Source organism: Aulonocara stuartgranti, assembly GCF_965226115.1.
Source record: "Aulonocara stuartgranti genome assembly, chromosome: 4".
NCBI lineage: Eukaryota > Metazoa > Chordata > Actinopteri > Cichliformes > Cichlidae > Aulonocara > Aulonocara stuartgranti.
Genome location: NC_138942.1, coordinates 680,001 through 815,000, shown reverse-complemented (window position 1 = coordinate 815,000; position 135,000 = coordinate 680,001). Strand labels below are relative to the sequence as shown.

At 44.9% G+C, this 135,000-nt stretch overlaps 6 protein-coding genes and 1 long non-coding RNA gene across 16 annotated transcripts; 6 read left to right on the top strand and 1 right to left on the bottom strand.

Moving 5' to 3' along the window:
• Positions 1 to 4,214: 4,214 nt before the first annotated feature.
• LOC309705257 (uncharacterized protein) lies at positions 4,215 to 8,120 on the top strand. Its single transcript, XM_082530951.1, has 5 exons — positions 4,215 to 4,589; positions 5,509 to 5,681; positions 6,081 to 6,191; positions 6,482 to 6,613; positions 6,794 to 8,120. The coding sequence occupies exons 1-5, from the start codon at positions 4,574 to 4,576 to the stop codon at positions 6,986 to 6,988; spliced, it is 627 nt and encodes a 208-aa protein (XP_082387077.1). The 5' UTR covers positions 4,215 to 4,573; the 3' UTR covers positions 6,989 to 8,120.
• A 13,369-nt stretch (positions 8,121 to 21,489) lies between these two features.
• Positions 21,490 to 40,150, bottom strand: samd14 (sterile alpha motif domain containing 14). Of its 2 annotated transcripts, XM_082530940.1 has the most exons (11): positions 39,743 to 40,150; positions 35,204 to 35,256; positions 32,045 to 32,208; positions 31,684 to 31,800; positions 31,424 to 31,610; positions 31,211 to 31,310; positions 30,851 to 30,919; positions 30,611 to 30,767; positions 22,783 to 22,905; positions 22,553 to 22,699; positions 21,490 to 22,390 (listed from the first exon to the last, which is right to left on the bottom strand). In XM_082530940.1, exons 2-11 carry the CDS (start codon positions 35,238 to 35,240, stop codon positions 22,235 to 22,237), a joined length of 1,257 nt encoding a protein of 418 aa, XP_082387066.1. In that variant the 5' UTR covers positions 35,241 to 35,256; positions 39,743 to 40,150; the 3' UTR covers positions 21,490 to 22,234. The 2 variants fall into 2 exon arrangements, with proteins under 2 accessions (XP_082387066.1, XP_082387067.1); XM_082530941.1 differs by lacking the exon at positions 22,783 to 22,905.
• A 13,338-nt stretch (positions 40,151 to 53,488) lies between these two features.
• Positions 53,489 to 58,728, top strand: LOC309705242 (cephalotoxin-like protein). Of its 2 annotated transcripts, XM_082530927.1 has the most exons (3): positions 53,489 to 53,628; positions 56,758 to 56,996; positions 57,099 to 58,728. In XM_082530927.1, the coding sequence occupies exons 2-3, from the start codon at positions 56,760 to 56,762 to the stop codon at positions 58,392 to 58,394; spliced, it is 1,533 nt and encodes a 510-aa protein (XP_082387053.1). In that variant the 5' UTR covers positions 53,489 to 53,628; positions 56,758 to 56,759; the 3' UTR covers positions 58,395 to 58,728. The 2 variants fall into 2 exon arrangements, with proteins under 2 accessions (XP_082387053.1, XP_082387052.1); XM_082530926.1 differs by having other exon boundaries at positions 56,758 to 58,728.
• An 8,898-nt stretch (positions 58,729 to 67,626) lies between these two features.
• On the top strand, positions 67,627 to 69,128 carry LOC309705266. The gene is made up of 2 exons (XR_014276526.1): positions 67,627 to 68,139; positions 68,407 to 69,128. It is a non-coding gene; the product is annotated as an uncharacterized lncRNA (long non-coding RNA).
• Positions 69,129 to 69,915: 787 nt separating this feature from the next.
• On the top strand, positions 69,916 to 110,603 carry arhgap27l (Rho GTPase activating protein 27, like). 4 transcript variants are annotated; one of them, XM_082530897.1, is made up of 22 exons: positions 69,919 to 70,029; positions 82,956 to 83,081; positions 83,450 to 84,411; positions 92,548 to 92,760; positions 96,405 to 96,554; positions 96,630 to 96,785; positions 97,045 to 97,110; positions 97,216 to 97,275; positions 97,351 to 97,446; positions 97,526 to 97,606; positions 97,723 to 97,788; positions 99,369 to 99,436; positions 99,530 to 99,611; positions 101,329 to 101,430; positions 101,505 to 101,627; positions 101,706 to 101,778; positions 102,037 to 102,153; positions 102,551 to 102,649; positions 106,533 to 106,610; positions 106,806 to 106,940; positions 108,599 to 108,704; positions 109,002 to 110,603. In XM_082530897.1, the coding sequence occupies exons 2-22, from the start codon at positions 83,051 to 83,053 to the stop codon at positions 109,177 to 109,179; spliced, it is 3,042 nt and encodes a 1,013-aa protein (XP_082387023.1). In that variant the 5' UTR covers positions 69,919 to 70,029; positions 82,956 to 83,050; the 3' UTR covers positions 109,180 to 110,603. The 4 variants fall into 4 exon arrangements, with proteins under 4 accessions (XP_082387024.1, XP_082387023.1, XP_082387025.1 ...); XM_082530899.1 differs by lacking the exon at positions 97,723 to 97,788; XM_082530896.1 differs by having other exon boundaries at positions 97,045 to 97,275.
• A 2,263-nt stretch (positions 110,604 to 112,866) lies between these two features.
• On the top strand, positions 112,867 to 113,926 carry dnaaf19 (dynein axonemal assembly factor 19). 2 transcript variants are annotated; one of them, XM_082530964.1, is made up of 3 exons: positions 112,867 to 112,958; positions 113,255 to 113,466; positions 113,641 to 113,924. In XM_082530964.1, exons 2-3 carry the CDS (start codon positions 113,321 to 113,323, stop codon positions 113,741 to 113,743), a joined length of 249 nt encoding a protein of 82 aa, XP_082387090.1. In that variant the 5' UTR covers positions 112,867 to 112,958; positions 113,255 to 113,320; the 3' UTR covers positions 113,744 to 113,924. The 2 variants fall into 2 exon arrangements, with proteins under 2 accessions (XP_082387090.1, XP_082387091.1); XM_082530965.1 differs by having other exon boundaries at positions 112,882 to 112,958; positions 113,266 to 113,466; positions 113,641 to 113,926.
• Positions 113,927 to 116,172: 2,246 nt separating this feature from the next.
• On the top strand, positions 116,173 to 129,827 carry abi3a (ABI family, member 3a). 4 transcript variants are annotated; one of them, XM_082530932.1, is made up of 13 exons: positions 116,173 to 116,241; positions 116,600 to 117,374; positions 118,024 to 118,185; positions 118,288 to 118,458; positions 122,107 to 122,283; positions 124,648 to 124,706; positions 124,807 to 124,860; positions 125,108 to 125,391; positions 127,857 to 128,000; positions 128,440 to 128,574; positions 129,059 to 129,160; positions 129,259 to 129,384; positions 129,459 to 129,827. In XM_082530932.1, the coding sequence occupies exons 3-13, from the start codon at positions 118,054 to 118,056 to the stop codon at positions 129,620 to 129,622; spliced, it is 1,548 nt and encodes a 515-aa protein (XP_082387058.1). In that variant the 5' UTR covers positions 116,173 to 116,241; positions 116,600 to 117,374; positions 118,024 to 118,053; the 3' UTR covers positions 129,623 to 129,827. The 4 variants fall into 4 exon arrangements, with proteins under 4 accessions (XP_082387058.1, XP_082387057.1, XP_082387059.1 ...); XM_082530931.1 differs by lacking the exon at positions 116,173 to 116,241 and having other exon boundaries at positions 116,514 to 117,374; XM_082530934.1 differs by lacking the exons at positions 116,173 to 116,241; positions 116,600 to 117,374; positions 118,024 to 118,185 and adding an exon at positions 121,884 to 121,940 and having other exon boundaries at positions 118,348 to 118,458.
• Positions 129,828 to 135,000: the final 5,173 nt, after the last annotated feature.

Sequence of the window (135,000 nt, the reverse complement as noted above, 5' to 3'; positions counted from 1 at the left end):
AAGAGGATGATGTGGACAAAATACTCATTTGCCTAATAATTCTGCACTCCCTGTATATTAAATATTTTAATATATAGATATACAATGAATAAGATTAACAAAATAAAAAGATTAAAAGTGACCAACAGCTGACTACCAGCTGACTCTGCTACGTCTTTGAAAAAAGTGTGTTTTGAAAAGTGATTTAAAGATTTCAGGTGTTGGGGCCGGACTAACACGGGGAGGCAGTTTATTCCATAATTCGAGCGAACGCTCGGTCTCGGTGTTTCAGTCTCGACATGGGGACAGCAAGGAGCAACTGGTCAGTTGATCTGAGAGACCTTTGTGGAGTGTATCGGTGTCGAAGGTCTGACAGGTAAGAATGAGCCAGGTCATTTAAAACTTCAAAAGCAAACAATAAAATTTTGAAAAGAAAATGGACAAACAGCCAGTGTAAGGAGGCAGGAGCAGGGCTAAAGTGCTCACGTCAGCAGGCGAGCAGCAGCATTCTGGACGCGCGATAGTGAAGCCTGATCAGTACCAACATGAAGTGCATTACAATAATCCAGGCGAGTGGTCACAGATGCATGTAAAAGGTTTGACTTCAGAGAGCTGCCTCAGCTGAAAAAAGCTTTTTCTCACCACTGTATTTACCCGTTTGTCCATTTCAAGAGCTGTGTCCATTTTTACTCCGAGGTTGGTGACAATTGGTTTGACACAGGATGTAAGAGGACCCAAGTCAGATGGAGGGACACCAGGTCCACTCGGCCCAAATATAATGACCTCGGTCTTCTTTTCATTAAAATTTAAAACATTGAGAGCCAGCCATGCTCTGATATCCTTGAGACAGTCTAAAATAGGCCTGAGGGGGTCGTTGTGTTTCAGGGGGAGATAAATCACAAAAATGAAAAGAGACTTTATGCTTTTTAATAATATGGCCAAGGAGAAGTAAATAAATGCTCAAAAGAAGGGGCCCAAGGATGGATCCTTGAGGTACACCACATGGGAGGGGGGCGGAAGATGGGGGGTCGAGTGATTGTCGGGTTTTTCTCTGTACGTATTATTGTCGGGTCTACCTTACAATATAAAGCACCTTGAGGCGACTTTTGTTGTGATTTTGTGCTGCATAAATAAAAATGAATTGTTAAACTCCAGCATCTGTGTGAACTTTAAGCTGGTTCATGAGGGTCAAAGGTCGAACGCATTCTGAAAAGTTGGAAAGAGCTGAAATCTGACTGAAGGTTTCTGTATGTGTGTGTCTGTGTGTGTCTGTGTGTGCGTTGCTGTAACAGATTAACCGTCACTTCCTCTCGTGCCGTCGTGCTTCTGCTTTTTAAGAAATCCTGGACAGAGGAGATTCGTCACCGTCTGCAGGGCAGAAGTTTGTGGACGCCTCAGAGCTTCAGCTCACAGAGAGGAGAAAGACTGGAAACAACGTGGGCTGCTGGGAGAGGTGAAAACGCACAAACAGGATTTTTATTTCCAAATAAACAAATAGGAAATATCTAAAAGGGTGCAGCTGAAATGAGTCCTGTCCTGTTTGTCAGTGTCTGCTGTGTACACAGGGCTGAGCAGCCCACCCCAAACCACTGGACACCAGTGCCAGTGTACACCAGTGCCACTGGACACCAGTGACACTGGTGTCCAGTGGCACTGGTCTGGCATCGAGGGCGTGGAAGACAGCAGTGATGAGACGGGGGGCTGTTTCCTGGTTCCAGGTTGGCAGAGTCTTTGTAAACACGCTGTTCAGATATGTTGACATGAACATTTGCACAGACACAGAGAGGAATGGTCACATGATCACACGATCTACTGCTCGCACGCTGCAGGATTGTAGGAATGAGAGGAAGAAGAGGCGAGGACAGAGCCGGCGTGGCTATGGAGCTGTAACCAGCACAGAGCTGGTCCTGAGGATCAGCATCGATCTCCGAGCCTTCGTTCTGTTCGCACGGCTGCCCAGGAACAGCACGTCCTTCTGCTTCCTGCGCTCTGAGACAAACAGCAGCACGGATATTTCTGAACACCGAGCGTCACGTCCAGCTTCCTCTCATGGCGGGGCTGCTGCGACGTCATTGGTCAGAGATTCTCCCGGGATCGTTTTGTTAAACATAACAAACCGTAAATCAGAGCCGGCCTTTCCTCCCTGTGGGTCTGAAGGAAAAGCAGACCCACAGGGAGCGAGTTACTCTGAGGCCCAACAGTGCGGCTTAGCCAGGTTAACCGGCTGCAGGTGAGCCTCAGGTCACCTGTTACACCTGAGAGCTGCTCACCAATCGTCGTCAGCTCCTCTGTGTGAACAGAAACATTAAATGGTAAATGGCCTGTATTTGTATAGCGCTTTACTAGACCCTAAGGACCCCAAAACGCTTTACATGTCCAGTCATTCACACACTGGTGATGGCAGCTACAGTGTAGCCAGAGGCGAGGCTGCCGGACACTGGCGCCACCGGGCCCTCTGACCACCACCAGTAGGCAACGGGTGAAGCGTCTTGCCTAAGGACACAACGACCGAGGCTGTCCGAGCCAGGGCTCGAACCAGCAACCTTCCAATTACAAGGCGAACTCCCAACTCTTGAGCCACGATCGCCTGTGCAGCATTAAATTAAAATTAAAGCAACAAACACACACCTGCTCACTGCCAGTACTGAGCACGCAACAACATGAGCCATGCTTACCTGTACACATGTACACCTGCATGCAGGTATTACCATGGAAACAGAGCTGTTTGACAGCAGTGTCTTACAGTCTCAGTAAGTCATCAGGCAGAGATGGCCAAAGCACAGACTTTGTGTACTGAAGCAGACATACAGATACCTGGCTTATAATACTCCAGTAAAACTTTAAGTACTGAAGTAACTTTTTACTCAAGTAAAAGTGAAAAAGTACCAGTTCTGAAATGTACTCGCAGTAAGGAAGTAAAAGCAGCTCCCTGAAGAACAATTCTACTTAGCATGTTTGTACAAAGGAACCTGGTGCTGCAGTAATATAATCATCAAAGCATCTGAGTATATGAGAATAGTAATGTTATTCAAATGTACTCAGCTTGAACCTGTTCTGCAGCACACCTGCAGGGACGCAGAAATAAATGTGCTGTCAGCACACGGCAGAGGGGGACTTTACCTCCACACCTGAACAGGAGCATGAGTCTGGGGTCAGCAGGTGGAGGAACACTGAGATGTGTGGAGTGTCTCAGTGTGGGGAAGACATGACAGCTCACGTGAACTTCTAATGTGATCAGCTGACCTGCTGCTCTTTGTGGATTACACACCTGGATTCATCCAGATGTCAGCAGATGTTTCACAGCTGATCCTCCACACTGATACTACTCTGTTTATGTTAGACAGCCACTGTGCAGCAGTCACACTGTTCATCCTGCACTAACCTGCAGCCTTTAAATAACAGTCAGTCTGCAGGTTTCATCACTCTGACCAAACCTGACTGAACCAGCAGCAGAAGATCAAACTACGCTTCATGTTTGATAAACTCTTTTTCTCTCCTGCACTCCTTATTGTGTCGTACATGTCATTGTCTTTCTTTATGCCACCTGTTCTGACCGGTCTCCCCGATGTGGCGTCTGTGTGATGTACGGGCGGAAGAGGTCCTATTTCTCTGGCTGTTACGTCCTGCACAGCTCTCTCTCTCTCAGTGCACTCAGAGACCAGTTTACCATCAAATCTGTTTTCTGCATTATTCTCTGCTGCTGTGTTCAGTGCTGTCGGCCTCTGACAGCAAAGCCTCATCTCTGCTGTTCACACTGAACACACTGAATTTTAAGCTTATCTGCTATAAAAAGCCTTCATGTGTTTCTGTTTTAGCCTCAGTGACTTTGACACAAAGGCCTCTGCTGTGATGCTCACACCTCTGATCAAGTCTCACAGTGTCAGCTTGGTTTTATACACAGACACAAAATATGGAGATGAACTGATAACTGATCAGAATTAGAATATTTCTGACTGACTGAGTGAAAACTGAATCTATTATAGACACCAGTGACGATACCCAGGCCTACCACACACACACACGCACACACACACACACACACACACACACACACACACACACACACACACACACTGGTTTTAGTTCAGTGTTAGTTCACACACATTGGTTAGATTTGGTGACCTGTAATAACCGTGGACAAGAAGTCAACAGCTCGGTGAGGGGAGGAGTCAAAAACACACGTGGACCCTCAGTACCTAAAACCTTTTTGAAACATGAGTGAGTGACAGGTGGGAGCGGACGACAGGAAACACCCACGCGATGATTCAGGTAAACATCGTCACGTGGGCAGAAGGTGGGTTCAGGAAGTGTTACCTGTGAATAATCCTGAAACTCATCCCGGATTAGCGGGAACTTCTGTGCTCACATCCAAACTTCCCGCATTGACTCACGCTCTGTGAGGTCAGAGCGCGAGCCCCGCTGTGTCTGTGACGCAGCAGCACCGAATAAGTTCCGTCAGATGTGACGGAATGACCGGAAAACCCCGCGCGGAAGCATAAAACCGAGAAAGCGGCTGGAATGAAAGTTCAGAGAGAGTCCGAGGAGCTGCACGGCAGACACGCACCGAAACAGGGACACCCACGGACCCGCAGACATGAACGCGTTCACAGGTAAGAGCATGCGCCGTGACGCAGGAGGGGCCGCTAAACTCTGCAGAAATACGCACGGAGCTTGGTAGAAGAGTCGGGTCACTTTAAAAAAGTGAGCTGCAGAGCCTCACTTGAGCCTCACCTGAGCCCCAGTCCGGCTCAGGTGAGGCTCAGGTGACGGGGGCGGACGGGGGTCTGTATGGAGGGTCATTAGTGCCAAACAAGTTAGAAGGAGCTGGAGGAAGTGCAGTCCTGAGAATCACACCTGCAGACACTGTATGTGTGTGCGCACAGGTGTGATCTTGGTGTGACGGTGGATCACAGGACCGCTTTAAATATTCGGATAGCTCGCAAAGTTTTCACGTGTCATGCAGCTGAGACACGGAACCAGCAGAGGGCGTGAAGGCCCTGCGCCTGTTTATGTGAGTGACAGTATAAGTAGGCCTACCTGCATCAGTACCTTCAGCCGCTCCGCTGACTCTGTCCTCCTCCGGGTTGTTCTGGTCCAGCTCAGAGGTCCGGGCTGCTGAAGGTTCAGGAATAGTTGAAGCAGAACCACCGTCAGGCTTGCAGATTAAATAAAACATAAAGTGTGTTCAGAGTCCCTGAAGCTGTTTTCATACGAATCCAGGAAACTGTGAAAAAGTTTGTTTATAAGCTTTAATCAATAACTCCCCAAAAGTTCATTGATGATTGATCATCAGAGTGTGAGGGTGCAGAGGCAGAAACAAATGAGTAAACATCATAGTTCTGACTGTCAGCCGCTTTTTAAGATTTTAATGATTAATTAGCTCTTAATGAATAATTAATGATTAATTAATGCTTTATTAACATCGTCACATCTGATTGGACCACAGTTTTTTCTTTCTGTGCTTGGTATCAGAGATTATCTTGTGGTGCTGTTGGCTCTTCTCAGGGGTCACTCTCTTTGTTTTTCCAGTTGTTGCCCTGCTGCACTGCTGCCTGTTAGCAGCGCTGGTTCAATCGGCTCCCGTCAGCTCGCCGTCCAACCCGTCGCAGACGTTCAAAGAGGCGGTCGAGCGAGTGATGAGGCTGGTGGAGAAAATCCGGAAAGACGTCCGCTCCGTGCACGGCAGCATCATCAACATTGACGTACGCACATGCCCATCTATATCACGGCGCAGCCGGACCACCGTGTGCTGTCACGCTTTGCAAAAGCTGCAGTAAACTGCAGTGCCAGCAGGGGGCGATATGTTATTACTAGCCAACATTGTTAACACATTTACTTGGAAGGCGTGTTAGCCATCAATCCTGGAATAGAAGAAATCTGGAACATACGTCATAGCTTCCTTGGTCACTAGCGGCTCCCCCACCCCCTGGTGGAACTGCAGCTTACTGCAGCTTCTCCATGCTTGTCCACTTCAGGTTTGTGAAGCATGACCGCACACAATGGGCAGGTGTGTCTTTTAAACGGTTTGCCGTGGTACTGGGTTCAACTTGCTGCTCCTTCTTCTTCTTCTTGAGCTAATAGATGTTTACTGTCCTCCTCAGGGTTTTACCCTCGACCCCTCCAGTCAGACCGGAGAGCTGGAGATGAAGAGGATAAACCTGGGAATCCCTGACCCCCCCGTCCTCAAAGAGCTGTCCGAACAGTTCACAGCGGTCAGTCTCCAGCTCGGGTGGTGCCGTGGGTGGTATTGGGGAGTTCTTTGGTTCCTTTGGGCTCATTAATGGTTTCAGTTGGTCCTTGAATGCAATTGGGAGGGTTTAGTGATGTCATAGAGGGCTCTGGGAGTGCATGTGCTTTGGTCATGGGGGAGGTTCGGGAGGCTATTGACAGTTTTTTGGTTCCTTTACTGCCCATTAAAGAATTACTGAATCGCTCCAGGTGTTTGTGTAGTGGTCGAGTCTGTTCTGGTGATGTAATGTGATGGGTTTGTGTTTCCCTGCAGGACATGTGTGTGAGCCGTATGCTGGCGGGCGGGCGGCTGTACCAGGGGCTGCTGGTAGATTTGTCTCGCAGACTGGGGGGACTGGAGGCCCTGAGTGCTGAACTGAGAGACCTGGTGACCCACATCAACCAGGTAACACACACACCGGCTGAGAGCGTGCACTTCCTGTTGTCTGCAGTTGAAACCCTTCACAGTGGAACGTGTCCACTTTCTTGCCACCCTATGACATCACTTCCTCAGAACTTGTGCTTGTTTTGAAACAGGAAGTTCTCTGCTTTATTCAAGTTGTTGGGTCTTTGCTGTGTGTTTCAGATGAAGGACGCGGCTCAGCTGAGCAGTGACTCTTTGGATCAGAGCAGCCTGGACTTGACTTTGAATCTCCATGGCAACTACGATGTCCAGGTGGCAGCCCACCTGACGCTGTGCCAGCTGCTCGAGTTCTGTCACGACCTGATCCGCAGCCTCAGAAACATGGCCGAAACACAGATGGCTCGTGGGACGCGCTAAGCCCCGCCCACTGCAGGATCAGAGCTGCTAGCACGATTCAGGGGAGAAACTTTATCGATCGTGGAGTTGTTGACACTGTTTGTCTCATCATCATCACCTCCTGACGAGCGCCCGCCTCCGTGATGCAGCGGGACTAAAGACTGATAGATGACACACAGGAAGTTTATCCCTCGTCTTCAGCAGCTTCAGGATCAGCCAACACGTTTTATTGTGAAGGCGGCCTGTTGGAGCTCCGTTTCCTGCTTTGTGTGTTGCAGCACGTCGAAGCGCTCTATCGTCCCGGGATCAGCTGGGAACACACAGCAGGAATGTGATGAATGTGTGCCCGATCATACTGGTGCAGAAGAAGAAGAAGGAGCTGGCTGCAGGTCCAGACCTGCTTCACGCCCGAGGTTATTCTCACCTGCAGACGCTGGAGAAGGAAAAAACAGCGTCATCATCTGAACCCGAACTCCACAGCCGATCGACTTCTGTCCCGTTTCAGTTCTAATCAGCTTCAGTGAAACATCTGGAGCGTTCACCACAAACTCTCAGGGCCATTTTTTACTGTTCACTGTACAGAAAACAATCAAATCAAGTTTGAAACGTGTCTTAATGAGGTCACTTCCTGCTGTTATTACTTTAGAGTAAAAGCTCCTTCAGTTGAACCTGATGGTACAGCTTTTATTTTGAAGCCGCAGCAGGAAATGACCTGGCAAGAGAAAGTCATAATGTTGTCACGTTTTTATTCATAAATATTTATTATTTTTTATTTAATTGTTTTTAAAAAGCAATATCTTGTTCTTTGTGTTTATTTATAATATTTTTATTTATTGATTATATTTATTGACTATTTATTGCTTTTTTTTAACTTCCTGTTTGTGTTGTCAGTGTTAAATCTGCAAAATGTTTTCAAGGACATTTTTTATCCTGCTGATTTTTGTGATTCGCTTCATTTCTTGACGCTTTCGTTTTTACTCATTGACGTTTGTTTGTTTTTATTGTTTATGTTTGAGAACTAAAAATAATATTCCTACCTGCTGATCTCTGTCGCCACGTTAGAGATCAGCAGGTATGATGTCAGTTCTGCAGAAAATAGCATCAACATTCCTCAGAGCTCCGTGGGGAGAGGAGGAGGGTCTGAAGTCCCGGATGAGCATCAATAATAAATAATAAATATTGTTACACAAAACTTTATTCTTTAGTTTTCTTTTGAATGTTGAATTCAGTTTTTTATATTAATAAGTGATTGTTTTGATCTTTGGTCTTTGACCCTGCAGCGAGTCTGCAGCTGAGAGAATAAAGACTCCGAGTTTCCTCTCATTCGTTCATGTGCAGCTTGTTCCTGAAAGCAGGAAATGAAGCTCCAGCTGCTCAGACTGAACATCCATGTGATCATGTGATCATGCATGCACGCTTTCAGTTCAATGCAATTTTATTCATACAGCATCAAATCACAACAACAGTTGCCCCAAGGTGCTTTATATTGTAAGGCAGATCCTACAATAACGCATACAAAGAAAACACAACAAAACAAATGAGCAAGAACTTTGGTGACAGTGGGAAGGAAAAACTCCCTTTGAACAGAAAAAACCTCCACAATCAGAGATTAATTATAACTAATGATTCAGTGCAGAGAGGTCAATTAACACTCATTGCATCATGGGAATCCTCAAGCAGCCTACGTCTATTGCAGCATAACTAAGGGAGGATTCAGGGTCACCTGGTCCAGCCCTAACTATATGCTTTAGCAAAAAGGAAAGTTTGAAGCCTAATCTTGAAAGTAGAGATATTGTCTGTCTCCTGAATCCAAACTGGAAGCTGGTTCCACAGAAGAGGGGCCTGAAAACTGAAGGCTCTTTATGTGCATTCACTCTTATCTGACTTCCAGGGATAGGAAGCCTTTATGTTTCCGTTTAAAGTGTCACAGCTCTGACATGTTTAGCCGCATGTTCTCCTTAAATTGCTGGCTGTCTGAGTGGTGTCCCAGGAACAATGTGGGCTTCATAGATAATTGGCAAACCTTCTGGAGGAAACCTGGTCTTGTTAGGAGAGACGGCATCCATCCCACTTTGGATGGAGCAGCTCTCATTTCTAGAAATATGGACAAATTTATTTAACCCCCCAAAATATGACTATCCAGAGTTGGGACCAGGAAGCAGAGTTGCAGTCTTACACGCCTCTCTGCAGCTTCTCTCCATAGAGACTGTGTCAGCTCCCAAACAGACAAAAAACAAACTAAAAACCAGCAACAAACAACTTAAACATAAACCATCACAAAGAAAGAACAATACAGTATCCACATCTGAACCAAAGAGTAAAACAGTGAAATGTGGATTATTAAATATTAGGTCTCTCTCCTCCAAGTCTCTGTTAGTACATGACTTAATAATTGATCAACAATCTGTCTTACAGAAACCTGGTTGCAGCAGGATGATTATGTTAGTTTAAATGAATCAACACCCCCGAGTCATTCTAACTACCAGAAACCTCGAAGCACAGGCCGAGGGGGAGGTGTGGCAGCAATTTTTCACACCAGCCTATTAATTAATGAAAGACCAAGACAGACTTTTAATTCATTTGAAAGCCTGATGCTTAGCCTCGTCCACCCCAGCTGTAAACTCAGAAACCAGTCTTACTTGTTATCATCTATCGTCCACCTGGGCCTTACACAGAGTTTCTGTCTGATTTCTCAGACTTTATATCTAATTTAGTTCTGAGCTCAGATAAAATAATTATTGTGGGTGATTTTAACATCCATGTAGATGCTAAAAATGACAGCCTCAACATGGCATTTAATCTGTTATTAGACTCAATTGGCTTCTCTCAAAATGTAAAAGAACCCACCCACCACTTTAATCACACTCTAGATCTTGTTTTAACATATGGCATAGAAACTGAACATTTAACAGTGTTTCCTAAAAACCCTCTGCTGTCTGATCATTTCCTGATAACATTTACATTTACAATAATTGATTACACAGCGGTGGAGAGTAGACTTTATCACAGTAGATGTCTTTCTGAAAGCACTGTAACTAAGTTTAAGAATATAATCCACCCACTGTTATCATCTTCAATGCCCTGTACCAACACAGAGCAGAGCAGCTATCTGAACGCTACCCCAACAGAGGTCGATTATCTTGTTAATAATTTCACCTCCTCACTACGTACGACTCTGGATACTGTAGCTCCAGTGAAAACTAAGGTCTCTAATCAGAAGTACCTGACTCCGTGGTATAATTCTCAAACACGTAGCCTAAAGCAGATGACTCGTAATCTGGAGAGGAAATGGCGTGTCACAAATTTAGAGGATCATCATTTAGCCTGGAGAAATAGTTTGCTGCTTTATAAGAAAGCCCTCCGCAAAGCCAGAACATCTTACTATTCATCACTGATTGAAGAAAATAAGAACAACCCCAGGTTTCTCTTCAGCTCTGTAGCCAGGCTGACAAACAGTCAGAGCTCTGTTGAGCCAACCATCCCTTTAACGTTAACTAGTAATGACTTCATGAACTTCTTCACGAATAAAATTTTAATCATTAGAGAAAAAATGACCAATAATCATCCCACAGATGTAATATTATCTACAGCTACTCTTAGTACCATTGATGTTAAGTTAGACTCTTTTTCTCCAATTGATCTTTCAAATTCAAATTCAAATTCAAATTTTATTTGTCACGTACACAGTCATACACAGTACGATATGTAGTGAAATGCTTGGACAACTGCTCGTGACCTAAAGAAAACAAAAAGGAAAAGGCTATGAATAAGATAGGAAATAAATATGAAAAATTAAAAAGGGTAAATTTAACTAGGAAGGAATAAAATATAAATTAAGGTTAAAAATGAAATAACTGTACAACACAAATTAGAATGAAGGGTAAATTTAACTGGGAAGGAATAAGATAAAATATATAAATTAAAGTTGAAAATAAAATAACTGTACAACAAAATACACAATATAGAACTATATAAGAATGTATGAAAAAATCTAAATATAAATAAATATATACACAATAACAGCAGCTGTACAAGTATTAACCGGAAATGAAGAATATAGTGACCAGTGTTGTGCAAAACCAAAGTCCAGAAAGTCCAGTGTGTGTGTAAGAACCATATGTGTGGGTCAGTACTGTGTGGTGGTGTGATTGAGAGACCGTATCGCCTGCGGGAAGAAGCTCCTCCTCAGTCTCTCTGTGTTGGTCTTCAGGGAGCGGAATCGCTTTCCTGACCTCAACAGAGAGAACAGTCTGTTGTTGGGATGGCTGAGGTCCTTCACGATCTTCCTGGCCTTGGTCCAGCACCGCCTGCTGTAGACTGAGTGCAGGTCAGGGAGCTCGGAGCGGATGGTGCGCTCAGCTGACCGCACAACCCTCTGTAGAGCTCGTCTGTCCTGCATGGTGCTGTTCCCGAACCAGGTTGAGATGTTTCCCGCCAGGATGCTCTCTATGGTGCACGAGTAAAAGTTCCTGAGCACCTTGGAGGGCAGTTGGAAGTCTCTCAAGCGTCTGAGGTGGTAGAGACGCTGACGGGCCTTTTTCACCACGGTGTTGATGTGACAGGACCATGACAGGTCCTGCGTGATGTGAACTTCGAGGTATTTGAAGCTGTCCACTCTCTCCACTGGGCACTCGTTGATGACGGGGGTCTGGTAGTTCCTCTCCTGCTTAGTGCTGAAGTCCACTATCAGCTCCTTTGTCTTACTGACGTTTAGAAGGAGGTTGTTCCTCTGGCACCAGTTCTCCAGATTCCTAATCTCCTTCAGGTAGGCCGTCTCGTTGTTATCAGAGATCAGGCCCACCACGACGGTGTCGTCAGCAAACTTGATGATGGTGGTGGAGCTGGTAGTGGCCACACAGTCATATGTGTACAAAGAGTACAGCAGGGGGCTCAGAACACACCCCTGGGGGGCTCCAGTGCTGAGAGTGGTGGAGGCTGAGACATGTCCGCCCATCCTTACTGCCTGTGGTCTGCCAGTTAGGAAGTTGGAGATCCACTGACACATAGATGAGCTGAGTCCCAGATGCTCCAGCTTGGTGGTGAGTGTGGAGGGAATTATGGTGTTAAATGCAGAGCTGTAGTCTATGAAGAGCATTTTAACATAATTCCCCCTTCTAGTGTCCAAGTGAGTGAGTGATGTGTGGAGGAGATGAGAGATGGCATCGTCTGTGGAACGATTTGGACGGTAAGCGAACTGTAGTGGGTCCAGTGTGTCTGGTAGTGAAGAAATGATGAAGTCTCTGACCAGGCGTTCAAAGCACTTCATCACTACTGAGGTGAGGGCTACAGGGCGATAGTCATTGAGAGAAGCAGGGTGGGGTTTCTTCGGGACAGGAACAATGATGGACTCTTTGAAGCATGTGGGGATGACCGACTGAGATAAAGAGATGTTGAATATCTCAGTGAACACAGGAGCTAGCTGGTATGCGCAGTCTCTTAGGATACGACCTGGGATGCCGTGTGGTCCTGCTGCTTTCCTGGTGTTCACTCTCTTGAAGGCTCTCCTTACTTCATGCTCGGAGATGACGAGCACGTTTCCGGTGCTGGCAGTATCTTCCTGTCTGCAGCCGTTAGCGCCGCCAACACTAGCATTGTTGGAGACCTTAGCTGCAGCCTCGAAGCGAGCATAGAAAGTGTTCAGCTCGTCTGCCAGAGTCACGGCCGCGTTCGTCATACCGGTTGTTGGTGCTTTATAGTCCGTTATTGTCCTTAGTCCCCGCCACAGGCTCCTAGAGTCACTCTGTTGGAGTTGTGACTCTAGTTTCCTCCCGTAGCGCTGCTTCGCCTCTTTCACCGCCCTCCGCACGTTATATGACGCGGCTTTGTACGGGTCCATGTCCCCCGTCGTGAGTCCCGTGTTGTAGGCAGCGGTGCGAGTTAACTTTCTGAGTTAACTTCAATAATTACTTCCTCCAAACCATCAACGTGTCTTTTAGACCCCATTCCAAAACTGCTCAAAGAAGTCCTGCCATTAATTAATTCTTCGATCTTAAATATGATCAACCTATCTCTAATGATCGGCTATGTACCACAGGCCTTCAAGCTGGCTGTAGTTAAACCTTTACTCAAAAAGCATCTCTAGACCCAGCAGTCTTAGCTAATTATAGGCCAATCTCCAACCTTCCTTTATATCAAACATCCTTGAAAGAGTAGTTGTCAAACAGCTAACAGATCATCTGCAGAGGTTTATTTGAAGAGTTTCAGTCAGGTTTCAGAGCTCATCACAGCACAGAAACAGCTTTAGTGAAGGTTACAAATGATCTTCTTATGGCCTCTGACAGTGGACTCGTCTCTGTGCTTGTCCTGCTAGACCTCAGTGCAGCGTTCGATACTGTCGACCATAATATCCTATTAGAGCAATTAGAACATGCTGTAGGTATTACAGGTACTGCACTGCAGTGGTTTGTATCATATCTATCTAATAGACTCCAGTTTGTGCATGTAAATGGAGAGTCCTCTTCACACACTGAGGTTAATTATGGAGTTCCACAGGGTTCAGTGCTAGGACCAATTCTGTTTACATTATACATGCTTCCCTTAGGCAGCATCATTAGAAGACATAGCATACATTTACACTGCTATGCAGATGACACCCAGCTCTATCTGTCCATGAAGCCAGATAACACACACCAATGAGTTAAACTGCAGGAATGTCTTAAAGACATAAAGACCTGGATGGCCGCTAACTTTCTGCTTCTTAATTCAGATCAAACTGAGGTTATTGTACTCGGCCCTGAAAAGCTTAGAAATATGGTATCTAAGCAGATTCTTACTCTGGATGGCATTACCTTGGCCTCCAGTAACACTGTGAGGAACCTTGGAGTCATTTTTGACCAGGACATGTCCTTCAATGCACATATTAAACAAATATGTAAGACTGCTTTCTTCCATTTGTGCAACATCTCTAAAATTAGAAATATCCTGTCTCAGAGTGACGCTGAAAAACTAGTTCATGCATTTATTACTTCCAGGCTGGACGACTGTAATTCATTATTATCAGGAAGTCCTAAAAACTCCCTTAAAGCCTTCAGCTAATCCAAAATGCTGCAGCAAGAGTCCTGACAGGGACTAGAAAGAGAGAGCAGATTTCTCCTGTTTTGGCTTCCTGTTAAATCCAGAATTCAAAATCCTGCTCCTCACATACAAGGTCTTAAATAATCAGGCCCCATCTTATCTTAATGACCTTGTAGTACCATATCACCCTATTAGAGCGCTTCGCTCTCGCTCTGCAGGCCTACTTGTTGTTCCTAGAGTATTTAAAAGTAGAATGGGAGGCAGAGCCTTCAGTTTTCAGGCCCCTCTTCTGTGGAACCAGCTTCCAGTTTGGATTCAGGAGACAGACACTATCTCTACTTTCAAGATTAGGCTTCAAACTTTCCTTTTTGCTAAAGCATATAGTTAGGGCTGGACCAGGTGACCCTGAATCCTCCCTTAGTTATGCTGCAATAGACGTAGGCTGCCGGGCATTCCCATGATGCATTGAGTGTTTCCTTTCCAGTCACCTTTCTCACTCACTATGTATTAACAGACCTCTCTGCATTGAATCATATCTGTTATTAACTCATTCAATGCCAGCCATTGGCAGTGAATGAGTTAAACCCATTGACTCATTCACTGCCATTGACGGCTATAGACGTCAATGGCAGTGAATGAGTTAACCTCTGTCTCTCTTCCACAGCATGTCTTTATCCTGTCTTCCTTCTCTCACACCAACCAATCACACCAGATGGCCCCGCCCCTCCCTGAGCCTGGTTCTGCCGGAGGTTTCTTCCTGTTAAAAGGGAGTTTTTCCTTCCCACTGTTGCCAAAGTGCTTTCTTATAGGGGGTCATATGATTGTTGGGCTTTTCTCTGTATCTATGAAGCGCCTTGAGGCGACTTTTGTTGTGATTTGGCGCTATATAAATAAAATTGAATTGAATTGAATAAACTCGGCCGTCTGCTCCTTGCTATCTAAAATATATCAGGACACTGGAGTAAACTCTCGACCGTCTCACACTTCTGCTTAATCAGTTTTTTGTTTGACGTTTATTCAGCTGTGTGAAAACCACCCGGGAGATAAATAAAGTTTTATTTTATCTAATATAATCTAATCTAATAACTTTAATCTCAGCCAAACCAATTTACTCACAAACAAATAAAACACTGAAAAAAGCCAAACAACATCATTTTAATGTTGTCTAAGTGACTTATATATTACGTTTAACCTGGGTAGCGCTGTGAAAGTCCGCGCTGTGCCAATGATGATGTGCCGGGAGTTGTGCCGTTCTCTGCGGCTTCAGTGACCCTCGATTTGCCGGCTAGCTATCGAGCTGGTGGGTAACAGACGTCTCCGAAAACGTCGGAGCACTTTTGCAAATGTGCGACATCTTGATAAACCGAGCAGATATTTGATGTTTACACAGCTACTTTCTGCCTGAAAATATGTTAAAAGTTTATTTTGTGACCCAGAAAGATTAATAAGAGTAATTTTAAAACTTAGTAGCGGCCGCCATTGCCGGAAACTGGAGTTTTGCTGGGCCGCGCTATGAATTCTGGGATATGGTGGGCCACGAAGGACACACCCGACGCATCCTTCAAATTCGGGGAAAAGGAGGACGCATTTGTTGGCTGCATTCACAGGAGTCTACGAATTTGGACAGCCTTTGGCGCGTCGCTATGACGTAATTGTCTACAAATGCGGCCTCACGAGGATGCAGCCCATGAATTTGGACACGACCACTCACCCACTCACTGCGTCCCTCCTGGCTCACAGCTTCTTCTTCTTCTTGGTTGGCAACCAATGTTAAGGTGCATTACCAACCCCTGGCTTACAGCTCAGTGGACATTTAGATGAGAAAATATATATTTGACACATTTAAGGAAAATACTAATAAAATTAAATAAAAATAAATAAATAAATGTACCCCTTAGAATTTTTTTGCTCTTTTTTTCTCTATAAAATTGTTGTTTTCTTTTAGAATCACTCATCTTAGGAGTAGGATTTACATTAACATTGAAACAAATTAAGTTTGAGTTAAAATGTACATTTTTTGCAATCTCTGGTCAACTGACTCAGTGACTGAAATGACTCAAGAAACCGATTCACTTTGGTGAGTGACATTAAAACTCGATTCAGTAAAAAGAATTGAATTTACCATCACTATTCTGGGCGTTCCTGGAAGCCACTGACTGCCGTGTGGTCCGACTGTGCTGCCCAGTGGCGGAGCTGGGCGGGCTTACTGGGCTTAAGCCCGGGGTCTTTTGGAGTGTAATTTTTTCATAGTTAGATGCCTGGCTGACAACTGTATAAAACAAAAACTACACACAATATTTGAAGCACATAGTGCACACTGTGGGAATTTACGACTGCGTGTAAATCCCCCCCTTATATTGGTATGATCCAGCACTAAGCGACTGAGCGAGGGGGCGGGTCAGCTGCTGCCTGCGAGCGCGCTGTTGGAGAAACGGAGCGAGGCAGACAGAGGAGAGCTTAAGTTTGACCAGTTACCAAAGCAAATCATTCGTGCTGTACAAATAATGTAAATATGACGGTGTATCATGAAAGATTGATGTCAAACTGATCACTTGACCCATATTACGTTACTCGTTCGTCAAGTGAATCAACAAATGGCGAAATGAAAAGCCGAACAACAACAATGCTGTTTCTTTAGAGAGTCTTAGCTTACATGTGTGTTTATTTCATATTTTCAGTTGTTTCCCTCCACGGCTAAATAAATCAGTAATGTACTGATATACAAGAATGGACATAAGGGGCGTCTTTCAAAGAAACAACTCAGGTAGATGTTATTTTATATATTACATATATATATATATATATATATATATATATATATATATATATATATATATATATATATATATATATATATATAACAACCAGCACGCCCCTGCGGGCGGTTTATCCTTCAAGCTCGGGTCCTCTACCAGAGGCCTGGGAGCTTGAGGGTCCTGCGCAGTATCTTAGCTGTTCCCAGGACTGCGCTCTTCTGGACAGAGATCTCCGATGTTGTTCCCGGGATCTGCTGGAGCCACTCGCCTAGCTTGGGAGTCACCACACCTAGTGCTCCGATTACCACGGGGACCACCGTCACCTTCACCCTCCACATCCTCTCCAGCTCTTCTCTGAGCCCTTGGTATTTCTCCAGCTTCTCGTGTTCCTTCTTCCTGATATTGCTGTCATTCGGAACCGCTACATCGATCACTACGGCCGTCTTCTTCTGTTTGTCTACCACCACTATGTCCGGTTGGTTAGCCACCACCATTTTGTCCGTCTGTATCTGGAAGTCCCACAGGATCTTAGCTCGGTCATTCTCCACCACCCTTGGGGGCATCTCCCATTTTGACCTCGGGACTTCCAGGTTATACTCGGCACAGATGTTCCTGTACACTATGCCGGCCACTTGGTTATGGCGTTCCATGTATGCCCTGCCTGCTAGCATCTTGCACCCTGCTGTTATGTGCTGGATTGTCTCTGGGGCATCTTTACACAGCCTGGGGTCTTGCCTGGTGTGATAGACCCCAGCCTCTATGGATCTTGTGCTCAGAGCTTGTTCTTGTGCTGCCATGATTAGTGCCTCTGTGCTGTCTTTCAGTCCAGCTTTGTCCAGCCACTGGTAGGATTTCTGGATATCAGCCACCTCCTCTATCTGCCGGTGGTACATACCGTGCAGGGGCCTGTCCTTCCATGATGGTTCCTCGTCTCCCTCCTCTTTCTTGGGTTTCTGCTGCCTGAGGTATTCACTGAGCACTCGGTCAGTTGGGGCCATCTTCCCAATGTATTCTTGGATGTTCGTTGTCTCATCCTGGACTGTGGTGCTGACACTCACCAGCCCCCGGCCCCCTTCCTTCCGCTTAGCGTACAGCCTCAGGGTGCTGGACTTGGGGTGAAACCCTCCATGCATGGTAAGGAGCTTTCTTGTCTTTATGTCAGTGGCTTCTATCTCCTCCTTTGGCCAGCCTATTACCCCAGCAGGGTACCTGATCACGGGCAGGGCGTACGTGTTGATGGCCCGGATCTTGTTCTTACCATTCAGCTGACTCCTCAGGACTTGCCTGACCCTCTGCAGGTACTTGGTGGTTGCAGCTTTTCTAGCGGCCTCTTCATGGTTCCCATTCGCCTGCGGGATCCCCAGGTACTTGTAACTGTCCTCTATGTCTGCAATGTTGCCTTCTGGTAGTTCAATCCCCTCAGTTCTGACTACCTTCCCTCTCTTTGTTACCATCCGACTACACTTCTCCAGTCCGAACGACATTCCAATGTCATTGCTGTATAGCCTGGTAGTGTGGATCAGTGAATCGATGTCTCGTTCACTCTTGGCATACAGCTTGATGTCATCCATGTACAGGAGGTGGCTGACAACTGCTCCGTTCCGTAGTCGGTATCCGTAGCCAGTCTTGTTAATGATCTCACTGAGGGGGTTCAGGCCTATGCAGAACAGCAGTGGGGACAGAGCATCTCCTTGGTAGATCCCGCACTTGATGGTGACTTGTGCTATGGGCTTGGAGTTGGCCTCTAGTGTTGTACGCCACATCCCCATTGAGTTCCTGATGAAGGCTCTTAGGGTCCCATTGATCTTGTACAATTCTAGGCATTCCAGTATCCAGCTGTGGGGCATTGAGTCATAGGCCTTCTTGTAATCAATCCAGGCAGTGCACAGGTTGGTCAGTCTGGTCTTGCAGTCTCGGCTGACTGTTCTGTCTACCAGTAGCTGGTGTTTTGCGCCTCTGGTATTCTTGCCAATTCCTTTCTGTGTCCCGCTCATGTATTGACCCATGTGCCTGTGCATCTTAGCCGATATGATGCCTGACAGGAGCTTCCATGTAGTACTGAGGCAGGTTATTGGTCGGTAGTTGGAGGGGACCGGTCCCTTCTTGGGGTCCTTGGGGATCAGGACCGTCCGACCTTCGGTTAGCCATTCCGGGTGTCTCTCGTTAACTAGCAGCTGGTTCATTTGTGCTGCCAGACGCTCGTGGAGTGCAGTCAGCTTCTTCAGCCAGTAGGCGTGAACCATGTCGGGCCCTGGTGCTGTCCAACTCTTCATACTGGAGAACCTTTCTTGGATATCTGCCACTGTGATGGTTACTGGACCCTGTTTAGGGAGGTCGCTGTGGTCTGCCCTCAGATCCTCTAGCCACTGAGCATTGCCGTTATGGGTTGCATCCTTCTCCCATATGCTCTTCCAGTATTGCTCCGTCTCCAGCCTTGGTGGTGCTGTTCTCTTATTGTTCCCTTGCCACTGAGAGTACACCTTTGCTGGTTCTGTGGAGAACAGCTGGTTTATTCTCCTGCCTTCTATCTCTCTGGTGTACCTCCTCAAGCGGCTGGCCAAGGCTGTGAGTCTTTGCTTGGCAGTTTCCAAGGCCTCAGGTATGGACAGCTTGCTGTATTTCTTAGGCACCTTATTTGTCGCACCTTTCTGCAGCTCCGTTAGTTGGCTAACCTCCCTCCGTGCTACTTTGATCTTGCCCTCTAGCCTCCTTCTCCATGGAGGGTACTGCCCCTTGTCGCTGTTCAACTTGTAGCCAAGCATCTCACTGATCACTGCTGCCGTATTGTAGATCAGCTTGTTAGTGTCGGTAATCGTGGTTGTATATATGTATATATATGTATGTATATATATATATATATATATATATATATATATATATATATATATATATATATATATATATCATCTAGCAGACCTTCTGAGGGCACTTCACGTAATATGGGTCAATACATGAGCGGGACACAGAAAGGAATTGGCAAGAATACCAGAGGCGCAAAACACCAGCTACTGGTAGACAGAACAGTCAGCCGAGACTGCAAGACCAGACTGACCAACCTGTGCCCTGCCTGGATTGATTACAAGAAGATCGGAGATCTCTGTCCAGAAGAGCGCAGTCCTGGGAACAGCTAAGATACTGCACAGGACCCTCAAGCTCCCAGGCCTCTGGTAGAGGACCCGAGCTTGAAGGATAAACCGCCCGCAGGGGCGTGCTGGGTGTTTTTTATATGCTTTGTATGTTCAGTATATTTCTATGCAAAACAAGAGGAACTTCAACACACAGCAGTATATTTACACTTTATGGAAAACACAAAAACATTTTTTTTTACTGTTAAACATCAATTTAGAGTAAACTTGTTTTGTTTTGGATAAATAAATATTGAAATATCTTTTGAATTAGTTAAATGTCAGAATAAAGAGAGACAGAGCTTCTGTTTTTATCACTTTCATCAAATTTAGGAGCACATGTACACTAAGTTTATTGTTAATTAATAAGAAACTCCAGACGATTCCATTCTGAGCTGAAGAAGCTTCTGATTGGTTAGTAGAGTCCATGTGAGTAAATTGGTGGCACAGCTGTGGATGCATATAAGGCAAAACACAGAGGCTGTTTCTGTGACATGGGAACATCAAGAGATGTCAACCAAAACACCAGGAACAGAACTGTGGAGCTCCATAAGTGTGGCTCAGTTTGAATACAATTTGGTGCCATTTACAATTAAGAGATACAGACAGTTTCTCTCTTTACTCTTAAAGTTAACAAATATGTTTTTATATTAATCTAAAAAAAAAAAATTGGTCTGATTTGATGTTACGATTAAAAAAGTGTTTTTATCTGAAGAGTTTGTAAATATCTGTATAACTGTATATTTGATGATTGTCAGCACAAAGAGGGAGAGAGAGGAACAAGAGCAGGTGAGACACACATGTTAGTCAAATGGTTGTTTACCAGAAGTATCAGCGTATCACAGGTCCTCATGTATCTCGTACCCAGTGTTTATTTTTAGGTTTGTTATTTTTCAAATTCTGTATTTATTAAGTTCTGCAGCTTGTTTGCACAACGAGGATAAATAATTATATAAACTTTTCTCAATCTAAATATTGGACTTTGGTAGAATTAAAAAATAAGTGTAGTGCAGGTCTATGATGATTTTTAGTGCTGCTATCATCTAGTTCTGATTCTGGTTCTGTCTTGGTTAAGTCCTCAGTAGTCCTGATTTTGAACTGTTGTAGTCCTGTTTTATTTCCGGATCAGTTCTGGGTCTGGTTGAATTGGGGTTTAGTCCTCGTGTCTTGATACAGCCAGACTTTGTTCTGCCTTGCTGCTTAATTAAAAAACTAGTTTAAGGTGTCCTGCACATGTGATATATATTTTTCCCTATATGAAGTCATTCTTTTTTGAACAAAACTCAAAACAGAGCCAATTAATCCTTCAGTCATTTCAACCCCCCCCCCAAATCCCACATGCATACTACCCTTTAGGGCTAAGCCCCGGGTGTATCAAATGTCTGCCTCCACCTCTGGTGCTGCCCCCTGCTGGACGCTGTGATACTTTGTATTCTGGGTTTGTGGTTGTTTTTCACCGACTGAAGGAAAATAAATTTTCTTGCATGCATTTTTCTTATATTCTTATTTGTTTTGATGCTTTAACCCTGCATCGTGGCTCCAGCTGTGAATCTCGTCAGAAAGAAAACAAAGCAACGCTGTAAAAGTTTCACAGATTTATTTATTGAAACAAACATTTTAACAGAGACTGTGAGAGGTCAGAAATATCTCCAGAGGTTAAGAATCTGACTCGACCAGCGTCGGGACGTTTGACCCTCTCTGACACAAACGCTTCCACCTGTGTAAAGCGAAGATTCGACGATGTTTTTTTCTGTCAGAGATTCCAGGTGGAAAACAAGCTGTGAGAGGATTGTGGGAAATATCCAAACACCTGTCAGACCTCACACACCTGAACACAGAACCTTTGAGCTAAAGTCATTACAACAAACAGAGAAACCACAAAAACTGTTCACAGAGCAGCACCGACACGCCGCCTCGGGCTGAGACTCCACGGCCCAGAAACAAAACAGAAAACCTGCTGTGACACTCATTTCAGAGAAAAAGCACACCTTGTATAATGTTTGGCTTGCAGAAGAAGAATCACCAGAGGGAATCAGAGCAGCTGCGTGTAGGAACCTGCTGAGTTAATGATCTGTCAGCGTTCCTGCCAGCCGATCACAGATGATGAGTTTAAACATCAAATGGAGGAAAATAGATGAAAACCACTTTGTGGCAAATGAAACACTGTGCCATCATCGCCTGACATATTTCACGGTCTCATAACAGTAAACTTCAGTTTAACTTTTCCAGGCCTGGAGATGTCTTATGATCATGGAATTGCAGCTTTTCCAGGAATTGTTTGTCATGTCAAACCTTCCCTGCGGCAGAAATCCTGTTCTCTTCATCGCACAGCTCTCCTCTCACTGTCCTCTGCCTCCCTCTGGTGGCGGGGCTCAGTTCCTGCGCTGCTCCTGGTCCTTCCGGCGCTGCTTTTCCTTCTGTTTCTCCAGCTTGTCCAGAGCTTTTTTCTCCTTCTCTGCTGCACTTTGAACATCTTTGATGCGGCGCTTCAGCGCGCTGCGATCAGACGAACTGAGCACGCCCAGACCCTGCAGAGGACGGGAGGACAGCTCCAGTTATGGTCTCCAAACAGTTCAGTATTGTAATTGACTTTACGTGTAACCTTTGCAAGCTGTGTCAGTCAGCCTTATCTAAGACTACGGCTATGACAGAGTCTCTCAGGAAGTCCTGTTCTTCCTCCTCATCCTCACCTTCAGTTTGCTGCCGTCCATCTGCAGCAGCTGCTGCCCGTCGATGTCTCTAGCACTGAATTCCGGAACGTACTGCTCCATGTTGAGTCCTCGGAGCCACTGACACACCTGCTGAGTCGTCCAGGACGAGTGGGGTTCATCGCAGGGCTGAGGAAGAGGAGGAGGGAGCACAGTGAGCCACAGGTGAGTAGATGACAACGTTTTGGTGTTTGAGGTGGCGAGTGTGTTACCTCATCGGAGGACTGGGACAGGGTGTGGTAGGGATGGGAGGACCTGGAGGAAGAGGAGTCAATGGGAGGAGAGGTGGAGGAGGAGGTGTGAGGAGGAGAGAACTCCTCACTGAGAGCCGACTCCTGTGGGGAGAACACAGAGACGTTACTTCAGCATTATTTCACTAAAACTACAACCGCAGCTACGAGCACCAGCAGACAGCTGGTCACGTGGTTGGTTGCCTTGGTAACAGTCCCCCTCAGTTATTTGGTGTTCTTCATCGAGTGGTTGTTGCCTCCATCGCTCCCCTCAGTATGACCCACCCTCTTCGCATTGCGAGCGATTATCTCACCTTCTGTCCTGTTTCTCAGCTCTCAGAAACACAGCGCTGTGTCCATCTGCAGTCAGCTATATTTGACCACAGACCTCAGCATGTGTGAAAATGTAAAGGAAGAGCACGCACAGACACCACTCTGACTATCTCAGACATAGCATGGAAGGTGGGTTACAAAGCGGCTTGCAGATTACAGCAGCATGATCAGGCTTAAGAGCAGGAAGTTCAACTCGACGACGACTAAGCTGGCCAAAGGAGCTGATGCAAGAACAGGAAGCTCCTGAGCATGCATGGAGGGTTTCACCCCAAGTCCAGCGCCCTGAGGCTGTATGCCAGGGGAAGGAAGGAGGCGCTGGACTGGTGAGTGTCAGCACCACAGTCCGGGATGAGACAACAAACATCCGCGAATACATCAGGAAGATGGCCCCAACCGACCATAGAAGGACAGGCCCTTGCATGGTATGTACCACCGGCAGATAGAGGAGGTGGCTGACATCCAGAAATCCTACCAGTGGCTGGACTAAGCTGGACTGAAGGACAGCACAGAGGCACTAATCATGGCAGCACAAGAACAAGCTCTGAGCACAAGGGCACAGCTGTTAAACAATGACATATAAACCCTGCATCCAGGTCCTACATGGCACCAATGTGACTGAATGCTTTGGTCTGTTTAATTTGAACAATGTCACGTTGTTGGCCTCTCTGATTTTGTCAGCTCTCTTCATCTGCAGCAGTTTAAAGCTCAGTTTTTAAAACCTTACTATGTGACTGCAGCTCAGATCGGGATGGAAAAGAATCACTCGAATCTAAGAAACATTTGAACGGGTGCATGAAGATAGATATCAGGAATTGTGTACTGTGGATGCATTATTTCAGGTGTTTCCCCAACTGAAATTTACAGCATCCTTTTCCTGCTGTGTAAGTGCACCAGGAACCCTCATGTTAACTTTTATTGTGGGGAAAAAAGTTCATCCTCCAGCTTCACTGTGTGAATCTGTTTATGCTATGCTAACATAGCTGTGTCGCTAGCGATTACGTAGCACATCATTATATAGCAGCTAGCCCAACGTCAGTAACCCTACAAACATCACTGCTGTTTACTTTTCTGTCTCCATTTGTGTTGGAAGTGATAGCAGAGCTGTACGCTTGAATTTGTTTCAGAAATGTCTCACTCAGACAAGGGTGTATCATTTTTAGATGGAAACTAGCGAGCTAACTTCCTGCTAACCTAATGCCGTTAAACTTCATTAATCCTGGTTTTCATGGATGCCTGGAAGTTAACTCTCAGTTTTTAACTCCCAGTGATGACGCTGTGTTTGTTTGAGTTTAGGAAATGAAGACGAGTTTGGACCAGAAACGACTAAGTGGTCGGCATAGTGTACAGCAGTGGTTCCCTTTTTTTGCTAGGCCCCCCTTTGTTTTACCCCCCCGGCACAAACACATCCTCCAACCACACACGCCCATATTTTGCCCCATTGTGGTTTATTTCACACCTCAAACATTTAGTAAACAATTAAACAAATACAAGTAAACTGCAATAAATTACAGGCAGTAAGGAAATAAACTACTAACTCTTTTACGCTACGTCCGCACCTACACGCAGCTGTTTCGTCCACGTAAACGGCATTTCGAATCACTGAAAACGGAGATTTTTAAAACTCCTTTATTGCGTTTACGTGTGGTCAAGGAATACAGAGTTTGTCACGCAACGTCAAAGGTATGCGCCTTTTTCCACGTCACGCTGTGGCCACGTTATTGTTTACATGAGATGAATTGCAGAATGGAAGATAGAGACAAAATACTGTTAATCTGACTGTCTGCAGGTTTTACACGCTTACATACACACAGTTACTGTCCCTCCATTTACAAAGGCAGAGGCGTCACGGTGTCATTATTTTACATGTGGTTGTTTTTCCTGTGTAATAATATTCAACATTGCTGTCAATACATTTTTCAAAAAATGCCTCTCTGTGAAAAATGGGTTTAAAAACATAAACAGCTGTGAGAGACTGTTTGTCTGTGATTTAAACAGCCCAGCGCTGCTCCCGATGAAGGGGAAACCTGCAGGGAGACCTACCTCGGCACCTGTGCAGGTGAAACCAAAGGACAGATTTGCGTCGCCATATTTTCTTTGGCTTAAAATGAAGTTGGTTTGGAAACATGTTCAGCGATGCTTCATCTCCTGCTTTGCGTTTGTGTGGGAGCCCCATTAAAAACCTGTCCATTATGCTAGCAGTGTCCAAGCATTTATTTATTTATTTTTTCCTTTTCATACCGCGCACCCCCTGCAATGGCTCTGCATCCCCCTAGGGGGCGGGCCCCACACTTTGGGAAGCTCTGGGGTACAGAAGCATCTGTGCTGAGTATGGCCTGGAAGTCCGGAGGTCAAAATGGGAGACGAATGGGAGGGTGGTGGAGAATGAGCTAAGATCCTGTGGGACTTCCAGATACAGACGGACAAAGCAGTGATCAAGAATGACTAAGGGATTTTTTTATTATTTTTTTTACACAGTGCTGTGGTGCATGTTCTCCCAGTGTTTGCATGGGTTGTCTGCGGGTACTCCGGCCTCCACCCACACTCCAAAGACATGCAGATAGGATGCTTAATCATCCAGGTAAGGAAATCCTCAAAAGTTGATTCTGTTCTTCTGGACGGAGAAACATTTCATCATGTGACTTCTTCAGTCTCAGCTGACTGCAGGTTTCCAACCTTATAAACATCTGCACAATGACTTAAACTAGCACCACTGGTGATTGATCATTGATCAACAGTCTTTGATCATTGGTGATATCAAGTTACACACACACACACACACACACACACACACACACACACACACACACACACACACACACACACACACACACACACAGCCTATCAGAGCCATTAGCAGCTCCTTCCTCTGAGCTGTGATGGTGAGCAGAGAGAGCCTTAACGAGAAAACAGGGATGAAGAACAACTTCCTCCAGGCTGCAGAACATTTATCATCAACCACAGCTGTGTGATCATATGACTGTCTGTCAGCCAACACGAGTAAAATCAATACTAACACACACACTCACTCTGTAACCTGACACTGTGTGCACAGCTAACACAGCTACAGTCAGATGGAATATGTCACGCGTGTGCTGCTGTGACGTTTTGTGGGAACGTTGTTCATATCCTCACTCAGAGACTGCTCACATGTTTCACTCTGAAAGTGTTTTTAATGAATAACCCACTAAAACAGCTGACTGATTCCTGTCCTGCTGCCAGCAGAGAACTGAGCCCCTCGTTGTGTTTCAGGGCGACGCCCAGAGACAATGCTGCTGAGGTCGCTTTATTTTATCTTCAGTCTCATCAAATCAAACAGCAACTGAGTGAAGACGCAGCTGCTCTAACAGACGCTGATAGATTTCTTTGATTGTTGATAGCTTGTCCTCGGCTCAGATAATCCTAACCTGACTGCATGAACAACTTTACAACCCAACAGCACTGCAGACTGACTGCAGCAGGCTGAGCCACGATGCTGTTTTCCACCCGTCAGGTGTGATCGAGGTGTGCAGCTGAGGCAGCTCTCACTCTGGACAAACTAAACAGGACCTCGGTCAGCTTCAGGAGGTTCTTGCTCCTCACTCTTTTTCTGAAACAGTCCTGATTGTGTGGCGTCTCTTTAGGAGAGCCTAAGTTCATGTTTAGAGATGTGCACCGTGTGCACCGCTGCCCTCTGTAGAGCGTGGGAGAAACATGCTCACACATGGACCTTACGGGTTGTATGAACACTGCTTGCTTCATGTATGATGAGACAGCAGCTGTAAGGTTGGTGAAAGTGTGTTTATTAAAGGACAAGCGCTGTTGAATTCCCAGTGAGATTGTGACTGTCCTGCAGACAGTTGCTGCTCCTCTCACAGTTCACAGGCTGGAAAATCCTCCTGTGTCCTTCTGACATCAGGCCCAAAGCTGCTGAGGAAACCACTGGTTTATCTGCAGGTTTGAAATCCTTTGCCTCCTCCTCATCATCTTCATCTGCAGAGTTTATAATCAAAACCCTCTAACATCAAAGAAAAGCTCTAACATAAACCTGTAAGCAGCTTAATTGGACATAAAGTATCTGAATTTCCGGAGCGGGACCAAACAGGCTACAAGCTGTTCGTTCTCATTTTCTTGTCCCACCCTTTTTTACTTCGTCACTTCTCATTACTATACAGGGATCAGCCAGGCCCGGGAGCCGCCCCCAGTCCCCTCTGAGGACTTCCCAAACTGCAGCTCACTTCATGTCTAAGCCATTCACCTTTAAAAACGCTGGCAAACCTAAGATGAGGACGTGGACCCAGCGAGTGAAAAAAGCAGAATTTCAGCCGGCTTCTGTGCATGCATGCTTGCATTGTTCATTGATGATGAGTGAAAACAAATCTGAAAAAGAGAAAGGTCACTTACAGCGGTGGCTCTGAGGAGCCTTTTCATGGATAACAAAGAAATCCTTCGTTTTATGGAAAGGGTTGGAACAACATCTCCTGGTTTTGAGTAAACTGAATCCCAGTCCCTGAAACAGGAAGTCTATAAAGACTTTGATGGTTGCAGCATGAAGAGTTTTCTGTCATGGATGACTGGACCCAATTCTTTCCAACTTCAAGGGTTCAAAATCTTTATTTAATGTGACAATATGTTTGAGAGGCTGCTGAAGAACATCATCTCCTCCTCCATCCCAGACACCACAGATCCGCTGCAGTTCGCCTACAGATCCAACAGATCCACAGAGGATGCCATCGCCCACGTCCTACACACCACTCTCAGCCACGTGGACAAGAAACAGGGTAACTATGTGCGAATGCTGTTTGTTGATTACAGTTCAGCGTTTAACACAATAGTGCCCTGCAGACTGTTCACAAAGCTGAGGGATCTGGGACTTAACAGCCATCTGTGTGCATGGGTGTTGGACTTCCTCACTGGCAGAACTCAGGTGGTGAGGGTGGGCAGGTGCTTCTCCAACAGCATCACCATCAACACAGGAGCACCTCAGGGATGTGTCCTCTCGCCACTGCTCTACTCCCTCTACACTTCAGACTGTGTGGCCACCCATGGCTCCAACACCATTGTGAAGTTTGCTAACGACACAGTGGTGTTGGGTGCCATCTCCAACAACGATGAGGCGGCCTACATGGATGAAGTGAAGAATCTGGCATCGTGGTGCCAGGACAACCACCTCCAGCTGAACGTCAGCAAGACCAAGGAGCTGGTGGTGGACTTCAGAAGGGGTCAGCACAGAGACTACAAGCCCATTATCATCAATGGAGCTCCAGTGGAGAGGGTGCAGTCCTTCAAGTATCTTGGTGTCCACATCTCCTCAGACCTGACATGGGCTGCCCACATTCAGGTCCAGACCAAAAAGGCTAGGCAGCGCCTGTATCACCTACGACAACTGAGGAAGTTCAGGGTCTCTCCAAAGATCCTCAGGATTTTCTATACAGGCGCTGTGGAGAGCATCCTCACACAGAACATGACATCGTGGTTCGGGAACAGCTGTGTGAAGGACCAAAAAGCTCTCCAGAGAGTGATCCGTACAGCAGAACGCTGCTGCAGGATTGCTCTCCCCCCGCTTCAGGACACCTACACCAGGAGATGCCGGACTAGAGCAGCGCAGATACTGAAGGACCCGTCCCATCCTGGCAACAAACTGTTCCAACTTCTGCAATCTGGTAGAAGGTTCCGCATCTTCCGGGCAAGGACAGAGAGACTCAAGAGGAGCTTCTATCCCCAAGCCATCCGTGCCCTAAACACACACACCCGCCCTCTCACATCATCTATAATTGACTGAGACAGGACTCTTCCAGACACTAAACCAAGGCACAATGTACATTTCAATTCCTTTAATTTTAAATATGCTTATATTGTCTATCCTGTAAAATAGTCAGATGTCTATTCATATTAATGTACAGAATTCACCTGCTTGCTGCTACTACTGCACATTCACCCAATGTATATACTATATGTATATATATAATGTTCTTCCTCTACCCCCCTCCCCCCCAAATTTTGCACATGTCGAGGAGCGTGTCAGGCTACATTTCACTGTGTGTTATACTTGTATAACTATGCATGTGACAAATAAAGAACCTTGAACTTGAACTTGAATGTAGAGTTCATACCCAGAAATATGATCAGTAGCGGTTTTAGATACGGGCGACACGGGCGGTTGCCCGGGGCGGCATCGTGGTGGGGGGCAGCATCATGGGCATCGGCAAAAAAAAACTGCTCGTACTCATGCTGCCCCGGTGTCATGCCAGCGCATACTGGGAATGGTACAGGCACCGATCGGTTTTCTATCGCCCATTTGCTGGGAGTAAGGGCGCCCTCCGTTTGCGAGGTGCGCCTGCTGCTTGCGGCGCAGAGAGGAGAGGGCGGGGCGGCGGGGGATTCTCTGGCTGGCTGCAGCAGCATCTAATAACCAACTCGCAAAATAAAACAAAATAAAAACAACAAACAAACCAACAACACGAAAACACCAGACATCTTGATACAGATTTATAATAAAGGGATCAATAACAATTTAAAATCTATATTTTATATTTTGTTGATTTAAAGTCTCACACACAACCTGTTTTTAAAGTTTAAAAACAGAGAAAAGAGGAGGAGTGTAGCGACTTCCACAGTCGCTGGAGGCCGGGGATGGAGCCCGCCTATTTGCCTGACGTGCTGTCAACTTTACGCAATAATGCCAGAGGTGGAATTGCTTGCTTGTTTATTAAAATGCTTGAAAAGTTTACAGAGCATGTGATCGGCTCGCGATTCAAACTCTACATCACAGTCTCTAACGCAACAAGGGGAAACTCATTGTGCTGCGGTCAACAAAAACTACGGCTACCCGCCCTCCTCTCTGTCAAAATCAAACCAGTGAGAGACAGACTGACAACGCCCTCTTAGTGTCACCGCTAGCAACCACGTGACTCCTGTTACACATCACCATAGCAACCAAACAAATGAAAACCCAGTGATCATTAAAATTCAATACATTTAATTATGGCTCCTACAAGGAGAAACGAGAAAAAGATGCAGGTAAGCAGATGTGTGATTGGATAATGGCAGGTCATCCTGAAACATTAAGAATCAGAATACTTTCTTAATCAATAAGGAAATTATGTGGGTTACAGTTGCTCCAAGAAGAAATGGTAAAAATAGTAACAGACTAAACTCCAAACAATATATACAATAATATAATATTAATTAGTCAGGGTCAATTGTTGATTTGTCCTGTTCTCATTGTATGACGAATTATGATGTCTGTTTAGTAGCCGTTTGCACACTATGCATTTCTCTCTCTCTTCATATGTGTGTGTGTGTGTGGGGGGGGGGGGGGGGGGGGGGGGCACCAGAGGGAGTGTTCGCCCAGGGCGCCAAACAGGCTAGGACCGCCACTGCATATGAATTTCCTTTGTTAACACTATTCCCTGATGTTACCAGCCCCTTCTCTGTTTCTGTTTGTTGGTTTGTTTTGCACTTTCGAGCCACCGTACATAACGCTGTGTTTGTCTCATACCTGGGAGTGAGACTTGCGCGGTCTCGGGGAGCTCAGCGGTGGAATTTTGGGGGAGCAGGGCGGAGTACCGGAGGAGGAGATCGACCCCCGTCCTTCGGTGAACCAGGAGAAGGAGATGAAGGATCCGGAGGAACGGGATGGACTCTCAGACGGCTCTCTGAGGACAGAGGACAGCGTCAGGACAGGAAACGCATAAAAACACATGTTCGTCCTCTTAAATGATGTGTGTGGTGGAGCCACCTGCTGCCCACAGAGAGCCTGTTGGATTTATCTTTCCTCACTCTGATGTATGAACGCCTCAGAGTCACCCTGTGAAAGACACGGGGACAACAGTCAAAGGTGCAGAAACATTTGTGCTGACTGCGGGGACCTTGGATGAAGGATTCAACATAAATGACCTCATCAGTCACGAATATTAAATATAGTTTAAAACACCTGGAAAAGTGAAGTCAGAGCTGATCAGGACTGGGAAAGGCCGCTGTGACTGGATGGTTCAGTAAATGGATCATCTTCTTGTTTTTGATGTTTTTACCTTCAGGTTACTGTAAACTGATTGGGTCCTCACAAATACACTAAGACCAACATGTGTGTGCATCTCACCCCAGGTCCAGGAAGCGTCTTTTGGTTTTCTTGTCGAAGATGACGGTCGGACTGCCGGGATCAGCTGGACTCGTGTCTCGACTTGTATCAGAGACCAACACTGACACACACACACACTCGTTAGCATCTGTGCAACATTATATGTCAATCAGATCTCACAGGAAGCGAGTGTTTGTTATATGTGTGTGTTTTCAGGTGTTTGCAGGTGTGCACCTTCACTGTCGGGCCTTCTGTTCCTCCTCATGTAGACAGGTGAGCAGTCGGAGGAGGGACAGGATTTAGATGGTGAGCTGCTGGGAGTAACCAGGGCCTCTTGAGAAGTTGCGTTGGTCAGCTGATGGTACCGCCCCCGAGGTGGACCAGCCAATGACAAGCCTCCGTCCTCTGGCGAGCGACGGACCTGAAAAACGAAAGGACAATGAAACTTGTTTTCTTTTACTTTTTAAAACCTGATGTGAGCTCGGTGAACTCACCAGCGACGTGTCGAAGGAGAATCCAGGGCTTCTAGCTGACAGCAGCGAATCAGGGGAGGGGGAGGACCCTCGCATCGCCAGGTGGAGAGGCGAGCGGGCAGAGTGCAACGGACTGTCCTGGAATGATAGACACACTAGATTTCATCACACACCAGAAACGGAATAATCTAACAATGAAATGATCTCAGGAATTTAACAAAATACTTTAAAATTAAAAACTAAATTAATAATTTTAAGTTCCTCTTAGTGCTGATGACATCACTGGCTGTGATGTGCATCTAATGTTATTGTGCATAAAATGTTATTGTTTCAACATCTTTGTCATTTAATTCTCTAAAATATTTAGATGCATCTCACTGACCTCCACCTTTCTGTCGAGGCAGTCGTCGCCCTCCGTTGAGCTAATGCTGTCTCGGTAACGGGACCTGGACGGGCGTTGTCTCCGTGTTTTGACAGACAGCTGGGCGCGGCCTTTCTGGATGCTGTTATCCAGCAGCTCTGTCTCTGGGATCGCCTCGTTCAGGTCTGAAACACCCACACACACACACGAGTGTAAATGTGAGGCAGGCACTGAATGAACTTTGACCTTGTTATTGATCCAGAATGGTTCCACACACTGGTGATGGCAGCTACATTGTAGCCACAGCTGCCCTGGGGCGCACTGACAGAGGCGAGGCTGCCGGACACTGGCGCCAACGGGCCCTCTGACCACCACCAGTAGGCAACGGGTGAAGTGTCTTGCCCAAGGACACAACGACCGAGACTGTCCAAGCCGGGGCTCGAACCATCAACCTTCCGATTACAAGACAAACTCCCAACTCTTGAGCCACGATCGCCCCAATGATCCGTGCAGGATAAATAGTCAGGTTTCCTTCTTAAAAAAAGGTGTTATGGCTAAAAGACGACCTGTAGAGAGAGGTCGCCCAGTGATTGACTGTTCCAATGACATCATCAGGACCCAGATCAGAGCAACTGAACTTGCTGTGAGGAGCTCCTGTCTGAAGTTTCCCACTCATGTTCAGACAAACCTCTGTGGATCAGAGTGAACCTGAAGGAGCCCTACAAACAGACAGACTCTAAGGCAGATTCTGACTGTGTTTACACTGGTTTCAAAGTGGATTTCTAGAGCTTTACTCACAGCAGTGGAAGGTGTTCACCATGAAAATGCAGTAATGAATGGTGGATGATGAATAGATGATGGGTGGATGGATGATGGATGGATGTACATGGGTGGGTGATGGACTGATGGTGAGTGAAGATTTCAAGCTGCAGTTTTTGTGATGATGCTGAAGCTTGTTCAACATAATCAGCTCCTCTTCCTCCTCCCACTCACCCCATCAGGAGTCCATCAAATATTCAACACACTGACCATCATGCTGGAGCCTATCCCAGCTGTCGTAGGGGGAGAGGCGGGGCACAGCCTGGACAGGTTGCCAGACTCTCGGAGGGCTAACACAGAGAGACAGCCAATCATTCACACTTATGGGCAATTTAGAATCACCAGTTAACCTAACCTCACTGTATCCCACTGAACTGTGTTAAATACATTTTGTTAACTTTGTTTTTTAAATGGAAAAATATCACCATGTCAATTAAGCCTATAACACATTCAAACAACAGATGCAAAGTCCCAGGCACATTTACATCCCAGGTCTCCAAACAAACGGTATCAATACATAAGAAAACTTTGTTAACTAATTAGTGTGGATGGTTAAAACACAACACTGTTGTGCTGGGGTTCATAAATCATGACACTCCCCTACATAAGCTCCCTGAATTGGCAAAAAGTATCGGTATCAGTATTGCTATCGCCAATACTGCTCTTAAATTACTTGGCATCAGATCAATACCAAAATTTGCAGTATTGCACAGCACCAGCACCGAGGCAGTTACTGTTGTTTTCCCCGAAACAGTCGCTGTGGCTGAAGGAAAAAAGAGGACATAAAAAGTTTGATATCAAAGACTAACAGAAGAAAAAAGAAGGACAGAGGTCATGTGACCTGACACAACGTAAAAGTCTGAGTGGCGATCTGTGATCTTTGTGTTTGCAGTGTTCGATCTGCTGTTTGTGAAATCTGGTAGATTTTAAAAAAAGGTACGTTTACCTTACATTTGGATTAAAAAGGTTAAAGCCAGCACAATTTCAGTTTTATAATCAGCATGGTTTCTCTGCTTTCTGTCAGTGATGCTGGTGACAGTTATCGCACGTCTTCAGTCCGTCTTAACATGATCATACAGGCTTCCTGCCTCTCCTCCCCCACACTGAACTGACGGCAGTTTATTTCCCAGGGGGGAGAGAGAAGGAGTTAAAGTGATGATGAGGGGAGGGGGAGGAGAGGAAATGGAGGATTTGGTGCAGAAACATTCAATCCAGGTGACAGAGAGGGAGAAAATAAAGATTTAATGGAGCAGAGGATGGAGGAATGGAGGTGGGGGAGGGATCAGGGGAGAGAGTAAATGATATTAGAGGAAGGTGAGGGGGTGAGGAGAGAGTCAGATGATATTAGAAAAAGGGGGAACAAAGAATAAGAAACCTTCAGCCGCTTTCATGTTTGATTCTTTAACTCGGATTTTGATCAAACAGGAAACAGAATTCAGAACCAGGGTCCATCAAACCAGGGTCCATCCAAACAGGGTCCATCCAACCAGGATCCATCCAAACAGGGTCCATCCAATCAGGGTCCATCCAATCAGGGTCCATCAAACCAGGGTCCATCCAAACAGGGTCCATCCAATCAGGGTCCATCAAACCAGGGTCCATCCAAACAGGGTCCATCAAACCAGGGTCCATCCAAACAGGGTCCATCCAATCAGGGTCCATCCAACCAGGGTCCATCCAACCAGGATCCATCCAAACAGGGTCCATCCAATCAGGGTCCATCCAATCAGGGTCCATCCAACCAGGGTCCATCCAACCAGGATCCATCCAAACAGGGTCCATCCAACCAGGGTCCATCCAACCAGGGTCCATCCAATCGGGGTCCATCCAACCAGGGTCCATCCAACCAGGGTCCATCCAACCAGGATCCATCCAAACAGGGTCCATCCAATCAGGGTCCATCCAACCAGGGTCCATCCAATCAGGGTCCATCAAACCAGGGTCCATCCAACCAGGGTCCATCCAAACAGGGTCCATCCAACCAGGGTCCATCCAACCAGGGTCCATCAGCATGTTTGCTGACAGTCCAACAGATTCATTTCCTGTGACTTTTATTTGTCTGCCTTATGAAACATCTGTGGAGGAGTTTAACCTCCAGGAGGAGGAAAAACTTGCAATGGGAAAAAAGGTCTGTTTAAGGACCACTCCACTCCTGTATCTGTGTGTGTGTGTGTGTGTGTGTGTGTGTGTGTGTGTGTGCGCACGTGTGTGTGTGTGCACACGTGTATGTGTGTGTACACATGTGTGTGTGTGTGTGTACGCATGTGTGTGTGTGCACATGCGTGCACACGTGTGTGTGTGTGCGCACGTGTGCACACACACGTGTGTGTGTGTGCACAGGTATGTGTGAGAGAGACTCACCGAACACGCTGTCGGTATCGTCGAGTTCAGCAGACATGGCTCCTCAGCAGTATCTGTGCACAAGAAGAGACCAAATCATTTTGGAGATTATGTATCTGAATTTCAGGAGCAGGGCCACGCCTCCAAACACGCTCCTTCCGGTTGCCCTATAGCAGGGGTGTCAAACTCCAGGCCTCAAGGGTCCTGTAGGTTTTAGATATCACCCTGGGTCAACACACCTGAATCAAGTGATCAGTTCATTACCAGGCCTCTGGAGAACTTCAAGACATGTTGAGGAGGTAATTTAGCCATTTAAATCATCTAAAACCTGCAGGACACCGGCCCTGGAGGCCTGGAGTTCGACACCTGTGTCCTATAGGTTCCCTCAGTTCTGCAACTGTTCATTCTTGTTTACGTGCCCCTCCCTCCCTCCTTGTTCTCAATTCTTTAATTTCTTCTTTTCTACAACAACAACAAACTTTATTTATAGAGCACATTTAAAAGCCTTGGGCATACCAAAGTGCTTTACATAAAACAATAAAAAATAAAACAGTTCACACATTAACATCAAATTCATAAAAGTAACGGATTATGTTCACAGATAAAAGCCACCAATAAGAGTAAACTGCAGCACATAGGTTATAGCAAGGTAAGACTGTACCACCATGATAAAAGACACCAATAATGGAAAGATAGCAGAGAATTTAATACAATAGGTCACTGCAAACAAGCCAGCATTTAACTGGTAGAAAAGGCAAGTTTAAAAAGATATGTTTTTAGCCGTGATTTAAAAGAATGAATAGAATCAGACGCCCGGATGCCAATCGGGAGATTGTTCCACAGCTCCAGTGCAACTAGAGCAAACGATCGATCACCTCTAGATTTCAGTCGAGATCTGGGCTGAACCAACAGTAACTGTGAGGATGACCTTAACGCCCTAGCAGGAGCATATGGGTTTAAAAGTTCCTTAAGATAGCTTGGTGCAGTGTTATTGGTAATTTTAACAGTAAACAACAAAATTTTAAATTGAATACGATATTTGACAGGCAACCAGTGCAGATCAGCAAGGACAGGAGTAATGTGGGCAAACTTCTTGGTTTTAGTTAGAATGCGTGCAGCAGCATTCTGAACTGTCTGTAATCTATGTAAAAGGCAAGAGTGGAGACCACAATAAAGTGAATTACAGTAATCTAGCCTTGACGTTACAAAGGCGTGGATGAGCTTTTCTAGGTCTTTATACGGGATATAGCGCCTGGCCTTAGAAATAAGGCGAAGCTGGTAAAAACTGGATCTGACAACAGCAGACACTTGTTTATCAAGTTTAAATGAGCTGTCAAATAAGACACCCAGATTCCTAACAGTGTCAGAGAAAGAACTAGTGAGAAAACCAAAGGCATCCCGAAGTTTGGCACGAAGGGCATTACTACCAAAAATCATAATTTCAGTTTTCTTATCATTAAGGATAAGAGTATTTGCCAAAATATTTAGTACATGGGGATCTGCCAGCTCGGGAGCCGTCGCCAGTCCCCTTCGAGGCCTTCCCCAAACTGCAGCTCAGTTCATGTCCAAGCGTTCACCTTTACCTACTAAAACGCTGTCAATCCTAAAATGAGGACGTGGGCCCAGCTAGTGAAAAGTTAAATAAGTTAAAGGAGCAGTCTGTCTGCTGAAGAACACCTGTGATGGGTGCAGGAGGTCAGCTTTATGGTCTGACCGACACATTTATGGGCTTCAACGTGAAAACTAATGTGCTCTACATAAATACAGTTATGAGCTGAGTGTGTCAGTGTGTGCTAAACTAGTGCTGTGCATTAAAAGAAGTGAGACAGGTGAGGTCAGACCAACCCAGGGGGAGACACAGAAACATTGCTGTTATATTAAATATCTTTCTTTACTCTGAATGTTTCAAAGTTTGATGAAGTTCTGGACACGAAGCAAGTGCTCCAACTACCACTGGGACCACTGTCATCTTCACCCTCCACATCTCCTCCAGCTCTTCTCTGAGCCCTTGGTATTTCTCCTGCTTCTCGTGTTCCTTCTTCCTGTTGCTGTCATTGGGAACCGCTACATCGATCACTACGGCCGTCTGCTTCTGTTTGTCTACCACCACTACGTCCGGTTGGTTAGCCACCACCATTTTGTCCGTCTGTATCTGGAAGTCCCACAGGATCTTAGCTCGGTCATTCTCCATCACCCTGGGGGCATCTCCCATGTCAGCCACCTCCTCTATCTGCCGGTGGTACATACCATGCAGGGGCCTGTCGTCCCATGATGGTTTCTCCTCTTTCTTGGGTTTCTGCTGCCTGAGGTATTCACTGAGCACGCAGTTGGTTGGGGTCATCTTTCTGATCTTCCTTCCGCTTAGCGTACAGCCTCAGGGTGCTGGACTTGGGGTGAAACCCTCCATGCATGGTCAGGAGCTTCCTCGGATTGATGTCAGTGGCTTCTATCTCCTCCTTTGGCCAGCTTATTATCCCAGCAGGGTACCTGATCACAGGCAGGGCGTACGTGTTGATACCCCGGATCTTGTTCTTACCATTCAGCTGACTCCTCAGGACCTGCCTGACCCTCTGCAGGTACTTAGTGGTTGCAACTTTCCTAGCAGGGTCTTCATGGTTTCCATTTGCCTGTGGGATCCCCAGGTACTTGTAGCTGTGCTCTGTGTCTGCAATGTTGCCTTCTGGTAGTTCGATCCCATCAGTTCTGACTACCTTCCCTCTGTTTGTTACCATCCGACTACACTTCTCCAGTTGACTTTCCGATGTCAGTGGTGTGGATCAGTTCATCCATGTCCTGTTCACATACAGCTTGATGGCATCCATGTACAGGAGGTGACTGACAGCTGCTCCACTCTGTAGTCGGTATCCGTAGCCAGTCTTGTCAGTGATCTCACTGAGGGGGTTCAGGCCTATGCAGAACAGCAGTGGGGACAGAGCATCTCCTTGGTAGATCCCACACCTGATGGTAAATTGTGCTGTAGGGTTCCTGATGAAGGCTCTCTTGTATAGTTCTAGGCATTTCAGGATCCAGGTGTGGGGCATTTGGTACTGAGGCCGGTTATCAGCTTGTTCTGCCAGTAGGTGTGAACCATGAACCATGTCACCTGAACACACACCCCACCTGCTTCTCACCTTTTGCTGTAAACTGCCTCACTGAGAGCTGGAGGACATCACTCGATGATGCCAGAAGAACCACATCATCTGCAGGAAGCAGAGATCCTAAGACCACTGAAACCAAAGTGGGGCCCTACTGACCAACGTCCACACACACACACACACACACACACACACACACACACACACACACACAAGAACACACACAAGAACAGGCACACACACACACACACACAAGAACAGACACACACACACACACACACACACACACACACAAGAACAGGCACACACACACACACACACACACACACACACACACACACACACAAGAACAGGCACACACACACACACACACACACACACACACACAAGAACAGGCACACACACACACACACACACACACACACACACGAACAGACACTCACACACACACACACACACACGAACAGACACTCACACACACACACACACACACACACACACACACAAGAACAGGCACACACACACACACACACACACACACACACGAACAGACACTCACACACACACACACACACACACACAAGAACAGGCACACACACACACACACACACACACAAGAACAGGCACACACACACACACACACACACACACACACACAAGAACAGGCACACACACACACACACGAACAGACACACACACACACACACACACACAAGAACAGGCACACACACACACACACACACACACACACACACACACAAGAACAGGCACACACACACACACACGAACAGACACTCACACACACACACACACACACACACACACACACACACAAGAACAGGCACACACACACACACACACACAAGAACAGACACACACACACACACACACACAACACACACACAAGAACAGGCACACACACACACAGACACACACACACACACAAGAACAGGCACACACACACACACACACACACACACACACACACACACACACACGAACAGACACTCACACACACACACACACACACACACACACAAGAACAGACACACACACACACACACACACACACACACACACACGAACAGACACTCACACACACACACACACACGAACAGACACTCACACACACACACACACACACACACGAACAGACACTCACACACACACACACACACACACAAGAACAGGCACACACACACACACACACACACACACACACACACAAGAACAGACACACACACACACACACACACACACACTGATGTCAAAGCTCTGTTTGGTGTCTGCAGGCTGGAGCTCCGGCAGGAAAATGCACCGTCAGCCCGAGTCAGGAGGAGGTGGAGGGTGGAGGTGTGACAGGAGAGAAGACATGCAGAGATGGAGGCTGAGAAACGGACAGCAGTGATGAAGACAGGAGGAGAGGAAGAGGAGAGGTAAACAAGAGGAACAAACATGAACTCACCTCTGCGTCTCTCTCCCTCTGACTGTTGTCATGGCACGTCACCCTATCTCTCTATCTCTCTCTCTGGACTGCGACTCCCAGGATTCCACGGGGCTTCGCTCCTGCCCAACAACAGTCTGGGCTCAGGCAGAGGATTGTGGGTGCTGTAGTGTCCTGTTTCAGGAAACGTAGGTCTGCTGACGGCTGCAGGCAGAGATGCTGGCTCACCGCTACTCAGCACAACACTGCAGCCTCCATCTGAGAGAGGAGCAAGGACAGCTGAGACACACCGAGGAGGAGGAGGAGAAAAGAGAGAGAGGGATGCGCAAAAGCAGGCAGAGCGGAGAGGCAGAAGAACATGACGTCATGTCTTCAGCTAAAAATCAAAACAGAAATCAGATTCATGAAATCATCAAGGAAGAAAGAAACTCAGGAAAATGACAAATAAAACCTTAAAATCAAGACCATGATGAAAAATCTTTTATTAATCTACAGAAAACCGATCAGAGACTAACAGCATCATTGTTGGGGCAGATATGAAAAATACATTTTCTGATTAAAATGATAAAAATACAAAAACACACCTTAGAGCAGATATGAGCTCAGGTGATAAAGTCCTAACTGTATGACACTACAAAAGAGTTCAGGCTCCAATCAGAAGCATCCGCACAATGAAAAGTGCAGTATTTCAGAGATGGCTTGGTGCAGGAATACGTGTGGTTGGTGATTGGTTTAATGGGAATCTTTGTATGTCTTTTGAGCAGGTCCAAAAGAAATAAGGAATACAACAAATGGATTTTTATGCATTTTTACAGACCCGTCACTTAATTACTTCAAGTTTTGATACTTTGCACAGTACAAAGCAACTAGGACCCATGGCAAATTTCTTTTTACACTTAAACGCAGATAAAAGTACCATAAGACAGTTTTACAATACACTACAAGGCCATAACAAACATGATATTAGGAAACTTGTTGGGAGGGAGGCCTCCAGTGTCACTGTGATGATCATGCCTGCAGTGAGCGCATACAATCTCAGCATTCTTTATTTCTTAATAAAAGATTTAAAGAAACACAATATAAAATTTTACACAGACAGTTTAGACCTTTTCTGAATAAAACTGATCCGAGTAGGTCAGCACAATGTACTAAATGTAAATCTGCGGGGACCTCCTTGCATTCTGGCTCTGTGTAACAGAAGAATTAAAGGATATATTTAAAAGCAGAATACAAAAAGATCCAGCTCAGTATTTATTGGGGCTGCCAACTCTGAACAAATTTCCAGATAAAAACAAATATAAACTACTATGTAAATTATTTTTCTTGGCAAGAAAATGTATTTTTTTCAATTGGATCAATAAAAAACCACCAACAATAACTCAGTGGTACAAAGAAATCTTTACCAATGGAAAGACTGAGTGCAAACCTGAATGGTAATGACAACATCTTTCTGGATATATAGCGCCCTCTAGTGGATTACTTACCTGATGATCTGAGGGAAACTATAGCGAGAGCAGCAGCCCCACTCCAATGGCAGGTTGGGTTTCTCAGGTCAAATGGGTGAATGGGTGATAGACCAGTTATTTACCATACTGTGTTAGTTTTCCTTTTACATGTCTCAGACTGCTTATTGTGTTGTTTTGTATCAAAAAACCCAAGTAAAGAGATTTTTTTTAAAAAGTGCTGAATTTCTCAAGAATTTGAACATTGTCAGTATGCCATCATGTCATCGTAGTCACATAATAATAAGATTATAATAGTATCATCTGTCACAATAGAAATAGTTTTCATTCAAAGGCTTTATGGCTTTTCCTATAATACCTGGTGGGCGGGTCTCTAGTCAGAATGCGCGGGCCGGTTTTTCATCCCACTCCAGCCTGTGTGGTGATGATGCTGCGTGGCTACATTTCACCTCACAGGTGAAGCAGAAGAACTCCTGCACTGGTTTGTCCTTCAGTCTCAGACTCTCACACATCATCACTGTATTTTCATAAATGTATGTATCGGAACTTTTCTTTTTTCACCCCGGTCACCCCAGCGAGGTGACCGGTCCTTCCTCGTCCCTCACTCATCATCATCAGTTTACCTTATAGAGATCAGAGACTTCATCTCAGACTCATCAACCAACAGCTCGTCATCAGATCCATCAGCAGGACAACCTGATAGCCCACCTGCCTCCCAACAGACACGGGCACACCTCAGCTTCAGGTGTGTCTTTGAACCTATTAGACTTTTTACTGCTTCACATTTCACAGAAAATCAACAACTAACCCCGTTTCATTACTCTTCATTATTTTGTTGTATTTATTTTAATTATTTTTGTCATGGTTCTGGGTCCTCCAGCACTTTGTGTTTCCTTCTGATATTTCTGTATTTTGGGTTAAGTCTTTAGTTATATTCCCTGTTTAGGTCCTTGATTATTTAGTATTTTTGCCCGCCCTCTGCGTCTCTGCCTTTGTGTCTCCGCCCTCTGTCTCTGCCTCTGTGTCTCCACCCTCTGTGTCTCCACCCTCTGTGTCTCTGCCTCTGTGTCTCCACCCTCTGTGTCTCCACCCTCTGTGTCTCTGCCTTCGTGTCTCCCTGTGTGTCTCAGTTTTATATTGTGGTGTGACTTCTTGTGTCGTGGTTTCCTTCATGTTTTATTGTGATATGTTTCTTCAGCGTGTCATGTCTGTGCTCTCCCTAGTGTGCCTCTCCTCCACACCCACATCATGTTTCCTGTTTTATTCTGAAGGGCCATGTCTTATGTCAGTGCATGTAGTTGGTGTCTCGTCATACTCATTTGGTTCAGCTGTGTGTGTTGTTCCCTCGTTTCCTGCTGTGTATTTATAGAGTGTGCTTTCTCGTTGCTGGTCCGTCTGTGTGTTCTCCGTACGGTTCTCCCTACTTGTCATGTTTCCTCAGTTCTCTGTTCCCTCATGTTTCTAGTTTTAAGGTCGGCTCTTTTTCCCAGTTTAAGTTTGCTTAGTTTTGTTCGTGCCATCACCGTCTATTGTTTGTTCGTCAGCCTCCGTCAGTAAAGCTCACTGACATCACAGAAGTGTCCTTATTGAAATTCCACACGTCTGTCGCTGCAGCCGTGACACTTTTGATGTACAAAAACACTAACACTGGCTCATGTGGAGTGTTTAATGCCCCTCAGTGTCTGTATATATACGAAGTGCTGCTACCACCATTACTAACATAACAGGAAGAAGCTCTGCATTGTCTGTGTCGCATATTTGCTTTGCAAACTCAGCACAACTTTAAATCTGATGACTGATGCGTATAGAAACTGAACCGGCTTGTAAATGTACCACACTCACATGTCACAGTACGAGTGCAACCACAGTGTTTCAGTCCACAGCCATCAGAGAGCTCTCTGGGTCCTTGTTCCTTTCCTTGGTCACTGTCATGCTTCTGCACTGACTGCTATATCAGACACTTGTGTAGTCGGTGTGTAGCATGCTCGTTTATTTGCTCTGTGTGTTAAAACAATGAGTGCAGCCGTGAATGTCATGGTTGCTGCTAAAGAGGCAGACGATCCCCCTGCTGCTGTCAGGCCTTTGGGGCATGAGTCCTCCAGCCAGCTATGCATTAATGCTCTTAACTGTATTATTTTATTGTTTTTCTGTAAAGCACTTTGGTATGCCTAGGCTTTTAATGTGCTCTATAAATAAAGGTTGTTGTTGTTGTTGTAAAGCAGCTGTAAGATCTTATACCACCTGCTGGACACTTGCGTATATATGACTGCATCATCCGCATACATTTGAGCAAATATATTTGGACAGACTTCAGGTAAGTTATTGATAAAAAGAGAGAACAATAAGGGCCCATGAACAGATCCTTGAGGAACCCCTGTATCACAGTCTAAATATGGAGATTTAACCCCACCCAACACCACATACTGTTTCCTGTGTGAGAGATATGAGGCAAACCACTGAAGAGCCTGACTGGAGATATTAAACCGAGTCCATCTGGACAACAATATCTGATGGTTTACAGAGTCGAAAGCCTTCTTCAGATCTAAAAATACAGCTCCAATACAGGGACTCTTGTCCAGCAGGCTCTTCAAGTTCTCCACTAACATACACAGGGCAGTATCTGTGGAGTGATGTGCCCGAAAGCCAAACTGCAATGGATGTAATGAGGGTTGGGTGTTTTCTAGGTGAGCAGTGAGGAGTTTAACCACCCACTTCTCAGCTATTTTAGATACGACCGGGAGTATGCTTATGGGGCGATAATTAGCCATGTCAGTCTTCACACCTGCTTTGAAAATTGGTGTAACTGCAGCAATTTTACAATCTGTTGGAACAATGGAGTGTTTGAAAGACATATTCAAAACATGAGCTGTTGGACGTACAAGCAAATCCATATGTTCCTTTAGGAAGTTTTTGTTAATACCATATACATCGAGTGCTTTTGATTGTTTTAAACCTGTAATTAGTTTAGCAACTTGACTGCTGTGATTAAAGCATCTTTCTTTCAGCTTAACGAGTGAACCGTCAGCTCGTTCAAACACACGTTAAAGTGCGTTTGGCTCGACACCACCGAACAGAGGCAGCAATATAACACAGCTCACATTAACAGTGCAGTGGATCCTGCTTGTGCCGTGATGTTCAGGACTGCAAACCGAGCAGCATCACTGACTTTCAGCTCGTTGTGTTTGTGGATATATGACTGACTTTAATTATCCACAAAATCATCAGATTCTCTGTAAGATTAAGGTCGACTATTGTATTATTATATTTTAAAGGCTTTAAAACCAAGTAAACGCTGAAAGTACAAACATCGCTAATGGCAAATAACTTTGCCGACATGTGGCCAACAGTAATGTTTTAATGTTCTTCGTTATTAAACATTTGCACAGAAATAAGTGACATAATATTCAGTACTTACTTTTAGCCTTAGTCGCATCGCTGTGATGTAATCAGCCTTAAAATGCAGCCTTTATGGCTGCAGACCCTGAATTGGGATACGGCCTCTGTCACCTGATAAATGACAGTGAGACATCCCACATACATGCAGTCACACATGTGCTTCAAATAAAGTAATTTGAATTCAATTCAATTCAATTCAATTTTATTTATATAGCGCCAAATCACAACAAAAGTCGCCTCAAGGCGCTTCATAGATACAGAGAAAACCCAACAATCATATGACCCCCTATGAGCAGCATTTTGGCGACAGTGGGAAGGAAAAACTCCCTTTGAACAGGAAGAAACCTCCAGCAGAACCAGGCTCAGGGAGGGGCGGGGCCATCTGCTGTGATTGGTTGGGGTGAGAGAAGTAAGACAGGATAAAGACATGCTGTGGAAGAGAGACAGAGGTTAATAACAGATATGATTCAATGCAGAGAGGTCTGTTAACACATAGTGAGTGAAGAAGAAACACCCAGTGCATCATGGGAATCCCCGGCAGCCTACGTCTATTGCAGCATCACTAAGGGAGGATTCAGGGTCACCTGGTCCAGCCCTAACTATATGCTTTAGCAAAAAGGAAAGTTTGAAGCCTAATCTTGAAAGAAGCTGTATTTGAAGCAAATACAGCTTCAAATACAAGTCATCATCCAATTTCACCTGTGATCTTGTGTCACCATTACTCTCTGAGCTCTGTGTTGGTTCTTCTGTCACCTGACAAATAGGACATACATGACAATAAGAATAAAATGTGGAGCTGCTTCAGTGTTTCTGTCACTTTGTGCAGATCTTGACTCGTCAGTAATGTTTATAGGGTGAGTGCATTTTTAAAACAATTTGTGCAGACTGCACTACAAGGTGGAATATTTGCAAAATCAGGACTGCCTCATGATATTTTGTCTCAAAAATTAACCCTATGATGGATCCGATATTACATGTCAGTATCGGTCCGATACTGACGTAAATTACTGGATCAGATATCGGAGAGAAATAAAAAATGTAATCGATCCATTAAATATCAAAAAAGCACCTCACAAAACTTGCGACACGGCGTAACTCGGCTCATAACCGTAGCATGTGGCAGCAGTATGGTCACGTGATAGAGCGGCTGTGTGTATTTGTAGCTTCGCTACCAATCCGGCATTTCATCTCTGAGGAAGTGATCCCAGAGAGAAGTGAAGCAAGTGTGTAAGTTCATCTCTGAATGTTTGTAAAGCATTCCAGCGTTAAGCTTAACAACCGATATATGGAGCAACTGCCTCTTTCTCTCTCCTGCTGCTACTTCAATCATGAAACTGATCAATGATCAGCTGATCGGCTTTTCTGTCGCGAGTCCGTCTCTCTTGTTTGTTTTTGGCCCACTTTGCACCAGAAAGAGGAAACCAGCGGGTGAACAACAGCAGCACGTTTAAGCTTGATCAGCTGTTGTTAGAATTTATTTATTATTACTTTCTACTCCAGGATCTTTTTCTATGTAGCTGACGGCTGTAACTGTGCAGGGGCGGGTCTAGCAAAGTTTAGCCAGGGGGGCCGATAGGGCATGAACAGGGAAAAGGGGGCACAAAGACATACTTTTCTTTCTTGTTCTCATTTAAAATGTCGAGCTTTTAATAAATAATTATCTGAATCTTACAACCAAAGTTTTAATCTGATGTAAAATGTATAGAAGTCCATTACTGTATATAGTAACTGTTAACTCTAATATACCCTAGTAAGCTATAGTACTTTTTCCTTTGGGAAGGTACCATCTGTGTAGTCTGCAGTTCTGCTGAAGAAAGATGTTGAATCTATTTAATTATTCTTGTAAAATAATTTATTTCTGTGCATTTGTTTTACACTTGCATTGAATTAAAGTAGATTATGTTGATTGAGCATCATGAGGTGGGGGGTGGTTCCCTTTTTTTTTTTTTTTTTTTTTTTTTGCTTGGAGTTTTAGAGGCCTATTAGTTAGGTTGCTTAATATTTCTACTAAGTACTCTTTAAAATACCAGAATAGGGAGGGTGGAGCAGGTTTAAGTTTATTAGATTGATCAGTTTTGCTGAACTATAAAATATCCGGGATGCGTACAAAGCCCTCCCCCGCGCCCCATTCGGCCAATCAGATCACCGCTCCATCCTGCTCCTGCCCACCTACAGGCAGAAGCTGAAACAGGAAGCTCCAACCCGGAGGGCGGTGCACTGTTGGACGGACCAATCGGAGTCTGCGCTGCGGGACTGTTTTGATCACGCGGACTGGGAAATGTTTCACGTGGCTGCTAGAGACATTGATGAGTACACAGACTCAGTCTGTGGATTTATCAGGAAATGCGTGGAAGATGTCGTCCCATCCAGAACAGTTAAATCCTTCCCAAATCAAAAACCCTGGATTAACGGAGATGTTCGCGCGGCACTGGCGGCACGGAGCACCGCTTTTGCCTCCGCGAACACATCGGACTACAAACACGCACATTACCAACTCCGGAAGACGATCAAAGCAGCCAAACGTGAGTACAGGGACAGGGTGGAGCAACAGTTTGACAACCCTCGGAGTATGTGGCAGGGACTAAACACGATCACAGACTTTAGAGGGAAAACCAGCACACCGCAGACCACGGCCTCTCTGTGTGAGGATCTAAACGTATTCTACGCTAGATTCGACGCAGCGAACACCATGAGACCGGACAGTGTGCGCACCGCGGATGATGTCAGTGCGCACACTGTGTCTGAGGAGGATGTGCGGAAGTGCTTCAGGAAGGTGAACGCACGCAAAGCTACTGGTCCGGACGGGATTCCCGGCCGCGTCCTCAAGTCATGCGCGGCTCAGCTGGCTGGAGTGTTCACGCACATCTTCAACCTTTCCCTCTCTCTGTCTGTAGTCCCAGCCTGCTTCAAAATGGCCACCATCGTCCCTGTACCCAAATCCTCCACCATCTCCTCATTGAACGACTGGCGACCTGTAGCCCTGACCCCCATCGTAAGCAAATGCTTCGAGAAGCTGGTCAGGGACTTCATCTGCTCTGCACTACCCGACTCACTGGACCCTCTACAGTTTGCATACCGCCACAACAGGTCCACTGATGATGCCATAGCCCTGACACTACACACTGCCCTGTCACACCTGGAGAAGAGAGACACGTATGTGAGGATGCTGTTTGTAGATTACAGCTCAGCATTCAATACCATCGTTCCCTCGAAGCTGGACAGGAAACTGCAGGATCTAGGACTGAGCAGCTCCCTCTGCAGCTGGATCCTTAGCTTCCTGTCTGACAGACGCCAGGTGGTCAGACTGGGCAGCATCACCTCATCCCCCATCACACTGAACACTGGTGCTCCACAGGGGTGTGTACTGAGCCCTCTCCTGTACTCACTCTACACCTACGACTGCACAGCCACTAACAACTCCAACATCATTGTGAAGTTTGCGGACGACACTACAGTGGTGGGTCTTATCACCAACGGTGATGAGACGGCTTACAGGGAGGAGGTCAGCGCCCTGACCCACTGGTGTCAAGACAACCATCTCACCCTCAACGTCGCAAAGACAAAGGAGTTGATAGTGGACTTCTGGAGGTGCAGAGAAGTACACACCCCCATCACCATCAACGGCGCTGCTGTGGAGAGAGTGAGCAGCTTCCGGTTCCTTGGTGTACATCTGGCTGAGGATCTTACGTGGTCAGTACACACAAACAAAACAGTGAAGAAGGCGCAGCAGCGCCTCTTCTTTCTCAGGAGACTGAAAAGATTCGGCATGAGCCCCCGCATCCTCAGGACCTTCTATCACTGTGCCATTGAGAGCATCCTCACTGGATGCATCACCACCTGGTATGGCAACAGCACCGCCTACAACTGCAAAGCTCTCCAGCGAGTAGTGCGGTGCTCTGAACGGATAATTGGAGGTGAGCTTCCCTCCCTCCAAGACATCTACAGGAAGCGCTGCCTGAGGAAAGCGGGGAGGATCATCAAGGACTCCAGTCACCCCAGCCATAAACTGTTCAGACTGCTTCCATCAGGAAGGAGGTTCTGCAGCATCCGGTCCCGTACCAGCAGACTGAGAGACAGCTTCTTCCATCAGGCCATCAGACTGCTGAACACGTCATAGACACCTCAGCTTCACTACTGGAACTTCAACATTATGCACTCCATACTGTACAGTAATGCCACTGTTTTGCACATGTCTCACTCTGTATATTTTATTTTATTTATTTTATATATTCTATTCATTGTTTACTCTATTTAATTTGTAAAATATGTGTACACACACACACACACACACACACACACACACACACACACACACACACACACACACACACACACACGTACACTGAACAAAAATATAAACGCAACACTTTTGTTTTTGCTCCCATTCCCCATGGGATGGACGTAGAGACCTAAAATTCATTCCAGATACACAATATAACCATCCCTCCCAAACAGTGGTCACAAATCAGTCCAAATGTGTGGTAGTGGGCACATCTGCTATATTGAGATAATCCATCCCACCTCACAGGTGTGCCACATCAGGATGCTGATCTGACATCATGAGTAGTGCACAGGTGTACCTCAGACTGCCCACAACAAAAGGCCTCCCTGGAATGTGCAGTTTTTTGCGCTATTGGGGGTCTGGGGACCCAGAACCGGTCAGTATCTGGTGTGACCACCATTTGCCTCATGCAGTGCAACACATCGTCGCATGGAGTCTATCAGATTGTCAATTGTGGCCTGTGGAATGTTGGTCCACTCCACTTCAATGGCTGTGCGAGGTTGTTGGATATTCGTGGGAACTGGTACACGCTGTCGTATACGCCGGTCAAGCACATCCCGAACATGCTCAATGGGTGACATGTCCGGTGAGTATGCTGGCCATGCAAGAACTGGGACATTCTCAGCTGCCATCTGCCCTGAACAATGTGAACCATGATTCATCCGTGAAGCGCACACCTCTCCAACGTGCCAGACGCCATCGAATGTGAGCATTTGCCCACACAAGTCTGTTACGGCGACGAGCTGGAGTCAGGTCAAGACCCCGATGAGGACGACGGGCATGCAGTTGAGCGTCCCTGAGACAGTTTCTGACAGTTTGTGCAGAAATTGTTTGGTTGTGCAAACCAATTGTTCCAGCAGCTGTCTGGGTGGCTGGTCTCAGACGATCTTGGAGGTGAACCTGCTGGATGTGGAGGTCCTGGGCTGGTGTGGTTACACGAGGTCTGCGGTTGTGAGGCCGGTTGGATGTGCTGCCATATTCTCTGAAACGCCTGTGGAGACGGCTTATGGTTGAGAAATGAACATTCAATGCACGGGCGACAGATCTGGTTGACATTCCTGCTGTCAGCATGCCAATTGCACGCTCCCTCATTGCTTGTGGCATCTGTGGCATTTTGCTGTGAGACAAAACTGCACATTCCAGGGTGGCCTTTTGTTGTGGGCAGTCTGAGGTACACCTGTGCACTACTCATGATGTCAGATCAGCATCCTGATGTGGCACACCTGTGAGGTGGGATGGATTATCTCAATATAGCAGATGTGCCCACTACCACACATTTGGACTGATTTGTGACCACTGTTTGGGAGGGATGGTTATATTGTGTATCTGGAATGAATTTTAGGTCTCTACGTCCATCCCATGGGGAATGGGAGCAAAAACAAAAGTGTTGCGTTTATATTTTTGTTGAGTGTAGAAAAATATTTAGTATACACATCCAGAAATGCATATACTATTATATATTGTACATATATTTATTAGTTTCAGATGTAGCCATTCTTGTATTTTGCTTGTTTACATTATTGTATTTTGCACAACTCTGTTGCTTGTGAAGCTCGCACACAAGAATTTCACTCACATGTGCTGTACCAATGTACCTGCACATGTGATGTGACAATAAAAGTGATTTGATTTGATTTGATTTTGATTTGATTATTTTGGGTGCAGTGTATTTTTTGCATACATGCAGGTATAACAGAATAGCTTTAGTGTTTGTTTGTTTGTTTGTTTGTTTTAAACCTGAGTATGAACTTATATAATAAGTAGCAAGATATTAAAAAAGCAGTTTTATTCATTAAAAAATACACTATATCGGATTCATATCGGTATCGGCCGACATCCAAATTTATAATATCGGTATCGGACATAAAGAAGTGGCATCGTCCCATCTCTACTATGAATATGTCAGTGCCATTAGGATGAAATTCTTGTGTCACCAACATTTAACGTTAGACATATAATTCTAACAGCCTCTGTAAACTAATATCCTGGCTGCTCGAGGCTGCCGTTTTCTCTGACAGTTTCAATCAAAATTAGAAATGCTGCTCTGAGACTGAGAGAACTAATAGTGCTGCCTGTTATGCAGTTAGTTTCCAAAACACGTTATTCATGGTTACATACAGTTTCAGACTGATGTGGGCCAAAGCCTAGCATAGCCTGTAACGTTATTATGACGGACACATTTTATGAGTGAACTTGACTTTAAGCGACTTACAGGTGTCTTTGAAAAATACTTTCTTATATCCAGGTTCTTCCTTTTTGCTGCCATCCTCCTCTCCTTCTTGCAGGTCCTCACAGCCCAGGCTTGCTGCTGCTAAAACTAAACAGAGCTCCCTGAGAGGCTCAGCCAATCACATTGGCCATTTTTGTCACATGACGTAGGACCAGGGCCGTGCAGAGAGGTTTAAAGGGGCGGGTGCTCAAAGTTAAAAAGGGGCACATTGAACCAGGCTGAATAACAACAACACACATTCATCAAGAATCTAATATGGGAAGGGCAGGGCTGTGCTGATCTGAGACTGTAGACATTAAAAAGTCCACAGGAGAGATGGTAGCTGATTAAACAAGTGTCATGAGATAATAACAAAATGCAAAGATTGGTGACAGCGCTTGGAACCATAAGGACACAAAAAACTGTGAGAAATAATTTAGGCTCTGCCTGTGAATCACTCTTTGCTTCTCTTCTTCCTTCCATCCCATCATTTCATATATCACTCTCCACTTGCTGTCTATCTGAGAACAAGGCACAACTTGCTATGGCAATAAACTATAATCTAATTATCCACACCTAACAACTCCAGCACTTAATCTATAATAAAATGATGACAGAAAAATGTTATAGCCCTGCCTTTAGTAGCCTCACACAGCTCCTGCTGTTTCCTCCTCATGTCCTTACCAGCCATGTCTGGACAATGTTATATCATGAGTAATAATTTAAAATAATCCATATACATAAAACACACACATGCACACACAGTGACACTTTAGACCTTCTTCTGAATACTGTATATACTATGGGCATCATGGTGCTGATCCAGAATCCTTACATATTTATTACTAGAGCTACAATAATAAAGCAATGAGGAGGGGGAAGTAATAAATATGAAATAATGTCATTATGATGATTGCATTTGTTTCACTATCCACTCTGTGCAGGGCAAAGCTTATTACATGTTTAAACTAGAGATACAATCATTTTACTGCTGTAAAATCCACATTTTGTCTTATTTAAAATATAAATCTAATATAATCTGCTTCTTAATGTATGTTCTTTAAAATACAGCGTGTGTTTTTTAATATATTATAATTATAATAATTATTATGTGGACATGCATATTAGATCGTTTTTTAGTGAAATATAATCCCTCCAGAAAGGCAGGAAAAGCCCGGAAACTTACTTTAAAGATAAATATGTTCTAAATACTTTAAAACTAAATATGTTTCTAAATACTTTAAAACTAAACATGTTCCCTAAAACGGTGACAGAGCTACAGACCCATGACAGCCTTACACAGGTAGCCAGCAGCTGTGACCAGCACTACCTGTGCAGTTAATAAAAGGACAGGTAATGTTTGTCACGCTGTTGCACACACAGCACGCTCGTTTGTTTCAGTTCGTCAGTCCAACGTGTACGTAATAAGCTAATACTCCTGTGTGCTACACACTACAGTGTACGCTGTACACCTACTTACTGGTTGTGTCGCATCAGTCTGTGTCTCTGAGTTAACTTGTGTTTCTCCTACAGCTCCGGACCGCTAAAAATGCGCGTGCTCTTTGTGAGCTCGTTCCCGTCTCGTAACCAGCGCGTTCTGCCGTCAAGGGCGATCATTGGTTAAATGTGATCATGTGACTGATGCAAGCCAGATCCTTTTATTTAGCAAAACTGTGATTAATAGTTAAATATTATTGTTGAGGGGCACAGACAGGACTCCGCACGCACGCACACATAAAAAATAATAATAATTTTTTTTAAAAAGTTGCCTCAGCAAAAGGGCACTTTGGGCACCCATCAGGAAAGGGGCGGGTGCTCAAGCCCCTCTAGCCCCCCCCCCCCTCTGCACGTGCCTGCGTAGGACTCCAGTAGAGGACGTAATTTAACTCTTTCTGCACCGCTGGGTGAATGAGACGTTGACTGATCGTTTTTTTCTTTCTATAGGGTTTGATTTTCTTTACTCGGAGAGATCAAATTATTGGTGGGAACAATTCAATAATCGCTGGACATTGGTGGGGACACATCCCTTCTGTCCATGCCAAATCTACGCCCTTGGGGGAGAGTTCCAGGTTCAGGTCTGAAGGGTCACTTCAGTGTGATCGCCTGCAGTTTCACACAGACCTTCCTTCTTTAGGCCTCAATCTTTTATTTAACATCCAGTTCGTGTATTTGGACAGTCTCTCCTAAACCCTAAACATCATTGTAAAAATAACTGTGGTTGACACGCAGTGGCTCTCATACAAAGTACTCAAATTATAAGCATTCCAAAGTAACTGGACTCCGCTGCTGTGGTTGGTGTTTAGAACCAGTGAACATGAAGCAGTCAAGACTTTAAGTTCGATTTCCTGCATCACTATGATTTATCCATAACAGTCTCCAGCTGCCCCACACAAAAAGTCATGTGACTGAAAGGAAGGTGTGGCCTGTTAGCAGCCCATAAAAACAGCTGATTCTGCACAGTCAAGCTCAGAACTTTCTTTCTCCAAGACTGCAGCAACCTCACGACTGAACCACTAAGACCTGCGGAGCGAACAGGATCAGCCGGACCTCTCTGCAGGTCTGCTTTCTCACTCTATTGCACGTACGCTAACCTATGACAACACATCATTTAAAGGGTTTTTACATCTGGATTTAAAGCGTTAAAGACAAGAACTGATGAAGCTTAACGAGGCTAACAACTGTGTGTGTGTGCACTTGTGTGTGTGTGTGTGTGTGTGTGCGTGCGTGCGTGTGTGTGTGTGTGTGTGTGTGTGTGTGTGTGCGTTCGTGTGTGTGTGCGTGCGTGTGTGTGTGTGTGTGTGTGTGTGTGTGTGTGTGTGTGTGTGTGTGTGTGTGTGTGTGTGTGTAACTTGTCATCACCAATGATCAAAGACTGTTGATCAATGATCAATCACCAGTGGTGCTAGTTTAAGTCATTGTGCAGATGTTTATAAGGTTGGAAACCTGCAGTCAGCTGAGACTGAAGAAGTCACATGATGAAATGTTTCTCCGTCCAGAAGAACAGAATCAACTTTTGAGGATTTCCTTACCTGGATGATTAAGTGTGTGTGTGTGCGTTCGTGTGTGTGTGTGTGTGTGCGTGTATGTGTGTGTGCACTTGTGTGTGTGTGTGCGTGCGTGTGTGTGTGTGTGTGCGTTCGTGTGTGTGTGCACTTGTGTGTGTGCGTGCGTGTATGTGTGTGCGTGCGTGTGTGTGTGTGCGTTCGTGTATGTCAGGGCTCTAGACTAACTTTTTGCCATGGGCGTACCAGTACGCCTAACTTTAAAAAGTTAGGCGTACCGGCACAAAAGTTAGGCGCACACAAATTTTATAATAATTTATATAATGTGTTTTTCTGGATACACTGTGCTTTTTCAGCATTCAAAGATTGATGACACCGTGTCAGAGCACTGGCTATGAATTTCAGAAGGATCAGGCCTTAACTTAACAGAAAAGTTAGCAATAGTTCTTTTCCTATTACAGCTACATCCACTTCTGTCGTGCCTAGGCTGCTCACTAGGGCTGGGTATCATCACTGATTTCTATAATCCATTCGATTCCGGTTTTCAAAGTCCCGATTCGATTCAACTTGGCCTCAGCCAGTCAGAAATATTATAATTCTGATCATTTATCAGCACTGACTTCATCAGAATTGTGAACATCACAGCAGATGCCTTTGTGTGAAAGTAACTGAGAATAAAACACAGAAAAACATGAAGGAGATTTTCCTGGTCTGGCTTTTTATAGCAGATAACCTTAAAAATATTCTACAATGTTCTGCATATAAAGTTTAAATTTCTTCAGTACTGAACAACAGAAAAAAATAGGCTTTCTTGTCCGAGGTCATTTAAGTGAAAAAGAAAAAGACAGCAGCCACAGCGCTGTAAACAACGGTAGACTGGTGGGTAATAAGCCAATGAATAATACAGAAAACAGAGATTGGAGACGGAAACTGTTCTTGAAGTACAGAGAGAGAGAGAGATAGAGAGAGCTAGCTGTGCATGGAGTGTGATTTTAATAGTCGTGGAAGCAAAACAGCAAAATTCAGCTCGGTGAATTTTGGTTGGAGAGACAAAACCTGCAGCTCAGAATCAGCGCAAAAAGACGTAATCACAGCGCGGACCGGACACATCGGATTCGCTGAGCTCCGACAGCGTGTCCGTCTACGGACCGTCGGGTGAGAAAGCCGAGAAAGACAAAGCTGATTCTGATGCGTCGGGTCTGTGTTTACGTCTTTGTGTGGAGTCCGTGTACCTGCTCTCATCTGCTGTTTGGTTGTTGTTGAAATGGTTTTGTGAGCTTTAATCTGAGAATCTGGCGTTTCTGGCAAAACACAGTTATATTTAAAAGTCGATTCAGGATTTAATGAATTGATATCGCTTTATTCAAGCTACTCACCTCCCACTTCCACCTGCACTTTCAACTGGACCACGGCCAATCAGAGAGGTCCCGCCCCTGACTATCTCTGATAGGTTTAGTCCACGATAGGGGCAAAATGTGTGTCTGTTGTTGACCACAGGGAAGGTTGCAGATTTTGTTTGTTTTTTTTGCTACCCGAACAGTTGGTCGCACAGGTGCAACCAAATTTTTTTTTTAGGCGCACCACTGAAAAATTTGGTCGCATTTGCGACCAAATTGGTCGCACTCTAGAGCCCTGTATGTGTGTGTGCACTTGTGTGTGTGTGTGTGTGCACGTGTGTGTGTGTGTTTGGCAGTCTGATGCGGTTTCAAATAATCAAACAATCAAAGCTTTATTCGCCACATGCAGGTTGCCCTGCAGTGAAATGGGACCCCCCCCCCCCCCCGACCTTACACACACATCACAGACATCACATGGGGATACAGTCGGAGATCGGTAGCGTTACAGAAAAACACTGAAATGTACACTACAATGGGAAAGTACAAGAGGAAAAAAAGAGACCTCTACTCATGCTGTGCTTCCATGGTAGGACAGCATGAGAACAGGAAACAAAAACACTCCTCTGCACAAAAAGCACATAAATGTCCACAGCACAACTTTGTGAAAGACATGACAAGCCACAGGATTGGGTGGGGGGTGAGGAGTAATCCGAAGCGAACACAGCAGCCGCCCTGCACAGCGCTACCATTCCAGCGCGGCACACAGACCCACCGTGTTCCCCCGCAGGAAACAAGCATCGAAGGCGTTTGGAAAGTGAGGGGGGATGAGTGTGTGCTCATCAGTGTAAGTGTATGTGTGTGTGTGTGCGTGTCCAGAGTTCAGCTGAGACAGTGCCCTTCGCCCTATCAGGCTAAGTAAACAGTCTGCTAGCCAACCCAGGTGGCCATGTATGGGATGGGAAGGAACAGACTAAACACAGTCATCATGAACAAATGGACAACAACGCTGACCGGGATTCACAAACGACTGAATGACTTCATACCTGGATCAACAGAATCGAACACGTGCATTAATCACAGGAACAAATAGGAAACTAAATGGATCAAAGTAAATGAATTTGGGAGTTAATAGAAAGGCAAATAAATACAAAATCAAAGCATAAAAGCAGTTAAACTTCCTGATGAAGCTACGAGACTTTTTTCAGAGCGAACAAAGACACGCAGCTCTCGTCTCGTTTGTCCTGTAAGTGTTTGGTGCTGCAGGATTTACACACAGTTATTCTTTATGGATGTGAACCTGAGAGCTGCACGTTCATTTAGAAATGACTTTCATGTTGTGTGTTACAGCCATGGCATCCCGTTGGTGGCCCTCCTCGATGCTCTTGGCTTCACTGCTGTTTCTCTACTGGACGACCTCCTCTGCTCGGCCCCGTGACCCCGTCACAGCTGACCTCTCACCACCTTACAGGGCTCGCAGAGACCTGCCTGAAGACAGCAGAGACCAAGCTGATCAAGTTCTGAATGCTGTCAAAGATTCTCTGTCTCTGTTTAAAGACGTGATGGAAAATATTAACCCAGATAAAGTGGTAGGTGTAATCAAAAGCCTTTCAAACTTTGCTAGCCTGGCACCTGGCATCGGAGGTGTGGTCTCCTCTGTCATCAGCATGGTCCTAGTCTTCATCCCACAGGACGACCCAGTGCTGAAGGCAGTGAAGGAAGGCTTCGCTGAAGTAAACAGGAAGATGGATTCACTCTCCATCCAGATCTCTGACCTGGCAACAGACGTAGAGTGGTTCAGCTACATCAGCGTCTACTCTCAAGATGAACTCCGCATCCTCAACGCCTGGAGGAAGTTCAACGAGTTTCGAGAGAGTGGCGAGCTGATGCGAGGTGAGGACAAATGGCGACTGGCACAAATATTCACCAACTACTATGAGAACACGGGAGCTGAGACCGGTATGACCAACCTTTACCATTACCTGACAGTCACCAGCACGTCTCTGAGCGGAAACATCAACGAACTCCTGAAGAGAAAGTTTAAATGTGACACGAGTCAGATCGGAAAATACAACTTGTATTTAAGCAGCCTGCTGTGGAAGGGGATGCTAGTCAACCAGTTCTACTGGAAACTCCTGGGTTTAAACACAGCAGCCAAAGAAGCTGAACACACGCAGATGTTCAAGAAAGTCTCTGAAGCTCAGATTTCAGCTGTACAGTTCTGTCTGACCAACTATGAGCAGTTCATGAAGAACGATGTGATAGAGACCGCCAAAGCTCACACTGCTAATAACAAGCAAGCCATCGCTGTTCAGGTGAAGACGGTTCTGGACCAGAAGTACAACTGGTACAGCTGGGTGGTGGTGGTATATGACACTGATACAGACACGACATATGCATTTCACAATATGACAAAGATCCCTGTGGACAGTGTGACTGTGGCTGTGGGCTACACTCTGAAAGAAGAGCAGGACACTAAAGCAGCAGCAGTGGTAAAGGAGCTGGACTCGTGTAACCTGGAGCCATATTACTTTTACCATAACCTTTTGCCAGAAACACACTGCGATCAAATGGCACAGAATATTTTAAACTGCAACCGCAAGGTCGATGGAGTTTCTGTAGGTCAGTTTTTAAAGGTGATGCACAGCATCAAGTTTAAGTGGGACGACTTAGTGGAAGTCCCAGCAGCCATGAAGTCCTTCAGATGTTGGAGGTATGATTGGCTTCCACCTCAATACAGTGTTCGCTATGACTTACCTCACTACAGCCAAATCTGCATCCATTACTCCCGGTCACTTGCCGTCTGCAATCCTGATACGTGTCTGAACGGGGGACGGTGCAAGAGGCTGCTGGACTCCAACCAACACCTGTGCGACTGCCCCGACAGTTACCTGGGAGACAGGTGTGAACACAAGATGAACACCACTGTGCCGCCCATAGATGTAGGGTTTACTGTGCGGAGAGCTCCGCCGTCACCGCTGAACTAAATCTGGAGGATCGGTGCGCACTCATTAAAAACCACATTACTGTGAAGTTCACAGGAAACTCTGTAGCTCATGAAAAAAGCATCAGTAGAATAAAGCAAAACTGATTTTGTTCAAGAATGAAATGCGCTGACACAGCAGTCCACTGCAAACATGACAACAAACAGTCAGGACCAGCTGAGGTCCTTTCTGTGTAAGGCAGTCATGCTTTAACGATGTATTCGTTGTGTTTTCTTTGTGCTTGCCATGAAAATAATTAACTATGTGACCACAAATAAAGACACCTGGACTGTGTCTGATTCTTAAAATATCTGAAACCATGGCTGTGGTTGGGGATGGGATCCACTGTGAACTGGTGCGTTTCTCCTTCATGTTTGCGTCCGCTGAAGCTTCACGGGTCAGAGTAACGTTGTGAAGTCATTCTGGAAGCTGCAAAAAACGGCGAAAATCTTTCACTTTGACTTTCTCATCTTCGGTTTGACAGCATTTTAGTAGATAAAGTCAGATGGTTTGAACATGAATTGAGCTGGAGTTTAAGAAGGCCTCTGGGGGGTCGGGCTGACCTCCGTGTCCTAATGACAAGTGAAATAACTGAAAAAGGGGGAGGGAGGGTGAGGCAGGAAAACGAACAGCTTGTAGGGCTGGCGATGTCATCTATAGACAGAGGACACGTTAGGAGGTGCAGTCCTGCTCCTCAAATTCAAATAATTTATCTCAAACTAATGCTGTCAAATAAAAGACATCATGTCCTCTTCATGCAGCTGATAACAGTCAGTGTGAAACAGAAGCTGTGCAGGTCTACGATCAGCTGTAAGGAGGATGCCGAGGAGGAAACATGCAACGACACACGTACAGGTAACACGGTGGCTCAGCCTTTGGACTTTTTCCTCTGTGGGTTTAGATTTGGCTACAGATATACTTAAAGTGTGATCGGCATTAAGTGCAGACATGCATGACTGTTTCATGTCGGGGGTGCTGAGCTGTGAATCTGAGGGCAGCTGGGGACAACACCGGGACAAATGAGTCGTTAGAGCTGCAAACGTGAGAGGACAGCGCAGTCCTGCAGTCCTGCAGTTCTGCTTCAGTCACTCGCAGGAAAACTGTAAAAAAAAAAGTTAAGTGTTCATTGCATTTCAGTTAATTTCTCTCACTGGGTGTGAGCGGCACAGAGTGTGTCTGTGTGACAGATGTTACTCATTAACACTGATTGAGACTGGACTCAATCAGTGTTAATGCTTTGTAACTGCGTACACTATGTTACTGTCCACAGACTGCTTTGTAACCTCCACATTAACCCTTTCACACACAGTGGTCACTACAGCTATTCAAAGGCTGTTTGCTGGTATTTGTGTGCACTTGTATTGGTGTTGATGGTATACTTGCACATAAACCAGTACATTGGACACTGATGTGTCGCTCCATACCCTGCCACCTGGTGGTTGTTAAATGTTACTGCAGATTTTTGATGTGTTTCATTGTAATCATTGTCATTTAACCCTGTCATGCATGAATTATGACAACCTCAATCAGGATTTTTTTCTTAGGTATTTTTATTTATCTTTTCAGGCCTGATCCTGATTGAGGTTGTCATAATTCATGCATGACAGGGTTAAAAACAAACTCTGCTCCAAAGCTGAATATTTTTTTAAAAGATTTTGTTAAGATCAGCAGCAGTCACCACATAAACCCGATAATATCTCACTGCAGTGAGAGCTGCAGCGCCAGCGTCTGTACTGACATGAACATGGCTGTTCATTCTTTAACTAATGCAGGTGTACTTTAACATTACTTTACTGAGTCTGTCCACTCAGGTCAGGGAAACTTTGCACTTTTGCACAAAGACAAGATTCAGTTTGCTTTCAAATAAAAGTATAAAATTAATCTATGAAAAAACTCAATAAGCATACTTTCCTGTGAGAATAATCGGTGCAGTTTGCATCTTAATTGCCAGCTGGGTCAGTCGTGTCCGAACAGCTGAAACCTCTGCAGAGCTGATCAAGATCAGCACACACAGAACAGGGCAGACTTTGTGCAGCTCTCAGTAAACGAGATCAAACTTCCACTTTACATTTAACAACCATACGACCACGAGTGGCATCGGCATCCAGGGTGGAGGAACCTATATTTTGAGCAGTGTGTCATGGAGGAATCCAACAAACATCCGGACAACCCGTCCAAGCGGACCGACAAAAAGAGGAAGACCTACTCACAACTGACCTGGGGTAAGTGTTTTAGAGCAGCGGTCCCCAACCCCCGGGCCTCGGACTCGTACCGGTCCGTGAGTCGTTTGGTACCGGGCCACGAGAGTTGAGGCTCAGGTGTGAAATGTATAGTTTTCAGGGTTTTTATCGGTTTTCAGCGTTATTTTGTTATTGTTTTTGTCGTTTACTCGGTTTTCCTGGGTCTTTTCACTTGTGTTATGAATAAATCTTCTTTTTTTCGGTACCGGTACTAGTTTTATTTTGTTGTATTTATCCGCGACACCTTAAAGGCCGGTCCGTGAAAATATTGTCGGGCATAAACCGGTCCGTGGCGCAAAAAAGGTTGGAGACTGCTGATTTAGAGTCCATAAACACAAAGCTGGATATCCTAGGGATGCTCCATCAGGAGATCAGAGAGTTTATCTCCAGAACGGCAACACAGAACTCAGACGTTCTGTCACAACAATAAAAGTGAATAAGTCCCCAGAAAAACTGTCCTTGACATATAAACGAGAAGCATGAGAGACAACATGGTTTTGAGCCTTAAATGTTTGTGATCATGTTTCATAGGTCTCAATGTTAATTTGTTGATGGATTTTGTGTTTGAGCATTTGATCTTGGATAGTTGTTCCTGCCTCATGTTTTGTTATGTTTTGCAAGTAGTGATGTGGAGATGACACCTCACGGAGGGTGTGGCACATTGTGCTTATTGTGTTGATGTGTGTCATTGGTTCAGATATATGGATGACACCTGGGTGAAAATCAAATCTCAGGACGTTTCACATTTCACGGATCACATTAACTCAGTGGACCGACACATCAAATTCACCAGGGAGGATATGAAAAGTGGCAGGTTAGCCTTCCCAGCTGGACTTTTGTCAAAGCTGGGAAGGCACCAAAAGAAAGCTCCAGCTGATCCAGGACAGAAGGACAACCTCTGACTAAGGGAAAACCTGTAGTGATCCCGTACATGTCAGGAGTAGTTGAGACTAGTTTTCTCTGAACACTGCGTCTCTGTGGCTTTTAAACCCCAAAACCCGCTGTGCCAAAAATAGGTCCACCCCAAGGATCGGGTCCCCCGACACAAACAGAGTAACATAGTGTACGCTGTTAAGTGCAGGAGGATTGGCAGGATTTATACATCGGGGAAACCAAACAACCTCTGGCTAAGAGGACGGCACAACACAGAAGAGCTACCTGGTCAGGCCAGGAGTCCTGTAGTTCATGGACGTTGATGTTGATGTCATTGATCTGTAGGCCGAGCAGTGTGTTGGTTCTGATTCAATCATTTATTTGTCTATCAGTGGTCACGCTGTACTTCAGTCTGTTTTATCTCCTTGTCTGTCACTTTTGGGAAGTTGGATTTTACCCCTTACCGGAATTATTTGCTTCTCTGGCTGATGTCCAGTTGGATTGAATATTTGCATTTTGAACTTTAACCTTGGTCTTCTGTGTCCTATGACTTGGCAGTCTTCCCTCTGTCTCTCATTACAAGGAGCCGGGGATCGAACCACCAAACTTCAAATAAGATCCATGAGACCGAGATCATGCGAAGCGAGGACCCAAATGCAGATGATTATAGGCAGGAAGGAGTTAACTGAAGCTGAGCTATTGATTTATTAATGCTGATTGGCAGAAAACACAGAACTAAAAACCAAAACAGAACAGAGAACTAAAACAGAAAACCTAAGCTGACAAACGCAAGGAACGGAGAACACGGAACACGGAGAACCACAAGGGTAGATTAACAGTCTGACGAAGAGCAGAGGAAACACTGACGGGTGCGTTATGATCCAATTGGCCCCACTCACGCACCACCCAAGAAAGAACACAAACAGTAGTGCCTTTTAAAGTGCTAAGCAGCCATTTATTTGCTTCAGCAGTGAGCAGTGCCAAAAATAACAAACAAAACTCCCTAATGGTCCTTATGCTTTCCTACACAAATGAAAACAAACAAAAAGACAATTCACTTACCTAACTTAGGAAACACAGGAGAAAACTTATTCAACAAAAATGACTTCTCACGCTTAATAGGATGCTGCAGTGAACAATATATACAAGGTGAACAAAATACACAATTCCTACTTTACAAATCTATGTACAGCTATTTACAAGATTAAGGTACTAACACCAGACACACACACACACAAGGTCATACTTGCAAAACAATGGGCAAAGACACTCTACGAAACAACGAATCAAAACCACAGGCTCTTTGTTGGATGGTGGAGGCTAGGAGAGAGGGGGGCCAGGTGGCTGTCATCTGGTGGTTAAATACTGGAGGTGATAAACCAATTATCCAATCCGAGGACAGGAAGAGACTCCAGCCAACTACTCAACAGGCACGCCCAAGTGTCCATCTGCTAAGAAAGAAAAGGGGAAAACACCCACAGCCATTGTCTGGTGGGAGGAGTCACACACAAAACAAACACTGATAACATTGGATCATAACATTTCCTCCCACCCAAAAATCAAACATTTAACCCCAAATGAAATGTTTGATTCATGACCTAGAGAGGGCATCAGCCATGACATTCTCTAAGCCCTTTTTGTACCGGATTTCAATGTTGAAGTCCTGGAGGAGTAAGGACCAGCGCATAAGGCGCTGGTTGCTGTTCTGCATCCGAGTTAGGAACTGGAGAGGGTTGTGGTCAGAAAACACAACGATTGGAAGGGGACTGGACCCAAGGTACACTTCAAAGTGTTGCAAGGCTAGCAATAAGGCTAAGGCTTCCTTTTCAATCGTGCTGTAATGTAATTGGTGTTTTAGGAATTTTTTGGAAAAGAAACAGACTGGATGGTCAATGCCATGTTCATCCTCCTGCAAAAGCACTGCACCAGCCCCCAAAGCACTGACATCCACCTCAAGCTTGAACGGACGTGTGAAATCAGGGGCGGCCAGCACAGGAGGACTGCAAAGCAGAGCTTTGGCAGCTTCGAAAGCAAACTGACATGTCTCTGACCACACAAATGGTGATTTTGGACTGGCAAGACTGGTTAATGGGGCTACTACCTCGGAGAAGTTTTTGCAGAACACACGATAATAACCTGCCATGCCTAGAAAACGACGCAGCTCCCGACGTGTCTGCGGAGCTGGGAAGTTTAATATTGCCTGCACTTTCACGGCAACAGGGAGGACTTGACCCTGTCCTACTTGTTTCCCTAGGTAGCTTACAACAGCCTTTCCGAACTCACATTTAGCCAAGTTTAGTGTCAGTGAAGCATCATGCAAGCCGTCAAATATTTCACTGAGGGTTTTGAGGTGTTCAGTCCAGGTGGATGAATAGGCCACTATATCATCCAGATACACTTCGCAGTTTATGACTCCATGTAACACAGTGTTCATCAGTCGTTGGAATGTGGCGGGAGCATTTCTTAACCCGAACGGCATGATGTGTATTGCAAAAAGTGGTCGGGTGTCACAAAGGCACTGATTGGTTAATGGGACTTGCCAGTATCCTTTTAGGAGGTCAAGTTTGGTCACAAAGTTTGCCAAGCCCACACGGCCGAACAAGTCATCCATGCGTGGGAGTGGGAAAGAGTCTGGTTTTGTAGCAGCGTTTACCTTTCGGTAGTCGTTACAGAAACGGGAGGTTTGATCGGGTTTTGGAACGAGCAGTGATGGTGAGTTCCAAGAACTATTACTGGAACGGGCAAAACCATGGTCAAGAACATACTGGACTTCTTGCTGCATTATGGCACGCTTAGTGGGATTTACTCTGTAGGCATATTGCTTTATTGGTTTGTGATCACCCACATCAATATCGTGACTTAGCACGTGCGTTTGAGTGGGTATATCACCGAAAAGATTTGGGTAATTGTTAATGAGCTCACAGGCATCAGATTTCGCAGGATCAGACTGATGTGCTAAATAGACATCCAAGTCACCCAAGATTTCAGAGTTCCTGAGTAATTCCCTCGTTTTAAACGATAAGAAGACTGAGACTGTGGTGTTCAACAGTAAAATCCCTCGTGCCCAACTCTGTGCTGCCCTGGGTTCCTTTGCTAGTTTTTCTTGTGACTATGTCAGTAACTTGGGCGCACTGCTGGATAGCTCGCTCAAACTCGATAAGCAAGTGTCTGCTGTAGTGAGATCTAGCTTCCACCAACTGCGCCTTATCTCTAAGGCTAGGCATTATGTTCCGCATGAGGACCTGGAGAAGCTTATTCACGCTTTTGTGACCTCCAGGTTGGATTATTGTAACTCCTTGTACTATGGTCTTCCCTCTTCTCTTCTTCTTACACTGCAAACAGTCCAAAATGCAGCAGCCCGCCTTTTGACTGGTACCAGGAAATTTTGCCCTATTACTCCTGTTCTAGCTAGCCTGCATTGGCTGCCCATAAAGTACCGTATTCACTTTAAAATATTACTCCTTACATTCAAAACTATTAATAAATTAGTGCCAAGTTATCTTAGTGAACTTCTCAAATCACATACTCCTGCTAGAACACTGAGATCTGCCACTCAACTACTTCTGACCCAACCCAGATCTCGGCTGAAGTCCCGGGGTGACCGTGCGTTTGCTCCGGCTGCCCCGGTACTGTGGAACACCCTTCCTCTCGACCTCCTCGCATCTGATTCCATTGCACTGTTCAAATCACGACTAAAAACCCACTTATTCAATCTTGCCTTTCCCTCTAGTTAATATTTCTTTTATGATTTTATATCATGTGAAAAGCTTCATTAAAATCCACCGTAAAGAACATCGCCTTCGACAGAGTGCATCGCTTGGGGGCCGTGAGGTTGCCACTCACACTAACTTGCATTAACTTAACATTAACATCTGTTTTAACTTACCAGTATCAAATCGCATCTTAAGTGTGATATGATAGCAGAATTAACACCGTCACTCTCCGTCAGTGATTTAATTGGAATGTTTCCGGGGGTTTTTTTCTTCTCTCTTTTCCCCCCTCTTGTTTTTATGCTGCTCACCCTTGTCCTTGGTTTCTTTATTTATTTATTTCACTGCTTCGATCACCTGCTTCCACACTCATCCACAAACAGCATCCTTTATTTCTACACATAGGCACAGCACGATCATGCACAGTCATGCGTTCAACGGCAGCACATTTGCATCAGTCAGACAGCGCACACAGTCGTATATGATACACACACTTAAGCCAAGCCTACTCATATTAGTAAATATGCACACACATAGTCAAACTATGTTTGACTATGTTACATTTTGATTTGTTACATGGAATATAAATGGAGCTGGCTCCAGAGAAAAGAGGTTAAAAATATTTAACCAACTCAAAAAACTACAGGCGGATGTTGTCCTATTACAAGAGACCCACAGACCTCTTAGAGGTTCGAATGAACTTAAAACACCTCAGTTTCCTAATGTGTTCTCAGCTTGTTATAATTCTAGACAAAGGGGAGTAGCAATTTTAATACATAAAAATATTAATTTCACAGTACTCGATACAGTTATAGATCCAGAGGGCAGATTCTAAATCATTAAACTATCTATACTTGATAAAAAGCTATGTATTGTAAGTGTCATGGTCCTGGGTCGGTGACCCAGCGCTTTAAGTTTATTATTATCATTTTCCAATTTATTATCATGATTATTATTATTGTTTGAGTTCTACGTGTTATATTCGGTCTGCCTCTGAGTCTGCGTCTGTATCTGTCTGTCTATGGCGTCACCCCGTCTGTTTGTGAATCTGTCTGTTTAGTTCAATGTCTTGTCTGGTTCCATGTGTCTGAGTTTCCTGTTTTATTGTGAAGGTCTGTGTTGTATGTGAGTGTGCTCAGTTTACGTTTCCCCTGTCTCGTCAGCTGTGATTTCTCCCAGGTGTGTTCCCCTCCTGACTCTCTTCCCTTGATTACTGCCGTCTGTGTATTTAAGCCCTGTGTTTCTCTGTGTCAGTGTCGCGTCGTACCCTCAGAATTATGCCTGTGTGTTCAGTTCTCGGTGTCATTGGGCTGTTCACGGTTTCGTTTGTCACCAGCAATAAAGCTAAGGTTCTCAGTTTCAATTCAGTCTCAATTCAATTCCAGAGTCTCAGAGTCTCGCATTTGGATCCTCCTCTCCATCCGCCTGCACACAGAGCCCTGACAGTAAGTGTATATGGTCCAAATGTTGATGATCCCTCATTCTTTCACGGGTTTTTCAGTGCACTCTCTGAACACTTAGATGGCACACTTGTTCTTGGAGACGACCTCAACCTGGGACTAAATGAAGACATGGATAGGCTCAATACAGCGGGAACTCAGCGTAACTGGCAGTCCACAAATATAATCAAACAGTATATGAGCGACTTTGGTCTTTGTGATGCATGGCGCTCCCTTCACCCCACCAGTAAGGAATATACTTTTTTCTCACATGTCCATCACTCCTACTCTCGTCTGGATTATTTTCTGGTCAGCAGCTCACTGCTGAGCGAGATTTCAGACACTGAGATTCACCCTATAGCTGTCAGCGATCATGCTCCTGTATCTTTAACACTAATGCACAAGAATAATACTACGCCAAGAAAAAACTGGAGATTCAATACACGCCTAGACTAAGAACGTAAGAGGTGAATAAACATGGAAACAACACAGAAAGGAAACTCAACAACCTCAAATAACCACCAAACAACATAAGCACAAGAAAACAAAACCAGGAAATGAGATGGAAAAGTCCATAAACACAAACCCTGGGTCAAAGATCCAGAACCGTGACACAGACTGAGAGTACACCTGTGTTCAGGTAAACCTCTGCAGTTGTTGTGTTCTGGTTTCATTTTATTAACCCCGATTCTTTTGTCCCCATGATAGAACAGAGAAAACCGACTCATAGTGTTAAAACATTTATATTTCTTTTTATTCAATCATCTTCCAGAAGACAGAGACCTCTGCACAGCTCAAATGCCAGTTGCAGGATCTCTAACATTAGAATTATAAACTGTCTCATATAGGTTTTATTTTGGTACTTTACACGTCACAGTTTCAATACAAACATTGCTTATATGGCAAAGTTCCTCCTTTCTGTCTGGCTTCCCGTATTTATTAATATACTGTACAGCTCTACGGCTCTAGGCATAGGAAAATTGGGTGGGGGAGGGTGTTCGTGGTTATGTTGTTGTGTGCGTGCAACTCAGTTTACATTCATGCTTTCTGAAATCACCCTTATCTCTATAAGACGACCATCCACCTTTGTAGAGCGCTGCAGGCCATTCCTGTTTCACTTCTTGCCGGGCGTTCCTGATCGCTGCTCTGTGATTGTCTGTCTTAGAGGAAAGCAGAATTATTTTAATGCTTTTCCAGTTTTCTTCTGCAGGAATCTAAAGTTGTGTGATTTTTAACAGGGCACAGGTCAAGATACTGCTCCTGGAAGAGCTGAATAGACTGACTGAGGAGCAGTTTAAGAGTTTCAAGTGGCAACTGGGACTCAGGATGCAGGATATGCCTGCATACCAGCGGGAGAGGGCAGACCGACATGAAACTGTGGATCTGATGATGCAGCATCGCCCCCATCAGGCCGTGGTCATTACCATCGCCAGGAACGATCTCGCTGAGCATCTGACTGAGCGTCTGGCCGATATCAACATGGGAGGTGATGAACCTGCTCTTTCCAAATGAAGCTGTAGAAATGTCCTCACTTTATTCGCACTGAGACAGCAGCAGAGCACGAGCTGAAGCAAGAAGAATGATTTCGTTATTTTTTTAAGAGAACATTTAAAAAATTACCTTTATTTGGTAAAACTTTTACTTTTTCATGACGATGGTGAGGAGTGGTGTGAGAACTTGTGAAACACGCCAGAACCAGCATGACAGAGTGATCATGTGACTCTGTGATTATTCGACTGTTTCTCTGTTTCAGATCTGAGATGACGGGTCTTCGCCTGAAGCTCCAGAAGCATCACGTTCATCAGCACGAAATACAAATCCATGTTTGTTTATTGATAAATAATCAATAAACTTGTTTTACATGATCTCTGCCTCTGAGACCCAAACTCTGTATTACAGCTCCACCATAAGCTCCACCTTTATGCAACTGGGTCATTAATTACATATGGTTATAATTACACAAAATATGTTCTAAAACCCACATTTGTCCCTGGTATACCCGACCTTTAGGACCTCCAAGTTTGTAGTCATCTTTATTATCAGTTAGAGCGCCTCTGCATCCTTTTCTTCTTCTTTGGTGCAACCCTGTAAATTTGGGCTACCCCTTTGGCCTCTCTCCTTTCCTATAATTTCCTGTGGGGGAATTATTCCAAATTATATCTTTATCCACCTTGATGTTTGTCATTGTGTGTTTTAGTTCGTTATTGTCGTCATTACGACTGTCTTTACTAAATGCTGTGTGTAATACGTGTGTGTCTCGTGTGTAGAGGCATTGTTAATGCTAGCATGAAAGTGTAGTGAGTCTGGTTCACGCTCGTCCACACTGTTTATATGTTACTTGGAGGTCTTTCTTTCATTGTCAGGTATGTCAGGTGTTTTTTTTCCATGTAAGTTTGTACTTCATGTTTAATGTAAAAATAAATGCAGCCCCTTTTCTACAGTTCCCCTGTGGGAGAGGAGCTGGAAAGTTGTTTACTTGGAGGTGTTTCCTTCTACCCTTCTGTCGGAGACAATGCAGGAACACACCGGTTACACTTACAGGTCCAGCACAGCCTCCATCTGAAGCATGAGTTGTACACAGTGATTTACCAGCAGGCGTAGGTGTGCCCATCAAACCAAATCATTCCCAAATGAATCGTTTACTAATTAATCTCAGAACCTCCACCAGGTCACCAGCTACCTGGCTAACATCAGGGGCAGGGCACACAACAGTCTGTTTGGCACGCCACTAAAAACAAAACCCTGACGGTTCACCCATGTCCTGCTTCTGGGTGTTAACGTGATCTCCTGATCAAGCTTCAGAGAAGCCTGCAGACGGTCGTCACCTACCTGAGCTCACAGTCCGGCGTTTAAGCTCAGTGAGCTCAGTAACACCTGGAGGCTGCAGCAGCCTCTGTAAGCAGGCAGAAATATTTCTTTACTCCAGGTTAATTTGGTAACACTGGAAATTAAACATGACGTCAAAAAGACTAAAAGGAAAAAACGTTCCATGTTTTAAATGGAGTAAAAGCACTGAAAGTCCATGTTATTTTACATTTTGAACTTTCGATTAAGTTTAAGAGCGTGCAGTTTGTTTGTGCCCATTTTTTTTAAATCACATAATTACATATGTACCCACTGCACGGGTAATAATGAACCACCGGCGAGGGCCACCAGAGGGCGCTGTTGGTCTGCCCAGAGAGGACTGAGGGTCTGACTGTGGCTTCTTTGGCAGACAGGATGTAATCTCAGGAAAGGAGGGGAAAGAAGACAAGCCAGGACTGGCAGGTCAGAGAGGGCGGAGCTAAAGAGAGAGAGAGAGAAACCTGTTTGAGCCCCTCCAAGATCAGAAGAGAAAAAAGTGAAGTAGGATGGTTGGATCTGACTTTTACTGCAGGTAAAACACAACAAACTCTCAATTTATCTGTGTGTGTGTGTGTGTGTGTGTGTGAGTGTGTGTGTGTGAGTGTGTGTGTGAGTGTGTGTGTGAGTGTGTGTGTACCCAGTTGTAGTTGAAGACATTTGCTTTGTTACATTTTTGTGTATTGTTGTGTCTGTCTAGATAAAAGCGTTTCCAGTGGACTTGTAAACCCTATGTCACGGGGTCCTGGTCCCACACCTGCATTATGGGGAATATGAGTCTGTTTTTAGATTCAGTGCGTGTGTGTGTGTGTGTGTGTGTGTGTGTGTGTGTGTGTGTGTGTGTGTGTGTGTCAGTTGCTGGTATGTGTGACCGGGTGTGACACAGTGTCCTGATTTCAGACTGAGGTTTTTTTTTCGCTCTTCATTAAAAATCTGTAGAAATGACAGAACTGTAGTGAGAGTGTGTCTGAAAACCCGCCGGGCATAAGAACAGGTTTTACTGTAACTGCAAACTCTGTTGTTGGTGGTGGTTACACTTAGAAATGGGACGGTCCAAAAGTTGTCGTTCGACGCACACCTCAAACCTGGAGGTAAACATTCACAGGCCTCGGAAATATTCCCTTTTGACTGTTTTATCGCCACAAATCACAAGTGAAGAGCTAAAGACAGAAAGATTCAAAGGAAGAGCTCGGTACAGGAAAGAAGGGCCTTCATCACTGAAATGGAGCCAGGCCTTTTATTCTGAAAACAACCTGCTAAACACATTTTACAAAGTTGTGGTCAAAGTCCTCGACAGGCTGTAAACATGCAGAAGGTTCACCCGGGTTTGGATACGTGCTCTTGCATTCCTCACACACAGACAGAAACACAGCACATGTTTTATATCTGAATCTTATTAGACACGTTTTGTGTTATTACACAGGGACACATCTTACACGAAACATACAGAACCACATGTAACAGTGTTCTGTATGTTTAATAATGCTAAAATATTTAAATCACACATGTTCATCGTGTGTTTTGTGCGACGTCGAGAAGAACTTGAATAAGAGAAAAAAGAATTTGCTTCCACTGAAGTTTTTAGAGGCGGGTCACATGACTCCACGCCGCAGGCTGGAGTTCCTCATCAGGTAAAAACTCTGCACGTTATAATTCTGTATGCTAACAAGGTGCGAACGCATTTCGCTTTTATACAGTTTATTACATTAAGATGTTTCAGAAAACAACAGAAGCTGAACATCTGCATGAACAGATAAGAGCTCAATAATAAGATAAACCTACCACTGTAGTATGTGTTTATAATAATGTTATAATAAGTGATAAATGTGTTTAGTTTGTGTTTGGACACAGGGCTGTGTGCTGTATTCTCCACAAACTGCATAAACCGGGCTCAACCTGAACCCTCACTCACAGTGTTTTAGTGTGTGGGGACTATTTGTTTTCACCGGGCTCACTGAGCATCAGGTTACAGAGGAAGTTTGAAAGGTTTGAAACAGCGTGCGAGGAGAGCGCGGCAGGTGCCAGCCAGTCAGAGCCGTGTGTTTGTGCTGAGAGTGTGCGATGCTTATGTGTGTGACTCTGTGCATTCCTGTCAGCGTCGGTTTGGTTCCAGCCTCGTGTGGGCGGAGCCAGCAGACAGATTTATGACCTGGACTCGTTTATTTCTGTGTGCTGTGACCACACCCGCTCTCACATGGGGTAAAGGTTGAACGGTCTTTAGATTAAGCGACCTGGGATTGGCTGCTGGGTGCATGATGTCACTTGACGGATGGCTGACGAGGCCCTCACAGATTCTCCTTTAAATGTTTTATCTTTTCTGATTGGTGGACAGGGTGTGTCCCGCCACAAACCCTCCAGTTTATTTTTTCACATGCTTCGCTCCTGTGGTCACACAGAGCAGTGTTTGTGTGTGTGTGTGTGTGTGTGTGTGTGTGTGTGTGTGTGTGTGTGTGTGTGTGTGTGTGTGTGTGTGTGTGTGTCACATACCAGCCTGCTGGTGCCGCAGAGACACAATCACAGTGTGCGAGGAGGGGGAGGGGCAGCAGCATTCCAACATACCAGCGTCTCTGAAACTCACCTGTCCCAGGTGTTTAAATAGAAAACAATGGATTTCTAAAATAAAACTTTATTTGTCTTTGCAATGGCAACAAACAAACAGCAGGAGAAAAAACAACAATAATAATTATTAAAAATGACTGAAGTCATAAATAAATGAACAAAATTACAGTAAGATTCTTAAGGTCCTGTTTATGAATGAGTGAATTCCTTCATGGTTTTTGTACATCAAAAAACCTCAGATCACTGAAAACCAGAAGGACGGACTAACGATTCACGAGGAATAATAATCAGTAATCATGATTTTCTTCTAGAAATCAACACGGTCCACTGAAAACAGCACGACATCAGTCACATACTCCACTGCTGTGCAAAGAGTGGGGTAGCAGCAGGCTAAAGAGTGGGGTAGCAGGAGGGTAAAGAGTGGGGTAGCAGCAGGGTAAAGAGTGGGGTAGCAGGAGGGTAAAGAGTGGGGTAGCAGGAGGGTAAAAAGTGGGGTAGCAGCAGCCTAAAGAGTGGGGTAGCAGCAGGCTAAAGAGTGGGGTAGCAGGAGGGTAAAGAGTGTGGTAGCAGCAGGCTAAAGAGTGGGGTAGCAGCAGGCTAAAGAGTGGGGTAGCAGCAGGCTAAAGAGTGGGGTAGCAGGAGGGTAAAGAGTGGGGTAGCAGCAAGGTAAAGAGTGGGGTAGCAGGAGGGAAAAAAGTGGGGTAGCAGCAGCCTAAAGAGTGGGGTAGCAGCAGGGTAAAGAGTGGGGTAGCAGCAGGGTAAAGAGTGGGGTAGCAGGAGGGAAAAAAGTGGGGTAGCAGCAGGGTAAAGAGTGGGGTAGCAGCAGGGTAAAGAGTGGGGTAGCAGCAGGGTAAAGAGTGGGGTAGCAGGAGGGAAAAAAGTGGGGTAGCAGGAGGGTAAAGAGTGGGGTAGCAGCAGGGTAAAGAGTGGGGTAGCAGCAGGGTAAAGAGTGGGGTAGCAGGAGGGAAAAAAGTGGGGTAGCAGCAGCCTAAAGAGTGGGGTAGCAGCAGGGTAAAGAGTGGGGTAGCAGCAGGGTAAAGAGTGGGGTAGCAGCAGGCTAAAGAGTGGGGTAGCAGCAGGCTAAAGAGTGGGGTAGCAGGAGGGTAAAGAGTGGGGTAGCAGCAGGCTAAAGAGTGGGGTAGCAGCAGGCTAAAGAGTGGGGTAGCAGGAGGGTAAAGAGTGTGGTAGCAGCAGGCTAAAGAGTGGGGTAGCAGGAGGGTAAAGAGTGGGGTAGCAGCAGGCTAAAGAGTGGGGTAGCAGCAGGCTAAAGAGTGGGGTAGTAGGAGGGTAAAGAGTGGGGTAGCAGGAGGCTAAAGAGTGGGGTAGCAGCAGGCTAAAGAGTGGGGTAGCAGCAGGCTAAAGAGTGGGGTAGCAGGAGGGTCAAGAGTGGGGTAGCAGCAGGCTAAAGAGTGGGGTAGCAGGAGGCTAAAGAGTGGGGTAGCAGCAGGCTAAAGAGTGGGGTAGCAGGAGGGTAAAGAGTGGGGTAGCAGGAGGGTAAAGAGTGGGGTAGCAGCAGGCTAAAGAGTGGGGTAGCAGCAGGCTAAAGAGTGGGGTAGCAGGAGGCTAAAGAGTGGGGTAGCAGCAGGCTAAAGAGTGGGGTAGCAGCAGGCTAAAGAGTGGGGTAGCAGGAGGGTCAAGAGTGGGGTAGCAGCAGGCTAAAGAGTGGGGTAGCAGGAGGCTAAAGAGTGGGGTAGCAGCAGGCTAAAGAGTGGGGTAGCAGGAGGCTAAAGAGTGGGGTAGCAGGAGGGTAAAGAGTGGGGTAGCAGGAGGGTAAAGAGTGGGGTAGCAGCAGGGTAACGAGTGGGGTAGCAGGAGGGTAAAGAGTGGGGTAGCAGGAGGGTAAAGAGTGGGGTAGCAGGAGGGTAAAGAGTGGGGTAGCAGCAGGGTAACGAGTGGGGTAGCAGGAGGGTAACAGGAGCCCAGAGTTCACAGGTTTGAGGCCAGTCGCTTCCAGGTCCATTGATGAAAGAGCAGCTGATTGGATGTTTGCTGAAAGCTCTGGGCCAGAGAAAATGTTTGGCTGTCCCGCTGCTCTGTGAGCACACACACACTGTTGTTCCTTCACAAAGACAGGAAACACACCGCTATGTGATGTCATTGAGGGGTGAGGTCAATGCCGCTGTGTGGGCGGGGCTTGCAGCAGACAGGAAGTGCAGGCGCTTCCCTGTGTAAACAGAGCTGCCCTGAGATCAGCCTCCTGCTATTGTTCTAAGCGAATGCCTGGCTCAGAGGCTGCTGGGAGGGAAATAGCCCCGTACTGCAGACAGGGTGGCTGTAGCTCAGGAGATCCCTCGCACTCCCTCTGAGTGGCTGAACGAGGCATGTTACATCTCGGACAGGCGTCCAAGTCAACATAACCTCTGCTGCATTGCAGTTCACCTGCTTCTCTCTGTCCAATTAAATCAAAACACAGACTCAGGTGCTGCTCGAGTGCAGAGACCCTTCAAGGAACAGGCAGGGAGCACGTGAACTGCCAAACTTCAAACCAGGGTAGTGATGCAGCGCGTGCTCCTCAGCTCAGACTCAGATTTCAGGACGGACAAAACTACGTCCTGTATGTCCAAATATTTACAGCTCTGTCTGCGTGTGGCGATGTTTGATGCTGAGGATGCAGGTCCAGGTTCATCATTTCAGTCACAATCACCTCAAATGCCTTTGCATGTGCTTCACACCTGAGTTTTGTTCCTCCTATTGGTGCAGTACATTCTAGTCGCACCTACCACCCCCCACCCCAAGGTTGAAAAATGAGCACTGACCAAACCCTGCAGTCCCTCTACTGTCCACCAGAGGCTTCAGCAGAGGGTTCAGCCCGCATAGACTCGAGTTTTCAAGCAGTGTTAATTCTGACAGCAGGTTTCTTGTCGACTAAACATCAGGAGACTGCAGCACACTTAGGCTACATCCGCACTAATACGTTCTCGTTTGAAAACGCATAATTTTCTCTCTGTTTTGCCCTCCCGTCCACACTGAGACGGCCTTTTCATTCAAGAAAAACACACTCGAAAACACATACATTTGAAAACTGTTTGTTCTTTTGTGTCGCAGTGCGGACAGCGCAACCGCAGACTTTTTGAAAACAATGACACATCAGATCACTTTTATTTTCACATCATATGTGCAGGTACACGGGTACAGAACACGCGAGTGAAATTCTTGTGTGCGAGCTTCACAAGCAACGGAGGTGTGGAAAAATACAAAAACATAAGAACAAGCAAATATAAGAATGGCTAAATCTGAGTCTCACATTTTAGTCATGTGATGCAGTCATGTGACCAATTAAACTAAGATAGCGGAGGACATTATACAGCAGTTGTTTTGTTTGACTGCCCTGTTAAAGATTAATATCAGCCTGTACATGCTTCAGAGAGCTTTTCTTCAAATTCTTTAATTCTCACTCGCTTTTGCAACTTTGTACTTTTGTGTTACTCGCAGCAACAACTCCACCTCATTGTGAGTCCATTTAAAAACCTTATTGCCGACGTTTCAAAGAGCCGGAAAAGTAAATAAACCTAATTAGTTAATGTTAGTTAACCTAATTAGTTCTGATTGGATCTCATCTGTCCAGAATGTTTTCGTCTCGTTTTAACTGAAGTGTCGATACATTTCATCACTGTTTTTGTCCTCGTGTGTTAGTTTTATGTAGTTTACACGGATATGAGGAAAAATAAACCTTGAATGTTCAGTGAGGGTTTCACACAAAGGACTGAAAAACTGAAAGCAGACGGGCTTCAGCCTGCAGTCTGCTTCCTCGGACTCTCTGTGTGAAACAGAGCTAACCTATTTTAGCCATTGATTTGTTCCAACTGTTTGTCTTTGGTTAATGAAACACAGCAGCGTTAACTCCTTCACTGCGCTGGGAGATAAATGTGATGTTTGTTAAGTGGACTGAAGTGTTTTTGCTTCGGGGCTGTGGGAGGAGTTCAGACCTCACTTTGACCTGTTCTGACATGAAAGCAGAGGAGCTGATAACTGTCATTCCTCTGCTTTCAGTCCATGAAGACAGTCTGTCCTTTCCTCAGTGTTAGAGACTTTCATTCATTCAGAGACGTTCGTTCTACAGCTGTTAGAAACGTGAGTCAGGGAAACTAGAATCTTACAGACATGGAGGAAAGACAGATAGCCTTGGGCAAGGTACGAACCCAAGTTGCTCTCTGATGCATTTTTCAGTGTGAATGTTGGATGAAAAGCGTGAAATGTGTAAGTGAGCCTCGGGTGCTTAAGAAGACAAAGACTGTGAGCAGCGGCCATGTTCTCGCTGTGCCTGCAGTGAAAAGGCAGGTCTGCTGGGTTAGCTTACGGTTCTATGTTGATATAATGCGGTGGCGCCCAAAACTGTGGTTTGTAGATGTGCTACAGTTGGCTCAGCTCTCACAGCTCATCAGACAGAAACGCCCACAGACGGGTTATACAGGTGTTTCCACGAGCTCGCCAGCATCTACCTGATGGTGTCATCAGACAGAGGCGAAGGCTTTGAGTAGGAACACCAACTGAATCAGCACGCCTCCTGGTTTCTGCACCGCTCTCATCCACTAACACAGTGGTTCCCAAACTTTTTTTGCTTTGTTTTACAAGAAAAATGGTCCGTCCCCCCCACGCACGCACAAAACATCCTCCAACCACACACGCCCATATTTTGCTCCATTGCAGTTTATTTCACACCTCAAACATTTAGTAAACAATTAAGCAAATACAAGTAAACTGCAATAAATTACAGGCAGTAATAAAATAAACTAGTAACTCTTTTATGCTACGTCCGCACCTACACATGTATTTTTGAAAACGCAGCTGTTTCTATGCGTTTGGACCTTTCTTCCACGTAAACGGTGTTTCCAATCACCGAAATTTTTTTAAACTCCTTTTTTGCGTTTACGTGTGGACGAGTAATACAGAGTTCATCACGCAACGTCAAAGGTATGCGCCTTTTTTCACGTCACGCTGTGGCCACGTTATTGTTTACATGAGATGAATTGCAGAATGACAGAGAGACAAAATGCTGTTAATCTGACTGTCTGCAGGCTTTACACGCAGTTACTGTCCCTCCATTTACAAAGGCAGAGGCGTCACGGTGGGATTATTTTACGTGTGGTTGGTTTTTTCCTGTGTAATAATGTTCAACATTGCTGTCAATACATTTTTCAAAAAATGCCTCTCTGTGCAAAATGGGTTTAAAAACATAAACAGCTGTGGGATCCTGTTTGTCTGTGATTTGAACAAATCGTGGCAGGATCAGCCTGATGTTATTTGTATCCCGCTGTCTGTGATATAAGGCAAAGCAAGGCAAGGCAAGTTTATTTGTATAGCACAATTCAACAACAAGGTGATTCAAAGTGCTTTACAGAGACATTAGAAACAAAAACAAATAAAAAGCATGATTTAAAATTGATTAAAACAAGCAAACAAACTAACTAACTAATTAACAAACAAACAAACAAAACAGTATATAAAATCAAAACAGATAAAATCAGAACAGTAGATAAAATCAGTAGTTAAATGTAAGTTTTGAAATTTAAGCTTAAAGTGTGGATTTGGTGCTTTATTCAAATGCAGCTGAGAACAGGTGAGTCTTCAACCTGGATTTAAATAAACTGAGTGTTTCAGCTGATCTGAGGCTTTCTGGGAGTTTGTTCCAGATATAAGGAGCATAAAAGCTGAATGCAGCTTCTCCGTGTCTGGTTCTGACTCTGGGAACTGATAAAAGACCGGATCCAGATGACCTGAGGGATCTGGATGGTTCATACTGGGTCAGGAGGTCATTGATGTATTTTGGTCCTAAACCATTCAGAGCTTTATAGGCCAGCATCAGAACGTTAAAGTCTATCCTCTGACGGACAGGCAGCCAGTGTAAAGACCTCAGAGCTGGACTGATGTGGTCCACTGTTTTGGTCTTAGTGAGGACTCGAGCAGCAGAGTTCTGAATGAGCTGTAGTTGTCTGACTGATTTTTTAGGTAGACCTGTAAAGATGCTGTTACAGTAATCAAGCCTACTAAAGATGAATGCATGGACTAGTTTTTCCAGGTCCTGTTGAGACATCAGATCTTTTATCCTTGATATATTCTTGAGGTGATAGTAAGCTGACTTTGTTATTGTCTTAATGTGTTTTTCTAAGTTTAGGTCTGCATCCATCACTACACCCAAATTTCTCGCCTGGTTTGTGGTTTTTAGATGTATAGATTGAAGTTCTCTGGTGACCTGTAATCGTTTTTCTTTGGCGCCAAAGACTATTACCTCAGTTTTGTTTTTGTTTAGCTGGAGAAAATTGTGGCACAACCAGTCATTGATTTCCTCAATGCATTTACCAAGAGCCTGTACAGGGCCTCGGTCTCCTGGTGACATTGTGATATATATTTGTGTGTCATCTGCATAGCTGTGATAGTTTATTTTGTTGTTGTTTATAATCTGTGCCAGTGGGAGCATGTAGATGTTAAACAGAAGGGGTCCCAAGATGGAACCTTGGGGAACTCCACATGTGATACTTGTCTGCTCAGATGTGAAGTTACCTATTGATACAAAGTATTTCCTGTTTTCTAAGTATGTTTTGAACCAGTTTAGTACAGTTCCTGAGAGACCTGTCCAGTTCTCCAGTCGTTTGAGTAATATGTTGTGGTCAACTGTATCAAATGCTGCACTGAGATCCAGTAAAACTAAGACTGACATTTTTCCACTGTCTGTATTCAGACATGTGTCATTGAACACTTTGGTCAGAGCGGTTTCAGTGCTGTGGTTCTGTCTAAAACCTGACTGGAAGGCATCGTAGCAATTATTCTGTTTTAAGAAGTAACTGAGCTGTTGAGAAACTGCTTTTTCAATGATCTTACTTAAAAATGGGAGATTTGAGATCGGCCTGTAGTTGTTCATTTGTGTCTTGTCAAGATTGTCCTTTTTCAGTATAGGTTTGATTACAGCAGTTTTTAGTGATTCTGGAAACACACCTGATAATAAAGAAAAGTTGACGATCTGTAACAGGTCTGACTCTAAAGTCTTTGAGACCTTTTTGAAAAAAAACTGACCACTTACCAGTTTTTACTTTGTGTGACTGTGATTTAAAAAAAATAGATACCAAGATCATGATAGAAAAGCGAACAATAAATGAAGAAGCAATTCATGCCTTCAATTTCGATTTAGCACAACAAGATTGGAGTTCGGTGTATGAAGAGTCAGATGTGGACAAGGCTTATGATAATTTTCTAGATATTTTTACTATGTGGTACAATAAACATTGTCCTGTAAACGAACACATGACAAAGAAAAAAAAGATAAAAAGTCCTTGGCTCACAAAAGGAATTATTAATGCTTGCAAAAAGAAAAACAATCTGTATAAACAGTTTATCAAAGTAAAAACAAAAGAAGTGGAACAAAGATATAAAGCATATAGAAATAAATTGACTGATATTATAAGAACGAGCAAACAACTTTATTATAGAAGAAGATTATATGAAAATAAAAACAATATAAAAGGAACTTGGGATGTGTTAAACAACTTAATTAAACAAGGATCTTCTGGAACATCATATCCTGAATATTTTACTGATGCAAATGGTGAAAATCACAACATGAGTAATATTGTCGATGGGTTCAATAAATTCTTCATAAATGTTGGCCCTGAACTAGCAGCGGACATCCCGTGTCATAAAAATGAAAGTATCAGTAATATAAAATCAAATCCCTTTTCACTGTTCCTCTCAGCTACAAATGAGCAAGAAGTAATAAATATCACATTAAAATGTAAAAGTAAGTCTTCAATGGATTATCATGACATAAATATGTCTGTAGTTAAACAGGTTATTCTGAATATTGCTAGTCCCTTAACATATATCTGTAATTTATCATTTCAGTCCGGTTGTTTTCCAAAAAAAATGAAAATTGCGAAAGTAATACCACTATATAAAAGTAATGACAAACACAGTTTTACCAATTATAGGCCTATTTCTCTACTGCCTCAATTCTCAAAAATTCTAGAAAAACTTTTTAATTCAAGATTAGAAAAATTCCTTGAAAAACATCAAATAATAAATGTTGGTCAGTATGGTTTCAGAACGCAAAGAACCACTTCAATGGCGATAATTGAGGCAGTAGAAGAAATTACTGATACACTGGATAAAAATAAATATGCAGTTGGTATTTTTGTTGATCTCAAAAAGGCCTTCGACACAATCAATCACTCAATTTTACTGGATAAATTGGAAAGATATGGTATTCGAGGGAAAGCTGGTAACTGGTTAAAAAGTTACCTAACAGGTCGGGAACAATATGTTAGCATAGGGCATTACCATTCAGAGAAACTTGGTATTACATGTGGTGTTCCCCAAGGGTCAGTGTTGGGACCAAAACCTTTCAATGTATACATAAATGATATTTTTGATGTTTCTCAAGTACTTAAACTCATACTGTTCGCAGATGACACCAACATATTTTTCAGTAGCGATGATTATACTGATCTTGTAATGACCGTAAACAGGGAGCTAAAATTAATTAAAAAATGGATGGACGTAAATAAATTATCATTAAATATAAATAAAACTAAAGCAATGTTTTTTGGTAATTTAAAATATAATATAGAATTACCAATTATCATTGAAGGTGTACCAATTGATAATGTGAGTGAAAACAAATTTTTGGGAGTCGTAATTGATAATAAAATTTCATGGAAACCCCACGTCAGACACATAAAAACCAAAATTTCCAGAAGCCTCGCAGTTTTGAACAAAGTGAAACAATTCCTTGATAAAGATGCACTTCGTACTCTGTACTGTACCCTGGTTCTTCCATATCTTACATATTGTGTGGAAGTGTGGGGAAACACATATAAAAATACAACTAATCCATTAGTCACAGTACAGAAACGAGCACTGCGTATTATTCACAAGGCTGGTTATCTAGATCATACTCACAAATTCTTTCTTCAGGCAAAGTTACTTAAATTCCAGGATCTGGTTAATTACAATACATCCATAATTTTGTATAAAGCTTTTACTAAACTTTTACTGGCAAATTTACAAACTAGATTTGAAATTCGAGAAAAGGTTTATAATGTGAGAGGATTTGGAGAATTCAAATTACCCAGAACTCGAACAACCCGTAAAGGCTTTTGTGTGTCTGTATGTGGTGTGAAAATCTGGAACAGTCTGAGTTTACAATTGAAACAATGCAAAAATATTCATAGATTTAAATTTCTCTACAAACAGTTGGTCTGGTCACAGTATACTCAATGATGGGTTTTAGTGTGCTCTGTAATGTCTGTCCTCTTACCATTGCTGGTATGGATTCCAAAATAAAAAAAATAAAAAAGTGTGCGTATGTATGTACATATATGTACATGTGTGTGTAGATATATATGTATGTATATGTATGTGTGTTTGTTACTTGTAGTTATTACTGCCTGTTACCTGTGGTAATGCAATTTATAATTTATATATTCTGTATTCAGTTATGAAGGCTCTAATTGTTGGTTGCGAGCTGCCGCTTAGATGCTTGTATGTGCCCGGGGCTGTTGATGGGTCTGTATGCAATGATGGGCGTAGCTGCGGGAAGTTTATTGTTTTTTTTTGTTGATGAGTGAGTATAGGGGTGGGATTTAATAAGTTTTCTTCGTCCCACTCCTTTTTCAGGCAAGTTTTGTTTTTTGTTTTGTGTATTTTATGTTCAATATAGGTATTTGTTGTGCCTGAAAATGAACAAATAAATGAAATGAAATGAATGAAACTTTACTGTATAAAGAGCAAACATCTCCAAAATGTCAGGAGTAGATAGTCATTACAACAAGTGTTTGTGAACTAAAAATCAAGAATGTGGGATCCTGTTTGTCCGTGATTTGAACAGCCCAGCGCTGCTCCCAACGCAGGGAAAACCAATCCTGCAGGGAGACCTACCTCGGCACTTGTGCAGGTGAAACCAAAGGGCAGATTTGCTTCACCATATTTTCTAGTCTTCTCTAGGCTTAAAATGAAGTTGGTTTGGAAACATATTCAGCGATGCTTCAGCTCCTGCTTTGCGTTTGTGTGGGAGCCCCGTGCTAGCAGTGTCCAAGCGTTTACTTATTTATTTTTTCCTTTTCATACCCCCCCCCCGCAATGGCTCTGCGTCCCCCTAGGCGGCGGGCCCCACACTTTGGGAAGCTCTGGTGATCATAATTAATTCCTGTTAAACGTGTTAATGCAGAGCTTCCCAAAGTGTGGGGCCCGCCCCCTAGGCGCAGAGCCTTTGCAGGGGGGGCGCTGCAGTATGAAAAGGAAAAAAAGGAATAGGGTTAGGGGGAAGGGCACTTACGCACTGCTAGCACGGGCTCCCACACAAACGCAAAGCAGGAGCTGAAGCATCGCTGACTAGAGACTAGAAAATATGGTGAAGCAAATCTTCCCTTTGGTTTCACCTGCACAGGTGCTGAGGTATGTCTCCCTGCAGAATCAGAGACAAACAGGATCCCACAGCTGTTTATGTTTTTAAACCCATTTTGCACAGAGAGGCATTTTTTGAAAAATGTATGACAGCAATGTTGAATATTATTACACAGGAAAAAAACAACTGCAGGTAAAATAATGACACCGTGACGCCTCTGCCTTTGTAAATGGAGGGACAGTAACTGCGTGTAAAGCCTGCAGACAGTCAGATTAACAGTATTTTGTCTCTCTCTGTCATTCTGCAATTCATCTCATGTAAACGTGGCCACAGCGTGACGTGAAAAAAGGCGCATACCTTTGACGTTGCGTGACGAACTCTGTATTCCTCGTCCACATGTAAACGCAAAAAAGGAGTTTTAAAAAAACTCTGTTTTCGGTGATTCGAAACGCCGTTTACGTAGACGAAACAGCTGCGTGTTCAAAAATACTCGTGTAGGTGTGTTTGTATTTTTGTCTGTTTGCTAGGCATTGTTTTTATTTTGTGTGTTTGTTTATTTTTTCCTTTAGGACGGGGGTGTAGGATCAGGAGTGATCTTTGACCAGTTACCTTCAGATTAGATCTTCCCGAGGGGGCGGGGCCTGAAAAGCCCAGGGTTGTCAAAATGGCAGCAACATCCTCCTTGCAGAGCAAAGGTGAGTCACCCTACTGTTGCAGGTGAACTCCAGCTTATTTAGACTCTGATTGGATGAAATCACCACATTAAGACCTGATGAAGCTGTAGAGGAGCGTTCGATGGCGCTGCTCTGGCGCGTCTGCATGTTTACAGTCACAGCTCATGAGCACATGTGCTTCACATTACTGCCATCTCCCTGCTCGTGACCAGCTCGTCTGCCTTCTTTAAAACTACATATAGCTTCAGGAAGTGAACCGGACCTCATTTTGACCTCAAAAACTGAACACAGCAGCTTTGAGAAGGTTGGGTTAAAATCTGTGGCCCGTTGTGTCATCACATTCAGCTTCTTGAAACTTTTCTGTTCCTCTGTCTGATCCTTTCTTTCAGGTCTGGGTCTGGTTCTGGTGGAATTTGGGTACGAGTACGAGGGTCGGGATGGGGCGCTGGTCACAATCAAACCCAATGAGCGCTACATCCTCCTGGCGAAGACCAACAACCACTGGTGGCAGGTCCAGGAGGATCGCAGCTCCAAGCCCTTTTACATTCCGGCCAAGTACGTCAAAGAGCTGCCGTTGGAGTTACCGTCTCCTCTGGACTTTGCTGATCCTCCCAGTCCCGAACTGGTGCTGCCTGTCGTGGCTCCAATCCCTGTGGCGGTGCCTGTCCTCATCCCAAAGCCTCTAGAAGAGTCCAGAACCAAACCAAGTGATGACATGACCATCAGACTCACACCCGATGCGGTCAAAAGGCACCACAAAAATGAAAATCGGATGTCTACATTTGGCGTCCCGCTGGACTTCCAAGATGTGGCACCTCGGCTACCTGGGGCCCCTGCTGGCCCTGCAGAGCCCGGGTCAACAGCAAACAACAGAACTGCAAACTCTGCCGATGGCAAGAAGCCGCCTCACCTGTCAGGCTACGTGGAGGACGCCAGGGATGCCGGGAAACCTCGCGTTCCCAGCTTCAGTCCGGCAGACCCCCTCTCAGTGCCCCGGCCCCAAGCCCAGCCCATCCGGGTGGAGACACCAGTGATCCCGCCCCACAGCAGCCTCCACAACATGTCCTCATCCCCAGCAGGACGTCCGGATGGCCACGAGTCTCCAATAGAGCCAGATGAGGAGGAGCTGGCAGAGGAAGAAGCAAGCGTGGAGGAGAGCGTGGAGGAGAGCATGGAGGAGAGCGGTGAGGAGGGGCGGGACTCAGTGAAGGGCGAGGATTCACACCACATCTACGAGTCCATCCAGGACCTGAACCTGGACCTGGAGGCTCTCGTCGGAGCGAGAGCGAGCCCTGCAGCACAGGTCGAGCCTGCAACACCTGAGGCTGCACCAGCCCCACCTCCCACACAGGTAAGTCCCCAGACTATGAAAATGACCCTTTGATAAAGTCTCTGATTGTTGACTTTAATGTAATCAAATATCTTTTTACAACACCTGGACTTTACTTTTATTGAAATGATTGGTAAAATGGCACAAAGGCAAAAATAAGTGTTCAGGAATGGTTAAAGAACAATATGTTACAGAGTCCTCCAAAATAAAAGTCCTGTGCAGCGTGTCATTTCCTGCAGTTTCCACACAGGAAACAAGTTTTGGAGGAAAAGAAAAGGCCAGTTCCTCTTTTAATTCTCAGCATACCAGAAACAAACTGCTGACCTTTGACCTCCAGACCCACTGAAGCTTAAGAAAACTTAGTTTAAAGATTTAGTTTAAAACTATTTTTTGTTTACTGCTTTTGTTAGTTGTGATCTTAATGTTTCTTTCTTTTGGTTTTAAATTTAATAATTTACTGTTTTTTAAATATTTGTGTAGTTTAACTTTGTATTATTTGTATAAAATAATTTCATTGAACTCAAGTTGCTTAAAACCTACAGAGAGCAGACATTTGTGCGGGCAGGGTTACTGAGGGGAGCTTTTCCACGGTTCAGGGTCTGTAGTGATGTCACAGCTGGCAGGATGTGTTCAGGGTCGGACAGGAAACTGCGAGAGGATGACGCTGCAGCGACACCTGCAGGTGAAAACAGTCTTCAGTCAAGGTTAAATCACGCTGCATTACAGCAGACAGAGCACCTCCTACCCAGCATGCCGTTCAGCTGCTTTAATCATCCGTCCATGCGTTTTCTTTTGGTTATCCAGTTCAGTGATAGGGGGGTGGAGCCTCTCCCAGCTGTCACAGGGTGAGAGGTACACCTGGACAGGTCTCCAGTCTAACACATAGACACTGACTGCACGTGTTTGGAGGAAACCGCCCAGATACTGGAGTTGAACCCCGGACTTTGGTGCTGTGAGGCGACAGCGCTGAACGCTGCAGCATCGCTCAGCTGCTTTACTTAGTAAAAGTCTGCTTGCTCTGTAATGACAGTGCATATGAATGATAACACAGTGACAGTAAAATAACATTCCTTATCGTGACACTCGCTCCGGCTGTGAGCTCCTCGCTGACGTGTAATTACAACAGTGAGTGTGTGGTGAAGTGGGTGTGTCTGCTCTTCAGTCATGGAGCAGGTAGACCAGCTGCTGTGATCTGAGCACACGAGCTGTGGACACTCAGGGTTTAAATTAGAAAAATTAGATAAATAAATTAGATGCAGAGACGGGTTTAAGGTGGAAATACTGGAATAAAAGAAGTGATTCTGAGGTTTTAACCAGGGCTGAGTATCGTCACTGATTTCTAGAATCGATTCAATTTGAATCGGGGAAATTTTGCCTCAGTCAGAAATATTATAATTCAGATCATGCATCAGTGCATTTCCATTTTTTATATCTATTAAAAGAAAGCTGACACTTGTGAGACTTTATCAACGGTGTGAGCATCACAGCAGAGGCCTTTGTGTCAAAGTACGTGAGGTTAAAACAGAAAAAGATTTTCCTGGCCTGAGATTTTATAAGAATATTCTGCAGTAGATCGTCGGTGAGAAAGTCACATGATCCTGATGCGTCGGCGGGTCGAGCTTTGTGTTCACGTCTCTGTGCAGAAGCCTGTTCCTGCTCTCAGTTACTGTTTTAAATGTTTGCTGGTTGTTGAAATTTTGTGAGGTTTAACCTGAGATTCTGGCGTTTCGGGCAAAATAAAATTATATTTAAAAATCGATTCAGGATTTTAATGAATCGTATCACGTAATCCAAGCTAGAATCGATTTTAATCGATAAATCGATAATCAATACCCACTCCTAGTCATTACCCTCAGGGGAGTTCAAATCATGTTCAACGTCACGTTAGCGCCGTCAGTTTCTGTGTTTGATGAGCAGCAGCTGCTTCTTACCTCTGTGACCATCCGACTCCTCGCATTGCTTTCTGATGTCAGCAGGTAACGATGAAGTGTGGGCGTCGCCTTTAAAGCAAACGTTTTGAGTTTTCAGAGTTTGAACTTTTTTCTGCTGCTTGGGTTTAAAGATGAGCTGGCGGCTCAACTATTACAGTTTTTGCCCTTTGCTTGAACACATTTTGCAAAACTTCGCTCATTGTGCCAAAACTCTAAACACAAGTAAACATGACACAACACTGGGAAATATACCATTCACATCTCTGCCAAATGGAAACTCTGCTCTCAAAACCTAACATTCCTCTGTCAAAATGTAACTCTGTTGACAGAATGACACATACCTGCATCACATGCAAACACTTACAGATCAGGGGACACACTAGTCTACTTTATATAAAACACTGCAGTCTTTGATTTTCATTGTTTATTCAGAAGGCATATTTTCAGGAGACACAAACAACCAAAAAAGCAAATAGGCCTACTCAATATTGTCCACTGCAGTACCATGAATTCAGATCATGCAAAAAAACCAAAAAACTATACTGTAAACACAAAACATCATGACAATTGTGCATACGTGGGCTCATGGATCCCGCCGTCTGTTGGGGTCTGGCCACAGGACCTCATCAACATCGCAAGCAATGTCCTCTCCCGCTGGGCACCGGGGAAAATATCCTCCTGCATGTCGAAACCATCCATGGATTGCTGTCACCTGAATGTCGCCGCAGGCCTGTTCCATTGCCTGCAGAAGAGGCATGCGGGCATGTGGTTGGCGGTCATATACACGCCATCTCCAAGCCTAAAAAAATCCTCTATAGGGTTTAAAAATGGTGAGTAAGGGGGCAAGCATACCACTTCAAATTGACTGTGGTTGGAGAACCAGGCCTGGACCAGAGCAGCCGATGGAAACTGACATGATCCCAGATCACCACAAACCTGGGCTGATCTGGTCTGTTCTGTACAACTATATCATGGAGAGCATCTAGAAATGTGAGTATGTGTTGGCTATTGTATGGACCTAGTTTTGCATGATGATGCAGAAGCCCTCGAAGGCTTATGGCGGCACACAATGTGATGTTTCCCCCGCGCTGCCCTGGGACGTGCACAACTGCCCTTTGGCCAATTACATTACGACCCCGTCGTCTTGTTTTGCTCAGGTCGAATCCAGCTTCATCAATGAAAATGAATTCATGAGGCTGTGCAGCTCCATCCATGGCCGAGATTCTCTGTAAAACAAAGAGAACATATCACTGCACTACAGTGCTACACATACAGAACCCTCACCCATCACACAGGTACCTGTGTAGCTCTCAGGATGGATCCATGTGGTACTGATATGGTACATATTCAGCTGCTACTGGACTTCACCAATACTCTATTGTCATGTAAAGGACAGTTACACGTACCCGTACATATTCAGCTCGAAGTCCTTTGACCCCGTCACTGGTCCTCTCAAATGGGACTCTGTAGAGCTGCTTCATGGTGATGCTGTGTTTACCCAAGATGCATCTGATGGTGGTGATGCTCACATGGTTTATGTTGCTGAACACTCGCCTGTCTGCAAGTATTTGCTTTCGTAGCTGGTGGAGACGGATGGCATTGTCTGCCCTCACTAGGTCCACAACAGCAAGTTCCTGCTGTTGTGTGAACAGGCGTTGGCGTCCTGCCTCAGAAGGTCTTCGAGTCGTTCTAGAGAAATACAACCACATGCTGTCATGGCTTTGCTTACTTTCTTACAGTACTTTACTGTATATACTGTATCATCCACTGTACAACACTGTACTTCAATATAAGTAATCATGCTATGTTTCACAGAAACCACCACTTTGGCTGCAAAAGCAGCATTAGCACCCTGCAGTACCCTGCACACTTGATATGATGATATACTGTAGAACAGTGCTATGAAACCATCTGAGTAGAGTAGAAGGCAGAGAGGTGAAGACAGACCTGCTTTCTAGTCTGAATGTTCGTATTACAGATGCCACTGTGAAGCAGCTTCGATGTGGGTGGACTCTCTGCCCAGCTTCCCTCATAGTCAGGCCGTGGTTGATGACATGGTCCACCAAAGTTGCTCTTATTTCATCAGAAATATGGGTCCGTGCATGGCCTCTTCGACCTCCTCCTCCTCCTCCTCTTCCTCTTGCTCTCCCTCCATCCATGCTTGCAAAGTTCTTGAATTGGCTAAACTGAGGGCTTTTTGTAGTTGGCTAATTGGTGTTCAGTTTTGCAAGTAAGTGCCTTCAGGTGTGTATTGAGTGGTTGCAATTACCCGATGTGTTTTGTATTTTGGATACATGTGTTTTCCAAATGGCACCCTGAAATTTCATTTTCTGAACGAAGTGTCTTATGTATGAAATAGAGTGTACTATGCAGGACCATGTGTGTTGCATAATTGCAACTAGGGTGCAAAGCAGTGCTTTTGTTTAAGGTAGGGGTACAAGTGTTTGAGGTCTGGTAACAAAAGCTTCAAGTTGTGTTACTTTAGTCTAAGCATGGCTTTATAGTGTTCAAGCAACGGGCAACAACTGTAATCTTTAACAGGGCTGTCAAAACTGCAAACAAAACAACTGCTGTACTGCCCTCCGCTATCTTGGTTTAATTGGTCACATGACTGCATCATATGACTGAAATGTGTCATCGTTTTCGAAAAGTCTCCGGGTTCGCTGTCCACACTGCGAAAACGGCGTTTTCAAATGTTTCTGCTTTCAGGAGCGTTTTCACCACGCTGCGTTTTCCTTGACCCAAAATGCCGTCTCAGTGTGGGCGGGAGGACGTAGCCTCAGTAAAGGTGGGTGGCAGCAGGCCGTAAATCAGCTGTTGGTGCGTGGAGATGGAGCGGGTTCAGCCAGAGTGTTTCTGACCTTCAGCTCCTTTCAGAACTCAAAGGTTTTCAGCGTCTTCGGTCTGACGACTCTCAGTGAAACTCAGCGTCCACATGATCAGCTCTCTGGGACTTCCTTATCTGACTGGTGGAGCATCGAGAATGCAGCTCTGCTCTTTTCTGGGTGACCTTTGACCTTTAGCAGTTGATGTCTTGCTTTCATGTTGTTCAGCAGGTGGTTCGTTTACCCAGAGGGTGGAACAGATTGAGTCATCTCGTGTTTGAAGCTGTTTCCTCCTCATAGGCTGTCCTGAAGCCAGGTGTGTCCCAGGTGAGGTGGCCGGCTGAGCGCGCTGCTGTGTTTGCACTAAATGAGCTGCAGCCGGATGTTTTGCTGTGACACTGCACCGTTAGGACTTTACCGGCTCTGGGGTCATCAGTCAGCCAGCTTCCTGTCAGTCGCAGAAATAAAAGCTCTGCATCCTGGTTAACGGGCAGTCATAAAGTCATCCTCTCCTGATTGGCTGCTTTTACTCTGTGTGTGTGCATATGTGTGTGTGTGTAGTGTGTCTGCTTACAGCTGCTGCTGGACTGCAACACTCTGAGTTGCATGTTTCCTGCAGTTTGAGACAGCTGCAGGCTGCTTCCTGCAGGCAGCAAATGCCCATTTGCAGCTGCCTGTGGACCTGCAGTGTTACAGCGCTCCCAGGACAAACGGGGAGTCCAAGCAGAGGCTCCAGCTGTTCGAGTCCCGGAGAACGTTTAACGTTGCTGGTTTGGACGTTTGAGCTGTGTTTTTGGAGTGTTTGCTGAATCCTTTTAGAAGATTTGGCCGTTGGATTTATTGAAGCTTTAGAAAAACTCCAAGACTTATTTATGAAGTGTGATAAGAGTCCAGGGACTTGAGGGAAATGTCCATTAGAAGATTCCAGGAAACTTGAGGAAGTTTGATGAATTCCAGGTGATTCCAGGACTCAGAAAGAAAATTAGGTGGTCGTCAAAGTTGATCTATGGAGTCATAAAATGTTTCATGACGTCGGTGAACAGTGATCTGGCTCAGCAGCGTTGACTCCTGATCACACTGCCCTTCACAGGGGGCGGGGCTACTGAATCAGAGGGGGTGGGGCTACAGCCTGTGCAGTCTAAACACAAACGGAGTCTAGAAGACTTTCTGAGTTGTTCCTGGTGAGGTTTGATGCAGGACACACTTTGGTGATACTGAAACAACCACAGATGCATTATGGGTAAGTCCAGACATGCTGCATTAAACTTTGATGCTGGATAGAGATGTTGTCATTGTTTCCCTGCGTGCAGCTGCAGGTTCAGAGCATACGGAGCGTGTCGCAGTAAAGCAGGAGAGCAGATTTTTTCAGGTTAACGTGACGCTGCAGTCGATAAACACTGCAGGGCTGCAGGGCTGCCCCAGTCACCGGTGGTGATGACTAAATGTGCAGGTTACTCCCGTGGAGTAATCCTCCTGTGGAGTATTCCTGCTCCACCTGTGCCGTGCTGTGCCAGTGCCAGTGCCAGGTTGTAACTGTGAGTCTATGCATCAGTAATAATGAGTCAGTGTTTAACATCGAAGCCCAGCACACTGACCAGTCGGTCTGCAAGCATTAATGATGAGTAAAGTTTAGTTAATGATAACGAGAATGCCTGCTGAGCAGTGGAGCCTCACCGGAGTCGTACCCGGCGGCTTTAATGGAAGTGACCTGAAGTGAAATGTAACACTATCTTTGTTTCCCTGTGGCCACACTCGCCTCCTCAGTGTGACAGGAAGCTGTCTGCTCCCTGCTCAGAGGAGGAAATCTTGGCAAAGGTGAATCACCTCCAACATCTTCAGGATGATGATGAGTTTTATCAGAACTCGGTGTATCTGTGGTGTTGTGGAGATGTGAAACGTCTTCATCACCACGAGGACTCGACTCCCTGAAGACTGAAAACATCCAGATCTTCTTCCTCAATCAGACGTGAGGCTTAGTGAAAGTCTGCAGGAAATGACTGCAAGTCACTGTGTGTGTGTTTGTTTATAAACCCTGGGGGGAGCTCTTCCTGTACAGCAGCAGATGATTGCCGTAAATGAGGCCGACGCTCCAGCAGGTTCCTGCTTGTTTAGCGGGGACTTTGTCCTCGGTGGGTCGCCGTGCTCTGAGCGTCTCTGTAAGGACTCGCTCTGCAGCCCTGCTAACGCTCGCTCTTTGCTAACGCTTGCTCTTTGGACCCGTGGTCTTCTCTGCGCTCCTCTGTCTTGCAGAGTTGTGGGAACCCGGGACAGTGGCGCAGCTGCCCCTCTGTTGGTCTTCCTTGGTCTCTTGTGTTCTGGGGGCCTCTGGATGTCTGGAGTTTTGATCTCCTCCATACCTGCTTCATGCCCTGGAGGACGGGGCTGTGGCCCCCCCCACACCCTCTAGCAGATCATTACATGAAGGAACCTTTTTTAAAAAAAAACAAGCGCGTCCATGCTCACAGGTGTACACACGGGTGATCACACCCACAAACTACACCCTTTTTGGCTCCTACCTCAAAGCACACTGTGTTCTGTTGATCTTATGTGCTGCACAATAATGTTTAACATTTAGTATTTACTGTCATATTCCCATATATCATTGTGATGTTGTTTATTCTATTACTCTTGTTCTCTTCTGCTTGTTTTCTTTTTTCTTTCTCAGCAGGTGATCCAGGTGATCGATAGATGCATTTTTTTTTCTCTGCCCGTTCTGTTGGTTTTTGTCTTTTGCCCTTCTCCCCCGTCCCTCTTCTCAGCTGTTTCTCTTTCCCTCTTTCTTTCTCCCCTTCTTTCCCCCAGTCAAGTCTGTCCCGTATTCAGCAAGTGAAAATAAAATAAACAATGAAAGGTGAATCAAATGGACCATTATGGCAAGGCTGGGATGGTCAATTTGGTAAAGTAAATCCGTTGGGCATCTTTCTTTGCCTTTAGACAACAATTCTGATGCAAAAGAGCCAAACGGGACAGGCCAAAAAAAAAAAAAAAAAAAAAGAGGTGTGGGAACCCCGTAAACTTTATTAAAAACAGATTTTCGGCTTTCTGCAATGATTCTTTTCACTCTGAGGAGAAAGTTAGGCGGATGAAGCTGGATCTCCATCAGGATGATAACATCACCGCCATGCTGCCGTGTGTGGGTGATGGTTGGGGGTGGGCTTTAAATGGGCTCATAGTTGTCTATGTTCTGTAGTTTTATGACTTGAGGCTCTGAGGCGTGCAGCACAGAGCGCTCTGTCGTCCAGATGAAGAAGGAAGGACACGGCCGGTCGTCGGGTTATGTCACATGCAGGAGGTCTAAACACTGTGACGAATCCACGCTGTGAACATGTCACAGCTTCGACTCAGAGTGTGTTGTTTTGTGTCTGACGGTGTGGTTGAAGAAATCCTCTCTCTCTCTGTAGGACCAAAGCTTGCCCGACCCTCTGTCGCCCATCTACGCCAACGTCCCATCTCTGAAGAAATTGGCTCCGCCTCAGGGCCCTTCTGGCTCCTCCCTCTCCTCTCCACCTCCCACAGACCACTCCCTCTCAACATCAGACCACAGCCCATCATCTTCTACCTCCTTGGGCATGACCAGCCCCAACTGCCCAGTCAGCGCACAGGACCGATTGCAGGTAAGGCGACCTTTGACCTTTCCAGGTGTGTTTTGAGTTCATCTTTGTGTTCGGGTCACTTAAACACCAAACGGAGATGAAGCAGCAGCGCCAAAAGACTGCATGAAATGAATGTGAATGTAGACGAGAGCTAAACTATCAGGACAGATGAAAGAAGCTGACGTGCAGCTGAGGAAAAGAAGTGGAAGAACAGAGATGATGAGTGCGGTTCACATGGTGAACCCATACGCTTACAGGTTCAAATCGGTATTTAGAAAAATGCAGGAATTCCTTCTAAAAGGAGTAAAATGGGTTTAAAATATTGAAAAGAGTGTTTGCATGATATATGGTTCATTTTCACAGGTTTCCTGTTTTATTGTGAAGAGCTTTGTAAGAGGAAGTGAATGTGGTTGTGATCGGTAGCGTGCTCTGACAGAAGTTTGTGCCAGTGTTCATGGATGGACTATCTGCTCCACGGTCTACATGCACATTTCTGTGACATTTCTGCCCACATCCACGAGCAGCTGCTCACTTCTGTTTCAGACGCCTCGCTCTGCACACGCGACTGTTTCTGTACAGACAACATGCCTCAGCTGTATCATGAGCCTGGCATCACAAAATAATGTTTACCTTCTGTGCAGTTTCCAACATCTTGTGATAAAAGTGAAAGTTCTCCGAGCTTTTCAGGAGCCGGACAAACAACACAAACTGAACGCTACACTTAAAGTCTTACTGAACACGAGGACACATCTGCAGTAGGCGTTTGGACACTTGTGGATAAAAAAGTTATTTCAATCCAGGCACAGACTGAGAGTTGCCCATCCTCAGCCTTACTCTCTCCTTCCAACACTTTGCTCGTGTCCTGCATGAGACGTCCTTTCAGGTGACGCTGATAGTCCAGCAGCTGCAGGACGCCACGTCCATAAGCGACACTGCAGGTGTGGTAGAGAAGGCGGGGGCGCAGGACGGGCAGCTGAGGCTGCAGGAACAACATCTGGTTCTTTTCTTAACAGTGCATCAGGATTACAAAAAGAAAAGAAAGTAATTGCATTTACTGAGTTAAAGCTGCCATCGGGCAGCAGCCCTGGAGTTACTAAAACACTGGATTCAAAGCAGTGTGACAGCACAGGAAGTGACTGAAATCTAAATGAACTCGAAGGTAAACGACGGGTCAGACACCACGGCGGCATTAAAAGAGCAGCACTGGATAACACATAAAAGCTCAGCTAAGCTAGCATTAAACACACTAAGGAAGAGCAGAAATCTAAGATTTCAGAATCGGACGAAATCAGAAAAATCCATTTTGAGCGAGACGTAGATGATGTGTACGCTCGTTTCCTAAAACGATGATTGCTGGGAGTGACGTGACAGGAGACGACGGTCCAGACAGAAGAAGGGCTGAAGGCTGATGATGCACAGCTGAGGTAGTGCGCTTCATCATGCTGTAGCGACAGATTACACACCAATGTAAGTGGTCAACAAAGTTTAGTGATGGCAGCGTTACAAACAAAGCGTATCTGGAGAACATTTGTACGAATGGCTCGTTGGATTTCTCTGCCATCGTCACTCTGACCTTCCATTGTGTTCCACTCCAAACTCACCGCTGTGTGCAGCTCAGAGGTACTTAAAGTTTTATCAGCTGTAATATGAGCATGTGGCGTCTGTTCCACAGGGATCCGGTGACCAGTTACTGGACACCAGTTTGTCTTACTGGTTGAGCAGGCATCCATGAGCCCTGTGCCCCTTTCTCTCATGTCTGTAGCCAACTATCACTGTAGCCTGATGAGATTGTTTCAGGTGTCACATATGAGTCTAAGAGGTTTTATATATTTTATGTCGTCAGTATTTTTCTGTGAATTAGTGCAGCGGTCCCGACCCCCGGGCCACGGCCCGCTACCGGACCATGAGAGCGTAGACTCGGGTGTGAAATTTATGGTTTTCAGTGTGTGAATGTATGAATGTGTGTGTGGATGTGTGGATGTGTGTGTGAATGTGTGTGTGGATGTGTGTGTGAATGTGTGTGTGGATGTGTGTGTGAATGTGTGTGTGGATGTGTGTGTGAATGTGTGTGTGGATGTGTGTGTGAATGTGTGTGTGAATGTGTGTGTGGATGTGTGTGTGGATGTGTGTGTGAGTGAATGTGTGGATGACTGGATGTGTAAAGCGCTTTGGGGTCCTTAGGGACTAGTAAAGCGCTATACAAAAACAGGCCATTTACCATATTTTATCGTTAACTCGGTTTGCCTGGGTCTTCCCAGAAAAAAAATATTTACACGTTACCATAGTGACCAGAGCATTAAGGGGCAGAGAGGATGTTACTCTGTTGTTGGTGCATTTCAGGAGGACGCTGCTAATAAAGTTACACAATCACACAGTGAATTCACGTTTATTATTATATTTACAAAATACCAGTTTTTGTCTTGGTCGTATCCTTTTATTTTGTTGTATTTATCCGCAACACCTTAAAGGCCGGTCCATGAAAATATTGTCTGACATTAAACTGTCCGTGGGGCAAAACACGGTTGGGGACCGCTGGATTAGTGAATTTGGTCCACAGCCACAGACAAGTTTTAACTTCTAGTGTGCAAACAGCAGAAGACAGGCCTGATCATCATTGTACAGAGCACGAACTACTTAAAGTTTGTATAAGTAATATTAAACAGTGGAATAAATAAACCAAAGGGTAGGAATTACACCCAAAGAACTGTATATAAAATTAAATCTATAAACAAATGGACTGATAAACACACACACACAAACATTATCACTCAGCTTAACTCAACTACCTCAAAACATTGAGACTGGACTGACTAATCAACACAAGCGCAAACACACTGACCTACACCACCAAACCATCGCACACACCAACCTGTAAATGCTCTTTTGCACAATATTATTACTGGACTTTCTGCACTAACTTCTTTACTTCCTAATTTTTGCTGCTACACTAAGGAATGTTTACCGTTCCTCCACTGCCTCAACTCATCATCACAAAACCTTTTTATTATGTTACGTTGTGTTTTTTTGTCACACTGTCACTTTGCTGCTCATGTTTGCACATTTGCACGTGCACTTTGTTGTCTGCTGTCTGTTAACAAAAAAAAAAAAAGGCTTCCTTAGATAGTTAGTTTTTGTTAATTTATGCTGTAATTTATGTTAGGTCAGTCTGTCTTGTCTCTGCTAGCAGCTAACTAGGCCTCTTAGTTAGCTAGTTTAGTGTTTTCTGTTAATTTATGTTGTAATTTATGTTAGGTCAGTCTGTCTTGTCTCTGCTAGCAGCTAACTAGGCCTCTTAGTTAGCTAGTTTAGTGTTTTCTGTTAATTTATGTTGTAAATTTATGTTGCATGTAGCACCTTGGTCCTGGAGGAATGTTGTTTCGCCTCACTGTGTACTGACTGTATATGGTTGAAGTGACTATAAAGCCAACTTGACTTGACTTGACTTGAAATGAAGGATTTGTAAGTTTAGCAGAGGAATAAAGTAAAGCAGGAAAAATGTACAATTTCATTAAAAATACAAAAATGTGATTACAATGAAGATCAGAGTACAACACAGAACATGTAAGAGTGTGAAGGAGGAAAGCAGGAAGTATAAATGCAGTGACAACAACAAATCTGATGACAGAACCAAAGCAGACAGTCCTGCTGTGCTGACCTCTGTGCAGGGCCACACTGAGCAGGACAGCGGGAGGCAGCCTGGAACCAACCACATGAACAACTCTCGCAATCCTCCACCCGTGCCGGTTAGAGACCTGGACCGGTCCAAGGGAAAAGAAGGGGGTCAGCTGACCTCCATCTCCCCCGCCTCCTCTCAGGTTTGAATCACTGCCTTCATAACCCCCCAGTCCATTATCAGGTCCTCAAAGTGATGTCGTCGTGCTTCCCGTCAGGGCTCTGGTGGCTGGGAGAAGGTGTTTGATGAAGTCTCAGGGAGACCTTACTACTTCAACCGCAGCACACGAACCACATCCTGGAATTTACCTGAGCCATCCTCCCCGTCACCCCCACCTGGATCTGCAACCCACAGGAAGCACGAGGGCGGCCCGGTACGACCCAGTTTAAAACGATGACCAGGTTCAAAGTCAGAACAGAAACTAGAACAACAAACTTAGTCATTTTTTAAATTGTGAAATATGTCAAAATGTCACTTCAACAGCTGAAAAACTGAAATCCATCTGATATTTTATCAGCTGTATCAGGTGATGCTTAGTGAACAGGTGGTCTTTGTGTTAATGAGGATTCAGGGTTGTTTGATTAAAATGGTGAACTTCCTCCAATGACTCCTCTTACTCTGATTACTGAAAGCCTCCCCTGCCAGAGGAAGACTATCCTGTAGGCGACCATAAAGACAACAACGCCAACTTTAGAACGGTACCACACACACAGACTGAGCACACGGTTCATTGCCACCCATCAATGACAGTCCTTGGATTGTTCCGAATATTCTCCCACATTTGTGCCTTTTTCTCTCCACAGCATCCTCAGCAGAGCTTGGGCCTGATACCCAGAGCTCACCTGGACCTGAAGGATCCTCAGGTAATCAGTTGGTCAGCGCCATCTGTGTGTCTGCTTTTTATTTGCATTAATCCATTGGTTTGCTGACTGTTACAGATTCCCTCAGTGCCCCAAAGTCTGATGGGAAATGGAGTTTGTGAGGACGGAGCATCGCTGCAGGCCAGGAAGCTGAGAGTCAGCATGGGAGAAGACGTGAGTGAAAACTTTACGGTACAGCAACAACCTTTTTAGGCCTGCGTCACACAGACTTTAACTGGTTTCTGGGTTTCAGACGTGTTCCCATGGCCACCGGAGGAACTTCTCCGATCACACTGACATGATAAGCAGACACGCCTCCCCCGACAGTCCACAGGTAGACACTTACCTGTGTCACTATCACGGCTCCATTCATTCGCATTGACTCGCTCGTTCCCGCTCATCCATTCGTTCATTTGTCGATCTGATGTCATCCTGTTCTCCCCCATCAAGCTCTCTAATAGGTGCAGACTGAAGAGGAATCTGTCCAATCAGAGCACAGGGTCCAGCTCACAGCATGTAGGTCTTGGCACCTGATTGGCTGTTGGGAAGATTAGTGAAGGTTTCCAGTAGATGTGGTTCCACTAACTCATCACATTAACATCTTACTAACCACTGCCTGACGGGAACTTTTTGGGCAGTTCAGACTGACAGCGCCACCTGCTGTGCTTCCTCAGTATTACGTGTTAAACATTTAGAAAGATTTTTCCTGACACCATGAAGTTCAAGTGTGTTTATCGGTGTTTAGATTTTTACTGTAAGGCTGAATTTGTCCAGAAAGTTGCTCAGTGTTTCTCCACTAACCCTTAAATCGCTCAATAACACCGATCCATCACACATTAACGGGTCTGAGGGTCTGATTGGTCTCTTTCTATGGCCCTGCTGTTAGTTCTGGTAACTCCAGCATCTCTGACTGTGTCCACACTGGAGGCTGGTGTGCACACGGAATCAGACTTTGTCCACAGGTTCACACCACACTTTGGTGGTCCTCCTACTTCTCCTGTAGCCTCAGCAGACATTCCTGGCCTGATTCTATACACGAACGTAGCTGGTCTTTGACCTGCTGCTTCACTCACTCTGTGCAATGTTCAAAGGAGCACCAACAAATAAAACAGGAAACCACCTGCAAAGGAAACATGTGCACATTGTCCAGAGTTCATGAGGAAAATGGTTTAAGACATAAAAACTGAGAGCAGATGAAAAGAAGATGCTGCTGTGTGCATCCCAGTGTCCGTGAACACCCCATGTGCAGATGTGCAGATCGTCTCTGATGACGAGCCAAGGACCAAAACCAAACACTCCCAGAAATCTTGGACCCAATGCTAAAATCAACAAACGCTAAGTTTAATAGTTGCAGACTTCAAAGCAAGCTGGCCATTAACTATGACTCAAGCGGTAAGCTTACCAAAGGAGTTTACCCTCCCAGACACCACTCCATGTGTTACTGCCTCAAGCTAAACAACAAGAAGTGTGTGCATGACAACATTACATGAAGTAGAATTTATTAAAAACAAACTCACAGTAAGTTCTGCTGAATGAATAAAAGTCACCACACCTGGGCCAGCTTTTATCAAGTTGAAGGTACAGGTGTGCTGCATCAGCTGACCGCCTCGCAGAGAGGAGAGCATCAGCAGCACGAGGGCAGTGGGAGTTTCAAGGCTCAACCTTGATTAATGCATGAGTAACACAGTGGATTGTGAAAATGGCTGCTGTGGAGAAGCTTTGGTTCACGTGGTAGTAAAGTCCCTCCTGTGTTTCCTGAAAGCAAACTCCTCCTTTGTCAGATGAAAAGTTCAGTCATGTTTTAATTAGGGATGCAAAGAGGTCTCTCGAGGCCTTGTTTGTGTCCGTGAGGAGGTCCTCTGTCCGCCGAGAATGTTTTAGGTGTCCTTGAATAATCACATAAATCCTTGAGTTTGGTTCCTGGAAAGATTTTCAGGTATTTAAAAATGTTTCCAGCACTGATCAGACTGATGGATGAAATGAGACAGGCTGATAAAAGGCCTTTCATTAGACCCTCACCACTCCCGTGTTTGCAGAGGAGTCACATTTCAAAGCAGGTAACCTGAGGACTCAGCTGTGTGTCTGCATTCCTACAGGGACACCTGCTGGAGAAAGCAGGGATTCTCAACAAGACTAAAGTGGCTGAAAATGGAAAAAAGATCAGGTGAGAGCACAACAATTGTAAAGGTAAGGTGTGTGCTCGTATCTGTTCTGTGGGTTTTGTCGGAGGTAACTGTGTCTGCTGATTTTTGGACAGGAAGAACTGGAGCCAGTCGTGGACTGTCCTGCATGGAGGGATCCTCACATTCCATAAAGACCCCCGACCAGCCGGGAATGCAGTAAGAATCAGTTTACAGAGTCCAACAGGAGCTCAATCAGAATCAGAATCAGAATCAGAATACTTTATTGATCCCTGGGGGAAATTATTTTTTGTTACAGTGCTCCATTTTAAACCAACATTAAGACAAGACAGACAATACACTAACTAAGAATAGTACAATATATACATATATATACATACATACATACATAAGTCACTTATAAATAAATATTTGGAAAAGAAACATGTGTAGCTGTAGCAGCAAACAGTGTGTTAAGTGGATGCGTTGTACAGGGAGATGGCCACAGGCAGGAATGATTTCCTGTGTCGTTCAGTGGTGCTTTTCGGTAATCTCAGTCTCTCACTGAACGAGCTCCTGTGACTGACCAACATGTCATGGAGTGGGTGGGAGGTGTTATCCAACATTGTCTTTATCTTGGACAGCATCCGCCTCTCCGACACCACCTTGAGGGAGTCCAGCTCCATCCCCACAACATTGCTGGCCTTACGGATCAGTTTATTAAGTCTGTTGGCATCTGCGACCCTCAGCCTGCTCCCCCAGCATGCAACAGCATAGAGGATCGCACTGGCCACCACAGACTCATAGAAAATCCTCAGCATTTTCTGGCAGATGTTGAAGGACCTCAGTCGCCTCAAAAAATAGAGACGACTCTGGCCCTTCCTGTAAAGTGCTGTGGTGTTTTTAGCCCAGTCCAGTTTATTGTCAATGTGTACTCCAAGGTATTTATAGTCCTCCACAATGTCAACACTGTCCCCCTGGATTGAAACAGGGGTCAAGTGTTTCCTGGTCTTCCTGAAGTCCACGATCAGTTCCTTGGTCTTTGCCACGTTGAGCTGCAGATGATTCTGCTCACACCACGTGACAAAGGACAAACACCCTAATGCACCTTCTGCCTCGAACCATTACTTGTGTTTTCTACTCTCTGTAGTAATAACATTTCTCAGGACTAAATACCTGAGAAATGTTTGGATTTCATATGTGGAAGACTTAGATTGATCTAATAAATGAACAAGGCAAACAGAGAAAAACTAACTTGTGAGAAGGAATTCAATGAGTTATTAAACACAAACAATACCGCCAGCATTAATAAATGGCTACGATATAGAAACTTTAGATTTCCATCCATGAATCATTGATCCTATTGTGCTATTAAACTATGGTGATGATGAGGAGGAGGAGGAAGGTAATAAAAAAAAAAAAATCAACTTTATTTCTATTGCAAATAAAAATACAACAAAGTTGACCAAAGTGCTTCAGAGTCGGTCAGAGCAAAAGCACAAGACAGAATGAAAAGAAAGAGTTAAAAGGAAACAATATACAACTGTTTGAAACAAAAACTAGCCACGAAGTAACAAAGTAGTTTGAATCAAAAGCCAGACTAAAGTTTTAAGACGCAATTTAAAAGACTGGGTGGACTCGGAGGAACGAACATTAGGAGGGAGGTTATGATGAAGATGATGATTATGACGGCAATGAGGAGGAGGAGAATGAGGATGATGATGATGAGAAGGATGAGGATGATGATTACTTTTATTATTAGTCCTTATCCAGGTGAAAAAAATCTCATTGAGATTAAAAATCTCATTTCCAAGAGAGACCTGGCATCATGGCAACAAAAGTCAAAATACACGAACCACATGACTATATAACTTATTATAACTTATAATTATGACGGCCATGAGGAGGATGATGATGATGACTTGTTTTCCCTCAGAGCAAAGCGTCACAGATTGTTCCAGAATACACCGTTGAACTCAGAGGAGCTTCGGTGAGCTGGGCCTGCAAAGACAAGTCATCCAAGAAGAACGTTCTGGAGGTACTTTTTACCCCAGTTACATCAGCTTCCCTTCTTACCTGCTTGATGAAGACCACTGTGGTGTTTGTGTGCAGCTGAAGACACGTCAGGGCTGCGAGTATCTGATGCAGTACGACAAGGAGAGCATCATCAGCGACTGGCTCAAAGTGATCCAGGACACCATCGGACAGCTGGTGCCAGACGGAGCACACAGACCGGTAATCCTTCGAAGCCTCGTGCCTCGTTCAGGCTCTTTGTTTCAGAGCGAACTGGCTTACAGTGAAGTCTGCTTTCAGGACCAGGAGCACCTATCAGACAGTGAAGACGATGGTTCTTCAGACAAAGAGGACAAAGACAGGAGATCGATATGTGAGTCTTTGAACTTTAACCATCTCCAACATCTGTGCAGACTCGGCCTGATGAAGGTCTGAAGCATTAAAAGCTCAGGAAAGGAGCACAGGATGGCCCTGAGCGGAAACATGTTACCAGCTGGTGTTTCTGATGTCTTTTCAAAATGACCCACAGAGTGATGGAATAAGTTTATTAATAAGAACGTTTTATTGGCAGGTATTGCACAGTGGTTGTCATAGTAACACTGAACACTTTCTTCTTCTGCTGCATCTTCAGCGAGCAGGATCCCATCAGGAGCTGACACGGAGCAGACGCGAGTTCGGTCCAAACTGCGACGCTTCCTGCAGCGAAGGCCGACTCTGCAGAGCGTCAAAGAGCGAGGATACATCAGAGGTAAAAAGGCCTCCCGATCACATGCACCGACCTTTAAATGCTACAAACTGTGAATATCATTGACTTTTCTATCAGATGCAGATGTTTACCTGCATGAACCCGCTCAGTGATCCAAAGCTAACTCGCTACAACAACAGACTCACCTGTATATTCATTTGGTAGTTTAATGAGTGAAATTAGCAGCTGAGTTAACCCATTTACATCAACATGTGCACAGCGCACGGGTAAATACAAGATCCAGAGATGAACAGAAAAACATAGTAAAACAGTAATGCATCCGAATATGAGTTTATCAAGAGTGAATCACGATGTAGACGATATGAAAACTGTAAAATGATGCTAAGCCTGATGACACAGAAACATGCAGCTCGTTGATCAGACTGGAAATGTCTTCCAGACAACGTCTTTGGCTGCCACCTGGACACTCTGTGCCACCGAGAACACAGCACCATCCCCAAGTTTGTGGAGAAGTGCATCAGGACAGTGGAGCGCAGAGGTGACGGAGGCACACATGTTACCCACGCGCTACAGGAAACGCACAACAAAACATCCCAAAAGGTTAACTGTTCATCTGGACGTAACGTTTTCAGTGTGAGAAACATTCAGATGAACAATCAACCTTTTGGGATTAGGTGCCATCATGGCACCGGATACCGGTACCCATCCCTATTTGGGATTGACTTACCTGGATGATTGAGCATGCATCAAGGCACATCAAAACGTGTGTTTACAGTGGGGCAAAAAAGTATTTAGTCAGCCACCGATTGTGCAAGTTCCCCCACCTAAAATGATGACAGAGGTCAGTAATTTGCACCAGAGGTACACTTCAACTGTGAGAGACAGAATGTGAAAAAAAAATCCATGAATCCACATGGTAGGATTTGTAAAGAATTTATTCGTAAATTAGGGTGGAAAATAAGTATTTGGTCACCTCAAACAAGGAAAATCTCTGGCTCTCACAGACCTGTAACGTCTTCTGTAAGAAGCTTTTCTGTCCCCCACTCGTTACCTGTATGAATGGCACCTGTTTGAACTCATCATCTGTATAAAAGACACCTGTCCACAGCCTCAAACAGTCAGACTCCAAACTCCGCCATGGCCAAGACCAAAGAGCTTTCGAAGGACACCAGGAAAAGTATTGTAGACCTGGGGCCCGTTCTTCGTACCTCGCTAAGTAAGTTAGCTGGATTAGATTGTTGACGTTTTCGCCTGATCTTGGATCGTTCGGTTCCCCGAAGCTCATCCGGGACTTGCTGTCATAGCAACAGAGCCGTAAGCGTAAACCTGCTCGGGAGCAGGTTTACTTTATGTAACCAGGATTAGATCGCGGCCACGCAGGTATGTCCGCTTCATTCATACGAAAGCAACAACAATATTCCACCACTGTTTCACCATAAATAAATAACATCAATAACTAAAGATAATGCAGCACCTGATTCTTTTATTGATTTCACACAGATACATACAGGTCATTTCCTAAAAAAAGGGAAATGTACTATTAATCATTCTATTACATGTATGTGATTATTACAGATGTAATTCATATTTCAGAGTAGTAATAGTAAATTACTTTGTGTAATCAAGATGAGAGACCACGGCTATAAAAGCGAAGGTGGATTTGGGAAGCCTGTCGCAGCCATGTCCTGTCCGTTTACGCGAGCAGCCCATTGCGGAAGGTGCAAGATTGATAAGGAGAGTCCTCAGAATCCAGCGTATATTGCGGGATAGACAGGATCCTTTAGCTCAGCGCGACAGTGTGCTCATAGAGAGATATCGATATTCCCGTGAGGGTATTATTCACTTAACCAACTTGTTGACGAGGGGGTGCAGGACCACCACCTGTCTTTGTTTGCTCTGCCCTTTTCTTGGTTGCTGTTATGAACAAACAAACAGATTATTTCAGGGTCTCTTTCCAAGAGACTAAAAGCAATATAAGTGATAAATATTACCATTCTGTAGCATATTCTTATATTTCACTTTTACTTGTTCCCATGTTCTAGTGGGTCCTGTTGTGGCTCTAATGTGAAAGAGGATATAATGTAATATAATATAATATAATATAATATAATATAATATAATATAATGTAATATAATATTGGATAATATAATGTAATATAATATAATATGATATAATGTAATATAATATAATATAATATAATGTAATATAATATTGGATAATATAATGTAATATAATATAATAGATTTACCCTACCGCCTACTGGTGTTGGCCAGAGGGGCCGATGGCGCGATATGGCAGCCTCGCTTCTGTCAGTCTGCCCCAGGGCAGCTGTGGCTACAACCGTAGCTGCCTCCACCAGTGTCTGAATGCGAGAGTGACTGAATAATAATAATAATAATGGAGTGGATTTATATAGCGCTTTTCAAGGCACCCAAAGCGCTTTACAATGCCACTATTCATTCACTCTCACATTCACACACTGGTGGAGGCATTGTGGCATTGTAAAGCGCTATATAAATCCACTCCATTATTATTGTTATTATTAAATCACTTACGAGTTTAATTTGTCAGCAACTTCCTGCCAGCCCTCTCTCCTTGCTTTTGCAGCCTTTGCAGTGTTCCCTTGCGTTCTGATGAAACTCCTGAAATCCCTCACTCAAGGGTTCTTCCTCTGCTGCCGAAAAATACCGAGCGCGCTCCTTCGACATTTTCGCCGACCAATCAGAGGGTTGCCGATCAATGTTTCTACTATCGATGCGTAGCCCCTGTTAAGCCACCCAGTGATCTCACATTACTTCATCCAGCTGTACTAATCGTCAACAGCAGGTGTGTTCGGAGAACCGGATTAGCGAGCTCACGGTTAGCGCGATGATTTGGTCTTGGATGTGTCATTTGATCTTGGATGTAGTGAGCGACGTACGAAGAACGGGCCCCTGCACCAGACTGGGAAGAGTGAATCTACAATAGGCAAGCAGCTTGGTGTGAAAAAATCAACTGTGGGAGCAATCATCAGAAAATGGAAGACATACAAGACCACTGATAATCTCCCTCGATCTGGGGCTCCACGCAAGATCTCATCCCGTGGGGTCAAAATGATCATGAGAACGGTGAGCAAAGATCCCAGAACCACACGGGGGGACCTGGTGAATGACCTGCAGAGAGCTGGGACCAAAGTAACAAAGGTCACCATCAGTAACACACTACAACGGCAGGGAATCAAATCCCGCAGTGCCAGACGTGTTCCGCTGCTGAAGCCAGTGCATGTCCAGGCCCGTCTGAAGTTTGCCAGAGAGCACATGGATGATACAGCAGAGGATTGGGAGAATGTCATGTGGTCAGATGAAACCAAAGTAGAACTTTTTGGTATAAACTCAACTCGTCGTGTTTGGAGGAAGAAGAATACTGAGTTGCATCCCAAGAACACCATACCTACTGTGAAGCATGGGGGTGGAAACATCATGCTATGGGGCTGTTTTTCTGCCAAGGGGACAGGACGACTGATCCGTGTTAAGGACAGAATGAATGGGGCCATGTATCGTGAGATTTTGAGCCAAAACCTCCTTCCATCAGTGAGAACTTTGAAGATGAAACGAGGCTGGGTCTTCTAACATGACAATGATCCAAAACACACCGCCCGGGCAACAAAGGAGTGGCTCCGTAAGAAGCATTTGAAAGTCCTGGAGTGGCCTAGCCAGTCTCCAGACCTCAACCCCATAGAAAATCTGTGGCGGGAGTTGAAAGTCCGTGTTGCTCGGCGACAGCCCCAAAACATCACTGCTCTGGAGAAGATCTGCATGGAGGAATGGGCCAAAATACCAGCTACTGTGTGTGCAAACCTGGTAAAGACCTATAGTAAACGTTTGACCTCTGTTATTGCCAACAAAGGTTATGTTACACAGTATTGAGTTGTATTTTTGTTATTGACCAAATACTTATTTTCCACCCTGATTTACGAATAAATTCTTTACAAATCCTACCATGTGGATTCATGGATTTTTTTTCACATTCTGTCTCTCACAGTTGAAGTGTACCTCTGGTGCAAATTACTGACCTCTGTCATCATTTTAGGTGGGGGAACTTGCACAATCGGTGGCTGACTAAATACTTTTTTACCCCACTGTGTGTGTGTGTGTGTGTGTGTGTGTGTGTGTGTGTTAAGGCTCACATCGTGTTGTGATTTAATGGTTGAAGGTGGGTCAATTTCGCTCATTAGCTTGGATTTGTAGTCGTACTGAATCTAACATGATGTTGCAGCCATACAGCACTGAAACAGGGATTTATGGTGAAGTGTTGTGCAACAGAATTCAGATGTTGTTTTTGTCTAAGGTGGAAATGAAACAATTCTTAAAGGTGTAACCCAGCGACTGATGAACTGGACAGAGGTGTTTGTCTACTAACTGGCTTCACTCGCTGTGTTCAGGTCTGGACGTGGACGGGATCTACAGAGTGAGCGGAAACCTAGCCGTGATCCAGAAACTACGACACAAAGCCGACCACGGTAATGCGTCGCTGACTCAGTTCATGTTCGGTAACGGTCACGTGATTTCTCCCTGGATTCAAACGGTCTGATGGATCGTTCAGACCTGCGGCGGCAACACGAAGCTGTTCGCGTCTAACAGATGGATCTGAACCCAAAGTCTGTTTGATCTAAAGTTTGGTTTCAGAAGACTGAAGCTGTCCTCTGTTTCTGCAGAGGAGCACTTGGACCTGGAGGACGGACAGTGGGAGGAGATTCACGTGATCACCGGCGCTCTCAAGCTTTTCCTGCGGGAGCTTCCAGAGCCGCTGTTTCCCTTCAGCGTCTTCGAAAAGTTCATCGCCGCCATCCGTCAGTACACACGCTGTTTGACACATACATGTTAATACACAGCAAAGGAAATGTCACACACTGTACCAGACCTGCAGTAGCCCTGGTCTACTCGTGTTTTTATCTTATGTCTTTAACCCAGCTCTTACCTGAAGGAGGGTAAAGCTGGGCATACACTTTTTTTTTCAGTCGCGTTATTCAGCTCCTGCTCAAACTGCACGATTGACTCGCAGGGGTGAGAAGTTCGTAGGTCACGATGCAGGTCTCACACTATACGGCCCGATGCTCTGATGCGACCTGAGTGCTCACACTGTGCGTCCATAACATGAAGCTTACAACACAAAATCTGTCGCTCGCTCTGTCTTTCACTCACACAGACTCACATCGATCATCGAACATCAAACATCAGGCAGCTGTGATTGAGCAACAATGTAAATCCAACTGTTTTCACTCTTTCTAGACTCATTGGAACGGCGCATACATTTGCACACACACAGTTCCTCAGTGAAGCAGGAAAACCTGGGACATTACTTGCAGATCTCCATCTCTACATGCATCCTGACAATCCTGCAGTTTTTACATTATGATTTTACTCTAACGACACCACAAGCGTAGCCGGACGTACAGCAGGCTGGAAAAAGGGCCACTTTAACATCATCTGAACACAAGTCAAAGTTAAGAACCGACACAACTTACAGCACTGCGCATCACATCATCATCATCATCATCATCATCATCGCCAAGATCACTTTTCTAGATATGACCCAAGGATCTCACCACTCCAGGTCTGCTAAATAAAAAGATCCTCTGTAGTTAAAGCAATTGCAATAACTCTTTTTAGGGTTAAACAAAATATCACACTGGGCTCCATAACAGCACAAACTCTAAGTAATGATTAAGAACATCACCCACACAGTCATTTAACATGACATCAGGACACAAACTGAAGAGAACTGGAGACAATGTTCTGACTCCAGTTAGTAAACTTTTCTTACTCTTACAGCTCGTTGTGCTGAAGCTCATATTCCTTTGAATGAAGCAGACAGCATTCTTAGATTATCATTAACAATTTTCTCATGTTCACTTACGTTTTTGTGCAAAGTCTTGGCTTTCCAGCACTAATAACATTAGCCTGCATTAAATATTTGCAAACTCGAACAGCTGAACACATCTGGAGATTTAATACATCACTGCTTAAAGATGAAGACTTTATTAAATATTTTTAAAAAGAGTGTACTCTATATTTAGACTATAATGACACTCCCGGAACATCAGCTCGTGTGGGACTAATAAAGGTTATCTTATCTTATCTTATGATGTGTTATTTTTTCTCCAAAACTCACAATCCAATCTCTCTGGGGTCATTGCATTGATAAACTCTTTTGCAAGAATATCAGATTACTCAATTTACTGGTCAAAATCTACAGTCCTTCCGATGAATTGCTCCTTCCATAATTCTTCTGCACGACTACATCTGATAAGTTGTAAATGTGCAGAGGTTGACCGAGCAGTCGACTCTTCCAGTCAGGTCTCCTGGTGTCACGGTGACCACAGAGAAACACAAAGTAACGAGATCGCAATAATCCCAGCACACGTTTGTGATGAGCGATACACTGAAAAGTGCCGTCATGCCTCTAAACTGTTGTAGTACAGAACCTTAGCTGTGTGTGTGTTTGCAGAAGTCCCAGACTACAGCCTGAGGGTGTCCTACATGAAGGATCTGGTGCAGACTCTTCCTCTACCGAACCACAACACCATGGAGCTGCTGTTCAGACACCTGCGAAAGTGAGTTTGCTCCGAGGCTTTATGAACCAGTGCAGACAGACAGCGGAGTGAGCAGTGCCCAAAACACTGCTAACTCGGCCAGCCTGCTCTCTGCCAGATAACCCCTAACAGTCCCAGTTACACACTGGGTAAGGGTGTAGAATGCACTGGATCATGGCAATGGTGAAATAGATCTGTAACTCCCAAATAATCAGTCAGCTAAAATAAAATTAGTCTGCAAGTAAAAACGAAGCGGCAGAGCATGAAGGTGATTAGGTCTGCTTTGGAAACAACGTGTATCTGTCTGTGCCTCTCCAGGGTGATCGAACACAAGGACTCTAACAGGATGTCGGTTCAGAGTATCGCCATCGTGTTCGGACCCACACTGCTTCGCCCCGAGACTGAGTCGGCAAATATGACGATTCATATGGTGTTCCAGAGCCAGATTGTGGAGCTCTTGCTCAACGAGTTCCCGACTGTTTTCTCAGAGAGCTAAAAGGAAACTCCTGGAATTTACTCTGCGTCCTGCGAGAACCCTCAGAGGACGCGAGTCTTCCAACACCCTCGAGGACATTGGACCTACACACCCCCTCCTCTCTGACCCAGGAGCCAAATGTGGGAATCTGAGAGGACCACCTGATACCGAGGGTTGGCTCTGAAACCTCTTCACTCCTCTTTAAAAGGAGCAGACCCAACCTGACGTTTTATTGGCACCTTAAAACCATCAAACATGTGACAACGACATCTTTTGCCAGACTTGTAGCTCTCTGGACCGAAACACAGGAACTGATCCTGGGTAAACCTCCAGGACAGGTTTGAAACCAGCATGTTTGTTTCTCCTTCAAGACAAAATACCAAAGTGGTGAATGTCCTGTTAAACCTCTGAATGCCTCACAGTAAACCAGACTGGTTCAGGACCCTTTGAGAAACTCGTGGAACTCTGAACTCATCTTCTGTTGCCTTTTTGTTTTGTTTTTTCACTCTGTGGATGTTAAACTTTGACCCGGGACCTGCTGGCTGTGTTGCCTAGACCCAAAAACCCTTTTTATAAATTTCATATATATAAAATGTAAATGTTGAGTATATCATGTCGGCATCTCAGCATCACGCCTTAAATGAGCTAAAACACAGCAGAACAAACAGTATCCTGATTGAATGGCACCGTCTCAGGATCCTGTGCTTCTTCACTGTACAGACACGATCCTTCGAAGTATTTTTAAATTTTCAGACCCTCCTCTGCAGATGACTGGAAATTTACCTTCAAGCTATGACTTGGTGTGACTTTCTGGTTCACAGAAAGTCACACCAACCCAAAGAGGGTGTACAGAGTCTCCCTGGCAGACTGTGGAGAGCAGCTGCACATGTGATCCTGAGAATCTCCATCCACCTGTTCAGGTATATCTACCAGAGCAGCCACCACTGCGCTGCATTCACTGATGCTGGGAAACAGATTCACACGGCAAAATAATTTTCTACATCAGTGTTGATACCATGAGTATGTTTAAGTTAAATAAAACATGCAACGTATTAAACACTGGATCAAACTCTAGACTTTATGATGTGATGATCATAAATATGGAGCTTCATCAGCAGATGGAACATTATAGAAAACGCATGTGAAACGCTCGACTCCGAACGAGAGGCAGAAGCTTTATCGACTGTTAAACTGTAGATCTGAGTGAAGGGAGGCTCCACTGAACACAGAACAAAGGATTTAAAACTACATGACGGCCAGGGGTGGATTTTACAGGACAGTTCTTACTGTTGTAAATAGTTATGTATGTTTTTATAGCAGTGAGTTTCTATGCACTACAGATGCAGAACTAAGTTACTTTGTTAGGGAAGATATTCCTTTCATATTCCTTTCTGTACAAGAGGGCATTTTCCTGACTTTAGTTTGAAATAAACTGTCGTGTATGACGGTGTCCTGCTGGGTCTGCTTCTCTTCAACACACCCAGAAATCAAACACATCAAACTCTTTATTTAACACAAATTCACCAAAGGACTAAAACCACAACCCCAGACAGAAATATAACCTGCAAAGATGGCTGCTAAAGCCTCGACAAGCCAAAGTGTGAATCATCAAAGGTCAACAAAGAGCTGAAGCTTTGGTGGGAGGACTCACAGATGTGCTGCTCCACGCTTGGTTACTGGCGTTCCTGGCATCATAACAAAAATGACCAATCACAGTGCAAGCTAGCAAAGCTTCCATCAGCAAGTTGCATTAGCCCAGCTAGCTGCCTGTTAGTAACTTTGTTCGCATTGTGTTGTCCGTAGTCAGTAGCCGCTGTCCCAGTTTATTTGCATAATGTGATTTCATTGGCTAACAGCCGCTGAATAAACACGAATAAAAGACAAGAGCAGTTAGAAATCTCAGGTTTTCAGATCCTTTGTTGTGAAACTGTGTGTCATACATGATGTATCGCCTCTTTGTGTTATTTGGGAGATGTGATCATGGTAAACTGTTACCATGGTACCAGCTGCTCGTCGGACGATGCTCATCTTCTGCGGTTTCAGCTGAGACGGTGATGTGGATTGTCGAGCTGCATTGGACCTGAGGGTGTAAAATAAGACTCGTCAGAAGCTTTCACATCATGATCAGCAGCTGCTTCATTCTTGTGCTTCAGAAATATGTGAACAGGTTCTTCTTCTTCTCTGAGCGCTTACAAAAACGACACAAAACACCTGAGCTGTGAATCCTGATCAGTCTGCAGCAGATTTTACTTTTCAGGAAAATATTCACTAAAAAACTCTTGAGTACAAATGTTTGTTCATGTTAGTGCATCAACAACAAAGGTGGATATCAAATCTTTGACCTGTTTTACTTCATAGGAACAATTTAAGGAAGGAGTCATCTCATTCAGATCTCAGTCTTCGTTAAGAAGGCATCAGCTTAAAGTGCTGACCCGATAACATCCCACCCAGGATATAAAAGACTTCCTGCTTCCTGCAGTGGAAAACTCTCTGAAAACAAAGAAACTTTCAGATTTAAATTATCAGATTAAATCAGGCCAGGAAGAGCTGAGCTGCTCCTGTGCTGTGGGTTCACCTGTGTTGTTGCTCATGCATTCCAGACTCTCAACTAGGTCGTGCCTCCCCACCTTCTCCAGCACAGACTTGTCCACCTGCAGAGCATCAGAGCTGTTACTGTCCACCTCTGCTCAGGACAGCGTTAGGACGACTCTAGTTAGTAAAAAGGTTCTTTGTGCCAACATCAGTCAGTGTGCTGAATAACGAGATGCTGGGATGTGTATTGTTGCGCTGAAGTTTTGTATATGTACATATGTACATACATGTGTAAATATGGGTTGATATGAAGTGACTCGATTGATCCGTTGATGAACTGGAAACAAATTTCCATCGATATGGAAAATAAAGTTATTCTATGCTATCGTTCTGATCCAGGTGCAGTGGATTTATCTGGGCTGCAGGGGGCGCCAAACTTCACACACAATAAAAGATTCTTAATGAAATATTTCAGGTGTGATGTTAACTGTGATTAATGGAATACTTCATCAGCTCCTTCCTCATAACATACTGCCTGAAATAAAAACTGCACCACCACAAAAACCAGAGACGAGAGAAGCTGCAGAATAAGCAAACACCAGCATTTCTCTTCCTGTTCACGGCACTGAGCTCGACCTGCAACGCGAACACCTTCATCTTGTCTAATGTGATCGCCTTTAACATTCTTAGTTCGTAACTTCTTACAATGAATTGTGCCACAAGGCTCAGTTGACTGCATGTTTCATTTCTTTACGATTGTGTGCTACATATACACTATATATGACATATAAAATACATAAACCTATGAGATGTTGTATAGAAATATTACCTTATCAGCTAATATTACTGAAGTAGAAAGTGTGGAAACAGTGGAGGCTTCGTTATGGCTTCCTGTTTGGTTTATAAGTCACTGTGTGATCACGGTGATCCTGATCCTGTCCAGATTCGTCCGGATCACAATCATCATGTCTTTCTCTTATTTATTTTTTTAAATATTTCTCCTGTTTAATATTTATATTTTATTCCAGCACAGATGGTGTGGCGCGCTATTCTGTTCTGTTTTGTACAGGCGGATCCCAGCCCTGCAGTTCCGCCAGCGGCCACAGGCGGCAGCAGCGAGCTGACATCGCTCAGAGAAGAGGAGAAGAAGACACGAGCGGCGCGTCGTCATGGAAACGGTTTGTTTTCGATCAGAGACGAGAGAGTTCACGGAAGGAGTGAGAGCGCCTGAGTTTAGGTGAACACAGAGAGGATTCAGGCTGTTACAGGTGAGCACTGACGACAGACTCGAGCTGCGTTCAGGACCCGGTCGTGTTTTCAACTTCCGCTGGATCAAAGCTGCTTTAGTTAGCAGCTGTGAGGTCACGTGACCAATAACCGTGTACACTATTAGATCGGTGTAGCTGATGTGATGCCACGTTGTGATGTCACCGCTGTTTGCACCGTGGTGTGAGCTGCAGCAGAGGGAGGAGGGCTTTATGTGACCTATCTGCTTTCTTATTAGAATTCCATCAGAAGTGATCTTAGGCTCACTTTTATTTTTCTGCATTTCTGATGATCTCAGTACTTAAACAGGAAGTTCAGTCCGTGACTTACAGGAAGTCAAGAAGCTGTGAGACATCATCAGGAGATGGCAATGTCACAGTGTGACGTCATCGACTTCTCTGCATTGGAGAGAGAGCTGCAGGTGGCAGTCGAGTCTGAGCGGCGACATCAGCGTGAGAACGACGCCAAGCTGAGAGCCGTCTGCCAGAGAGCGTCCTACGACCAGTTCAGGTAGGCGGCTCCTGGAGAGGCCTGGACCTCTTTCAAAGCATTTCCAGGGTCTTTGGATGAGTTCCAGGAGATTTTGAGCTTTGGTTGGCGAGGCCTGCTGAGTCCAGCAGGGCCCTGGTCAGTGATGCTTTAAAGGTTTTTCTCACAGCTGGGTGTGGTTTATATGCCCCTCAGAGACCTGGTCCTGGCCTGCCACATGAAGCCTCTGGAGAAGAAAGATAAAGACGGCGCACTGCGGAAACAGCCCTGGAACCCCGTCGCCCCGAGCAACAAGTGATGTCCACTCACCTGGACCAGCGTGGACTGACACGCTGTAGCCCACAGAGTCTTTTATAGTCCTGCTGTGATGTCAGAACATGTGACACATGATGAAAGCTGTAAACAGGAAAAGAGATCAGATGTAACAATTCATCATTTCTAATAAACCTGAAGAACGTGAACCATTCTCCCAGCATCACTGACTCCTACACCTGTCCACTCACCTGTGAGCTGTGGACGTCTTTCAGTGTACTGACCCAACAGCCCGGTGGCGCCTGTGTCCAGCAGCCTCGCCTCTGTCAGTGCGCCCCAGGGCAGCTGTGGCTACAATGTAGCTGCCATCACCAGTGTGTGAATGTGTGGATGAATGGGTGGATGACTGGTTGTGTAAAGCGCTTTGGGGTCCTTAGGACTAGTAAAGCACTATAGAAATACAGGCCATTTATCATTTACTGACCCAACACTGAGGTCAGAGGTCATCAGGTAGTCGTGCAGGTAGCCCCACCCTGAGAGCGTAACAGTAGCAGATCAGGTGTGGACAGGTGTGCAGTTCTGTGTTTCTTCTGTCCTCACTCCTCTGATTTCAGATTCTCACACTGAGCAGCAGGGGGCGCTCCAGACCCACCGCTCAGCTTCATCTCTGGATGAAGGCTGAGCACTAACAAGCGTGACAGAGCGAAACCGCTCACATGTGACCAACTGTGAAAGACACTGAGATGAGTTTTTATTACAGGAAGTGAAAAATGAAAAGTAAGTCACTATAAATACAACAGACTCTGTGATATCAGCTCATGTTCTGTCTGTGAAGGCTCTCAGTCATCCAGGTCGCGGTGATCTAAGGCAGCGGTCCCCAACCCCCAGGCCTCGGACCGGTACCGGTCCGTGAGTCGTTTGGTACCGGGCCGCGAGAGTTGAAGCTCAGATGTGAAATGTATAGTTTTCAGGGGTTTTATCGGTTTTCAGCGTTATTTTGTTATCGTTTTTATCGTTATACTCGTTTGTCCTGGGTCTTTTCACGTGTGTTATGAATAAATGTTCTTTTTTTTTTGTGTGCGGGTACCAGTTTTATTTTGTGGTATTTATCCACGACACCTTAAAGGCCGGTCCATGAAAATATTGTCGGGCATAAACCGGTCCGTGGCGCAAAAAAGGTTGGAGACCGCTGATCTAAGGAGCTTGGAAGAAACGCGACTGGACATCTTTAAGCTTGTGCAGACATTTCTTCACAATCAGGACACTTTGATAATTCCAAAGGAAATTATGTATCCGACAAGCTTCTTCAGTACCAAAAGCAAATGATCAACAGTGGGTCATGACTCACTGACCTCAGTAGAGGTCAGTAGAAGATGTGAGTGGGTGTTAAGGTGTCTGTGAAGGGTCTCAAACTGGATTATAGATGGCAGACATTTGGTGTCCAAAGATGGTCGCTCACAGTAGACATTAGGGATGACCGATACCACTTTTTTGGAAACGAGTACGAGTACTTCAGAAAATGTGGTATCGAGGCCAATACCAGATACCGGCATTGGTATCGGTGCATCCCTACACAGCAAAATCTCCAGTGTTAAATTAACACTGGAGAGTGTCTATATGGGTCCACACCTCTGAGTGTTAAATACAACACTGTTGAGTGTTAAATTAACACTTTTGACAGTGTTATATGTTTAAAAGCAACTTAGTCAGTTTTGAAGATTAACAATGGCTAACACTGAGCAGTGCTGATTTTCTAACACTGGAAAATAACTCAAAATGTTAGAAATATTCCAGTGTTAATTTAACACTGGAGATTTTGCTGTGTAGTAGACATCAGTGTTGGTCAAGTTACTTGAAAAAAGTAATCAGTAACTAATTACTGATTACTTCCCCAAAAAAGTAATCCCGTTACTTTACTGATTACTTATTTTCAAAAGTAATTAATTACTTAGTTACTTAGTTACTTTTAAAAACACGATTTACAACCTGAGTAGGTGATAAAGCGATAGATCTTTCAGCCCAGTTCTACTTTTTCTACATAATCCATCATACAAAATGTAATCAAATGGAAAAGTCTCTTTTTAAAACTTGTTTTATTAGTTTTAATCTTTTAACTTTATGCATCAAGCAAAAATTAAATTATATGCAACATTCTCTGACTGGAAGAAATTAGTTTAACATTTAAACCTATTTTCTGCACATTCCAGCTCATAAAATAAAATATTTTTTGTGTTTACACTCAGTCTTTCAAATAGATGCAAGTAAAACACAGCAGAAAATAAATAAAGTCAAAGACTCAGCGGTCCTGTTGCTCTATTTTCACCTGTAAAGCAGGAGTGGGGTAGGCGGAGGTTTACCCTGGTGCAGGTGTGCAGCGGTCAGTGGAAGAATCCGCGAGTTTCTCTGTGAGTTTCCCATCACGTCGTAGCTACTCGGTGCTTGTTTGGAAGTTTAGGGTTTTTCGCTGTAAAAAGAAGTTTTCCTCCCACGCACAGCGGACACTAATGTTTTTGTCACTTTTTATGGAATCAAACTCAAAGTAAGGTCAGTACTTCCACGCTTTAAACGCTGCACGCTCATACTCTCTCCCGCACTCGATATATGATCCATTGTTGATCTGCACACAGCTGTTGTCACGAACGTCACACTCGCTTACGTCACTGTCATGAGACATTCTCGCAAAAAATATCACGGTTTTAGTAACGCAGTAACACAGCGTTCCTACGGGAAAGTAACGGTAATCTAATGACCGTTTTTGCAATAGTAATCCCTTACTTTACTCGGTACTTGAAAAAAGTAATCAGATTACAGTAACGCGTTACTTGCATTACTGCCCATCTCTGGTAGACATAGATGCTTCCTTCACTCCTCTTTCAGACCATCTGTCCTCTCTGTCCAACAGGTGAACATTGGCATCCTCAAAGAGTGACCTTTGACCTTTAGATGCAGATGGACTGCTGAGTCTTGTCCCGTGGAGGTGGCTTTTCTATGTTGTGGCTGTTTGGTGTCTCCAGTGTAGTCTGAGCACTCCTCGCTGCTCTGCACAGCTACGTTGTTGAGTTTGTCTTTGTGATGAACCAGTTTATGTCTTTGTGTGTTGCTGGGTCTGAAGTACACTGGCATGTCGTGCTTGGAGAAGACTCCCCTGAGTGTCTCTGATAAACCTCAGTCAGTGATCACGATGATGTTTTGTTTCTCCATAGTTGGTGTCTGATCTTTTTTACTGTGGATCGTTTTTTCTAATGCACTCTGATAACCCTGCTACAGTCTGTTACTGTTATTAATACTTTCACTTTGTTTCATAGCTTTTGAAACATCTTGCCCAGCTTAGTTTTTCCTAAATTGTAACTTATGTCCTCACGCTGATGTGAAACGGGAAGTGGTTTATACTGAGCAGGTCTGCACACAGAGGTGCAGATGGGCGCAGGAGTGCTGCCTCTCACCCATATGTGGAAACTGAAGTGGGGCCGGTCTGGGTGACGGCTGTTGTTGGTGGCCCGGTACAGCAGAGGAGTGAGCCCTCGCGCTGTCACACAGGATCTCTGTGTGCTCAGCGCTGCAGCAAACATGAAAGTTGGAGCTGCACGGTGAAGTTTCACAGAATCACATGGGAGGAGGCTTCATCACAGCTCCGGCTCATCAGACGGCTGCTGGTGACTTTCTGCACTTTTCTTCAGGTACGGTTCTTCCTCTATGGTTGTGAGATATAAATCTGCTGCTTTCTGTGTGTTATTCAGATCAATATTCTAATATATTGATCAGCGTGCCTTCATCAGACTCAAACTGATTTATGTTTTAGAGTGACTGTCCCTCACACCTACAGTCACAGCACGTCAAAGGAAAGACGTTTTTCCACTGCACTCTGATTAACAGCACGCTGTTTGGCTCAGATGGTCGAGCAGAGCAGCTACTGATCGAACGTTGGTGGTTCAATCCTTGGCTTTCCCAGTCTGCATGCTAAATATCCTTGGGCTAGATAGTAACCCCAAGTTGGCCCACGGTGCGTGACTGTAAATGTTGGTGAGATTGCACTTGAGGTTAGAAGTGCTTATATGAATGGGTGAATGAGGCATGTTGTATACAACGCTTTCAGTACTCCAGGAGAGCAGAAAAGCGCTATATAAGAATCAGTCCATTTACTCTTGCTTACAGCATGTTTCTATTGCACTCTACTCTGATTAACAGCACTTTTCTATTGGACTCTAACAGCAATTTTCTGACTATCTCTCACTGAAATGGCCCAGTTTAGTCACTTTGTTTGATCCCTGGTTCTGGTTGGTTCTTATTGCTCTCTGGTTTCTTCTGCATGTTTGTGCTGCTCTTAAGGATTAGTTTGTAGAAGCTGAGCTTGGAATCATGAAGGATCAGAACTTAAACGAGGATGTGATGAAGATCCTGGAAGAAGCTCCTAATGCCAGAAAAGCTCTGAGGGAAAACTACGACAATCTGCTCAATGTGGCCGACTACTGCTACAACAACTACATACAGGTACTAATCAGGAGCTAGTCTTTGTTCTAAGCTAAGCTAACAGTTTCCCTTTGCCTCCAGCCCTTTTGCCAAGTTAGGCTAACCATGATGTGTCTCTATCAGGCTGGTGAGGGCAGTGTGAAGGCATTGGAAGAAACAAAAAAGTTCACCACCCAATCACTGGCCAGCGTCGCTTACCAGATAAGCACTCTGGCCAGTGGCGTCCTGAGTCTACTCGATGCCCAGACCAATCAGCTTCGCCACATGGAGTCGTCTATCAACCTGATTGGTCAGGTAGGCCCCACCCAGTCCATGGTGCTGATTGATGGTTAAAATAAGACAGGGGTCTTGGACTCCAGGCCTTGAGGGCCGGTGTCCTGCAGGTTTTAGATGTGTCCTTGATCCATCACAGCTGATTTAAATGGCTAAATGACCTCACATGTATAAAGCTCTGCAGAGGCCTGGTAATGAACCAATCATTTGATTCAGGTGTGTTGACCCAGGGTGAGATCTAAAACCTGCAGGACACCGGCCCTCGAGGCCTGGAGTTCAAGACCCCTGAAATGAGAGATCCTGTTTTCCTTTCAGGATAAGAGTGTAAGCATGATGTAAAGGTCCCGATTAGAGTCTGAAGCTCCTGACCTTTGACCCTCGCAGTGCTGTGGTTTTCACCTTAGGCAGAAAACACAAAGTCTACTCCGCAGGGGGCGCTGCAGGGAGGAGGGGCTGTTTTTTTTTTTTTTCAAACAGAGAGTTTGGTTTTCTATTTTGGAACAAAGGCTACGTTCACTCTGCAGGTCTTGATGCTCAATTACGATTTTTTGATCAAATCTGATTTTTTTGTCTGCTCGTTCACACTACAAATAAAATGCGACAGCAAACGCGCTCTAGTGTGAACGCTCAAAGCGGCCGCATGCGCAAAAGAAGACGTCACACACAACGCGCTCTGTTTAGACCCAGACCAACAGTATTGTTTGACTGATGGCCTTAATATAAAGACTTGTTTCGGACTTTACGTTTCCCAATTTTTGCTTTAAGTTATTTTGTTATTTACATAACAATGTAAATAACCTAATAATGATCCTTATTGCTGTTTTAGAGGAGCGGTGCGTCTAGTTGCAGATTTCTGTCAGAATCTGCAGATTATACAGTACAAATAAAATGTTCACGTTTCTCCAACGTTGTTCCCAACAGTTTCACTGACATCTACACTGGATGGCCAGGAAGCGTTCGCGATGTCTTCTCCGGCGCTGATAATTGGCGTCTGTCTTGTGTCAGTGACGTAAAAGACGGATTTAATGCGACATGACCATCAAACAGCAGTCGCTTTCTAAAACATCGGATATGTATCGGATTCAGCACCACATACAAAAGTGACCCAGATCGGATTTGAAAATATTGGATTTGTGCCGTTCACACTGTCATAGCACGATCGGATTTGGGTCGCAGAGGGTCAAAAAAATCGGATTTGATGCGCTTTCGCCTGCAGTGTGAACGTAGCCAAAGTGGTCAGGCAAATGACAATATTGAAACTATCATATCACAAACTATCGTTTATGAAAACCTGGAAGAGTTTTAAAAGAAAAAGCTAAACCTGATCATTTACCCTCTGAACAAATTACTGAGCTCGGGGTCAGAGTCACAGTCGGTATAAGTTATGGACGGCTCTTCTGTGTCTGTAAAAACAAGCCGATGCTGAAGCAGCTGGATAGTGTATCGGGGCGAGACCACACACCTTTGGAGAAGAAGTTGCAAGTTCGATTCCCTTCTAGTATCCAGTAAGGGCCCTGTCTAGGCTCCCCATGCCAAACACCAATCCCTGAAATTGCGTGGCTACGTATGCAGCCTTTCCGCAGCTCGGACATGACGCATTTCACTGTATGTTGTACTCTATGTGAGTGTCTTACACCTGCATTTTCTCTAATGTCCAGCAGGGGACCACTACTCTGAAGTCTGCTTTCATAGAAGTATATGGGAAAGTGAGCCTCACCTGATTCTGAGCTCAGTGAACTGTTTCACGTTTCAGGTCCTTCAGAATAAACGTGAAGTCCATGTTGTAAATGCCGGTTTTTCGAAGAGTCAGATCCCACGGTAGCAGAGCACCGGAGACCTCTATCCATCCTGCCTCTCACCCTGGGATGGGTAGAGGCTAATAGTATCCGGTTGTTAAGTGATGACGTGACGAATCCTACTTCCGGGTCTAAAGTAGTCTGCGTTTAATATGGCTTTTGTGTTGTTAACATGTTTAATGTTTTGTATTTTCTTCTATTTGATCTCAAAAAGCTCCTAAAACAGTCAGTGATCACTGTTGACCTCCCTCGGCTTTTATTACCACTAATCATTTATTTAAGCTCGGTTTTTAAAACCTTAGGATGTAACTACAGCCCAGCCCATGCAGCAGTATATGAATGACTAACCTCGTATTGTGGATGGATTATCTCAGTTGTTCTCCTGGCTGAAGTTTGGTCCTTTTACAGCATCCTGGCATGCGATTACATTTGTTCCTGACCACCGAGAACACTCACGTTAACTTTTATCGAGTGGAAAAAAAGTTAGCTTGTTTATATTATGCTAACATAGCTGTGTCGCTAGCTGTCACGTAGCACATCATTATATACCAGCTAGCCCAACTTCAGTAACCCTACAAACGTCACTGCTGTTTAGTTTTCTGTCTTCATTTATGCTGGAAGTGATAACAGAGCTGTACGTTTTAATTTGTTTCCAAAACCCCGCAGTCAGGACATGCTATATTGTATTTAGATAGAAGCTAGCGAGCTAACTCCCTGCTAACTTCTAACTCCGTTAGATGTCATAAATTCCGTTTTCATGGATGCCTGGATGTTAAACTCAATTGTTACACCTGGTAGAGCAGAACGCTGATCATTTTATTAAAGATGAAAGACTTTAGACAGTTTTTCAACTCTCAGTAATGCCACAGTGATCGTTTGATATATGGACCTGCAGCGGAGTTTAGGCCCAGACACGGCTAGTGACGTCAGACTGAACGACCGGATAGCATTAATTATATACCACAGTAGGCTGAATTATTCACATTTAGAAACGATGGGTGGACGGGCGGGTGTCACCCATGAAATGTTAGAAGCTTTGAATTTGAAAAAGAAGTAGGAAATGTCGAGTGCATATAAACAGTGTAATGCAGTAAGTGTAACAGAGTGGGAGGTTCTAACACACTGAAGGTGATTGGTCGCTGTCCTCCAGCAGCACTACACCTGATTTAAGATAAGATAAGATAAGATAAGATAAGATAAGATAAGATAACCTTTATTAGTCCCACACGTGGGAAATTTGTTTTGTCACAGCAGGAGTGGACAGTGCAAAAGTTATGAGGCAAAAATTAGAATACAATAAGAATAAATACAGTACACAACTGTACAGAATAGAATAAAATACTATATACAGTAGAATAAAATAAAATAAATATACAATAAGATAAAAATAGAATACAAATACAAATACTATATACAACTGAGTAAAAATACAACGATGACAGAAAGGATTATTGCACTTAGTATTATTGCATATGTATGTGCTTGATCAGTTAAAGTCTTTATTATGGAGTCTGACAGCAGTGGGGAGGAAAGACCTGCGAAATCTCTCCGTCCCACACCGTGGGTGCCGCAGTCTCCCACTGAAGGAGCTGCTCAGTGCTGTCACACATTTAAGCTAGCATCAACACAAAGCTGTGTTTCACATTACAGACTCAGTGCATCAGAGACGTATGAGCAGTATGACGTATGATTACAACCTCTTCAAAGGTCAGAGGTCACCTGTTTCTCCCTGTGTTTGTCTATGATGCCGTCACATTCACTGAAGCTCATGGTTTCTGCAGCGCAATAAATTTAAATGGAGCCACCATGTTGGACTTGCGCACACTGACCTGGTCCAGATGCGGGTCCATTAACCTCTGACCTTTGTCGTCAGACCGTGGACATGCACAAGGAGAAGGTTTTCAGGAGGGAGATTGGCGTGTTCACGGTGGTGAGACGAGTCCCACGCAGCCACAAGATCCTCCCTCCCACCAGCATGCAGCCACGCCCATCATACAGCCGCAAGCCAATCAACTACCAGCAGCTGGACAGTCTGGGCCACGGCATGAAGGTAACACACACAAACACAACCTGTGACATCAGCAGATGACTTCCAGGCTTTGCTCTGTTTTATCCACATGCTAAAATCCAGCAGAGCTGCTCTTTGGTCAGGTGATGTGAGCTTGTGCACAGTGACAGGTGTGGCCGGTGTGGGAGGCGGAGCTCTCGGTACAGTGTTTCAGTATTTCAGGCCTTTGTGGCCTTTGAAGCTCTGAAGACATGAGAGGGAGGCTCTGCAGCAGCTGGTGTGAAATCAGACACGGGAAAGCAGAAGTGACGCTCTTCTCTATGTGCTGCTTTCGCGATGCTAGCAGGAAGTGTCTGAACCACAGAAGCAGAAATGACTGTGCAGTGAGACTTCCTCCTTCAGATGTTGGGTCACCTCTGTAGGCTGCAGCGTTCTCGTGCAGGTTTAGTTTCATCTGTAACATCCTCTGTTTCTGTTCGGGAAAAGATGAGACTCGTAGCACAAATCCATAACAGTCGAGATGTCTGTGAAGGTTCTCAGTCATCCAGGTCATCGTAGTCTAAGGAGCTTGCAAAGAAAAGCGTCTGGACTTCTTTAAGTTGCTTGAAGACGTTTCACCTCTCATCCGAGAAGCTTCTTCAGTTCTAAGGTCAAATGGTGGAGAGTCCCAGATATAAACCTAGTGGGAGTTTCCCCCCACAGAGGGACAAAAGGACCCCTGATGATCCTCTAATCACATGAGCCAAGGTGTGAAACTGGGTGTGGGTCCCAATCAGCCAGAATTTCGGGTGTGTTCATTGTGAAACCTGGCCCCACCTTATCATGTGATTTCCTGAGGTCAGATGGCCCAGGATGTGAGTGGGCGTTAAGGCATCTGGGGAGGGATCTCAAAACTGGATTATAGATGGCAGAGAGTTGGTGTAAACCCCGCCTCTGTTAAAAGATGGTCGCTCACAGTGGACGTAGATGCTTCTTTCACTCTTTCAAACCATCTGTCCTCTCTGTCCAAAATGTGAACATTGACATCCCTGAAAGAGTGACCTTTGACCTTTAGATGCAGATGGACTGCTGAGTCTTGTCCTGTGGAGGTGGCTCTTCTATGTTGTGCCATGCGCTTGTGAAGAGGCTGTTTGGTCTCTCCGATGTAGAGGTCTGGGCATTCCTCGCTGCACTGTACAGCAAACACCACGTGTAAGCTGTTCAGCTTTATAACTTTATAAAGTCAGCAAAGAGGCAGAGAAAAGAAGACCAGACACCAGCGAGGGAGGATAAGAAGGACAGACGCAACAACACTGTCATCCCCTATGTAGCCGGTGTATCAGAGAAACTCAGGAGAGTTTTCTCCAAGCATGACATCCCGGTGTATTTCAGACCCAGCAACACACTCAGACACAAACTGGTTCACCCGAAAGACAAAACGCCAAAACACAGACTTAACAATGTGGTGTATGCTGTACAGTGCAGCGAGGAATGCCCAGACCTCTACATTGGAGAGACCAAACAGCCTCTTCACAAGCGCATGGCACAACATAGAAGAGCCACCTCCACAGGACAAGACTCAGCAGTCCATCTGCATCTAAAGGTCAAAGGTCACTCTTTCGAGGATGCCAACGTTCACCTGTTGGACAGAGAGGACAGATGGTTTGAAAGAGTGAAAGAAGCATCTACGTCCACTGTGAGCGACCATCTTTGAACAGAGGCGGGGCTTACGACACCAACTGTCACATTTGTGGAGATTTTTGATGTTGCTGTGCTGCACACACATAAACATCACATGAAGGATGACCGTATTAACACAAAGCACTGCAACAGCCCGACTCTCAGCTTTTTGTCAAACACATTTTTATCTTGAGAGTAAAAAAAGACAGAAAGAGGGTGAGAGTTTCTCACATCAGCTGCAGCAAGCGCCGCACACTTCCTGTCTGCTGTCGCCTTCTCTGTGCAACACGAAGCTCTGCTCAGGTCACAAAACAGCAGCAACAGCAGAAGAAGAAGAAGAAGAAGTGCTTCTAAAATAACTTTAACACATTAACCACACACACTCACACACACACATTTGCTGTTCTGTCTTTGTGAGGACCCACATGCACACAGCACCTTCTCAGGCCCCTGACCATGAATCCACAAATGTTTCATTCACCCAGACAAAACAACTCCCCCCCCCCCCCCATTCCAAACTGTCCTCACAGTGCGGTGATGCCCCTCCACCCCGGTCCCCACTCACATGTGCACGCACACACACACACACACGCACGCACGCACGCACGCACGCACGCACACACTCTGGGAGCCTGGCATCTTTGTTGAGCGTGGGAAAATGTTCAGAGAGACTAATTAGTGCTGCAGCAGCCTGAGAGGCTCCATTGATGCTCACATTGGTTTCTGTGTGTCCCCCCCTCCCTGCAGGTCTCTGGGAAACAGTCGGACAAAACCGGAACGATCCGCAAACACGGCGCCTCCATCAGGTTTACTTTAGTTCTACTGTGTTTCTATTCAGAGCTCCTTCTGCTTTCACATCAGCATGCTCAACAGGAAGCTGAGCTTTCGTGTGTCTGTGTGTTTCAGGCCCAACAAAGCTCCAGAGGCAGTCCAGTGCCCTGTGGTGCCCCCTGCTGGCGGGTAATAACCAGACACCTTCAATCCTCCGCAGCTTTAGGTCTGGTTTTAGGGTCAAGACCTCAGTTTAGCCCTGAGCTCTGACTGCCGCATCACAGAGCCTTCAGTTCGAGCTCAGGGCTGAAACCTGACTGCTGCTGCCCGAGGTTAAAGGAAGTCAAACCCACTGATGGGACAAACACAGTATCAAACAGCAACTCCAATTTGAACTTCATTTATCAGCTTTAATGTTGAAAAGTTTGTTTTTCAGCTCCAGCTTTGGGAAACCTGTAGCTCCACCCACCATTCCCACCACCTGGCAGGCACCACCTGAGGCTGACATCATCACCACGCTGCTGGACGATGCCCCACCTCCTCCTCCTGCTCTCATTGAGATGCCAGTTCCAGATGGCGCCTTGGCCTTGCCTCCCCCACCTCCTCTTCCTGGTTCATCGGGAGATATATTAGCCCCACCCCCCCCTCCTCCTCCCCCTCCTCCACCCTTTTCAGGTGCTAGTGCTCCACCACCAGCTCCACCCCTCAGCCTTGAGACAGGTGAAGACAAAACAGAAAAATGTTTTTTGATGATGCCATAGCAACTACAAATCAGTTAGAAATGCACAATTAGTTAATCCTGGTTTAGTTAATCTCTGATAAGCAGGTTCATTCATAGCTATGTCTGGATTAGTTAAGCCTGGACTACTTTACCCTGTATCAGTGTGGTTGGTTTAGTTAAACCAGGGGTCGCCAACCTTTCTGATGGCGAGTGCCATTTAAAATTTCCTGAGAAGTCAGTGTGCCATATGATTCCATAACAATAAATTTAATAACGCTCTTTGAACAGTCACACACTATATAGAACCACTTTATAGAATTATGTTTGTTTGCAGATGTTGGCAGCTGTCAGCGAATAGTTATCAGCTATTTGGAAACAAAAAAAGACTTTTTATCCATAACAGCAAATGAACTGTACAACAGAAAATACAAATGCTATTTATGGTCTCCTCACAACAATGATAAGAAAAATAAACTGGGCCAATATGGCATGTTTGTTAATACAGAGACACACATGTTAATGTGATCTCTGGTCTCCCACTCAGAGACACAGGTCTCCCAGTGTCCAGCATTCAGACGGCTACCTGAGGACTCATGTGAGAGAAAATCTGCTACACAGACATGTAGAGCCAAATACTGTCAATAAGGCCTCTGCAATGTTCTGAAGACAGTTAAACTTGTCAGGTAGTTCAATTCACTTCAATTCAATTTTATTTATATAGCGCCAAATCACAACAAAAGTCGCCTCAAGGCGCTTCATAGATACAGAGAAAAACCCAACAATCATATGACCCCCTATGAGCAGCACTTTGGCGACAGTGGGAAGGAAAAACTCCCTTTTAACAGGAAGAAACCTCCGGCAGAACCAGGCTCAGGGAGGGGCGGGGCCATCTGCTGCGACCGGTTGGGGTGAGAGAAGTAAGACAGGATAAAGACATGCTGTGGAAGAGAGACAGAGGTTAATAACAGATATGATTCAGTGCAGAGAGGTCTGTGAACACATAGTGAGTGAGAAAGGTGACTGGAAAGGAAAAACTCAATGCATCATGGGAATCCCCGGCAGCCTACGTCTATTGCAGCATAACTAAGGGAGGATTCAGGGTCACCTGGTCCAGCCCTAACTATATGCTTTAGCAAAAAGGAAAGTTTGAAGTCTAAAACTGAGTAGGTGATGTCCAGCAGGTGAACATGCAGCTCCATGAACACGCACAGCTGTGGATTCCAGCTGCTTCGATGTTGCATTAACTGGCATTAACTCAGCCAGTTAATGCGAGACAAATCCAGCTGCTCATTAAAGATTTCTGGTTTGATCAGAAAAGAAAACATTGGTCCAAACACCTGAAAGTCCCAAAAATGCATTGTGTCTACGGATGTATCCGTGTATCTCCGTGGTGCTGATGCTGTGCTGAGCCGACAGCTCCTGAAGCTTTTGAAGTGTCAGAATGTGGAAAGCTAATAACGTCCCTCTCACCAGTAGGCTAAGTTATTTTTAACCAGTTAACCAGTTAACCAGTTACGAATCTGGTGCTTGGGGTTGCTAAGATACCGTCATTAAGAAGCGGCACAACTAATGTGTCTATGCGAGCTGATTTGCGATGTTCATCGCTGGCGCGGCCATTTATTTTTTGATGCACCTTCTTAGATTAATTCACTGCGTGTCGTGCCCAGGGCTGGACTGGGACAAAAAATTGGCATTTTGACGAGAGACCGCCCCCCAGGTATTAAAACCATAAAGCCTTTGAATGAAAACAAACGCTGTTGTGACAGTGATGTACAGTCTTGTTGGTATATGTATGATTTCTATACATTTTACATCAGATAGAAACCTTGGTTTTAAGCTTCAGATAATTATTTAATAACAGCAAGACATTTTAAATGAGAATAAGAAAGTATTTCTTTGTGCCCCCCTCTCCCTGTTAATGCCCCACCTGGCTGTAAAAAGTCAGCACAACGAAAATAAACTCCAGTTAAACTTGGTTTATATCTGACCCAGATAGACTGCAGGTCATAACTTCTTACCTGATGTTCAGTTCACCTGACACTCGGACCGGCGGCCGCCTCAGGTCTCTCCTCCTGCCTCCCCTCTTGCCTCCCCTCTTGCCTCCCCTTTCTCTCATCCACCTGCTGGCCTCCACCACTTGCTAATGTTACTGAATCTGTGGAAGCACCGCCATAGCCACCACCAAACAACTGAGTCATTTTTACACACAGACCAGCATCTGGCCAATCCACCACCTTTCATTGTTTATACCGTTACAAAAAAAAAAAATCATCGGCCCACCGAGCAAATGCCCGATTGCCAGTCCAGCTATGGTCATGCCATCAGTTAACCCTTCGTGTGCCAACTGTGGCACGTGCCCAGGATTGCCGACCCCTGAGTTAAACCATTCTTATTCACATCGCACTGTAACCCTGATCAAACTGTGTGACATCATGATGACATCTCGTTTCCTCCCTGTCCTCAGTGGTGGAAGAAAACAGTTTTCCTTGTGCCTCTCTGCCTCCTCCTCTTCCTCTTTCTGAAGACGACGGCTTCCCTCCGTTGCCCGGTGACACCGCAGACCTGCTGGCCCCACCCCCTCCACCCCCACCTGACCAGGAGATAGACGGTAGCATTTTTAATATTGAACTGTGTGTGCGTTTCCTGTATAAAGAGACTGAAACATTTAACAATTGTGCAGTTTAACCCAGTTTGGAGCCTTTGAAAGTCTGATATTATGCATATGCAACAACTTTTACTGTGAAGATGAATGAACCACTGGTGCATGTGCAGTTTGATTTTCTAAAATCAGCTTTCCTCGACTCACCGATAAGTCTCAAGATTCTCTGAGAAGGTTCAGGTGAAGAATAAATCAGTGAACACACTTCCTGTGTGATACATGGACAGTCCGAATCATTCACAAATCTGGTATTTTAAAAGACGCCAGAAAGCTTCCATTCCAAAAATGTGCAGTTTAAGTAGCCCTTTCTTCTTCTGTGGTGCTTTTTGTCAGCCTTCCTTTGCTTTGTTTTTCTCCAGTCTTTTCTTTTTCTGTGGTTCTTTTGCAGTGACCCTCCCATCCAGGAGGAGTCACCGCCGTCACTCACCCCCAGCCACTCGCTCTCTCTCTCTGAGGGTCCGCTCAGGCCCCGCCTCTCGCTGCCGCTATACCCGCTCTCTGTTCCTGCCTACTGTCCAATCACGTAAGCACAAAGTCGGGGAGCTACAGGTCTGAGAAGTCATGAGGTCCTTGAAAGGGTTCTTGAATATCTTTCAGGGCCATAAATGTTCCTTAATAATGTTCCAGGAGTTCCAGGCCTTTATTTGCCCACTATTCATTTCAATCCAAACTTTATTAGGAATCTGTCGTGGTCCTGATCAGCGACAGTGTGAAAGATGGACGTAGCTAAAGCGCCTTATAGCTGCATTGTTTTTAATGGCCATCAGGGGGCGACACCGTTTCTTTACTTCTGTCATCGACTGTTCGGGCACTGAACTGGCTAACAAATTACAGTTTACATATCATTAACCAATGAGGCTGCAGTTTCACACTCAGACCCGCCCTTTGAGGCTTCAGAGCAGGACTTGACTAACTGATGGCTGATGTCATTGTAACGGCGTCCATCTTTGGTACTGCCTGTGGTCTCAGACGATCACGCCTTCATCATACTTTTTTCTGTCTGTCAGTCATGATTCCCCCACCTCCCCCCTATCCTCCCCCCTGTGCTCCGCCTCGTCTTTCCTCCTCTTCATCTCGGCTCTGCTTACCTGCTCGTCTCGAACACCTGGGTAAGACGAGAACTCTGCTGCCAGCATGCCGTACTCTTAGAGGTAGTGCTTTTGTAGAATTAGAACATTAATACGCACCTGCCTCCTCACCCTCGTAGATCTGGAGATCCCAGCCCCACCTCCTCCGCTCTCATTGGATGATATGGCGAGGTTTGATGACATACCGCCCCTCCCACCTCCGGTGGATTACGACACCAACGCCCCTCCAGATTACATTGAGAAAGGTACTGAGGTGACTGTGATGACATCATTCCTACAGTCTGTGGCTTGTCTAACTGCAATTCCTTTTTGTGTCCAGTGAGGGCGCTGTACAGCTATGAGGCTGTGAAGCCCGATGAGCTGTCCTTCACTGAGGGCGACATCATCTACCTGACTCAGCGCCATGAGGACGGCTGGTATCAGGGCGTCCTGAACGGCAGACAGGGCTACTTCCCTGAAAACTACGTCGAATCATGTGGCTAAATGAAGCCCCGCCCCCTCATGTTTAACAGCCCCACTGTAGCATCCACTGAATGATTGTTAATGTAGGGTAACTTGTTGCACACCTCGGATCAGGTAGACTTCTCTGTTCTTAGCTTCTGGTTGGTGTCCCCACACCTGAGTGATTAACGCTTTGAGCGCTCGTACAAATCCTGTGATTAATGAAATAAAGTTTTTTCTTCTCAAAGCAGCAGCCGTGTCCCTCCCTGCAGTGTGTCCTCTGTCCTTCAGAGGGCGCTGCTACTGTTCGGTCTCTCTGTCTTCCTGTTTGTTTCTCAGGGGCTTCAGCGTTCAGACTTGTTTTGTCTGATTTGTCTCGTCTTTCAGATAGAATAGAATAGAATAGAATAACTCTTTATTGTCATTGTTACAAAAACGATGAAAGGCAGTTTGGCATCTCTCCACGTGTTTGAAGTACACAATAGTGTGAGTATTTACACAATACCACAGATAAATTTACACTTACACAAGAAACATATGTACAAGTTATAGATACACTTGCATACATACAACTTTTGCACAAGTTTTGCAAACAACAAACAAAGTTATTTGCATCCATTTACCTTTTACCTTGATTTTTTTAAATAACCATTTCAAACTATTTACAGAATAATCAGCTGTTCTTCAATAAGATGCCAAACAAATTATTTGTGCCACTCCAAAAATGTAATTTCTGTCCACTATAAAGGAGAACATCACAGCCTGATACCTGCAGGTCTGACAGCAGCAGGCTTATCACTCCTGTTTCTACCCGGAGACAGCAGTCGCCTCATTGTTCTGACCAGTGTTGGGGAAGTTACTTTAAATTAGTAACTTAGTTACATTACTAGTTACTTCTATCAAAAGTAACTCAGTTACTTCAAGTTACTCGTTACTTTCAAAGTAACTAGTTACTAGGGAAAGTAACTTTGGTTTTACTCAGAATTCTCTTGTTAATGTGTTGCTTCCGTAACTGGATACCGAGCAACACTGCCAGTCTTCTAGCTTGCTTACATGTTAGCACTATCCTGCCACATAAAAAAAGGATCCTGGTGTTATTTGTCTCTCAGAAACAGTTCGTAACTTCAACTCATCCATGTCACCTAAAAGGTAAACCTGTTTCTCCATCACAGCTCTGATGATTCAGTAAGGACATCTCCTGGTTTCATCTTCATGTTTCCCTCTCACCACATATCCAAACCGACATCATGACCAGCAGCTTTACAGCTGTGGCTCCAGCAAACATCAGCTGATACTAGAAATTAATATTAAATCAATTCTAACAACAGCTGATCAAACGTGCTGCTGTTGTTTAGCGAGACATCCGCTGGTTTCCTCTTTATGGCGCAAAGTGGACGATAAACAAACGAGAGAAAAGCCGATCAGCTGATCATTGTTCAGTTTAATGATTGAAGTAGAAACAGGAGAGGGAGGGGAGAGGATGAGAGAAGAAGAGGCAGCTGTGCAGCAAAGACACAGAATAAATCCAGCTTTGTGTCTTTTTCCATCCTAGCTGAAGTCCGGGACAAACTGTTCCTTTTCACCTCAATACGAAACGCGTAATATTAACTCTGAATACCAGAGGATTCCGTTTTTTTACAGGATGGTTGGCAACTCTACTAAGTTCAACATCAGTAACATCATAACACCCACCCAGCTGTGCAGAAACTCCGTCATGCTAGCTAGGATGCAGTACGAAAAAGTCAGCACAACGAAAATAATGCGGATGATGTGTTGCTTTTTCTGCAAAACACACAAACCAACCTCTCTGAGGTAATTACTCTAATAAACTGGTTTTCAAGAGTTTCAGATTATTCAATTAACTGGCCAAAATCTACAGTTCTCCCCATTAACTGCTCCTTCCATAATTCTTCCTCTGCCCCACTGCAATCCGGAAATATTAAATATTTAGGTATTAATGTTTCTCCTAAGCTTTCAGACTTAACTAAATTAAACCACATCCCACTTCTAAAGAAAGTAGAAGGCGATCTGACTAGATGGAAATCTTTACCCATATCACTCATGGGAAGGGTCGCCACTATAAAAATGATGATCTTGCCAAAAATAAATTACTTATTGATAGGTTTGTAGCTTGAACCCATCCGCTGGAACGTTGAAGACAATATAATTACACTGCAAAGCAAGACACAAGTAGGCAAAGTTCTTCATGTTACTCGTGCACGGGAGAAAACCGAAGAGGCGCGTTCCCTCGCCTGACCCCAGTTGCTCTCGTCCGTTCTCCCGTACCACTGCTCTTTTATTGAGGTTACATGAATATGCATAAATTCATTAACATATGACGTCTACATACACACAAAGAGTACCTTTGCCTGTGTGTGTGTGTGTGTGTGTGTGTGTGTGTGTGTGTGAGGTCAAGATGTGACCCTGTGAAGACTCCCCAAAGCTGGTGCCAGGACGTCTGAACAAAAGGCTCTTATACTCAAACAGATATACGTGTGTTTGCTATACCATAAATCAATAAGGAGAAGATAAACTCTCCTAGGGAGTGTGATCCATGCCAGGACACTGAGTAGAGGAATGTATGCACCCCCCTCTACACAGACTTAATAGGATGAGACATCCTTTCAATCTACAATTGATTATACACTTCTAAGCATATGTAGTTAAATATTTCTAAGCATAAATGACAATCAACAATACAAAATCTATCACTTATTTTTGATGATCCCTAACAAACCATCACAAGATTGGTTCAGATCTCTGGATTCATATATTTCCAAATTCCTTTGGAAAGATAAACCCCCGCGTATCAGCTTAAAAACGCTACAAAGAACCAAGGATAGAGGAGGATTAGATCTGCCTAATTTTCACCAATACTTCTTAGCCAACAGGCTTCAGTTCATCTCAGAATGGTCAAAACATACCTTCTTAGATGAGCCCTGGCTAGATGTTGAACAGGCACTATGCAAGGATCTAGAGATTTCAGACCTACCATTTATGAATGCTTTAAAAGTATCAACATCAGCTTCTCTCTGACAGCATGGTGGGAGTTTCTAAAAATAACGGAGTCTTCATTAGTCTTCATTAATCCCATGCAAACGTACACCTATCTGGAATAACCCTGACATATTACAAAACAATAATATGATTAATTTCCCAGAATGGAGTTGTAAAGGAATTAAATACTTAGAACATATATTAGAGGGAACAGAATTTATTCCATTTGACAGACTAGTTGCACAATATGGGATAAACAAGACAAGATTTTTAGAATATCAACAAATTAAATCCATAGTAAAAAAGAAATTTAACCTCAGTCAAGTTGAATTACAAACACCACCAAGTGCGGCACATTTCCTTTTTTTTTTTTTTTTTTTGTGTCCCGTTTGGATCTTTAGCATCAGAATTGTTGTCTTAAGGCCAAGAAAGATGCCAAGCGGATTTATTTTACCAAGTGGATCATCATGGCCTTGCCATATTGGTCCATTTGATTGACCTTTATTATAATTATGAATTTATTTTATTTTCAGTTGCTACAAACGGGACAGACATGACTGGGGGATAAGACAGGGAGAAAGAATGAAAGAAAGAGAGGGAGAGAAAGAAAACCAAAGGGGAGAAGAGACGGTGAGAAGAGGGGGAAGAAAGAAAGAAAAACAAACAAACAAAAAACAAACAAAACACCTGGGTCACCTGTATGGAGAAAAAAAACAGAAGAGAAAGCAAACAACAAAGAGCAACATAATAAAAAAAACGGCACCATCACAATGAACTAGCTAGCAGTAGATATCAGTAGATACTAAATAATAAACGATATTGTGCAGCACGCAAGATAGACAGCGCACAATGTGCTTTGAGGCAGCAGCCAAGAAAGCTGTAGTCCGCGTCTGTGAATACCCGTGTGTACACCTGTGTGCATACCTGTGTGGATCAGCATGCTTGTATTCCAAAGGTTTCTCCATGTAACGATCTGCTAGGGAGTGTGGGGGAGCCACAGCCCCGCCCTGCAGGGTATGAAGCAGGTATGGAGGAGATCAAAACTCCAGACATCCAGAGGCCCCAGAACACAAGAGACCAAGGAAGACCAACAGAGGGGCAGCTGCGCCACTGTCCCAGAAAGAGCTGAGGAGAGTCCCAGATGAGGGCTCACTCAGCAGCCGCGGAGCAGAAGCCAGGGGGAGTTGCAGTGACGCGCCCGTGAGCTCCGCCGGCAGCCAGCTGTGCCTGGCACATTTCCTTACTCTTAAATCCCTCAAATTATTATCTAAAATATACAGAACACTTTCTAAATTAGATGAATCAATATCCCTTCCTATTGCAAAGTGGGAAGCAGATCTATCAGTCAGCTTAGACCAAAACTTCTGGTCTCAGATTTGCTTAAAAACCTTTAAATTGATTAAAAATCCCAGTCTGCAATTAATACAATGCAAAATACTACATAGAGTGCACTATACAGGTCATCGGATGTTCAAGATGGGCTTTACATCTTCCAACAACTGCTCACACTGTCAAGGCAATACACCAGACAATTGCATTCACGCTCTTTGGTTCTGTCCACCAGTGCAGAAGTTTTGGCGTGAGATATGTGAAGACTTATCAAAGTGTCTGAAATGTAACATTCCAACTTCCCCCTTAGTGTGTTTGTTGGGCAGCTTAGATAATGTCACTTCAGAAAAGAATATCGCCCATATGGTTTTCACTGCCCTATGCATAGCCAAGAAAACAGTCCTCATGAACTGGAAAAATAAAAATAATCTTAATTCTAACCAATATAGAAATTATCTATTAGATTACATTAGTCTTGATACAGCCTCTGCCACCACATCAGATCAATTGCTCTGGGCTCCTTTGATCAGCTCCATCACCTAGTGGGGGTGGGGGGGTCATAGTTTGGTCCCGCCTTCCCTGCTGTGATTGGTGTGGGGGTAGGGACAGGCTTAGGGCGTCGGGGGGTTCCCCGGAGGCATCTTCCTTGGGGGGCTCAACCCGGGGTAGCGGTCATGTCCGGTTGGGGGCTCTTTTGGCTCTCGGGTGACTGTTTCCTCGTGGCTGCGTGTAGCGGGGCTAGGGGAGGGTCTGTGCTGACGGACGTGGGTTACTGACCTGGTAGCCTGTCTGCCCCTGGGTGGGTCCGGGATGGGCGTGAGGTTCTGGGGGCGCTCCGTCTCTGGGCTGGGGCCCTGGCCGGGCCTCGGGGCCTTGGGTCCTGGTTGGTGTGTTGCCGGGGTTGTGGGCGGGTGGGTGCATGGGGCCCATCCCTGGCGCAGGGTGCCGCCGGTGCGTCGAGCCACCTGGGGGGCTCTTCAACTGGTGGGGAAGATTGTCACACGTTGCAGGAGCTTTCCTCTCCTCAGGAACTCTCTGCAGGAGGGGGAGATACAGGAGAGGTGGAGGAAGATCTCAGCCTGGGTGTTTATTGT

Coding starts and splice junctions, on each gene's coding strand:
- LOC309705257 (XM_082530951.1), top strand. Junction 6,192..6,481: donor TGTCCGAACAGTTCACAGCG/GTCAGTCTCCAG, acceptor GTTTCCCTGCAG/GACATGTGTGTGAGCCGTAT. Junction 6,614..6,793: donor TGGTGACCCACATCAACCAG/GTAACACACACA, acceptor TGTGTGTTTCAG/ATGAAGGACGCGGCTCAGCT.
- samd14 (XM_082530940.1), bottom strand. CDS start 35,240: ATGTCTGCTGAACTCGACGATACCGACAGCGTGTTCG. Junction 30,768..30,850: donor AGGCTCTCTGTGGGCAGCAG/GTGGCTCCACCA, acceptor CTCTGTCCTCAG/AGAGCCGTCTGAGAGTCCAT. Junction 22,700..22,782: donor TGTCCCAGTCCTCCGATGAG/GTAACACACTCG, acceptor CCTCTTCCTCAG/CCCTGCGATGAACCCCACTC.
- LOC309705242 (XM_082530926.1), top strand. CDS start 56,760: ATGGCATCCCGTTGGTGGCCCTCCTCGATGCTCTTGGCTTCACTGCTG.
- arhgap27l (XM_082530896.1), top strand. CDS start 83,051: ATGGCAGCAACATCCTCCTTGCAGAGCAAAG. Junction 84,412..92,547: donor CAGCCCCACCTCCCACACAG/GTAAGTCCCCAG, acceptor CTCTCTCTGTAG/GACCAAAGCTTGCCCGACCC. Junction 102,154..102,550: donor AGAGCGAGGATACATCAGAG/GTAAAAAGGCCT, acceptor AATGTCTTCCAG/ACAACGTCTTTGGCTGCCAC.
- dnaaf19 (XM_082530965.1), top strand. CDS start 113,321: ATGGCAATGTCACAGTGTGACGTCATCGACTTCTCTGCATTGGAGAGA. Junction 113,467..113,640: donor GCGTCCTACGACCAGTTCAG/GTAGGCGGCTCC, acceptor TATGCCCCTCAG/AGACCTGGTCCTGGCCTGCC.
- abi3a (XM_082530932.1), top strand. CDS start 118,054: ATGAAGGATCAGAACTTAAACGAGGATGTGATGAAGATCCTGGAAGAA. Junction 124,707..124,806: donor AAACACGGCGCCTCCATCAG/GTTTACTTTAGT, acceptor TGTGTGTTTCAG/GCCCAACAAAGCTCCAGAGG. Junction 128,001..128,439: donor ACCTGACCAGGAGATAGACG/GTAGCATTTTTA, acceptor GTTCTTTTGCAG/TGACCCTCCCATCCAGGAGG.